Below are 114,258 nucleotides of genomic sequence, written 5' to 3' on the forward strand. Positions count from 1 at the left end.
CGTGTCTTGATGGACAACAGAAAACCCATCTCTTAAAGAGCTATAGGAACTCAAGATCCCTTGTTAATAGTTTTGAGGGTACCCACTATTTTTGAGGGTACCCACTAAGAAGGTTTTGCACATCAGGATACAGCCATCTGTTTTCTGCTACAGCATCTAGTAGCAGAAGCATTTTAATGGCATTGTGTAAATTTGAGTTCCTCCTCTTGAATACTGTGCTTTGTGCTGGATTGTCAAGCACTGAGTTTATAAGGCATTAATTAGCAACTTCCATGGGAGCATGTAAGGATACTCTGTACTTCTGAAAAGTCACACTGACACTCAAATACAAAGACTAAACAAAACAAAACAAAACATAACAAAAATCAGTAAGAAGCAATAAAGACAGAAAACTTAGAAACTTTAAGATGAGAAACAACAATTGGAATTTTTTTGTATTTCACTCTGAAGATATAACTAGATGCATTGTCAAGAGTAAACCCATATAACAGTGATCAGCACAAAAAGGTCTTTTGGACACTGCTAAGGAATGGACATGATACAAGGAAAAAAGGACAACATCAAATAAAACCACAAAATTAAAAATTACAAACAAGACTAACTTTCAGAAAGCCTGCTGAAAATATATTATTAAGTAAATGTAGCATTTCATCAAGTTCAGGTGATTTTAGGAATAGTCGGTGTTTTCAGTTCAGCTAGGTAAAGGGCAACAAAAGGAAAGCTGATCTGTCTGCAGGGAACAGGTCATGAGCTGTCTGGAATTGGAAGGAAATATTTCTCCTGGATGTGCATCGATGTGCTATCACAAATGGAAACGAGTGTCCATCCCTGCTGTATCTGCCCTTGATGAACCAGAAGGAAAACACCAGGCTTGTCTGCAATACTGAGCTGATCTGGTCTGCTTGTTTCTGGCCTTTGGCACCTTGCAAACAAATCCTTGATATGAGTCACTCAGAGTGTTAGTTTTATGTTTTATCCTTTTATTCTGTTATTATTTCTGTTATTCTAATATTATCCTCTTATTGCTATGGCTTCTCTCTGCTGAGCACCAGGCATGGTTCTGATTGCTGCTACTGAGGATCACTCTGTTATACTTGCATCTCAGTGCTGTCATCTCCCCCTGGGCAAAATCACTACAGCTGCCTTTCCACTCCAAAAAAAAAAAAAAAAAAAAAGTATTCTGCTTCTTTCCTGAGGTTGTCTATCCAGGTTCTTCTGAAAAAAAATAATATATATGTGTGTGTGTGTGTGTGTTCTGACAGTGTCTGCCTTTGTTAAAAAGGAGAGTCCACATGAGGACACCCAAGTGCAGTCACACTGTGTCATCCTTTCTCCTATGCCCCATGTTACATCTTCCACACTCCAGAACCAGAACTGGGTCTTTCTCTGCTTCCGTCCACCCGAGATAAAGGTACAGATTTCACAAAAACAAGCCCGTTTTGCCAAAATCAGTTCGAGACATCCCAGCAGTTAGCCTGGAGCAGTCGGTCTCAGCCCGTGCCCCACGCGATGGAGCCGGACAGACTCACATGCCCTGGGTGAAGGATCTCCCTGCGAAATGTTAAAATTCCCACCGCCCCCCCCCCCGCCCCCAGGCAGGTGGAAGGATAAGGCTGCAGATAACAGGTAACTGCGTGGCATTTCCTGCGGTCCTTGCCCTGTGCTGACTGCAGGAGCTGGCCCTCCACCCGCTGTGCATGGGACGCGCATCACCCTGTGCCTGTGACCACGTACAGCTTGGACGCGTGCAGCTAAACGAGCGCGTTTAGCCCCGTATTTGTACACAGTAAGAGCATGGGAAGCGCAGATGTAAATCACAAACCACTCGAAGGCTGTGGCTCTGATGCTGGACACCCGACGGGCGTCCGTGCCTCTGTGCAGGCTGACAGCGAGGGGGACGCGGGGACCCCGCGGGAGGGTGCCCGGCCCCGAAGGGCTCCGGGGGGCTCCGGCCCCGGCTGCAGCCCCTGTCCCGGCCCGGCGGGGCCAGGTGAGCGGGCGGCCGCGGCTGCTGCAGCGGGAGCCCGGCCCTCAAGGAGTTACCGGTTGGGAAAATGACTTCATGTTTCTGCCCGGCTCCTCTCGGCTCGCCCCCCACGGCCCCGTTTCACAATCCCGCCGCGCTCAGACGGGGCGAGCGCACACCCCCGTGTTCTCAGCCCGGATTTTCCCAGGCCGTGAATAATCTCGAAGCCCCCTCGATAAATACACGTTCAGGGATGCCCGGAGCTCACTCAACCCGCCGGCCTCTCCTCCTCCTCCGAAGACGGGACGGAGCCGAAGAAGAAGAGCCTCACCATGAGCTCTCCCGACGGCTGCCAGGCGGCGAGGAGCCGGGGGCCGCCCTCCCTCCGCTCCGCCGCCGCCCTGCTGCTGCTGCTGCCGCTGCTGCCTCCGCCCGCCGCCGCCGCGCCGCTGCCCCTGGCCGCCGGCCCCGACTCCTCCGGGGAGGCCGAGCCGGAGGAGGCCGGGGCGAGGCGGGCGGCGCTGCCCGACTGCGAGGCCCTGGCCTGGCTGCTGCACGCCCGGGCGGCCCGACTGCAGGAGGAGGTGGGTACGGGGCCGCGAGGGGGTGGTCGTCCTCCTGGGGTCGGGGGCTGCTGCCCGCCGCCGAGGTGCGACGCGAGGTATGGGTGTCTCTCCCCTCAGATGTGCGAGAAGTTCACCGTCTGCGAGAACAGCATGGAGATGCTGGTCCAGAACAACCTCAACCTCCCCAAGGTGACGGAGGAAGACGGCTGTCTCCTGGCTGGCTTCGACGAGGCAAGGAACCGCTCCCCTTCTCGCCCGAACCCCGGCAGCAGTTTGGGGCCTGCCCCAAAAGCAGCTTGTGCCCCCCTCCCTCCTGCCCACCTGCCCCTACAGACCACGCTCCGCCGAAGCCACATCCGAGTTAGAGCTGACCTTCTCACCTTTCTCTTTCCAGGAGAAATGCTTGAAGAAACTCTCCAGCGGGCTTTTCACCTTTCAGACCTACCTTGAATATGTACAAGAAACTTTTACTAGTGAAAAGCAAAAAGTTGAGTCGCTGTGCTATAGCACAAAGCATCTGGCAACGACGATAAGGCAGATGGTGAGTTGTTTTTAAATTTACTCAGACAACTTTTGTGACTTAGAACTGATGTGTAGTCGGAGGAATAGGGAGCTTGCGAAGCCAAACATTTCCCACTCTTACTTCTCTCAGGATGAACAGCTGACAGCAGTTCCTTATGCTCAGATACTTAACCTTATGACTAATTTAAAGGTTTTGTTTGTTTTGTTAAAGAAACTACTCTTCTTCCCACTTACTGTTTTCATTTTTGATTTCCAAACTGACAATTAAATGCAGCTTTCTGTTTAAGAACAAATATGCTAATGCTGCCTGGCTGAGACTTCTCAGGCAATTCTTTCCTAACTGCAGTTCAGTCCTAACCTCCTAATGTTGCAAAACTCCAAGAAATACGACAACTTATCTTAAAACCCACATGAATAATAGTAAATACAGTTTTACAATATTATGAATCTTTAAAACTCTCCAAAACAAACTTTTCTAGTGAGCTGTGTGGTGTATTCAAATATCACTAATTTACAATCAAAGAAAACAGGTAAATTCAGAACATAAGTTAATGACCCAACTAAATTAAAGGCACTGCCTATTGAAAAGCTTGGTTTTGCTTGCAACTATCATGGGGAAAAATATATGTATATTCTTTATAGACATCTGATTCTCTTTTGATTTAGTAAACTAAAGGCTATTCATTTCTGACAGCTGTTTTGTGTGTTTTGGAGTGCTTTGAAAGATCACACTTTAAAATTCATTTCATTCCTGCAGTTCTTACTCATGTTAATAATCCTTAAGATGAATACTTTCTTTGTCATCAGTGAAACTTTGCATGAGTAAGAACCACCCAGGTGAGTAAGGATTCCAGAATTAAGAACTGCGGAAGTCTCAGGGCATTATTTCCTTCAAGGTGCTTTTCAGTGTTGAAAAGGCCATTGTTTGATACTAATACCTTTCTTAACATATTTATTTATGTTCATCATTCTTTAAGTGAAAGGAAGCTGAACTGCTTTTTTCACACTGTACTTGCTAAGAATAATAGTCCTGTCATAAGACAGCAGCTGAGTACTGACCTCAAACTCATTAGTTTGCAGAAAGTTTGTTTTATAGCTCGGTGAGACTAGCCTTTTCTGAAAATTATAAAGGTAGAGGTAATTAGGACAGGTGCAATTAAACTCAATGGTCAAATCAAACCCTTCATTTGAAGGAACTATGGAGATTCTGAGAAAATCAGGAGCCTTGATCTCCAGGGTGGAAACTTTTCTTTATGGGAAGTCTCTCTGCTGTTTAAGGCAAGGAGAGCAGGTGGAAAGAATCTGTCATTTGTGGTCAAGTCGATCCATTAGCAAGATACCTGTCTGGATATCCAAATTTAAAAAAAAAAAAAAAAAAAAAAAGCATGCAAAAAGGTGTCTGACATACCTGTAACTAAACATGATCAGAATCCACCTCCAAGTAGTCTAGACACAAGTAAATGTTCAAATGTTCATTACTTTAATTTGACCAAAAAAAAAAGTTCCAGAAGGAGGTGCATGTGCTTTTGTCGCTTGTTAAAGAGTAGGACAGATCTTAAGAACAGGATGAATAAGACACTTTATAATTAGACTTCTAGAAACTGAACTGAAACTGCTCCATGATTTGGGCAAGTCCCATTTAAAAAAGTCATCCAGCCACACCATGGGACAAGCTCTTCGAAACCATTTGGGTATCCAGTTCCCAGAGCTGACTGCTAGAATTAGATATGAAACTTCTCTTACTCATCTTGTTCTTAGGATGCCACACACCAAAGAAAGTGGTAATGGTTAATCTTCCATGTATCTCAATGCCTGGAAAGTAGGAATTAAGCAGCTAGACAAGTTTGGTGTCTTTTGAAAACCGTTAATCTACTACCAAATGCGAGAGCACTTGAATGTCATCTAATTAACTTATGATTCAGGATGCAGCAGCCAGTATGGATTAGGACATATCATGTTCAGCATCTTCCCAGCTAACCACATGGTAGGTGGACACCAGGCAAAAGCGTTTGATCTGTCCAGTGCAGCGCATTTGACTGGAACATGCAAACCAGAACAAACGCTATAGATTAGACAAGAGCTTTTGATTCTTCTGGAGACATAGCAGCAGATACAAACATACCTCAAATCCCACGCCAGAAGTGGAGCTGTAGATATACACAGGTTGCAGGGGGGTCTGCCGTGCAGAATGCTGTGCAGAATGGGTGAATACACAGCTGGTTGAATCATATTCTTATGTATAAACCAATCACTGTCAAGATTGTTTAAACCATTTTAACAAGGGCACTTCAATACTCTGTTTTTCACAGGTGATAAATCCTGATGAAGTGGTCATCCCAGATTCAGCTACCCAGAAATCCCTCCTCACAAAGCTGAAATCGGATAAGACCTGGATAGAGAAAATCACCACACACCTCATCCTCCGAGACTTTACTTCATTTATGGAGAAAACCGTGAGGGCTGTTCGCTATTTGAAAAACACCAGGAGTGTCAGTGTCTGAATGTTTTAATTCGGGCATGATCCTTTGTTACAAATCTGTCATGTGGCAGATGACAGTGTTGTTCTGTTTTAAGAACCAGAAATAGTAACAATGGTTTTCATTTTTATATATCCTCATTTCCTTCTAGGAACCTATTTATTGTATTTAAAATATTTATTCATTTCTAATGATTTCTATTTATATTTTCAATATTTAGAAGTAATTTAAAGAAAGGACCTATTTTATTTCATTTCTAATGTTATTATTCAGAATATCAACTTATTTAATATGTATTTGATACCAAAAGAATTTTTCAGAAGCTAGATTGTTGTATAACTTATGCTTTTAAAATATTTGAGATTGCATTTATGACTATTTATATTTTGTAAACAAATAAAAACTGATTGAAAAAAAAATGTACAACCTGTTTGAATTTTAATTAAGATGGAGGGACTCTAATATATCTATATTTTAATGCCGGTAATTATCAAAATAACTATTTTCAGTAATTTAAATTTTTATCAGTATAATTAGAGCAGATAGCTACATAATACATCTATACATACATATACAGCATAATCTACATAAAATTCTTAAAATGGTATATAAATAGATGTACTGTATGTACTTCACTGTATGTACTGTATTTACATCAGTATGTACTGTATGTACTTCAGTACTGAATATGATAAAGCATTATTGCTCAAGAAACAAATGGATAATCACAGAATCACAGAATTTTCTAGGTTGGAAGAGACCTCAAGGTCATCGAGTCCAACCTCCAACCTAACGCTAACAGCCCTCCACTAAACCATATCCCTAAGCTCTACATCTAAACGTCTTTTGAAGACTTCCAGGGATGGTGACTCCACCACTTCCCTGGGCAGCCTGTTCCAGTGCCTCACAACCCTCTCAGTAAAGAAGTTCTTCCTAACATCTAGCCTAAAACTCCCCTGGCTCAACTTAAACCCATTCCCCCTCGTCCTGTCACCAGGCACGTGGGAGAACAGACCAACCCCCACCTCGCTACAGCCTCCCTTGAGGTACCCATAGAGAGCGATAAGGTCGCCCCTGAGCCTCCTCTTCTCCAGGCTGAACAAGCCCAGCTCCCTCAGCCGCTCCTCGTAGGACTTGTTCTCCAGGCCCCTCACCAGCTTCGTCGCCCTTCTCTGCACCCGCTCAAGCACCTCGATGTCCTTCTTGTAGCGAGGGGCCCAAAACTGAACACAGTACTCAAGGTGCGGCCTCACCAGAGCCGAGTACAGGGGGACGATCACCTCCCTAGCCCTGCTGGTCACGCTGTTCCTAATACAAGCCAGGATGCCGTTGGCCCTCCTGGCCACCTGAGCACACTGCTGGCTCATATTCAGCCGACTGTCCACCATCACTCCCAGGTCCTTCTCTGCCTGGCAGCTTTCCAACCATTCCTCTCCCAGCCTGTAGCTCTGCTTGGGGTTATTGCGCCCCAGGTGCAGGACCCGGCACTTGGCCTTGTTAAACTTCATGCAGTTGACCTCAGCCCATCGGTGCAGCCTATCCAGATCCTCCTGCAGAGCTTTCCTACCCTCAAGCAGATCGACACATGCACCTAACTTGGTGTCATCTGCGAACTTACTGAGGGTGCACTCGATGCCCTCGTCCAGATCATCGATGAAGATATTAAAGAGGACCGGCCCCAGCACCGAGCCCTGGGGGACGCCACTAGTGACTGGCCTCCAACTGGACTTGGCTCCATTCACCACGACTCTTTGGGCCCGGCTATCCAGCCAGTTTCTAACCCAACGAAGCGTGCGCCAGTCCAAGCCAAGAGCAGCCAGTTTCTTGAGGAGAATGCTGTGGGAGACGGTGTCAAAAGCCTTGCTGAAGTCAAGGTAGACCACATCCACAGCCTTTCCCTCATCCACCCAGCGCGTCACTCTGTCATAGAAGGAGATCAGGTTCGTCAGGCATGACCTGCCTTTCATAAAGCCATGCTGACTGGGCCTGATCGCCTGCTTCCCCTTCAAGTGCTGCATGATGACTCTCAGGAGGATCTGCTCCATGAGCTTTCCTGGCACTGAGGTCAAACTGACAGGCCTGTAGTTTCCTGGGTCTGCCCTCCGGCCCTTCTTGTAGATGGGCGTCACGTTTGCTAGCCGCCAGTCGATTGGGACCTCCCCCGATAGCCAGGACTGTTGATAAATGATGGACAGTGGCTTGGCCAGCTCCTCTGCCAGTTCCCTCAGTACCCTTGGGTGGATCCCATCCGGCCCCATCGACTTGTGCACATCTAAGTGCCGTAGCAGGTCACCAACCAGTTCTTCATGGATAGTGAGGGCCACATCCTGCTCCCCATCCCCTTCCACCAGCTCAGGGTTCTGGATATCCAGAGAACATCCGGTATTGCCGCTAAAGACTGAGGCAAAGAAGGCATTGAGCACCTCCGCCTTTTCCTCATCTCTTGTAACTAAGTTTCCCCCCGCATCCAGTAAAGGATGGAGATTCTCCTTAGTCCTCCTTTTTGTGTTGATGTATTTATAGAAACGTTTTTTGTTATCTTTAACGGCAGTAGCCAGATTGAGCTCCAGATGAGCTTTGGCCTTCCTAATTTTGTCCCTGCACAGCCTCGCTACTTCTTTAAAGTCCTCCTTAGTTGCCTGCCCACTTTTCCAAAGATTATAAACCCTCTTTTTCCTCCTAAGATCAAGCCACAATTCTCTGTTGAGCCAGGCCGGTCTTCTTCCCCGCCAGCTCGTCTTTGGGCACGTGGGGACAGACCGTTCCTGCGCCATTAAGACTTCCCTCTTGAAGAGCGCCCAGCCTTCCTGGACCCCTCTGCCCTTCAGAACCACCTCCCAAGGGACTCCACCAACCAGTGTCCTGAGCAGTTCAAAGTCAGCCCTCCGAAAGTCCAATACAGCGGTTTTACTGGTCCCCTTCCTGGCCTCGCCAAGAATAGTGAACTCCACCATTGCGTGGTCACTCTGCCCGAGACAGCTCCCGACGATCACGTCCTCCACCAGTCCTTCTCTGTTTGTGAAGAGAAGGTCTAGCGGGGCACCTCCCCTGGTAGGCTCACTAACCAGCTGCGTCAGGAAGCTATCTTCCACGCTCTCCAGAAACCTCCTGGACTGCTTTCTCAGGGCTGTGTTGTGCTTCCAGGATATGTCAGGGAAGTTGAAGTCCCCCACGAGTACAAGAGCTGATGATTTTGCAACCTCTGTCAGCTGCCTGTAGAATTCCTCATCCGTCTCCTCATCCTGGTTCGGCGGTCTATAGCAGACCCCGACCAGGACACTAGCCTTGTTGTCCCTGCCGATCCTAACCCAAAGGGACTCGACCTTGTCATTCCCAACCTCGAGTTCTACAACCTCGAAAGACTCTCTAATATAGAGAGCCACACCACCACCCCTTCTATGCTGCCTGTCCCTTCTATAGAGCTTATAGCCAGGCATTGCAGCACTCCAGTCATGAGACTGGTCCCACCACGTCTCCGTGATGGCAACCAAGTCGTAGCCTGCCTGCCGCACGATGGCTTCCAGCTCCTCCTGTTTGTTACCCATGCTGCGTGCATTGGTGTAGATGCACTTCAGCTGGGCCATTGCCTTATCCACCGGCCTTGCCATTGTTCCCCCTGGCACAGCCCCAACAATCCTAGCCTCAGCCCCATCCCCCTTCCTACCTAGTTTAAAGCCCTCTCAATGAGCCCTGCCAGTTCCTGGCCCAGGATCCTTTTTCCCCTAAAAGATAGGGACCCGTCTGCGGCCATCAGGCCAGGTGCTGAGTAAAGTGCCCCATGATCAAAAAACCCAAGATTTCTGCGTTGGCACCAGCCCCGGAGCCACGTGTTTAACAGGTGGGCTTTCCGTGTCCTCTCTGTACCCCTCCCTGCCACCATAGGGATGGACAAAAACACCACCTGCACTCCCGCTCCATCCACTAACCGACCCATTCCCCTGAAGTCCCTTTTGATAGCCTTGAGGCTTCTCTCTTCGATGTTATCACTGCCCGCCTGGACTATCAAAAGGGGGTAATAGTCAGAGGGGCGTACCAGGTTAGGAAGCTTCCTGGCAACGTCCCTGACCCTGGCCCCAGGGAGACAGCAGACTTAAATTTAATAGGAACACTATAAATTTGTAAATAGATGCTTACAAGTCAGCAATCTATTTGAAACAAATAAAGTGGTCAGATACTGAATTAACAGGTTTGATATAACCTGATTATCCTCTGATTAGACTTACTGCTGTCATTCAAGGGAATTTTCCAAGTTTGACGAAACATTTCTCCCCTCCCCTGAAGATGTAGAAAAAAAAATATCTTAGGATCTTTCGCCAGGTGAGAGAAATCAACATATTATTGCTAAGACATCAGTGACTCCTGATGATCCTATCCATTTGTCTTTTGTCATTTATATTCCACTAGCATGGAGAGGTCACCGTAACATGAATGCAAAATGTTGAGCACTGCAGAGAAAAAAGGATCCTTAGACTGAGTACCAAACCACTGAAATATTCCTTACCTGTTTCATCTCTTTCATTGTGGCTGTGGACATACCTCATATACCCAAACACATAGGAATTTAGCTCATAGCACACATAAAGGATGGAGTCCCTTGAACTTTGTCCTTACAGTGTGAATGGAAGAACATTAATGACCCTCTCTCTTGAGCAGCACAATGGTGCAGATGAGGAGATGAAAGGCATGCCCTGGAATGTGGATAAGGATGTCAGTAAATTCTCCTCTTCCTCTGAGAGATCTGATCCTCTGCGCACGCATTCCACCACTGGGGATGCCAAAACAGTGAGCAGTCAGCTCACAGCATGCATCTCAGAGGCTCAACACAAAGTGAAGTACAATTGCTTTGCCCAATATGGTAAAAACATATGGCTCAAATTGTGCAACACCTCAGGAAAGAATGAAGAGACCTCAAAGTGGTCATCTTCAAGATGTCTGTGGCGAGTGGGGTTTCCTCGCAACATAGAAGACAGTACTTTAGCTGTCCTGGCACACAGTCAAAGCTCTTCTCAAAGCCTACCTTTGCAGAGATTTTCTTAGTGAATGCTTGGTTAGAGAGCATTCTGGTGCTTACCATGACAGCTAGGGGAGAGCCACAAAGTTTACTCAGAAAAGAGCAAAGTGATTTAGGTAAAATGCAACAACCAGTCTTAAAGCCGCTGGGCTGCTGTCTTGCATGCATGTGGCTTTGAGAAGGAAAGAATGTAATTTGCATCTGTTGGTCTAGATGAAACTCTGAAACGTCTTCAGTAAGAATTCAGTAAGTGTCCTTAAAAAAAAGGAAGTTCTTGGAGTGAGGTCATGTATGAAGGGTTTACCACCAAGAATCTTCATTCTTCTCCCTCTTGAGATAGCAGCAATGAAAAATACACATTCTCCATTCACATGTACAGCACAGATCATACTGTATGTGATCCACAGGAGACCTCAACGGGGGTCCCAAGTTGAACTCTTCAAGGACTGTATTACTATGTGAGAGCAGAGGGGAAATATAAAAAATAAAAAATAAATAAAAAATAAAAAACTAAGGAAGAAAGAGAAAAAGAATCTGGACTCACCTCTCTCCTAGTACTGGGTGATGGTTAAGAATCATTATAAGATTGTTATTAGTTACTATGAAAACCTTAACTAAACAAACTCACTCTTTGAAACGATTTCCTTCTGGAATTCCAGGAGACAGTCCAACTGCAGGGTACTGAAATCTCATGCAACAGACTGACGAGCATCTGCACTTCCTACCTGCACCCTTCAGCTGGCGGCCACCCCATGTCATCCGTCACCATAGCAAAGATGCAAACATTACTACATTTCAGGATGTACAATGTGAGCAAAGATCACTGCTTGCTAGGAGATGCTGCTGGTGCTGTCACTGAGGTGCCACCATTTTACCTGCAGCTCCTCCACAGCCACCTGCAGTTCTCAGGGTACCTCCACGCAGCAGCTGCCTTGCTGGCCATTGTTTGCCTGTTGCTGTGTCAACTTCAGGCACTCTGTCCCCAGGATAAGTACCATTTTCTGGAACCTACACACACTGGTGCCTGTGACACACAAACACTCGTAGTGGAGTATTCACATGGAATTCAGAGAACTAAACGCTGTTGAGCATGTTAAGAAGCCTCTCTAACTTATCTTCCTTTTTCTTTTTTTTTTTTTCTCCAATTCACTCTATAGGAAGTATTTTACAATAAGCAACAAATACACACAAGCATTTACTAGTTGGTAGCTCAGCACAAACACATATAAAAATGGAAAAGAGTAGAAATGATCAGTCTACATTTTTACAAATTGATCCCCCAAAAATAACTGTGCTACTTTTAGCAACAATGAAATCATAGAATCTTCTAGGTTGGAAAAGACCTTCAAGATCATCAAGTCCAACCATGAACCTGGCCTACCAAGTCCTACCACTAATACATGTCCCTTCGTGTCACATCCACACGTCTATTAAACATCCCTGGAGTCTCCAGGGACTCCACCACTTTTCCGGGCAGCCCGCTACAATGCTCTGCTACCCTTTCTGTGAAGAAATTATTCCTAACATCCAAACTAAACCTCTCCTGGTGCAACTTGAGACCATTTCTTGTGTCTTATCACTTGTCACCTGAGAAAAGAGAATACCCTCCTTGCTTCAACCTTTCTGTTGCAGAGTGATGAAGTCTCCCCTCAGCCTCCTCTTATCCAAACTAAACCACCCCAGTTCCCTCCGTCACTCCTCAGTTGTCCTACATGACCCATGTGATGGCACTCAAGATGATCTGCACCATGACCTTCCCTGGTAATAACGTCGGACTGACAGGCCTGTAGTTTCCAGGATCCTCTTTCCTGCCCTTACTGCAGACTGGAGTCTCATTCTCTAACCTCCGGCCAACTGGGACCTCCCCATTTCACTAGCACTGCTGGCAAGTTACTGAAAGTGGCTCTTAAAAGACAGCACCTCATAACTGAGGGCTAATTCACCAATACTGAGCAAGGCAAAAAAAGACCTGGTAGTAGTTAATGGTAAGAACTGGGAAACTACCTAGCAAACAAGCCTTACGGCTGATGATGTACAGGACTAGGTTCTCCCCAGACTGTGAAGCCAGCTAGTCTGCCTCCATGTTTGTCTTGCAGCTCTATTCACTAACATCACCCAGAAATTTTGGAATATACTCAACAGATTACAAACTCCCTTTATCCCAAATTAGCTTTCCTAATGCAGGAAGAGGGTAGAGAAAGTTACATTAAAAGGAATGCATGCACTCCGTAGTATGCAAGAAAAAGCCTGTGGTATTAACGGACAGTATCAGAGGAAGATAAGTAATAACATTTGTCTTGGTGCTGTAGTCATGACACTAAAATGCTAGATAAGAGAGAAAAAATATCATTTGAAAAGACCTAATACTAAGGTAAGTAATCTGTAATGCAGAATTACTTAGTTTTTTGACAATGATGGTCTCATTTTCCTAACTTTTTAAATTTATTTTTTCTTAATAGAAGCCTGATGTGAAATAAACAAACAAAACAAAACAAAAAAACATTTCAGGCACGATCCACTTCTGTGAACACGTGAACTCCATTCAAGACAATTTACTAAGGTAAAATCCTCACTTCAGAGCTTGCCTTCAAATCTTCTGTAAAGGTCTGAGAAATAGGTTTTCATGTACACAAGATACTAATTTCTTTATGAAAACATCTCAAAGCACAAAGAAAATAAATGGAGCAGACTACAGAACTTCTGCTAAATCTACAAAATTTATTCCAGAAGCACAGTAGGATGTTTGAACTTTGCAACCATTTCATTTGCTGCATTACATTCATTTCAATAGTGTCATAACTGTCTGGTTTTCAAAATCCTGAAATATTTGAATGGTGACTATATTAAAAAAGTAGTTAATTGCAGTCAGTGAAGATACACAGCAGTACCATTGCCTGCCAACTAAGCCAATGCACCGATGTAAACTCTAAATTTTGGCCGAAAGAACAGATTCTTTAAAAAAAAACTGTCTCCGTTTCTAGCACCTTCACTGACTTTATTAATGGCTGGTGGTTAGTGAGGTTACCACGAATGCTAAGGTTAGAGGTGGAGGAGTATCCACCACTAGCAGATTAAATGGAGCAGTATCACTTTTCAGCAGTAATGAGCAATCAGATAGACTTAACTAGCTTTTGAAACTTTACCCAGAGTCTCCCACTGTTACTTGTAACTAGTAATTTAATTTAAACAATAAAATAATGAGAAGATAAATATACAATAGTATACATCACAGTCAGACCCTGAAGTTCTAGAAGTGCTGATAAATATACGTATTAGTATAAACCTTATGGTATTTGATGATAAAGTTTCTTTAAACTCTTACTTATTGAATTGAATGGTTAGATAACAATTTCAGATCTCTCAATGAAATACTTTCTTCCTGAAATGATGAAAAATAAAACCAACCCTCTCACCCCCAGAAAATGCAGTCTCTGCAGGCTCCAACACTGAAAGACTATTTCATCGCCAAGCTCTTAACTAAATTAACTCAATTCTGTAATTTTAACATATTTACCCTAATCTCAGTATACTTTCAAGGCAGACTTTGGGGGTCATAAGATAACACAGTACAGAAATTTTGCAGTCTGAATTCCTACTGAATTACCAGAATCTAAGAAGAATCAGTCTTTCAAGAGAAAATCTATATGCAAAATAAATAAATAAAACATTAATCTTCAAATTCAGAAAACTGAGATTTGATTTGCCCTACCATATTTATTTCTACCAGACAGTGCTTCCCTAACACAATATGGGCAATATTTTATTGTTTCAGCTAAATTTTGACTAGTTTCAATAAGAGCAAATGTATTAGTGACTAGCTGTTCATCTCTTTGAATTTATATATAAATAGATACAATTTTACATTCTGCAACATATAAAGAAGGAAAATGATATATTTGCAAATTATATTAAGAGTTTTACTACCTGAGAGAATCCCTACTGTGGCGCACACACACACAGATGTAAAATCACCTACTGAAAGTTCAAAGTCCAATCTTCAGCTTAAAAGAGAAAAACTACCTACTGTGTTATCGCTAGTACATAGCAATAGTCTTCCTCTCTCTTCTTCCACTTCTGCTAATAATTTGGGTAGAGATGAAAAGGGACCACATCTTGACTACACCTGTAGATCCCACATTAGCAATATTAACAAATACAATGAAGTTCAAAGATGTTCCTCAAATTCCAAGACCTATAATCCTTACTAATCATACGGCTCAGTGACCTGGGACTGGGCTATAAGAGAAAATGGAATTTGTTAGAAGGGAAACCATTTGGGATGAAGGCAGATATATGGGCAATCTTCCAGTCTTGCTGGAAAAGGCCTGTTTTCCAGTTGCAGTGTTACACCATTTGGGGGCTTTCTGTAAGAGTAAAAAAGATCCCGAGAAACACCATTAGGACATAACTGGAAATCCAGGTTTATCTCACTTCCCAAGCTACTAACTGCTCATTGCTTTGCAGTTGCTTGAACTTCTTAAGTTATTGTTGATAGAAATTTGATTTCTTAATCACAAGAAAATATAAGAGTAAATTCTCTTTTCCACTTGGCGGACGTGCATCTCCTCTGCCTTACCCATTCTCTAATCCTGAATTAATAGAAGCATAACTAAGAAACAATGAATGTAACCCACAAACAGTTACTGCGTTGCACACCATCATGGAAAAATATTTAGAAATTGCAATTAACTAATCAGTTTTAAAAAGTAAATTAGTCATATGACATTAAACCAGGATGTGGTTTACTCCTGTGGTGAGAACAGATGTAATGAGCTTTTATTTCCAATATTCATCATAAGTACCATCATAATTTAAATTCCAAGTATATAAGGAGATATTTCCAAAAATATCCAGGGTATATAGCTTGTTTTAGCATTTTTTTCCCTGTTAAAAGCATGTTAGAATCCTGTTGTATTTACAACATGATGCAATAAAAACAAAACTTAAGAAGCACTTTGTCATCTACAGCCATTTTGTGAGACAGCTGTACACAGAAAAGCAGCAATGGTTTTACACATTGCCATCGTGTGGGCCTGTTGTTACAAAATCATGATAATTGCTTTGGTTTGCAGTGTTTACATGTTTGAAAACTATAGGTTTAAGTTACTTTGACTTTTGCTGATGACTTAAGGAAACTAAGCATGTATTCTCTTGCTTTTTAACTGCGATGCGGTATAAAAAAATGACATTACGCTGGCTGTGTCTACACCAGCAACTTGGAGAACAAAATACTTGTTCCAAATTTCATATCAGCTTCATTGTTACCTCAACTGACCAGTCCTTGAAAAGCTTTTGGGGCAAAAAGGTAGGTTCCTTTGCGGATTAACTTACTACGAACAGATCTGTAAACCATTTTGTTTATTCTCCCCTGTTCAGTGGCTACACTACAAGGCACAGAAAGTCTTTTCACACCATGCTGTCAGAAGATCCCAGGAGAAACCCACCAAACTCACAAGACTCCCCCAGCATTACACACCAAGCATGACAGGGCTCTGCTCCTTGGCTATGTACACACCTGTATTTTTCTCACAGCTTACATGATTTTCACTTCTAAAAACCTTGTCTGCATTTCATACTCATTTACCCTCACCTTTATTTTTCCAGACCCTAACCTCCTCCTTTTTAAAAAAAAAATAATAAAAATCTATTATCTTTATCCCCCTTTACACTTGTAATGACCATGCCCTAGGACAGTTCTTCAGAGACGGAGCCTGCCCATTTCTTCAGTCCTGGCTTAAAGACAATTCCTTCTTCACAGATACTCTCCTCAGACACCCATCAGGCCATTGGCTGGTGCCGCTCTTGCAGGAGGAGGCCAAGGAGGTGGAGCAGGACCTTCCGACATGCAGAAATGTTGACTTCCTCGTGTCAAAGTACCTTGCTCATGGTACTGCAGGTCACTTGAGATGGACAACAGGGCATTCTTCTCACACTAAAATCCTTGAGATTTGGCCAAAAAAAAAAAAAATCCCAAAGGTTTGATAAACAGCATAGCAAGCTACAATCTATGTCAACCTTTGATCTTCCTAAGACCAGTCCAGGTAGAAACACTGCCCTTAGCCTCTTGCACAATTATTTGCACAACACACCCCAGCAACAGCTTCCCACGTGGGGCACTACACTAAGATTATGGCAACCACAGGCATGCTCCACGTCCACTTGGCAGGCACAAGGCATGCGGCCGTGCCATTCCTACGTCCGGGTAAGATCCGATAAAGATACCTCAGAGCGAGTACGTTCTGCACAGCACACAGGTAAGCACGAATGATTTTATTTCACACCTCTCAGAGCATGGCCAAAGCATAAACTTGAATTAAGCTGTGGAAGTCACAGTCTGATTTTCAGTAAACTACACGTTCTGACTTCATTCAAACATCAGAGTTCATGCCTGGTCTCAAAGGACTGCATCACAAATCCCATTTCTGAAAAGAAGCCATACTTGGCTACAGAAGCCACTGATCCACGTGACAGAAGTCTGCTGAGTGGGAAAGCCCCTGTTTGTTTCTAAGTGTCTCCCATCCCATGGTAAAACAAACGCTTTTGGGGAGTCTGACAAACAGGAAATGTATTTGAGTCCTTCCACGTTAATCCAGAGGCCTGCCCTCTTCCTCCTAGCAACACACAAACACTCTTGACAAAACTGGTGTATTTGCTGAAGTTATTTTAAGAGAATTAAGATTCTTTATAGTAATCTGTTCAAAATACAACTTCAAAGAACAGGGATCTGTTCCTACAAACATGTCTGAATTTTTTGAAAATGACAGCAACTATCAAATAAATTCAAGGTATTGCTAACAAAGACTCCCTTCATTTTTAAGTCTTAAGAGAAAAAGACTTCTCTGATCCTGTTTTTGTTACGTTATAATTAGTTACCAAGACTTCTGGTTAATGGCTATTCAACTCTTTTCAAGGTAAAAATGAGTTTGTAAGGAGTTTCAATTACTTTTTATTTAGAGAGAGAAACACTGACTGCATTAATCGAACAGATTTGTAATATATATCAGCATTCAATTTAACTTGACTTGAACATACTAGGAAGGACAATTTATTCCTGAACTTCAAAGGCCACAGGTTGCATGTTAATGACTTTCGTGAACCACATTTGATTTATTTTAAAAGAAAAACAATTGCAGTCATTTATCTATAGCAATGATTCACTAAAAATTTGTTATCCAATGTGTTTAAAGCAAAATTCTCAGAATAAGCACTGCCTAAGCAATACTTATCTAATAATTCCAAGTCTAAAAAAAACTGAACTAATTACTTACAAGGGAAATTTTGACGATAATGAGGTCACAGAATCCGGCCTGTGCTTGACATATCCATGCTTATTTATACACTTTTAACAAAAGAGACAAGAACACTTCCCCATTTGGAACTTCTTGCCAAATACTATTGTTCCTGGAAAGCTGCCAGAGCGACCATGCGGTGGTTAAGACCCACAAACCACATCCCCAAATCTGACACACAACAGAGTATATGAAATACACTTTTGCAGGTGTTTTGGTCCACAGTTGCATTTTGGGTATTGTGAAACACAAAGGTTGACTTTGAGAAATCCGTGTTACTTTGCACTGCTACCTTTGATACACTGAATATACTTTGCACGGTAACATTTCACTACGAATTCTGATTGCTCATTTTCTCCTCTGCTATCTCCTATTCCTTAGTTAAATTAAATGTAAAAACTGCCTGAAAATCTACAGGGTTAAAAAAATCAATCTGGAATGCCTTTGTTGCAACATTGCAAAGAAACTTTTTGTTTGTTTTGTAAAGTATCACTGAACAAATACAAACTAGCCTGTATACTTCTAGATGGGAGAGTACGGTAACCTAACCAGTTCAGCTTTTTGTGCTCTGGTTTCATTACTGAAATGGAGAATGCCAAGTGAAGACAAAACCACCGTATTCCAAAGAACAAGACTTTGGAACAAAAGAAAAACACACCATAATATAAGAGTCTTCTTCCTTCAGCTGTACATCAGTAACTTCTACTGTACACAAACATACACACATACACAGCAATTTTGTCACGTACTCCCAACCCTACCCCTAAATTACGGAAAAATTAAATAGTATTTAAAGGTAAAGTCAGAAAAACATATACATCTCTCAAGCCTTAAGATATCCAGAGCCAAACAAATCCAAAAGAAAAAGAAAACAAAAACCAGGCCTGCACAGAGCAACCAGCTGCAGAGGCTTACCAACATTCAGGCAGAAATCTTTGAAGAATATCAAAACTTTTAAAACATCAGCTCAGTTTTCTGGTTATCATAAAAAGGAATAGTTACCCGAAATTTAACCTTGTTATGACGATCTGTGGGGGTTGAATGTCACCAAATTTAGAAAAAAAAAAATCTGGTTATCGTTCCTATAATAAAAAAATACTGTATTATATGTAATGTAAAGACTTGAAAACAACACATATGCATTCAAATGTATTTATTTAATTACACTGTGATGCAAATAAGTTAGGTCCATATAAACTCAATTTTGTTGTATGTACAACCTATGTCTTTAGCAAGCTGACTGAGCCAGCTGGTGTAAGTGTCCGCCTCATCCTCTGGAACATACACATCTTCAGACCCTTTCTCTGTCCATCGTCTGGTTCTAGAGCAGGACAGCCACATCTTTCATCCCCAAAGCAGACTGAAAGGGGGAAATGAAGGTCAGATTCACAGTATGTGTTTGTTTTTAAATAGATTTTTCAAAAGCACAAGTCAGAAGAAACAGCCCTATAAAAGTACAGAATAAACACTACCCATAAAGAACTGTGAAATAAAGCTACCTTTAAAATAAAATTTAAGCCTATGGAGCATGAACATGTGCCCAGAAGAATGAGCATCTGTAAGCTTTGGAGTAAAACCAAACACATGCTTCTGGTATCTGTATATCCTGTTATACTAACTTTATGTCGTGCAGACATATGCAATAAACCAAAGAAAAGAAAAAAAAGTCTCACGATACTAGTGAAAATAAACAGAAATACTGCCAGAAAAAAAAAATACTTCAGCAACTTAGTTCTTAAGACAATAGGATATTTTACTGAAACTGTAACATCCCTGAAAATGGAATTTCTACGGTTAATATATGACCTTGCAAACAATACACACCAATCAATTATTTGTTTTAGCAGCATCTCTGGTTCTGTACAGCAAACAAAGCTATTTCAAGAACAGTAAGAGTAACACTTCCTTCATAACCTTAATTTTGGTAGTTTGAGCCATGGAAACTCTCCAATAAAATTCAAATATCACAAGAATTCAAGTGTTATTAATGCCAGGATGTTGCAGCAATAACAAATAGCCCCACAACAACCAGGCAATGAGAGCATATGTACTTTGATTCATTACAGTGATTAATATTAAAGGATATATCCCTTTATTTAATGCAGCTTTTACACAGTTTCCCACCCTACTTGCAAAGATGGAAGGAGACTGGGTTTTATTTTAAACTCATGTTAGAAAGCTAAGTAGTTATTCCTAGGTGCAGAAAGAAACTTGCATAAACTACCCTGAGAACAGATTAGAAGGGCAGCTTCCACTCAAAAGGTACAGGAAGTTCCATATATTAAAAACTGCCTAAGATTAAGAGCAAAATACTAAGGCCCTCCTAAGAATTCGGTTTGCTGTCTGTTCTGGTTTAGATTTCTAGGCAAATAAGAACTGTGACCAGCTCTGTTATCACCCAAAACAATTAAAAACTATGGATTAAAGCAACTTTTTTTTCTTGCTGTCCAGCATGAGCAGAGATGACAATTAAAACCCTGATCATCTACAGTGTTTTTTTTAATGCACATTTGGACCTGATACATACCTCCAGATTGTCGGCTCGGGCATTCCAGGATCTGCACCCCTCTTAAAACCTGAAGTGAAACATACATTAGATAAACACTCATATGTATGTGCAGATTTTTACACAGCTAGAACAGCATCAAATCATTCCAGCCCATTAAATTGCAATAAAAAGAACAGGGAGCTGTGATTCATGAAGACATAAACTCACCTCAACAGAAACCAAAGGGTTACAAAATAGTCAAAATAAATAGACTTGGGTGTATTTTCTTTATTATTATTACCTGTCTCTCTGACTTAAAATTCAGGGTCAGCTAGCTATGTGAGATGGTGGAAATGAGTTACCCCAAACATCAAGGCACATGTGCATGCATACACGTACCCTGTCACGGCTTTGACTGGGATGGAGGCGTTTTGGTTTTTTACATAATGGCTTGTACGATGCTGTGCTTTGGATTTTTGATGAAACTTAGCAGCGATAACACCAACGTTTTAGTTGCTGCAGAGCAGTGCTCACGCAGAGCCAAGGACTGTTTAACTTCTCACACTGCCTTGCCAGCGAGCAGGCTGGGGGTGCAGCAGGAGTTGGGATGGGACACAGCCAGGACAGCTGGCCCAGGCTGGCCAGAGGGACATCCCACACCATATGGCTCAGCAATAACAGCTGGGGGAAAGGAACAGGAAGGAGGGGATGTTCGGAGTGATGGCATTTGTCTTCCCAAGAAACCATTACGTGTGATGGGCCATGCTTTCCTGAGGATGCCTGGATGCCTGCCTGCTGGAGGGAGGCAGCAAATAGATTCTTTGGTTTGCTTTTGTCTTAACCCACAAGTTCTTGCACTTTTCCCTTTCTGATTCTCTCCTGCACCCCACATGGGAAGACTGAGCAAGTGGCTGGGTGGGAACATAACCGTAACAACCCCCACATGCAGATTTTAGGTGTTATTATGAAAGCAACCTGGTCAGACAGCATCAACAGTGACACCTGTAACTGGTATAAGGGCTTGAGGAGATGTCCTGTGACGGCACCTGAACTTACAGCAATATTTCAATAATAGCTCATTGAGTTGAAGATTAGAGAATTCTAAATCTTTAACCAATTAAACTTAAAACCATTTTGGGGAAAGGGGGTGGTTAATTACAGAGAGTTCGTCCCCAGCTAATGACTCAAACACTGATTCACTAAAGCAAGTGTACACTAGAGAAGCAATTCAAGGTACAGTTTACTAAATAGCTTTAACTCCTGGACTGTAAATTAAGTCCTGAAACAGAATCATAAAAGACACGCATTGTTCAACAACATGCTTACTATGTTTACTGTACAGAAACTGATGTTATATGGAAAAAACATATTTACAGACTATAACTAATCAGTGACAACTTTCCTGAAACACAGGCCATGAAGGTTAATGGAAAAACTCACATTAAATTCATGGACACTGGGTCAGCCCTTTGAAGATAACCTTGTCTGATTTGAGGCTGTTAAACATTCTGACCTATTTTCTTTCACTGCCATACTTTCCAGCAGAAGTGATTTAAAATTCATGAAATCATATTAGCAGTTGAACTACGTGTGTGAAACAGATTTAGCTAATGTTTCTGTTTTTTCTTTTTGCTTGTTTTGTGTGTGTTGTTTTGTTTTGTTTTTTTTTCCCCCTAGTACTTTTAAATAAGCAAGCCAATTCAACAAAACTGTACTGGTCTAATTCACCTAAGAGGGGCAGCCACTTCAAAACAAACATTAAAAACAAACAACAAAAAATACAACCTGACCAATGACCTGGAATTGCACATCTCAGACTCCCTTGTACTTATTCTGAACATCCTATCCTGACCTAGGTCTTCCAGAGAAAATTAAAACAAATTGCTGAAAACTTCATTGCCTGTGTTTAGTTTAGCCTGTGTTTCATATACGTGGGTCAATACCAAAGTTTGCCTTGAAGCAGTGACACCAAGCACGGTGTAGCCCCTTGCCCATGTAATTGCTGTACAAAAGAGGTTCCCCCGGTTCTACAGAATCTGAGTGGCTGCCACCCCCAAATGTCTGCGGCAGACAAGGGTGGCACCTGCTTACACTTTATGTCCTTTTATTAATTACAGCAGGCAAACTTGTAAGAAGACAACATAGATGTGGAACAGCATACTTATCGCTTGCAGGTAAGAAATTAAACAACTACAGTTTTGTTTCTTAGGGTTACTTAACAAGAAATATACCAAGCACCCTGACAGCCCTGCCCATGGCGGGGGTTAGCACTAGGTGGTCTTTAAGGTCCCTTCCATAGCTTCCATTCTATGGTATTGGTACAGCTGCAAACACAGTGAGATGGCTTTATTTAAAGTGCTTAAGTTATGTGCTTTCCTCAGAGCAAAGAGTGATTTTCTCAGATACTGTCGTAAAAGTGAAACCAACTGAAAACCTCAGCAGGAACAAAAGTAGGTCGCAAAGCACTGCTGCAATCCCACCCCCAAATAACCAATTTGGAAATAATCAATAAACTAAGAACGAAAACGTAATTAAACTTTAACCTGACTCTGCCAAATGGTTTTACTCGTTGTGTTCAAAGTGACCCCTTTTATTTCTGGTTGTTCGAGCATGTGTGTAACTGATTATCTATTAAGCGCCTCGGCCCTTTAAATTGGGTTTAGATTTTATATATTTTTACGTGTTATATTAATTCCCCTCGATTAAAAGAGCCACTCAGCTCTGCCTGCAAACACAGCCCGGCTGTAAGCGCATTAGCGCTCAAGGTGAAGATGTCTGCCTGCTTCGGCCGCCTCCCCCAGAAGGCCCCACACATTTAGGGCACGAAGCCTCCTCTCCAGCCGTGCCTGGTGGCTTCCCCGGCACCTTTTGGCAGAGAGCAGCGAGCAGAAGCCCCGGCCCCACCGCACACACACGCTTCTAAGCAGCCCGTGCCCTTCAGCCACCCCCACCGGCGGCACCACCGCGGGGCCCCGCACCAACACACCCCAAAGCCGCACGGGGGCTGAGCCGAGCGGCTTGGGGAGGCTGCAGCCTCCACCCAGCCTCAAACAGGGGGGTCCCCAGCCCCCTGCCCGACCCCCCCCGAGCCCCCCAAGCAGGCGGGGGCCGCCCAAGGGAGGCCCCGCTGGGTCGCCGGGCGGCGGAGACCCGCGGGAGGCCGGCGCCCCCGCCGCCACTGACCTAGGTAGAGCACGACGGGGATGAAGCCCCAGCGGATGGCGAACTGGCCGCCCTTGAAGAGCTGCTGCAGCCGCTGCTTGGCCTCCTTGCTCAGCTTCGGCATGCTGGCGGCGGGGGAGAGGGAGGAGGAGGAGGAGGAGGAGGAGGAGGAGGAGGAGGAGCCGCCGGGTCGCGATCGTCACTCGGCGCCGCCGGGGAGGCCGGGAAGGGGGAGGCTCGGCCCGCCCCGGCCTGCCGTGGGGGCCCCTCTGGCCGGCAAGGGGGTGAGGAAAGCTGTAGGTCGCTGTTTTATTTATTTATCTATTTATTTTATTCCCGCAGCGCTCAGGTTTGTGCTCCGTGGAGGCTGGGAGGTGGCGTCTGGTCAGGGAAACGTGAAGGGGGCTGCCCGCCGCGCTGCGGGGACGCACTGCGTGGTCCCTGAAACCTGGGGGCTGCAAGGTCGGCGAGGGCGATCGGGGAGAAGTGGTGTGCTTCTAGACCTAATTCTTAAAAAAAAACGCCTGTACAGAGCTTACGGCTTGTTGTCCTCGCGCACTCAGAGCCTGGGTAAGCAGTAAGGCACTTTTTGGGCGTGTCTGGTCTCTGCAAGACTTCGTCGCACTGCCTTAACCCCAGGGTGCTCTCAGTTCGACACCGCTGCCCGTGGGACATCTCACTGCATGGTGGCGGTGCCTGCAAGGTCGGTCATGGCCGTGCTGCTTTCATTCCTGCTTGAGCAATCCACTGTGTTTTACTGTAATGCCACAGCCAGGCCTGCGTGTTCCTAATATCACTGACGTGGCAGCAGTATTAACACTGGCAGTCTGTATCGTCTGCTAACTGTGTCAAACTCCTGCCGTAGTTTGGAGGGGATTTAATTGCATATAGAAACAGGGGAGTAAAAAAAAATCACTAAGTTGCTGCTTGTGGGAGACCAGAAGTCTATTCAGTTTTGTTCATAATCGTGGTTTACAGTAGTAGTTTACCTAGGCAATAATTTCTAGTTCTGTAGCCCACTTGTCACCTTAGGAACAACTAAAGGACAGTGCTTTTAGATGAAAAAAAAAAAAAAAAAAAAAAAAAAAGAAAAGAAAATTAACTCCAGAGCTATAACATTTACACAAATAGCTTTTTCCACATTTCTCTTTCCAGTGCATGGATGCATATTCCACCCTTCAGAGACAATGAAGATAAAAATTTGTAGCTTGCTCCTTGTTTCCCAGGTACGGACAGGTAGCCAGTTGCATCAGTGATCCTGGTGGCCCGCAGTTTGCGTTTCTGAATGTCTACTGACAGTCAAAATGTGGGGTATACAGGATTATTGTGGTGATGTAGTGAGAAACATACCCTCTGTCAAGTTGTAAATGCACAAACAGCCTGTCCTCATGAAAACCAGTGCACATGCTATGTTTTCATATGCATTAAACATGTGATGGGTGACACCAGTAATTCTAGTCAAAATCTGTAATCTAGTAATTCTAGTAATTCTGTGGCTGATATATGTAATGATGTGTAGTAGGTAAAGCTCAGTTCATGAGTGGCTTCTTTATCAGCCGAACAGCTTATCCCTGAGGCTGCAGGCCATCATGAAGCCGCTCCTCAGCCTCCTTTTCTCTGGGCCGAACAAACCCAGTGACCTCAGCTGCTGCTGATATGTCTCACCCTCTAGACCCCTCACCATCTTTATAGCCCTCCTTTGGAAGCTCTCTAATAGTTTTATGTCCTTCTTATATTGTGGTGCCTAAAACTGTACAGAGGACTCAGCATATTAACTTACTCACACAGAATAACACACAATTTCTCCTTTTGGTGTCATTTCCATTCAACTGTGCCTGCTCAGAAGCACGTAATGATAGATTTTTGGGCTTCCAAGAGAATGAACAGAAGGGGTTCATTTTAAGTAATGCTACATGCAGCCCTGTCAATGAATTATTTCTAAGATGTCCGACATATCCAACAAATACTTTTAACATATCTAACATCCTCATACAAAGATGGTCAGAGGGCTGGAGAACCTCTCCTATGAGGACAGGCTGAGGGAGTTTGGGTTGTTATTGGGGTTGTAGTAACACTTCTGTGAAGGGTATTGGTTTTACTTGAATTATTTATTTTCTTTTGTCTGATAATCAGGACAAAAGCACTTGAAATGGTGTGCCCAGGAAATCAGAGAAACAACAGCCGTAAGTGTTGGGTGACAAAAGTAGTAATACTGTATTGAAAGCTTTTCATTACAGAAAAACCCTTTGAATTTCTTTTGTCATGTAGTTCATGGGACCAGCAACAACTGTAAAATATGAAATAAAGTTGCAGGGGTTTTAACTGGCACAAGAATGTGAATCCGTAATGGGGTTTGTTCATTTGTTTTAATTTGATTAGCAGTAATTCTGTACGTGCTATGTTTTCATAGCAAAGAAATCACAGAATCACAGAACTGTCTAGGTTGGAAGAGACCTCAAGATCCTCTGACCTAACACTAACAAGTCCTCCACTAAACCATATCCCTAAGCTCTACATCTAAACATCTTTTAAAGACCTCCAGGGATGGTGACTCCACCACTTCCCTGGGCAGCCCATTCCAATGCCTAACAACCCTTTCCGTAAAGAAGTTCTATACCACTGTAAACTGGCCTCGTGTTTCCATTTTTAATGGGTGAGGGAGAGAACTGAAATTCTTGCGGACAAGTCTGAATCATTTAAGCTTCAGTCTCTGGTTCAGGGAAATAATGGCACTTGGATGGCTTTAGCCATTTTTGTTGCCTGGTACAAGGGGTACATTTCAGGCTAAAGAATTCCAGACCTCTGAAGTTTTATCTCAACACAGCACAAATCCATGCAACAGTGTGTGCAATCCAGAAGGCTGGAGAATGAAACAAAATGAAGTAACCTGTTAAGGTCTTGAGACAAATTACTGTAAACTCTACAATGGAAATCCCTATGTACCTCCATTATGCAATTACCACTTTTACTTCTGAGATTTCCTCTTCCATTTACTGTGAAGAAACCGGATTAAATTAATCTGCTGGAAAACAAAGTTAAAGTTTGGCTCTGTTTAGGAGGAACTTATATTTTGAAGATACTATGGTAGATATTTCATACTGTAAATCGTTATAAACAAACAATACAGGAAATATTTAACAGATTTCCAATCCGGGTTGAATCTTTATGATGTCAGTGAAAAAGGGTAGCATATAATTCCTAGGCTTTATATTTTACTTAATTATTGTGATTAAACTTTCTATAGTGTCCTAGTAATGATCATCTTTTTCTTCCATTCCATTTTAGTATTCCTGTTCAGTTAGTTTAATAAATCCCAGCTACTCTGCAGTACCACTGCTCTAGGAAATGCTGCTTGTCAGTTTGTGGAAACCACATTTCACAGAAACAAATAGAAATGGAAAGCACTACAGTCAAAATAAAAAAATAAAAATACTAAGGCTGTGTGATTATGCCATTTGGGAAATGTCAGAACTCTAAAACGTCTCTTTTTCTCTTGATTGTTGTAAGAGCAAAATCACTTGGGGTTTAATACATTTGGGCTTTTGCAGTTAGCATGTTTTCAAAACATTGAATTACAGAGCAGTGACACATCAATTTTTTCTGTCCAGATTACTGTCTCTTTCATATGAATTTCTGTGTGAAATACATATACACTGGCTGTACTCTAGCCTCTATATAATATTGGATATTTCTAAAAACAATTATTGTCAGATGGGTGTCCAGAAAATGAGTAAAGTGTGATCACTTTACTAGGTGAGTCTACAGTGGTAGAAACAAAAGGCAAAGTGTATTTTTTTTATATATTTAATATAATTAACGTACTATTGATTTGTTAAAAAAAAAAGATAGAGATGGGTGCAAGGCAATAATTATGTTATTTTTCATTACAGCTCCTGAGGCCAGTGAAGGACAAACAGCAGTCTGAGGTGAGAGAGCATTCAATGAAACCTCATCAAATGCTTTCCGAGTTCTTTGAGAAAAAGTACTGTTGTGCTTAAAAATTAAATATTACGTGCTGCACACAACTTTCATTTGAACCTGACCTTCCCATTCTCCCCATCTTCATTTAATAATGACAATCAGTGGTTACAATAAAGATACTGCTACTTTCTACTGTAAGTAGTTACCCTAAAAATATAAGAGTTATGTGGATGTTTTTATGATTGTAGTGCTTGGCCAGAGATGAAAACAATCATCTGACTGCTTGCATAGTTGCAGTAATATGCAGAAGTCTGATGAATTAAAGGATTTTCTGAGGCCAAAACTAATATCTATGTTCACTCATTCTTGTTTGTTTTTTTTTGTTTTGTTGTAGTTGTTGTTTGTTTGTTTTTTGTTTGTTTGTTTGTTTGTTTTTTTAGTTAGGCTTTTTTCTTTTTTTTTTAAAGCATCTGGGCAGTAAAGGTTTCAATAATTTTAGAACAATTTTCTTCTAAAGATACTGGAATGAATACTTTTCACTTGTCCACAATTTAAAACTAGATTTTTGGTGCTGAAGAATATGTTATTGTAACAGCACGTACCCACAGAGGTTTTACAAGATTTAAAAGATGCTTGTTTTAGGCAGATTTTTACAGAAAGACATGATGAGGAAAACAGTGATTATATTTGGATTTGCAAAACAGTCTTTGCTCTTATTATACTTGTTTTTATATCAATTCTGGTCTTAGTATCTGAGTACATTGTATTAAGGTTAGGCAACCTTAAAACGACTGAGAATGTAAGTCTTTGCTATCAGTTGACAGCATTGCATATGAAAATGAAATATTTCTCTTTGGTCCAGAACATGAAATTGGAGCATTAGAAAAATTGAATTTTAATTAAAATTCACGTATAACTTCCTTACTTCAGAGTGGTTCTAATTGTATTTACTTAACATCCATCAACAAAAGAACATATATGCTGCTGAAATAACTTTTTCTGACAATGAAATATTTGAAAATCATAACCAATCAATGCACAGCATTAGCTTCACTGATTTAAAATAGCGCTTTTGAATTCATTTGTTTCAGTTCTACAAAAGCAGTGTATACAACAACAACTAATTATCTCCTTTTTATAAGCAAAGAGAAGACAAATAGTAAAGCAAAAAGAAGCACCTTGGAGTTGAAACATTCCAGATGGATTTGGAAGAGTTCTGTGTGGATTTTCTGATAGAATGTGAGTTTTTGTTATTTAATTTGAGTCATTGTTAAAAAAGCAATATTTTCAGTTACTGTTTATACCCATATGTATCCTTCTTCCTTTGATACTAAACAAGAACAATGTTTGTTAAAATGAAAATTTAAACAAATAAATAAATTTGAATTTTATAAGCATAGCTTTAATTCTTAGTTCAAAGATATTCTAGGTGTTAGTGTTGTCATTATAATAGTTTCTAACAACTCATGTAATGCAAATTAGAGGATGCAATTGCAGAAGAGTTCAGAGCATAATAGGTATGGTAAAAATCTGTGTATTTCTAGCATTTGAATAAGATTACCCAGTCAGCAAAGGAAATGTGTCAAATACATACTAATTCTCTCCCGCTATATCTAAAGGTTGAACAGATTAGTAAATCAATATCTGCATTCAGTTTATCTATCTTGATTGTTCACTCTGGGTGTATTCACTTCAGAAACTTAGAGAAAAACCTTTTGGCACATTTCAAATTCAGCATGGCCTAACTGTGATGTGAAGAGCAGTTCACACCCCTTCTTTGCCAAGCTTCAGTGGGATACACTGCATGAGCTTCCTTCCGGAATGGTGATGTTCCAGAAGGAATGTCAAGTTCCAGAACTTGAATTTGAACCAATATTAACAAGTGTCAGCATTTATGTCTGACTGTATTTTTCATGTTTCAGTAGTTCAGATTTCACTGAAAATTGAGATCTTCAGCACAGGGAGGATTAAAATCATTAAAATCATTAAGGTCTTTCATACATGACCAAAGGTAATCCTAGAAAGTTCTTTTCTTCCTTTTCAGGTCATATTTAGTGCTGTCAGGATTAAGTGAAGAGTACCTCATGCTTAGTGAAGTTTTCACCATTAAAACTTAATCTCTTAAGATGCTGTCCCTTTTGACTTTAATACTTTTTTTAAACTTTGTCTATTTTAGCATAATCATATTCCATATTTAACCCAGACAGATGTTTTTAGGTTTTCCTGATTTTAAACTATTGTCCAGCATCTTCTGTCTGTATTGACAGGCTAACTCACATGTCTCTAAGTTTGTCTTTCACTGTTGCCTTTCGCTGTTTCCTATAAAATTTTATATGAACTCCTAAAGTTTTTGTTTTGAATGACAACCATTTCAGTAAGAATTTTATCATATGCAGAGGACGTTCAAGGAACTCTTGAGAGTTCCTTATGTTCTGCATTATAAAGTCTTTTAGACATACCTGACACAATCTGACCCTGACTTTCAAGCATTTGAAAGGCCCAAATAAAATTACATTTCTATAATACTTTCATTCTTTTTTTTCAAGCGTACATTAAGTGTACATCTGAAGAAACTGCATTTTACTGCTCCATTTTGGGTTTAGGTAGCAACCACAAGAGATTAAATGCTGTTGAGTGTAATGAAGTGTGAAGATGACAAGATAAATGAACCAGAGGCGCCTCATCTTCCAACGCACAGCGGTACAGGTTTTGTATTCCAGACACAAACATCACCTTGAAGTCATACTAGATGAATCGCTGTAAGTATAACTGAGATAATTTTTGTTTGTTTGTTTGTTTTTCTCCGATTACCTTTGTGCTTTAAATATGGTCCTCCTGAGTTAAGCAATGAGTTAATTGCCTGTGAGATTTGTGATGGAAAGTTCTCTCTGAAATAAACACAGTACTAGAAGTTTTTCTTTCTTTTCACACACTGGGAGGAAGGACTGCTTCTAGTGACAGGGTACTAGACTAGACTGATCCTGGTCTCGTAGGATGCTGGTACTTAACTGATACATATAGCTCAGTATATTAGAATTGTTAACTGTACCACAGCAAAATATTTTTCTGTATTTTTTAATAGTCCCTTTAAAACCACGTGCAGAATGTTACTTCCCATGTGAATATTAGTTCTGACAACTCTGGTACGGATGATATGTTGGTGGAAAATGTGAAGGACGGGAATCAGCCAGTGAGCCTAGATGGGACTTTAAAAATATATTTACAAATTATTTAGCTACTATGAAAAAGAAAAGGGAAGCTGACAGCTGACTGAAGGTCTCAATACATTGTATCAGCCTCTCTCAATTTAGTTCCTCTTTTTTGTTACTTCAAGACAACATTGATCTAAAATTTATTAGCAGTGTTTCATTAACACCAGTGGAGGGCAGGCTTGAATTGGAAACTCTGCTTGCTACTTCAATTACTTGAACTTAAAATAACAGATAGTCCCTCGAGCTCAAAGCTGATGGAATTTCTCTACTAATTACTCTTCCACTGGATAAAAGCTTCTTTACAATTGCTGTTTGACAAAATGAATGTTTTGCTGTGTTGCAGAAAGAATAGTGAATGTTTAAATAAAGATGATAATATGAAAGTGGATGAGTCAGTTTATTAGCAGCTGTGTGCTATTCATGGGGGAGAATCCATGCTGCTTAATAATTAATCACGTATATCTTAAAACGGTTTTTAAAAATGAGTGAATATCATTATCCCCACTTTATAGATGAAGAAACTGAGGAATAGAGAGGTAGCTTTGCAAATTATCGATTTAGGTGATCTGCAGAGGCAAGAACAAAATCCAGATTTCTGAGATCTAGTCCAGTGCTCAAGTATATCTTTTGCATAAATGAACTATGGTATGTCTAACAGCTACAAACATGGAACTGACTGCTTGCAGCCCAAATTGCTGAGGAGCTTACAATAATGAAATGGGCAGGTAACCTGACAGGCAATGCTGTTTCTCCTCTAGAGGCTGGGTAGTGGTCAGATCAGTTGGCTGAAGATCTGCACTAAAAATTGTATGTTATTAAAACAAGTACTCTGCATGTTCTTGCATATTTGTCATTTTTTAAGTTAGATTGTACTCTCTCCAAGGAATGAAAAGCCTTTCTATGTAGACCTTAAAAGCCATTCCAGTCTGAGTACTAGGAAATGTATGGTTAAAAAGTCCATTTGCATACAGGTGAAGGGTTAAGATACTAACTGATTGTTCCTCCATTCCTTTCATCTTTAATTATGAGGGTTTCAAATTATGAGCAAAACTTGAGGCTTCCTATTAACTCACTGAGACTATCCTATTTACTGTACCTGTGGTCAGTAACATTCATGGGATTTGTGACTCATCATTAAGTGTTTTCCTTCATTAAAGCACTAAGTTGGAAAGCTAAATATAGCCGCTATTTTTATTTGATTAAATATATGTATTCTACTTTATATGCTGTCTTACGAGGTCATTACCCATTGTAACAGCTTTTAAAGTATTAAAACACTCTGCATTTATTTATGCGTAAGCCTTAGCATAAATTGTTCTGTTTCTAGAAAAGGCTGGAGGCATACTGTTATGAAGCCTCCCATGCCTAAGACTTGTGTAAGACATACCAGAGAACATTTGGTGCTGCATATTAAAAACTCCATGTGTAGAATGAGTGAGCACATTGCACAATGCATTTTTCCTTGTTTCTTATTGCTAGTTTGCAGTGGCCATCGTGTTGATGGTGTGAATTAGTCCTTGGTTTATAACTCCAATGAAAAGGACCACGTTCAAAATCATAAGGTAGAATGTAAATGAGTGGGCACTTAGAGTTTGAACTCAAAAACTGCATAACCTATTACAGTGTTACTCATTTTTGGTTTATTTCTAGACAAATCTTGTTAAAATAAAAGTCAGAAATGTCTGGCAGTGATTTAAAGTACAATGTGGCAATTATCCCAAAAGTTATTACTGTACATTCAGGCAATGAATTTCAGGTTGATAATTTCTTTGTGTACTTTGTGTACCTCACAAAGAGTTGACATCTCCAAATATTCATAACTTTCCATAGCTCACAGAAGCCTGAAGATGCAATTCAAAAGGGAAGAAATTAATTTTCTCTTCTGCACAAGATATGCATCAACACTTTTCTATTTTTAAATGATTTTTTGTGTTTATGGCTTACAAGCTGTCTGACAAGAAAACTTCTCCTCTCAAAATGACCACTAGTTGAAGGTGTTTACTTACAGACTAATTTTGCAGCAAATCAGTACCTGCTTGCACAAGAAAAAGCAAGAAAGCTAAGAAAGCTAATGGTTCAGCTGACTAAAACTGTTGCTTTAAGACATGTGTTTCCCACTGTGAGACTTCTTTATTCTTTAATTCATCCCTAATTTTAAGTTGCTGCTTGTAAATTTCCAGAACAAAATGTTTCATACTCCCAGGGTAAATGTAATGATATGGGGAAGGATACATGTAATATACCATAGTTTAAGTCTAAAATTAAATCTTAATTCCAGTGAATTAAGACCAATGTCTTCCAGTATCTTTTAGATTCCCTGTATTTCAGCATGCAAAGGCTTTAGCTCTTTTGCTTAACAGTCTCAGTCTCTTGCAAAGCACTAATATTCTCTTCATCTTCAGTGCAGAAGTACAATAAAATGGAGGAAGTAGCACATTCTGCAGTTGGAGAGCAAAGATGTGGGTTCATGGGAAGGACAGCATCCGTCTGTCCCCAGATAAATCTAAGTCCATCTTCCTAGCTTGTAGTTGGTTTTGTTTACATTTTGCTCCATAAGAAAAATAGAAACTCTTCTTGGTAAAATTTCCTTCAGATTACAACCAGAGATAAACCCATTCTGTACTCCTAAATTAAAGTTTTGTTGTCAGATAGCTTGTAAGCTATAAACACAAAAATCATGTACAAATAAAAAAGTGTTGATGAAGCAACTATTTGAAATAGGACGAATATGAAAATTAACATTGAAAATGCACTGAAGATGGGGAAAAATGAGAGGACAGTTCCACTGCACCACCTCTATCTGTTCAATACACTGAGCTAAAGGAGAATTTTACCTTGGTGTTGTTACCTGTGTGACTGATTACTTATTTCAGTTAAAACCATTAGTAGTTGTTAAGGGTAAATATGGTTGTGCTTTTGAGGGCATGGCAAGTGTTTCCTACTGAAAGCTTCACAGGTTTTCAGCTCCACTTCCATGTAGCTTCCATATAACTTTTCTTATAGCAGTCTTCGGTGGTATATCTGTTTGTTTGTACTCAACTGTCCCTTTTATTTGTAATACATAACGTGTTCAAAAAGCTCATGATTTAGGAGTAGTTAAGACATTACTACCTCAGAAACATAAAATGTCATTGTTATGTACACTTGTGTTTGTTCTGCTGAGCAGGCCCATCTCGATTACAGAGGGACATGCAGATAATGCCAAATACCTGTCATAGAGCAGTGGCGATTGCTGTAGGCAGATTGACTAAACATTTTTGCTATATTCCTCTACATGAGCACTCAAGTGTCCTTCCCTTTTTCAGTAAATGCCTATGTTTATACTCACTGTCACAGGTAGCAGAGAATCACCCATTTATTCCTTGTGGAGAACTTTGTGGAGTCTACTACCTGTAAGTGGGCTCTGCTTAAATTAGCTGGAACTCCTAATCACAAATCTCATTCTTCACATCCTTCAGCATCCAACAGTCTGCTGCAACTCCTGTTATACCTTCTGGGATTCTATGTATAGGAATTTCTTTTCTTCCCCAGGTGGCTCCAAGCCAGAAACGTATCCATGTGCAGAAATGAGTCTGAATGTTGTTCACACCACTTTTTTTGTGTTTGTTTTTCTTAGTAGTTTCTACTCTTGAACTGATCACCGAAATGCCAGTAAGCCTCGACGTTCGTCTAGTAAGTAAGTACTGCAAAAGCCTTCCTATCAGAGGACTAAACATTAGATGTTACCCAGGAGCCATCTGTATTTGAACTTAGTTATCACAAAAAGATCTTACATGTTTGCTCTGACACAATTATTTATTTATTATTTGGAATTTAGATTGGGCTTCTGCAGAAAGCAGGAAGGCTTCTGGTAGCTCACCAGCCAGTTGGCTTCTGCTGTCCCCAGGGCTAGCCATTAGCTGGCCTTTCCACATGCTTTTATTGACAGTCTGATGCTTGCAATTTTTGCCAGGCCAGTAACATGATCACTGCATAACAGCCTGCCTCACAGCAAGTCAAGGAAAAGAGGGCAGCTGCTAGCAGGAATTGAGACTACTTGGTGATTGATGCCTGGCAATATTCACCAGAGGCCTGAGGAAGGTGAAGGCTTTCAGAGACCAGGGCTAAGCCCTGCGCTGGGTTTACGTGGCAAGGTTTTGGTAGTGTGGGGGGCTGCAGGGGTGGCCTCTGCAAGGAGTCCAGGAGCTACCCCATGATAAGAGTTCAGGAAGGACGGCATCCTGTGGGAGGGACCCCACGTGGAGCAGGGGCAGTGAGTGACCATAAAGGAGCGTTGGAGACGAAGAGTCAGAGACTGACCACAGCCCCCATTCCCTGTTCCCCTGTGCCACTCAGGGGGAGGACGTAGAGTAGGGTGGATGGGGGGGAGGAAGGTGGTTTTAGTTTGTTTTTACTTTGCACTGCTCTAGTCTGTTATCAATAGGAAATAAATTATATTAATCACCCTTATGCTGAGTCTGTTTTGCCTGTGATGTAATTGGTGAGTGAGCTCCCTGTCCTTATCTCAACCTGTGAGCTTTTATTTTCCATCGTTTTTTCTTCCCCTGTCCTTTTGAAGAAGGGAAGTGAGAGCACTGTGGTAGTGCTCAGCTGCCCTTTGGTGTTAAACCACCACAACATGCAAATACTTTACAATTCCCATCACAAACTGGATTCTCTACCTGAGTAAAATATTCTAAATCTAGAGTAATCTCAAAATTGTCTTCTCTGGAGTACCTCAAGGCTTACACAGATCAAGAACAGAATTTCACTCTATATTTGTTCTCTCACAACTGATGTTAGAAGGCTTGCAAAGCTTCTGCCTTGGTATCTATTTGTCACACACTTTATCTCAAGTCATAAGGTGAGCATCATGGGGGAAAAGCCTAGTTTGCTAGGAACTACATCAGCCAGCTGATAAACAGTAAGAAGTTGGGGGCAGGGGGAGACGTCCTCTTCAAGGATGAAGAGTCTTAATTCAAACACTATTAAATTACAGAACCCCAAAATTAAATTGGTGAAGTTTAATTAAGCTGTGAAAGCAGCCAAGCACTGGGAACTCAATCCAGCCACGCCACATGTGCTCAGTCTCAGTTCTGCAAGACTGGAGCATCTGTAGCAGGCAACACGGCAGTAAAAAGAGGTTGAAGGGAGGAGGTGCATGGGCAGCTGCCCAAACATAAACAAGCCCTCATCCAGTTGCGTAACAACTCTATTTACAAGATGACATTTAAAAAAAAAAAAAAAGGCTGACAACCACACTGACATCCTGAAAAGCCCCATGAACCTGTGTGCATAAGGGTGTGATGCAGGGAGAGGCTGACCCAGGCTCCACTTGCAAATGAAGCTTAAAACTGTCAAATCTCCAGGAGGATGAGGAAAGGTTTGGGGCTTTACTCCAGCTACAGAGGAAAGGCGCCACTCTGCCTCCTGCGGGTTTGGCCACCCAAGCCACAAGAGATAAATCTGAGGGGAGGGAAGCTAATGGGCCTCTAACAGTCCTGGTTTTAAGATTCTGTGAAGCAGTGATAGCAACAAAAAGCCATCACGGGCAGATCTATGATCACGAGGACCAGAATTCAGTTACACTCACAAACTTGTTTGGGAGCTGGCAAGATCAGCCAGGAGATACCACAGACAAGTGGCACGAGAAATGTCACCTCCTCTGGGACAGTCATTTATCAGATGAACTACATCTGGGTTCTGCTTAGGGTCTGCTCTAGCAAACACATTTAGCACTGCTGCAGTCACTTTAAATGCAAGAACTAAATACACAGCATGCTGCCGTATGTTAAAATCCAGGATGTTCAGTTCGGCAGTGAGAAGTGAGTAATACAAGTGACATTAATTGAAATACATTTCAGGAACCTACTTTCCATCAAAAAATGTCCTTTCTCAAAATCAATCCCTTCATGAGGCAAATCCATTACTTCAACATTTTTCAGGGAAATCTCAATGCTTTTCCTTGTTTTTTTGTAGGTCACGCTTGTTTCAGAATTAAGCAGGCTTAATTGCAATGTTGCTAATTACAATAATTTTTCTTTCCTTTTACATATTTTATATGGAACATACACAGGGACAATGAGAAAGAAACTCACAAGTGTTTCTGATGTAATTTTTTTCTTGCAAAAGTCCCAGTTAGGAACAAAGCCTTCCAAAATGCTGCCATTTCTGTGGAAGAGCAGTTCGTGCTCCAAGCCAGCCCTGTTCAGATGACAAGTGTTTCTTGGATCGCAAGGTCACAATTAAGTCCAGCAAGCAAAGTACAAAGCATTATGAAAAACAGCGCTGCTCAGCAGCAAGGCACTTTTTCCTGGCCAGGCCAGTAAGAAGAAACTGCAATTATTGACTCAATGTCTTGACACTGAAACCACACAATACCTTTAATTAGGGGAATCAGCTCCTTCTTCCCAAGGAAGGTTTATACCACAGCCAGTTTGTTCTCACCCACCTTAGGGCAAATGAGGCTCTATTAACTCAGAGGGAAAACAAAAAGTTTGATAAACAGTGCTAAAAGGCTCCACATTATCTGCCAATGTGCAGTCCATCATACAACAGGAAGAAATAAATTCCTTTGACCTCAAGCCATAATGCTGTGACTCCTGTGTAAGCTTTCAGTGGCGTTAATACTGCCGTGTGGTGCTTTTGGTCTTACCCTGCTCACTGGGGATATTCCGCGTCCCTCCTTCACAGGCATTGCAAATGGTAAGCGTGCCTTGCACAAAGAGCTTCGAATATGACTTTTATAAGCAAGACTCTGAGAGCAATTACAGCTGCCTACCCAGAAATACAGATATTGGCACCAAAAAAAATAAAAAATAAAAAAATCATCGTTATTTCTTTGTTGTCTGTCACTGCAGTTTCCAAGTAAGTCTAGAAGCAGCTACAGGGAGGCTGCCACCGTGAACACAGGAGCAGCTCCCAGGAAGAGCTCGTCTCCATGCAGATACGTGCCTAGCAAAATATCACTTTGATCCCCAAATAAAATGGAAAAGGCAACACGGTATTTTTGCTTCAGCCTGACACAACAATTGCATGCTGTAACTAAACACAGACAAAAGCAGGTAGTGGGATGTACGAATACGTACGTTTTCAGCACAAATACCAACATTTCTGGGCACGCTGCCCCGAACCGTCTGGTGTTTTAGTAGATACCAGTTCATGGATAGATTTCTGTGCTTTCAGAAATGCAAATGCTTCTGAGAAATAACATTCAGCTCGGCCTTTTGGAGCAGAGCACCCCAGAATGACTCCCAGCAGGCACCTGCTTTTCTGCTTGTGGCTTCCTAAGGGGGCCAGAGCAAGGAGATGTACCTGGAGGCCAGCAGCAGCCAAGTTAGAGTGCTCCTATGTCTTAGAGGGTGTAACTCAGTAATGTACCTTTTAAGCAGCTACCTTATGACTGAAAGGAGAGCTCCAGAGATGCTCCAGCAGTGGATCCACACCTCCAGAAGTGTAGGACCAAGCAGAGTAAAGTATTGGATCCACACCCCCCTTGCTGCTGCAGAAGGCACGGAGCTCAGGCTTTGGAGGCTCTGGTTCCACAAGTGCTGGCCTAGGAAAAACAAATCTGTAAGCCATCATTTTTAATTGATAACCTGCCTGCAAGAGGTGCATGTTTATGAAAATGTACCCACATTTTCATAAACAGGACAGGCAAACTTTTCCAATGGTAGATACGATAAGCGCGCACACAGGATGAAGGATGACAGCCTGCTCTCCTGGGCATCCACAAGGCCACACATACTGAATGCAGAAGCCAAGAAGTCTGCTGGTGGAAGACAGAACATCCGCCTTCATTTCAGGTGAGTGGAAACATTGTTAAAGAATACCAGAGCTTCCTCTTAAATAGTGTAAGTAGTGACAGAAGAAAGTAAATCTATTTCTGAACAGTGCTGCACTGATTCAGCTAAGGTAAGAGGGGAAAACCACATTTCATTATGTTGCAGCATGTTCAGTGAGCTTGAAATCAGCTTAATTCTGTGCTGTCCTTCTGGAGCAAACATTTCTGACTGCGGCTACATGAGGAGAATGTGGTCTCTGTAGATGGGCAAACCATTAATTATCCTTTCATTTTCCATCCATGCTTTTGAGTCCTTTGTGTGAGCTGGTGAAACAGACGGCTAACTCCCTGTTCCCCAGATACGGGTGGATAAATGTGTAAATGGTGGGCTTTCTCCTCCAGTTCAAGGCAGCTGGACATTTTCTCACCTTCCAGCAACAAAATGCTGTAAAGCCTCTACTACCCTTTCCAACAAAATGCCTCGGTTTACTTGCCAGCTTTTATTCTAGTTGGTAGGGAACAAAGCTGATTAAACACACTGACTACAGCATGCACAGTCTAATAAACTAGACTAATAACCGTTCCTGTCACCACAAAATATCACATTTTGGTGTAATGTCCAATAATGAATCACCTGAAGCAGATCAGAAGATGTAAACTGACTGTTATAAATGAAGTCTCAACTCGATCTGAATTTGGTAATATTTATAAAAGGAATATTTATAAAAGGCAAGTAAACAGCACTGGGTGTGCGGGGAGTCTACGCTCCACCAACACGCACACACGAACATCAAACATTCTAAATGTACAGAACATTGCTTTTACATACTAAACCCGAATATATCTATACATATGTACAATCAGAAAAGGTAACAAACAATCCTTTAAGTTCCATGACTTACAATGTCCATGAACAGTCTCCATTTTCCATTCCTTTTCTTGACTACAAATAACAGTCTCCATTTTTTCATTCCTTTTGAACACTGTCTTGCTTTAAGTTGTCAAGCAGCTCAGTCTTCGGGCCTTACGTATCCTCATCTTCCCGGATCGAAGAAAAACATATCCATCTCCTTTTCAAGGCCGATAGGGCCTGGGTCAAAAGGCACGTCCAGGTCAGCAGGGGGCGGAACAGCAAAAGCCTTCGATGTCAGTAGCGTTAGGGGGGCCGATGGTGTAGCAGTCAGATCAGTAAAGGAGCCCGCAGCTCCCTCACTGTCTGGTAAACCACACGTTTCTGACTGTGGTCCCACACGGCTTTTTAAGGCCTCAGAGACTGCTCGCCAGGTGCCGAGCAATCCCACTGCAACCTTGTCGTTTTTAGTTGCAGAGCCCCACACCTTGACCTCAGTTTGGTCCCATATTTCATGCTCATAAACTGTCTGACTGTTAATAAGGAGAATAAGCTGTAAGGTTACCAGTACAGTCTTTGTTTCTAAGGACTTATGATTCCCCATAATGCGCAACTGCTTACCAGCGAGGGGCAGTTGTGTGCACGGGTCCGCTTCTCTCAGCTCGAGCTTCTTCCCAGCTCCAGTGCACCCATTTCCAGAGACTTTCTGTATGAGCTTCTCTGAGCAGTTTGCTGAGTTTGGCCAAACCTATCTTCATGAGGCGATCAATGTGCCTGTTCCCATCCTGGTCTCCGTTCCGGTAGCCTGTCCCTATTCATTCCTTCTTTCTACTTCTTTATTGATGACATAACTTCATCGTGTTGCCTTTTTTTATCTTGCGGGCAGGCTCCCCTCTTACACCCTCAGCCCCACAGCAGTTCTTTTCAAAACAACTTTTTAATTGGTCTTTGCAAATAACAGCAGTGGCAAACACCCAGAAACTTCCATGCCTTAACGGCTCTAGAACAAGCAACAGTGTGCATGGAGTCTCCTGAATCACCCTTTTTTGTTCCCTCTAAACTCTTTTACATTCCTGATGGCCTCGTCGTTAAGAGTCTGATGTTACCTTCAACCACGGGGCTTTCTGACCCCCATGGCCACACTCCCACATCTCCCCCTTCTTTATTAATATCAACCATCTTCTTGACACGTATTACCACTCCATATATAACACTGACCCATGCAGGGAAGTGCCTGCCTATTACAGCCAGCCCGTTAGCAGCATTAGGCCTACTTCTCTGCCGTGCTGTACCACATTCGTGCCAGATGTATAAATTGTTAGGCCCTGGAGCCAGCAGGGATGGAGCTGCCTGTCAGATTCTGGTAGGATACTTGCCCTCATTTTAATCCCGCTCTTGCAACAAAGATTACATTTATGTAAAGCTGAAAGCAGCAGGGGATCAGTGATGCAGCTAGCACTGGGACATGCAGCTTCCAGACCCAGCAGTGCTGCAGGCAGTAGCATGACACAGCCCGGTAACACAAGAGCGTGTGACATACAGCCATGCATCCGCACGCGATAATTAACCACTGACAGACACCAGGAAGAGGACAGGCTGTGTTACATTCCATTAGCTGGCCTTTCTTTTGTTTGACAGGCAGCTGAGTACTACACACGAAATACAGTTTCTGCAGATTTCCTTCTCCACAAGTGTTATAATTGCTGTCATTAACACTGGCCAGCTACGACAGCAAAATTGTCATCTCATTAGTGCAATGTAGTAGCTTATAAAAAGGTACAATTTATCAGTTTTACTAAGTAGCTAACCAGCATTTCCCTTCTAACATTCATTTCATGTACTTCCATGTAGGTTTTTTCAGGTAAGTCAACCACCTTCTATATCATAAAATAGCCCGTCAGTGGCGGGCTATTTAAACCAGGCGTTGCCACCGTTTTAGAGCCATTTGCTGAGGCGATCGGCTCCGGGGCAGACGTGTTCTGCAGCGGAGCAGGGGACCGAGGCGGGCAGGGCTTTTTGTCCGGCATCGAGGCCACTCGGGGGAGCCGCCGGAACCCGGCTGTCCTCGCGAGGGAGGCTGACGAGGCGAGGGCGGAGCCAGCAGCGCCCCCTCCCAGGCTGCTAAAAGCTGCCCCTAGGGAGCGCGAGCGACCAGGAGCGCGGCGAACAGGACGGGCAAACAGGGCGTGGCACGTCGAAGGGCGTGGCAGTTTGCGCGGCAGTTCGCGCGGGCAGGGCGAGCGGGGGGCTCATCGTCGCTCTGTTGCAGCTGCCTCTCCCTTCGGTGCTTGTAACCTGCTTGCGTAGAACCTGACCATGGTATCGACCAGGCAGAAAACCGTGGCCTCCGCATCTCGTGAGGCATCTCCAGCCACGGTCACCAGTGTGGCTACTCAGACGGAGGGCTCGGGGAAACACGCAGCCGTCCAGGTCCTGGGCTGCAGAGTGTGCCCCAGCCTTCTGTCGGTCTCCGACAGCAGTGGTGGGTATGCCTGTGGTAGGTGTGCCCAGGTTGAAGAACTGCTCGGCCAGGTAGCGGAGCTCCGGGAGGAGGTGAACAGGCTCAGGAGCATCAGGGAATCAGAGAGGGAAATTGACTGGTGGAGGTGCGCTCTACCCTCTCTGAGGCAGGTTCACGAGACTGCCACGGCACAGGCGTCTCCTGTTACGCAGAAGACGGAGGTTCACTCCTCCAGCCAGGCAGCGGGAGGAGACCTAGATCAAGGGGGGGAATGGAGGCAGGTGCCTATTCGGGGTGGTAGGCGAGCCCTCTCTCTGCCCACCTCACCTTCTCATCTACCCTTAAATAATCGATATGAAGGACTAGAGCAAGACAATCTAAATGACAAAGTAGACAAACACCCGTCCCAGTTGGAGGGGGCGCCTAAGACAATGCGACCTACACGTCGCATTGCCACATCATCCTTCAAAAAAGAAAGAAGGGCTATTGTTATGGGGGGCTCCCTCCTGAAAGGGACAGAGGGACCGATATGCCGACCGGACCCAACCCGCAGAGAAGTCTGTTGCCTCCCTGGGGCTCGGGTGAGAGACTTTGCCAAGAAAGTCAAGCGCCTGGTACGGCCCACTGACTACTACCCGCTACTGGTCTTTCAGGCTGGTAGCGATGAAGTAGCAACGAGAAGTCCGAAGGCGATCAAAAGAGACTTTAGGGATTTGGGGCGACTACTTAGAGGATCAGGGGCGCAGGTGGTGTTTGCCTCTGTCCTTCCGATAGGGGGGATCGAAGCTGAAAGACGTACTGTTCGCATAAACTCGTGGCTTCGAGACTGGTGTGACCGGCAGAATTTCGGTTTCTTTGATCATGGGAAGGTCTATGCTACACCGGGCCTGATGGCACCGGATGGGATGCGCCTCTCTCGGAGAGGGGTAAGGATCTTAGGTCAGGAGTTGGCAGGGCTGATAGATAGGGCTTTAAACTAGAGTCGAAGGGGGAAGGGGCTAAAACCAGGCGAGCCGGTGAAGACCTAAGGGATGGTATGCTAGAATCAGAGGGGCTGTGTGCCAGTGGGGTCCTTTGGTCAGATCCACAAGGTGCTGAGTGTAAGGAGACGCACCTGAAGTGCTTTTACACAAACGCACGCAGTATGAGGAATAAAATAGATGAGCTAGAAGTCCTGGCCCAGTCCCGCAACTATGACATCATCGGCATAAGCGAAACCTGGTGGGATGAGTCCTGTGACTGGGGTGTTGCGATAGATGGTTACAGGCTCTTCAGGAGGGACAGGCAGGGTAGGCGAGGTGGTGGGGTGGCGATGTATGTGAAGCAGGGGCTGGACTGTGTGGAACTTCAGGTCGGCGATGGCAAAGTTGAGAGCCTCTGGGTAAGGATCAAAGGACGAACGAATAAAGGGGATGTCGTTGTGGGAGTCTATTACAGACCGCCTGGCCAGGACGATAGCGCCGATAAATTATTCTTTACAGAACTAAGAGAGGCCTCGAGATTAACTCCCCTTGTCCTTATGGGGGACTTCAACTTGCCGGACGTTAACTGGGAGTGCCACACGGCTGACACGAGCAAGTCCAGGAGGTTCATGAAGCACCTAGATGATAACTTCTTGGTACAGGTGCTAACGGAGCCAACTAGGAAAGGTGCCCTCCTAGACCTGTTGCTAGAAAACAGAGAGGGTCTGGTGGGAGATGTGGTGATTGGTGGCCGCCTCGGTCATAGCGACCATGAAGTGGTTGAGTTCAAAATCTATGGTGACAGAAGGAAAAGTGCCACCAAAACCTCATCCCTAGATATGGGGAAAGCGGACTTCAGGCTGCTCAGGGAACTAGTCAGTAAGGTCCCCTGGGAAACTGCTCTTGAAGGCCTCGATGTCCACCAGTGCTGGTCACTCTTTAAGCGATGCCTCCTAGAAGCACAAGATAAGGCAATTCCAAAATATCGCAAGTCAGGCAGGCGGGGCAGGAGGCCGGCGTGGCTGACCAGGAACATTCTAATGGAGATTAGGCGGAAACAGAGAGTGTTTCGCTACTGGAAGGAGGGCCAGGCGTCATGGAAAGAATACAGGGATGCTGTTCGTGTTTGTAGGGAGAAAGTTCGAGTGGCCAAAGCACAGCTAGAGTTGAAGCTGGCTGTGTCTGTGAGAGAAAATAAAAAGGGGTTTTTTAGATATGTAAATGGAAAAAGGAGAACTAAAGAAAACATAGGGCCGCTCCTTGATAGGGAAGGTCTCCTCACAGACGATGACGTAGGCAAAGCAGAGACGCTTAACGCCTTCTTTGCCTCTGTCTTCAATGCCGATGATGGGCTTCGGGACCCAGGGTGCCCTGAGCTGGAGGACCGGGACGGTGGGGATGACAAACTCCCAACTGACCCTGAACGTGTGCGGGATTTGCTACTCCACCTGGATCCCTACAAGTCCATGGGTCCGGATGGGATTCATCCCCGGGTGCTGAAAGAGCTGGCGGATGTCATTGCGGAACCTCTATCAATTATTTTTCAACGATCCTGGGAATTTGGAGAGGTCCCAGTAGACTGGAAGCTGGCAAATGTTGTGCCAATTTTCAAGAAGGGTCAGAAAGAAGACCCTAGCAATTACAGGCCTGTCAGTCTCACGTCAGTGCCTGGTAAAATCATGGAGAAGTTGGTTCTTGGACTCATTGAGGCGCACCTGGGGGACAAAGCAGTTATTGGTCCCAGCCAGCATGGGTTTGTGAAGGGTAGGTCCTGCCTAACTAACCTGATTTCCTTTTATGATAAGATCACCCGTATGGTGGACCAAGGGAAACCAGCTGATGTGATTTTTTTGGACTTCAGCAAGGCTTTTGACACGGTTTCCCATAGGATCCTACTGGACAAAATGTCCACCATAGAGCTAAATAAAAACATCATACGATGGGTGAGCAATTGGCTAACGGGCAGGGCCCAAAGGGTTATGGTAAATGGAGCTGCGTCAGGCTGGCGGGCGGTCACCAGTGGGGTCCCTCAAGGCTCCATTTTAGGGCCGGTACTTTTCAATATTTTTATAAATGATCTGGATGTAGGAATAGAGGGTATTTTGAGCAAGTTTGCTGATGACACCAAACTTGGAGGAGTTGTGGACTCAAATGAGGGCGTAAAGGCCTTACAGAGGGATCTGGACAGGTTGGAGAGCTGGGCGATCACCAACCGCATGAAGTTCAATAAGAGCAAGTGCCGGGTCCTGCACCTGGGACGGGGAAACCCTGGCTGCACGTACAGACTGGGCGATGAGACGCTGGAGAGCAGCCTAGAAGAGAGGGATCTGGGGGTCGTGATAGACAGCAAGTTGAATATGAGCCAGCAGTGTGCCCTGGCAGCCAGGAGGGCCAATCGTATCCTGGGGTGCATCAAGCACGGCATCGCTAGTAGGTCAAGGGAGGTGATTGTCCCGCTCTACTCTGCGCTGGTGCGGCCTCACCTCGAGTACTGTGTGCAGTTCTGGGCACCACAGTATAAAAAGGACATGAAACTGTTGGAAAGTGTCCAGAGGAGGGCTACGAAGATGGTGAAAGGCCTTGAGGGGAAGACGTACGAGGAACGGCTGAGGTCACTGGGCCTGTTCAGCCTGGAGAAGAGGAGGCTGAGGGGAGACCTCATCGCAGTCTACAACTTCCTCGTAAGGGGTTGTCAAGAGGCAGGAGACCTTTTCTCCATTAACACTAGTGACAGGACCCGCGGGAACGGGGTTAAGCTGAGGCAGGGGAAATTTAGGCTGGACGTCAGGAGGGGGTTCTTCACAGAGAGGGTGGTTGCACACTGGAACAGGCTCCCCAGGGAAGTGGTCACTGCACCGAGCCTGTCTGAATTTAAGAAGAGATTGGACTGTGAACTTAGGCACATGGTCTGAACTTTTGGGTAGACCTGTGCGGTGTCGAGAGTTGGACTTGATGATCCTTAAGGGTCCCTTCCAACTCAGGATATTCTATGATTCTATGATTCTATCATTCTACCAAAAAATAGAATTGCCCTAAGAGCTATAAATTGGAATGAGTTCAGCTGAGGGAATTCACACATCCCTACTGAGAGGAAGAGTGGCAGGTGAAAAGTGACACAAGTGCTCCATGTTTGCTGTTGGAGAGTTGGTATTTTCCATCCTGCTGGTTCTGAGGGCATTACCTGCATGTCAGTCCATAGGAAGACGTCTGGCTGAGCACCTTGTACCTCTGTTTTGACTTTCTTCTGTTTTCCTTATGAAAGCCTGCTTTCATAGATGCTCAGTGTTTTATCTGATGTTTGATTTGTATGTCAGAAAGGTGCAGAGGTTAAAAGAGGGGAGCAGCAAGGCTATGGGAGTCTATGCTAGCTCATAACTTGCTGACTGTGTGTAGGTATTGAAAAATTTGGACAAACATAGTCAAATTGGGTTTTTATGAAGCATCTTCCCTCCAACTGCTAGAGAGACCTGGGCAGTGGCTTCAGGTGAGCCCAAGTCCTGTGTGTGATGCACACTGTGTGCCTGGGGAAGGCAGGCTGAAGAAAAAAAGAAATATATATATATATATTAATGCAAGCACTTCTGCACAGCACAGCACAACAGACAGCTTCTGTTACCTTTGTTTGAAGCCTCAGGGAAATTGAATCTGCTGTGATAATTAAAAGCCTAAAGGAGATTAGCCACTGACCCCGTGATTCACCAAGCGAGCTGCTGTTCTCCTCACCCAGAGGAGTCCCCCACAAGCAGACCGCACACTATGGCACCTGGATTAACCCTTGGAGGTGGCTCTGCTCCCTGCAGCAGGGAATGGTGCCCAGCTGAGGCCACGCACTGCCCAGGGCTGCCTGACCTTTTGCTGTTAATGAAGAGAAGCAGTTGTGACACTAGCTGTAGGAACATAACCTTACCGCAGGGTTTGCTTTAGCCTTTGAACATGCATCGCTATGTCCCTGTACTGAGTGGCCGTGTGGTGACAATGCCAATCTTCTTCAAGACATTTTCTTACATTTGGTGGTCTCAGCCCCTGCTCCTCCCCTTCTGTTCTTTGTTTTCCCTTTCTCTTTTTATAGTAAAGGAAAGTTTACACGTACAGTAATTTCCTTTGCAAATGTTGAACCATTTTGTCTTACAGTAATTCAGTCAATCCCCAGGACTTTCTTCTGATCATACTAACCTGTATGCTTCTTTCTGCTTCCCCTCCATTCAGCCCTTTACAGGTGCACAACAAAACTTTTAAAGGGAATTAGCTATATGTCCAATGCCAGCTGTCCATATAAGATTTCTCCCCTTTCTAAGGTGCAAATGCTGTATACTCTCTCCTTTGACCAAAGTTTATTTGAATATTTTTATTTGTTTCTTTCTTTGCTTTACTTTATCTCATACCAATAAGATTCATTTGTCCAGCCACCTTCATTTCTCGAAATTCACCCTTTGGAAATAAAAATTCCTTCAAATCAGGTCTATTTTTTCTTCTTTATCTAAAACCAAAACAGGTTCTTATCTGTAACTATCTCCTACTTGTCTGTACAGTGGTACAATGAAACATTGCCACAACCCCAGCTGAACAAAGTGGTTTACATGCTAGTAGTTTGGTCTCACCAGCATCATTCCCAATTGAGGTTAATTAACTTCTCCCAGTTTCAGGAATCTAATCCCTACACTATTCATAAAAACACTCAAAGTCTGAAACAGTATGCCCTATTGTTTTTTTGTTGTTTAATAAGTCTGTTGATTATAGCTTCCACAAGCGATAAGGACCTACATTATTGATATAATTTGTCTTCTAATCAAGAAATTTCAGTCCCTCCTAAGGGCAGTTTCTGGTAATATTCCTCCACCAAGATTATAAGCGTGTCCCCACAGGCAGACCTGTAACACTACCCCAACCAAGAGATTTCTGCCCAAAGGCCATACAGACATTTCCTATTTTTTCTTAATTTGCCACCATTGCACCACCCTTCCCTGTGCCTTTTCTCAGTACTGTGGTCTCCCCATGCTCCATGCCCAACAGCTATTGCAGTGAGTTATTTCTATAATACCAAGCTCCACAAACTGCTGCATGGGTGCTCTCAGTTAGTCTTGCATGACTGGAAAAAAATAAAAAATAAAAAAATTCTAAGTAAGTCACACTATGCTGGCCAAACCAAGCCAGTGAGACAGTGGGATTTTTTTTTTTTTTTAATTGGGATCTTTTGTAAAGTCAGATCTGTGTCTCATTCATGCTCTGGGTGGATGGGTCTCTTACACCACCACCACACAGGACAGCTCTGCTTTTCCAACCCAGCAGCCCTGCTGTTTCTGCATACCTCATGAACCACAAGCTCCTCATTCACCTCTTTGCTTGAATTCTGCAAATCCTGAGATGTCTTCACAGCTTCCAGCCCTCCATCTTTACTGGCTCTGCTTCTTGTCTGACCAGGCTGTGGCCTTTGCAGGGCCTCTTCCAAAAACTCCCTCAGACATCCAGCTGATGGCTAGTACATTCACCAAGATCTCTTAATTCTGTTATTCCTTACAGCTTAAGGGGCATTGCAGCAGCTAATCTAGTAGCCACCTCCTTTAGGAAAGCAGAAAATCCTTCACATCCACTCACTTTCTCTCCTCTTCTTCTTTAACCCTCTGACAGAAACAGACATGTTTCCTGACATGTTGTCTACAGGTACCAGTCCTGTTCTTCTTAACAGGAAAGTATGACAAGAAAGCCATCAATGCTTAGATACACAGAGCTGAGACAGCTCCCAGCGCAGCCCACAAAGGCCCTTTTGTTCCCAGGTTAGGTTGTTTCAGAGCTACCCGCTGTTCCTGGGGTACGTGCCCGCGCTCAGGGTCCTCTCCTGGAAGGAGGCAGCGAGGCCTGGGCTGCAGGCAGGTGGAGGGAAGGGCAAACACACCACAAGCCCTGCCTGGCGGGGTATCACCTACCCTTGGAGCTGGGTGGGAGTCACAGGAGAGAAGTTGTCCTCCAAAAGCTCTCACCAGCAAGCTCTCACCTTTATGTCTCTCACATTTTGCTCAGCTTCTTCACTCGTCAGAACTGCCTGCAGAGACAGATACAGAGGAAGAGCACCAGGCATTGTCACAGTGCTACTCTGAAGGCTCCCGTTTCACTCTCCCATTCACCTCTTTTTCCACAGCTGAGCACAGAGCGTGCTTTATACAACGTGTTCCTGCTCCCAGGCGTGGAACAAAACCGTCCCTCAGCACTTGTGCTGTACCGCGCTGGCTCTTATTAGAGTAGGAAGGAGTAATTACAGGGATTATGAATGTGGTGCTGAATGTCAAGGCATATTAAAGCTGTTCAAAACCTCAAAATAGAATATAGATTCTTCCACCTAAGGCGCTGCTTTTCTGCCTGAAATTAAATTATGGCATCAACTGCCTTGGATCTACCTAGTAACTAATTTTGTTGGCATATTTAAGAAGTTACTCATCTCACCATTACCAGAATGCATCAAAACTCTTTGTGCTCACAGGCATCACAGAGCTTTTTATCCAATACTGCTCCTAAGGCACAAAAACACCCTGTCACTCACCAAGAACACAGTGCATGTATCATGCTGCTGTATGTACCACGCATGCCAGGCTTTGGGGATAAGATGGATGATACAGCGTGGTATTAGGGACAATTCCATTTCCCTGTAACTTCTTCGAGTTGTCTCTATGCACATTTGACTTTGGGGAATAATGCCAAAGCAGTGGACTAGTCCATTTAGAGTCCAGATTGCAGGGTCTCAGGAGACTGGCAGCTGAAATGCTTCTCGGGCTCAACGCTGCTCCCACTCCTGCAGCCATATGGGGAACTTGCCACCATACAAGCACTTCAGTACCCAGCTGCTGGCATCGTAACACATCTGAAATCCATCGGGAGGCCTGGAGAAGTGGTGAAAAATCTCTCCTCAGCCATTCATTGAGCTGGGGAAGTTTTGAATGCCTGAAACATGTTCAGGTTCATGCTCGTGTCAGGGACAATGCTTTTGCAGTGAGGCTTCCTACACTAGTAGCAGGAAAAAGTAAGATTTCATGGAAAATTGAAGAAATTTAAAAGTATGGATGTGATGCGGTTTGCAAAGCAGTTGAGAAGTTCCTTCCCAGCTTGAATAGCAAAGAAATAAGGCTCAGATTTGTCAGAGGATTCAGCTAGAGCTGAATAGCTATCATTCAGTTATAGAGATGCTTTAACAACCTTGCTGCTGTTCTACCATTAAATCCCAAAGCAGCTAGCACTATTGTGTATTTTTAAGTGGGATTCTGAAAGGAAAAAAAAAAAAAGAACAGCAGAAGCAAGAACGATGTAAAGAGACCTATGGTCCAGTTCTTTCCTCCTTCCCTGCTCTAGACATTTAGAAATGCAGCTATTTCACAATTACTCAGGTAATCCAAACAGATTCAGTAGAATTGTAGCTCCCAGTACTTGTCCTCATTATTCCAAGCAGATCTTTACCTCCCAGCCAGCAGAATTGCTAAATCAGGTCTATTCTTCCTAGGCTTCTGCCTGCTAGTAAGGACTTTAGTAAAAATAGGACAGCTGCTGACATTATTCAGAACTATGCTAAAACATTTGATCTGAAAGCTTATTTTAGTATATTTTGGCTCTGTGCAGCAAGAAGGGAGATGCACAGACTCTGTTCAATAGGAAGCAGTAACAAGGCAGTATTGTATCCAGTTGTCTAGGATAAAAAGCAAGCGAGAGGTGGGATGTGAACTCTCCAGGTGTCAGAGAGGACATCCCTACTTTAATGTGCAGGATCAGTTAGATGGTGCCTCTGATGGGAAGCTGGAGGAAACCATACACATGTGTGTATATATGTACACATGCATGCATAACATGTTTGTGTATGCATGATTTTAAAGAATCAAAGTTCTGTTCCTACTTTGATAGGAATAAAAGATGATATTCACTTTGTAAGCCTGAGTGAAGTATCTTTTCAGGGAAAAAAAAAAAACAAAAAACAAAAAAACAATCTTTGTTCTTTGTTTTGGTTCACTAGTAGTATTGCAGAAATATCAGCAAATCCCAGCCATGCCGAGGTCTTCTTGTGCCAAAACCAGATGCGCCTTCATTTATCTTGTGCACTGCAGAAGTAAGCACCGGCATTCCTTCTCACTTCCTCAGAAGTCTACTCTCTCACACTAGAAAAATCCAGCACCATAACCCAGACCGAGAAGCCATAGATAGAGGACTGCCAGTATTAGTCAGCATTAACAACAATAGCAACGAGGTAGCTTGTCAGAAGGGCTGCATGACTCAGTCTAACTTCCACAAGTCTTTCCACGCCATTAAATTTCAGTATTGTCCCAGGAAATTTAGAGTAACAGGCAATTAAACATGCCCTCATTTTCGAAATCAAGTTAATGAAGCGAGCACCCTGAGATGTAAAGGCTTGTTTCACAAAGATTTCTAGAGTCACACTGCATTAGCAGGCATATTTATTACCTGGCAGCTACTGGCTGTGAGAAAACACAAATATTGAAGTCCCCTTTAATACAGAGCTAGGTTAATGTAAAACATGAAAAATAGTTGTCACAAACTAAAGGCAAGCAACTAGTTGCAAAGTCTGTAGAAACAAATGTCAATTCTGTAACTAAATACTTGTTTCAAAGATCTCTCTCACTCCAAACTGTCCCACAAAGAGGCTTTAAGGCATCCTCATCCTCCACTGAGGGCTATATTTTGGGGTGCCATTACCTTCTTTTGTACTCCCTAACACAGTTAGTGAATAGAAGATTCTAATTCAATTTTCTCCCACTGATCAACCAGTATTCCTACTTGAAACCATATAACAGCCTAAACGTTCCCTTTTACCTACTGTCACTGAAAGAGCAAATCTTATGCAGCCACTGCATCAACTCTAACTTGAACTCCTCCAAAGCTAAAATCCTTAGTTTGGTCATGTAAAATGTTAAGAATCTGAGATCTGGTGAGTGCCTCACCATCCTCTGAGTGAAGAATTTCCTCCTAATGCCTAGTCTGAATCTCTCCTCTTTTAGTTTAAGGCCATTCCCCTCGTCGTGTCATTATCTACCCAAGTGTCCTTCTCCATCCTTTTTATTAGTCCTCTTTAGGTACTGGAAGGCCTCCCCAGAGCCTTCTCTTCTCCAAGCTAAACAAGCCCAGTTCCCTCAACCTTTCTTCACAGGAGAAGTGCTCCAGCCCTCTGTGGCCCTCCTCTGGGCTCACTCTAACAGGTCCAGAGGGACACAATCCCCTCCCTCGCCCTGCTGGCTGTTCCTCTGGTGATGCAGCCCAGGCCGCAGTTGGCCTTCTGGGCTGCAGACACACCCTGATGGCTCATGTCCAGCCTTTCGTCCACCAGAACCCCCAAGTCCTTCTCTGCAGGGCTGCTCTTGGTGAGTTCTCCCAGGCTGTGCTCCTGTCTGGGATTTCAAGGTGCCCAGGTAGTAGTACATTAGTGACGGGAGTCATCTACTTCTGCCATCAACCAGTCTACAACTTACCTGCTTAAGTACACCTGAGATTCAGTGCTTTCCAGCCAAGTGGGTTAGGCACGGCGTCTTGACTGACAAGAAGCCTCGCTGTGTATAAAATAGGTACTCCACACATATAAAGTAACACAGTCAATCTTACTGTGACTTCTAGGTGTGTATAATGAAAAAGCTGAACAAATATAGTGCTGTCTGTGGTGGCTTTACCCAGCTGGCAGCTGAACTCCACCACAACCGCTCTCTCTCCTCCTCCTCCTCAAAAGGAAAAGGGGAGAAAAGGGGAGAAAGGGCTGAAGGGTTGAGATAAGGACAGGGAGAGCAGCCACCAATTATCATCACGGGCACAACAGACTCAGCATAGGGAGATTACTATAGATTATTGCATATTGTTAGCTGACTAGAGCAGTGAGAAACTAAAACTAAACTAAGAACACCTTCCCCCATCCACCCTCTTCTACATCCTCCCCCCGAGCAGCACAGGGGAACAGGGGCTGCGGTCAGTCCCTAACACTTCATCTCACGCTCCCCGTGGTGTCCCTCCCACGGGATGCCATCCTTCCCAAACCGAGTCTGTGGGGGCTGCCCACAGGCAGCAGCTCTTCAAGAACTGCTCCCACATGGCTCTGTACCACGGGGTCCATCCCCCAGGAGCAAACTGCTCCAGCACCGGTCCCCCACGGGCGGCAGCTCCCCCCAGACCCCCTGCTCCTGCGGGGGCTGGAGCTGGCCCTGACCTGACATGGGGCAGCTGCTGGGCTCTGCTCACAGAGGCCACCCCCACAGCCCCCTGCTACTAAGCCCTTGCCACGTAAACCCAATACATTGTCTAATGTGTATTTCAACAAAGCCTGTAAAAATAAATAAATAAATAAAATTCTGCTGTATTAAGTATTTACAAAAGCATGCAACTTCCAAAAAGCCATACCAGTTTATTTTACTGGCCAAAGTATTAAACACTAAACAAGACAAGCTTCGTGTTTATACAATGGGAATGCCAATTTTCATGTACAATTATGAAAACACTTCACTGTAAGGTGAAATACTGCAGTACTAAAACAGAAGTGTCACACAACAAACTGAAGGATAGAAGAAAGCGTGGCAAATTCATTTAAATTCAGGCTCAGCTGAAGACAAACATCTATCACCTGATGTAGCTACTATGCTGCCTTTACTGAGTATTAAATGTATACATCTAGTTTGCTGTCTTAGAATTATACAAATCTCAATATATTACACATCTATATATAGCACTGTAAGCCTCAAACTGTGACAAAAGTTAGACAATTAAGTTAGACATCTCTAAAATTCTCACAGAAATCAGAAGAGACCTACTTAGAGAGAAGCGTGGCTAAAAGTTATGTATTTCTGTACCTGATGAATCTGATAGGTATTCATGAGAATTCAACATCCCCTTTCAGAAAAGTCATTGTAGCTCTAGATCAAGTGGTTAGAGGTCATACATTTTTTGCACAAACGCTACAGATTCTCACAACAAAAACAATTATATTCTGCTGTCAAGAGTTTCAAAAATGTTGCTTTTCAAAGCCAGCGTCGCAAACAGTTCCCTTTGATTTCAAACAGTAAGGTCATTTATAAATGTCAGCATTAAACAACTTCTCTCATTATAATTTGAGATGATTCACTCCTACATAACATTTTTTTCCAGCAGAATGTTGCAACTGTGTGTGACATTTGGAGTGTACTCATCAGAACTACCTCCTAGCGGGTAGACTACAATATGTAATGTCTTCATATATTTTTCCCTGTGCTGTTAGAAGACCTCTACTTCTTTAATATACACTATTCTTCCATCAGTAAAAAACAAGTAGATGATGTTCCAAATCCAAGGCCTTCCAAATTTTAGAAACACTGGGAAATAACTATGCTTCCTGCCCCAAGCCCCTCCAGTTCTGCACTGGGAACAGCACAACATGTCTTGTGGAGAACACACATTTGGCCAACAAATATTTCTGCCCTTCCTCCCCCATCCCCATTTTTTCCACACTGTTGAAGAAAAGAAAGAAACACAGCTGAAAGTTTTATTACTTACATCAGTAAAGAAATTCTGTAGACTAGATCGGTATCAAAGTGTGATGTCAGTTCACAAAAACATGCTCCTTCTCCAAGTCTCTCTGGAGACTAACAGACACATTTACACATGTATGGAAGCAGTAGTGTCTGGTACCAAGAAACTTTCTTTTTACCATTTTCTAAAGGAAGTATAAAGCCTTACATAATGTTATTTGTACCGATGACAATTTCTATTTTGGATTGAAGCCAGAGCACAGTTAGAATAATTAGCTGTATAAAATAAAAGGATAAACTAACTTCAACACTGTTTGACTTGTAGCCAACAGCACTGCAAACATGTTATGTATCTAGACTTTACGACATTTTAGTTGTCTCAAAATTCCAGTGATTTACAGCTGAAGAAGCCAGATCTTCCAAGTGTAATAAACACCTTTGACATCAACACCCAGCTTGAAACAATATCAACTGTGGAGATAACTGAAAAGATCATGAACTAAATGAAACAAAACAAACCTAACAGAAGTACTTACAAGTTCTAGTTTCTTAGCACTAACTCATAAATAATACTGTCACAACAAACATTTGTCAATTGCAATTTTATTCATCTATCCCAGTTTTTGTTTCTATTTTAGTTACTGTAAGGTGTTTCCACAGTATTGTTAAATATGACACTGCAAGAACAGATCAGGAGGCAGCCCTAAGTTCTGCAGGTTATTTCTTCATCACATCTAATACAAATTTCAAGGAAAGCAAAAACTTTACATTCGGTATATGTACTTCTAGGCAATGTCTACAATAAGCTGCCTGAAACTTTTTCATTGCTTTTCATGTATGCTCCAGCAACCACATATATTAGTCAATCTGAAACAAATATATTGTCATCTAATGTGTATTTGGGGGGGGGGGGGGGGGGGAGGTAAAAAAAAAAAAAAAAAAAAAAAAAAAAAAAAAAAAAGGCAAAGTTTTCTGCTGTTCTAAGTATTTACAAAAGGATGTAACTTCCAAAAAAAAAAAAATAAAATACACCAGTTGTTTATTTTACTGGCCAAAGTATTAAACACTAAACAAGACAAGCTTCTTATTTATACAATGGGAATGTCAATTTTCATGTACAATTACAAAAACATTCACTGTAAGGTGAAATACTGCAGTACTAAAACAAAACAATGTCACACAACAAACTGAAGAATACAAGAAAGTGTGGCACATTCATTTAAACTCAGGCTCTCGGTTGAAGACAAACATCTATAGACCAACGTAGCTATTCTGCTGCTTTAGTGAATATTAAGAAATGTACACATCTAGTCTGCTGTCGAAGTAGTAGAATTCTACAACTTAACCCTATCAACTATGTCTTCTTATCTCTTTTCATTAATTAACCAGCTATAAACCTGAATAACATTAGCTGCTTAAAAGTTATTTGTGCTTCAGTACAAGTCAAAAAAGGTATACCTAAACTTATCTCCAGGCAGACAGAAAAGTCTCCTAGAATTTTAGTGTTTGGTCTGTCACAAGGTCTTTCTATGTTCCTAACAAAAAGGGATCACTAGCTGCAGACACTTGGACAGTTGGGAATGACTATGCATTAGATCCTCACCTTGATTCTACACACACAATAATATGCTGCCTCTCAGATAATCACTGCCACTGAAGTGCTTTTGTCTGCTATTGCTTCTCCACATTTCTGCATAAGTAGTTTTAACTTTTTAATTGAAGTCTTAAGCTTACAAAAGTTGGTATCAAACAAGGTCACCAAACTGACTGAAGGTTAAAGGTTAAGTAACCTTGAACATGTTGTCCTTTTAGAATTTCTAACTAGAAAAATAATAGATACAAAAAGCTAGGAATTACACTGCTAGTTATATTTACATAATAATTTCCCTTTGTGCTTGCAAGTTACTGAAAGTACACATCCTTTGGTAGTATTCTCTAAGTCTCAAGTAACAAGTTCATGTGAAACGCATTTACACTCCTGATTTGCTTGATTCAGTGCAAAGGGTTCATACCATATTGTCTACAATGCCCTTACACAAGCACATCTCTTCCTCATAAGCAGTAACTACTGATGATGGCAACTTTTCAGTGAGTAGTTTTGTGCTTGCTTTTTAAAAGTACAAAAGGGATACAGAGTCAGTCATACTTGTTGCCTGAAAAGTCACTATTACAGCAGTTGGTAAGAACTGCCATAGACAAGTACTGCTACCATATGACTTTTGACCCAGTTTCAAAGCTACATATATAATCAAAAATGCATCTATACCTCAGACACATATAGGCATACAGAAGTATGAACACTGCAGTATATACTGACAAACATTACAAAAACCATCCATAACATCACACACTGACCAATGCCTTCCAGTTTTAACCTTGCATATAAGTACAGCTTTCTCATGACTCACATAAGAGTGTTTATATTCTAACAGTGCCATTCCAAAACTCTGTGCTCAAGCCATAAGGCTTCTCTTAAATAAAAAAAATACTTGCAGTTTTGCCTATGCCAAGAAGTACTGAAAAGCAGAATCTGGGAAAGAGGATCTATTTGTTCCCATGGTGTGCATTTGTAAAAAGCCAGATATCTTGGCCAGTGGCTGAACAATCAATGTTTGTAAATCTGGTAAAGCTGTAAACTTCACACAAAGCCATAAGCAATCAGGAGTATAAATAGAGTGAGTCAAAATAGGAACGTAACAAGCTATTAGGAGCTGATGCAAAATAATTGAAACTGTAGTCTATTCACTATTACTGTCAAATGTGAGCTGAATAAGAATTTATGGGCTTGAGGTTTAAGAAAGTAATGTAGAGCACATTAAGGAGCTTACTGTACGGTACCAATATTGGCATACAACCCCATATTTCTTTTTTCATACTTGCTAATTCATGATATCAATCAGTTGACAAAGTTATACTAATACTAGGAGGTCGCTGCTGGTTAGGTTGCTTGCTTAAAAGAGGAAGGTCTGTTCTTTCTGTTCCATAGATCAGTTTTTCCTCCTGAAGACTGCAAGCTGAGAACCTGTTTGCCTCTGTACCAGATACACCACCACGATTATTTGGAACCGTGACACCACTGACCTGTTCAAATGATTTACTAAATACAGTAGTGGTAGTTCTGGCCAAACTATGGCTACCAGGTTTAGGCAGGGACTGGCTGGTTGTCAGTGTCAGTCTCTTCAAGGAAACAAGTTCTAGATTCTCACTCATGGCTCTCTGAGTTTGTTTTCGTGACAAGTGTTCTCTGCAGGTTTCTCCTTCTTTTTCTTTTCCTCCAGCTTTGCTTCCTCCAGATCTTCGTTGGCTCTTCCCTAAAAGGTTCTTACTGCTTGTGTTGCCACTGTTAGATAAGGCGGACTGACTTGTGCTAGATGCAGCCCTAGAGTAAAACCCTTCATCAGTTTCAGATACTTCTATCAGTTCTTCTTCAATTCCTAGATCAGTATTACCTGCGTGGTAGGAAGGAAAAAAAAATTAACATTTGGCTTTTTCACTTTTACTGACTTTTATTACTAGGCTTTGATATTTACAAGCATGAAGCCATAAAGCAAAAGAACAGAGAATAGAAGACAAAACACTTACCTATTACATTTTGGAATTAAGATTTATTAGGATATAAAGCTACAGCAAATAATACTGCATCAACTAGATCAAAAAGCATGCCCACAACCTCAGTTTGTAGTGATTTTGAAAAAAATGCATTATTGTTAATTCATGCAGGAGATTAGAAACATATTAGAAGATACCACACAAAACTAAAAAAAAAAAAAAAAAAAGTATAAATCTCATTTTGAGCAAGTGCTCCAATACATGATTTTGCAAAGCTGATTAATTACAAAGATCTGTGATCGATGTCCCAGAAAACCCAATATGGCACCTGCTCATTTTGCAACCCAAGAATGCCTTAGGACTGAAAGGTCACATTCTGCATCATAAATCTGGTGGTATTAAGTTGGAAACTCAAGCACAACGGAACGTGAAATCTCCTGTATACCATGAAAAGTCCGATTTGGAATACCTTAGGTACACAGTGAGATAATTTTCACATCCATTTTGATTGATTCTTCATACCATTGATCACTGGATCTGTAAATCCAGTAAATATGCTCAATACAATCAAAGAAGTGTTGAGTCTCACAGCATACAGCCTCCAGATTAAATGTGTCTACTTGTAAGTACGTCGTCATTGTCTGTGGCACAGACAAAGCTGTGTGCAATCCATGCATTTGTGTTATTACGCATGCAAATATATTAACTGCATACTTTAATTCTCCAAACATGCAGCAGTGATCCTTTCAATCAACAGCGGTACCTTAGAGTGCAGCTACAAGTGGTCTGCTAAAACTGCACTCTGCCAGTTGAGTTTATTCCATCATCCATCATTTTTCTTACAGATTTTTGCCTCCTGATTTCTGGCATGCCTTTGCTGTCAGTTCTAGGATCTGTAGCTGTTTCCTGTACTCCCTGTATATGCTGAACATCATTCTCTGCTAGTGTTCTGCTTTTTTCCCCATTCCCGGTTCTCTCTCCAGACACATTTGTGACACTAATCTCAGGTATGATAAAGTTGCCCAATTCAGTAGCATCATTACCATTCTCTGGTTGTTCTAGAATTAAAGATGGATAAGAAAAAAAAAAAACACACAAAAGATGTCTGAAACAAAACATGAAACAAAAAACCAACAGGAACAGATGACTAAAGCATTATGAATTAAAGCAGATGTTCACATGTCAAAGTCTTGTTAATCTGCAATATTAGTGAGTATGGAATTTTATTTCTAAATTCTGGCTTCAATCTTCTGACTATTGTCCTGCACCCACATACTGGGAAACCCCACACGCAGTATTCCAAAACTGAAATTTTATTTTAACTGGAGGGAATCTTCCCCCGGCCCCCACACTGAGGACTCCTGCACAGGCAGTGTACTTCCAGTCACAGCGCGCTGCAGAGCTTGGATCCGTGCTGTTGTGCTGTCTGCACTCACCACAGAAAGGAAATAAGTCTCAGAGGCAGAAGGTTATTCTGGCAGGGATAGACATCGCTGTCCCCCTGTGGAAGAGCTAACACTGATTTTACCAGCAAAAGCTAATTGTTATGATTCTTCCTAATTAACTAGTCAACTATTAACAAAAGTATCCATCCAACAAGTGGTACTATGCAGTGGAAATGGCATTAATGATTGCTGCTACTAGCCACTACTTTCCTGATAGTAGGAATGAAACACGAGTTAAATGCTGTGTTACTCCCTTTAAGAGCACTTTTTGCAAACGTCTTCTGTCGTCAGTAACAAGGCCAGAACTGCAATTGGGCACCATGAACTGCAGCAGTTCTCCTACCACCAAATACAGCACTTTTTTTCTAAAAACACATGAGCAGAAAGTTAGTGAGAAAACCAACATTCTCATTGGCCTTACTGGACTCACTGCACAGGGGTGAGGCAGCTGTGCCTCTCCTACAGCAATTTTCAGACCCCATCCTTCACCTCCCCCCCCATCAGTGCCACTACAGGCACCTTATTTCACAGCACCACCTCCTCCCAGGATCCACAGATCTCCACACACACGAGCCAGAGACTTCACTGGCAGCTGGGAAACCAGGAGGAGGAGAGGGCAGAACAGAGCTCACTGTCAGCCCCTTCTCCACCAAGGGCAGAAAAGCACTGATTAGCAGCCCCCAGCTCCAAAGAAAGGAGATTCAGAGTGCATGAAGTCCTGGGCTCAGCACAGACTGGAGGAACAAGGAAGAATTTATTTCATGGATTTTGTGGTAATAGTGATATTTAATTATTGTTTAGCGGCATGCATTTCTAAATGCAATATCCTGTTGTGTATTAGCACTTTATCCTTCATTGCTGGATTCCCACAGCTGTGTAACCACAATAAAAATTAGGAAAAAAAACTTTTACTCAAATAAAAATTTAAACTTAATTATTCTAAGTTCTATTAACTACTTTTAATGAAAGGTAATATACCTTTCTGAGCTTAACATTGAACTACAGGAGGAAATCAATGAAAAGAGGACGTGAGGTATATCAACTTCTATTATCGCCATCTCCCACAATATCTACAAGCCCTCTGGAAGGAATAAGGCTCCACAATCCAGGTCCCTTGTAGTAGCACCCCATCCTTATATCTTAAAATTTTTAAGAACACCTAGAACAAACCTTCAGCTTCATAGTATTTGGTTTTGAAGATAATACTGCTTCAAGCTGGACAATTCTGTGGGTCTATGCTTTGAGAAAGAGATATTAATACCCAGTGCACAAGGCAATGTAGCAAAAGAGAAAAAGAAATGGCTGAATTTTGTACAGATTAAATAATTATGCCAGTTTGAAAGGCAATATAAATATGCTGTAGCATTTGAAGAAAAATACATTTGGAGTTGTTTCTGAATGCTAGGACTAGTACAACCAACCTTGATAAATGCATTTAATGATTACCAGCTGCTAAGGACTAACTTAAAAAATTTCAATCATAGTCTACCTTATTATTACAATTGCCTCCATCAGATTGCATAAACAAACTGCCCATTTGGATTGTAATTCAGTTTTAACCACCAGAAGCTCAAGCTGCATTTCCTGCACAACAATGTCAGCATTTTGAATTATTATCAAGCGTATAACTCCAAATTAACATACATTCCAGATCTCTCCCCCCCCCAAAAAAAAAAAAGTAGGAAAATTCTCTCTGCAGAGATTCAATGACTCAATGTTTCTTTGTACACTACCTGAAAGTCAATTCTAGTCTTTATTGTCTAGTCAATATCTTTGTTTGTTATACATCTTACTAGCATCTGCTCAGTGATTCTTACTTAGTCTGTTACATCAGGGTATTTGTCTTACCTGCACAGAAGTTTTTTCCCCCAACAGCCCTTTTATGGTTTGACGTATTTTATATTACCAAGGAAAGTGTTGCTGATGTTTGCTTAATATTTTTGCCCTAGCTTTCACAAACAACCACTCATTTAAATGTTTGTGTATCTTATGAACTCTATGATTTTTCTGTTTTTCCTCTACATTTGAATGGAAACATAAATGCCACTCAGGATTTGTTTTTTAAAACACACACACTAATGCATGAAAAAGTAATGCTAGATCAAGTCCTCTTTTTCAAGCTTTACAAATTTAGGGGCAATCCAATTCCATAGGATTAAGTAATTCATTGTTAAGGGATGGCTAATATCAATGAAGTCTATAAATCCTATTAATTTGTGAGTAGGCAGATCCATTTTGCAAATTACCTTTACATTTAGTACCTCTGTCAGAAGTCCGAATTGGCAATACCAGCTTGATTCAAAAAAACCAGTAAGTTGACCTGTTTGCAAAACAGACTTCAATCTAGAGTTCTAACACAGGCTAGCAAGAACTAGTGCCTTAAATTTTTGGTATTACATTGATTTTTTTTCTAGTTTTTAAAAAACTATGTGCTTCTCAACTGGAAATATGATCAGGTGCTTTTTTTTTTTTTTATATTTATTTTACTTTACACAAAAAGACAATGATTGAAAATTACTGCTCTCACTCCTCCAAAGGATGTTTTGCTTTATAAAGTCTTGTCCACATAATGTGCAAGATCATACTACATCTAGCTGTATCGTCCATTGTATAATTCATTACGTATTGAAGCACAAAAATTAAATCCCTGAATATATTTTTCTTTGTCACTGTGGAAGAGAGAATAGTGGTCAAGAGGTACAAGGTTTGTTATCCTATAACTAACAACTCCAGTACTCATTTTAATTCAAGCACCCATCTGTAAGCATAAGCATCATCATTCTTTATGCCCACCCTAAGGATCTGTTCCACATCTTTCTCTTATCAAGGGTTGGGAAGCACTGAATTTTATTAGGAGCTTTGAAATCCAGAGAATATTTATTCTGACTTTAAAAGACTTCTTTTCCAGTTATACGCAATTTATTTTTCAGCATTTTGTAATGAAATTTTTGACTAGGCTAACTGAAGTACTACATGCTTGGAACGTATGCCACTTAAATCAAAATAATTGGTAAGTCAAAAATACTGTACATTCATCTTTTGCCTTTAAACTAGTCTAATGTTTACACAGCTTTCAAATTTATAGCTATTGCCAAATTTGCTACACACGTTTTTGTCCCTGCCCGCCATCAGTATAACTGATTTTCTTCTTCATCAAATCCTGTACCACTGAGACAAACTTAAAGTTTTTCTGATAACCCAAATAAAATGTTGACAAGTGCTTGTTACTTAGATCCTCCAATCCTTATCCCTAAATATTGACTTGCTTCAGTCATACTAGCTAGATTATCACTGTTTATCTCAAATTGTCCTGCTTTATATGAAAACTCCACAAAACACTGCATTTCCCCTACATTTCTATGAATCCTACTGTTATTTCTCTTTCATCTGTTATCTGCTGCAGTGCACACTCGTCCCACCCACAGGTTCTTGAACTTCACCCAAGTATCACCCCTGTAAGAAGGCAGTATTTGTAAAAGCTTCCAGATTCTTGTAGGTGCTGAAAAAAATAGATTTACATCAGGATGGTTCCAGAGCAAATTGTGTAGTGGTTTTTGTATTTCATTGTTTCTGTAAATGCAGGAGCAAGGGAATGTTTATTTTAATACACTTTCAATTCCTTTGAATGAGCGAACACTCAATATCCCTGATCTGTGTTCCCATCCACTTTGTACAAACATCAGAACCACTCAAAAATAATAGCTAGCGAAACTGCCAAGCTTCAGAGGGCATATCTGAGTTTAAAAGCTAAGCTATCAGTTTTCTGAGTCCTGGTCAATATTCCCTTCTTAAAAAAGGTAAGCCTGAATAAAGAAAACAAACAGTAAAGGCTAAAATGTTCCTTAGCAATCTTCAGATTTCAGTAATGGCGTGCTATGTGTGTAGTCCAGGGAAAGACGCTAATGCTTTATTCCTTACCTTTACCTGACAGTTTTAAACAGTTTATAAATGAAATACTTTTATTTCCTTTAAATGAAAAGAACTTCAATTATTTTAACTTCCTTCCTCCCCTCCAAAAGATTACACTATTGTTACCACTAATACCAACAGCTCAGAAAGCTGTCACTATTTTAAAGTCATCTTCTACCAGTATATTTATAAATAATTTCCAACACTTACCTCAAATACTCCTAGGTTCTTTTATGATACAGAACTCTGCAATATTTTTCTAACTGAACTGCCTAACTACTACAAAAGTTCATACAGTACATATTATACAGAATTCACTCTGATACTGCTTCAAAATCTTTATTGAACCTATTAAAAAGGCATTATCTACACTCACTCCCTTAGCTTTTCATCATAATTACAAGCCCAGCACAGGAAGCAATCTGAAGGTTTGATCACTGGTCCAGCAGCTCTTCTCTCAGCTGAAACTGGTAGAAGAAGTGGAATACAATGTTTGTCCTTTGGCAGTATACTCAGCACCATTTTTTTCTACTTCTCAGCACAGAAGTGTGCATCACTTTGGGGAAGCCCTTATACTAGTTTGTCCAAAAAAATAGTAATTTATCCCTCTACCCTTAAATCTCATTTTTATTTGAATAATGTAAGACAGATGAGTTTTTGTGGCTTTTCTTCAGGTGTTACACACTACCCTTCAGAAGAGAACAGCCTCTTTAAATAATCAAAAACTTTGTACAGCAGCCCTTAAAAAAAAAAGTTGTTTGTTTGGAAAAAATAGGATTGGGAGAATATACTTTCTGAACTACAATAAGACCATTTACCAGTTTAAAAATATCCTAACTGCCACTTCCTTAGCAGCAGCAGCAGAACAGCACCAAAGTCCAACTATGACATGTTTCATGTAGTACACAGCCAATCTTAGCATTGCTCCAGACCCACTTTAAAAATATGATTAAGTTTGTTCCTAGGAAGAATCTCATTTCAAAAAGAACGGATGTATAGCGTCAGCTCACTGAGGACATCTTAATTAATAATGAAGATTTGCAAAGACGAAATCCACAATACTACTTTAAACAAGTGTAAAAAGTTAAGAATTCATTGTAAAATGTGTTTCTTACCATGCCTTTTCCATCTATGACCTCGGATAGACATACTAGTCACAGCATTTCTTGATATCCTGGATGAAGTAGGTGTAATTTCAACCTGAATGCACCTTGTGCCTTCTTTACTAGATTTCATGGCACCCTGAGGCAGTGAAGCTTTTATTGCATTAGCAACCTACAGCAAGGAAATATGCAGTTAAGTTCTTAACACAAAGATCAACATTTTAGAGAAGACTTCTATCACATGGTTCTTATTACTCCATGTAGATCACTGTGTACAATTCCAGTTTAAGGTCAAATAAGTATGCTAGCATTTTGCACAGGTTATAAAGAATGCTGGTTGCAATTACCTCTTAGAATTATTTTATATTTAACACTTGTCACTATTTAAAACAAAGTCTCCAATTTAAAGATGTGGCTGTTACTTAACATGAACCTCAGAGTACTTCTGCACTATCATTAAGCTTTCAAGACTTGGAAGTGTTCTACTGAAAATAGCTTATTCCCTAGGGAAGATGATAAAATAACCAAGCGCAGCCACATAGACCGCATGAGATTTAGGTTCCTGGCATAACATTCACTGGAAGGACTTATTAGGCTAATAATTCTACTCTAAAAATGTTGAAATATGTTACCTACCAACAGAGGTTCTGGATACAGTTCTAGCTGTGCTCTATACAAAATGTCATCCATAGCTTTACGAGCCAGATCCCATTCTCCATTATAACTGCAAAGGTAAATATATTCAGAATAATAAGCATCTGTATCAATGGATGAACCTTCTTGATCATGACCTTCAAGAATATAGTATTCCTTGAAGGTTCAATTCAGAGGAATTAACTGTGTTTATTAATTGTGGAATTAATTAACTGTGGAATTAATTGTGTTTATTACCAGTAAGTCTGCTACTTAGAGAAATTGTTCTGAATTATTATGTATGGAGACACTAGTTTTTTTCTCCATTAACCACCCCGAGCAGTTTAGAAGTGACATAACTAGTTATTGATCAGCCAGTCATGAAATATTTTGAAATTCAAACAGGATGGTTTTAATATTGCTCCATGTTTTTTGATTACTTCTGTGTTACTAGCCTCTGATTATTTCAATTAATACGAGAGCTTTATGCATCAACATGACTATCAAAAAGGTGGACAGCATTCAGCATTTCAGAGAAAGAATGGTAGAAGACTTTTTTGCTTAACTAGATTGATGTCAGAAGTAAGCATGTAGAAATTTGGACAGCAGACAAAATTTGGAAAAAGGTTTTTGGGCATTTTTTCACATCACCAGTTATAACTCCCAAGCGCTAGTCCAGTCCTCTTTCCCCATTATTACACAGGTACTATCATTTAACTAGTTGGTGAACTAGTTCTGCTCCTGAAGACTTCATTGTTACATCTACCCATTAGAAAATAAAATATTTCAAAGGTAGCTTGCCTAAGTGAATGTACAAATTAAGCTGTTATTTATTTTGTACACATATTAAAAAAAAAAAAAAAAAGCAAACAAACAAGAACACTTACAAGGCATAATAAATCCCTGTTAGCATCTGCACCATGAATTCAGATGAAACTGGAATCCTGCAGTTTACTCCCTTGTACTTTCTCACTTGTTGGCGAGGATATCCACAGACACAAATTCTAAAGAAATCATGCATTTTCATTAGTAGATAATGTAGAATACCTTTGTACAGAACACTACCAAGTCAAGTGTTTAGTAGATTTTTTAACTGCAAAAGACCCCAGAAAAGTGCTCATCAACAACAGTGTTCTGAAGCGGACTATTTCTTATTATGGAAGAAGGGTATGCCCTCTACTGGCAGAGTTCAAATCCTTCAAAGCAGAGATACTCCAGACAACGTTACATTTATACCATAGCTGAACATGGGAAAAAACAGCCATTAGAAGTCATTCTCAATTCAAAGCATTTACTGCAGAACAGAAAAAATAAACTAACAGTATTTAAAGAAATAGAGCAGCATAGAAACTATTAGAAACTATAAAAGACAGAAGCAAGTGTAATTCTATAAAATATCAAAGTTACACGCAGATTTTTCAAGCAGAGACCAGAAGCATCACGTGCATGAAACCAATCTAAAATCCAGTAGAAGTCAGCATTTGAATTAGTCACAGATCAGATCCAAATTCCACATCAGATTCTGTAGACAAAAGATTTTGAAAAACAAAGATATGGGGTGGTTAAATATTCAATTTATTGACTGCTACTGGACTTCTCGAACTACCTTTAATGACATTCATCAGTATTTTCTTCTTCATAGCACAGACATAGCACAAGTTTATTCTTAGAAACCTTCAATTCTTCAGCTTCAATACAGATTTAAGACCATGAGCTAGTTACTGACATTAATTAGGTTGAATAACCCACCCCAAAAAATCCCATCCATTCTCTTCCTCTTTATCCCCCAGTAGAGGTTACTATTATACAAGATGGGCAACACTTTAGTTCCAGATATTCCATAACTTCTATCAATGGTTTGGCTCAGAGATAATTTATCATACTTAACTGAAGTAATAAACATATCAGTATTGTCTAAAGCCTGGAGGATGGAGGCAGGGAAAAACTAGCATCCAGTTTAAAGTAAAGAAAAGCTAGCCTACATAAAAAACATCTAACCAGGTCGTTTTTATGCCAGTAATATATATAATTATGCATTTATGAGATGCTACAGCATAGGGATATGTCAAGTACTTAGGGAGGAAAACAGTGAACTCACAGTAGCAACATAATCAGTTAACGATGACAATGATACAGAAAAGACCCTCTTAATACAGCCATTTCTTTAATGCCAGTATTGATCAGTTTCAAAAAGCCCTACTCTGTCCTGAGTTACTTCCTGTAAAAAGGCTAGAATGAAATCAGCAGAACTGCTTCACTGTATGTCTCAGTAAGATAATCTTCTTATGAAGACAGACTTTGTTGATTTCTGCATTTCTCTTGGGTTTTCTGGGTTAACATCAGTATTCTAATTTCCTTAATACAATGTCCACTTTGGAAATTCTAGAGAGAGAAATGTTCAATACCAGCACTTCCTCTTTGAATAAAGAAAGAGGAAAAATGGACACCAATAAAAGCTGAGGTTTTATTTTGGTTTTGAAGTAACAACAGATTTTGGAAATACCCCCAGTATCTGTAAGAATAAGCATATTTCTAGTTTCAAGATCTACTATAACTTCAAAGAAGTTTCGGTTTGCTAAATATACTTAGTAAGCATGTAATGCAAAGTTTACCAAGATTTTAGAAGACCCTTCTGATTTTACTTAGTTAAAACACTTACAACTACTTTAATTGAAAAGAATGTCTTTGATTTGACTTCTTTCTCCATTTTACAGCACTGCATGTAAACCAGGTCATTGCTTCTCCCATCTCAACCCATAGCTAGATAAGAGTAACTTAAACACAAGTAATGCAGCAATAAATACTTACAAAAAAAAAAAAAAAGTCAAGTTTACAAGCAACTTTTGGTAGCCTGAAGATTTTTTTATTTTTTATTTTTTTAGAATTCAAACTTGTTGCATTTCAAGTTGGCAATGCCATTTCAAGTATAATTAGCCTACAGAAATTACCTTGAACAAATTTGACACAATGACTGAAGAGAAACTGCAGGCATGTAGCTTAAGGCAGCATTGTAGCAGAGCAGAAGGAAAGTTAACACTTCAAACCTGGAATTTACAGGAAACAGAGAGTATGTTACCACTTTTACTTTGAAAAAAAATAAAACAGTTTTGCACAGAAATTTGCAAGAGTTATTTGAACAACCTCAATGTAATTCAATAAAATCATTGACCAATGATTATCTTGGGTCTGCAAGTTTTTCCTCTTCACGTGGAAAAACTCCTAGTCTTTCTGCATCTATATTTACATTTAAAAAAAACAAACACACAAAAAATAACACAGCACACACCTCTATACCTTCTGAATATATGAAAAAACCTTAAGATTCATTACTGATTCTCAAGCAAAATCCTATTATACAATTTTACCTGTTCTGTGCTGTTAACATCTCCCTCTGAGGATGAGGTCCACTGTATACAACCCTGGATAAACCATGCTGGGATAAAGCTCCTTCAGTAAGAGCCATGGAGCCAATGCTGGAAGGCTAAAAGAAAAAAGATCATTCAAAATACATCCACCTGAAGCCTCGCTACAATGCAAGAAAAAACAGACAACAGGACAGCATCACTAAATTTGTACATAAATTCCAACAGGCTTAAGATTATCTGTCTGCCTAGCTGTCTTAGATTTAAGAAATCATTTTTTAAATAGATAAGGTACAAGATTTCAGAACAGGTAAAAATGTATTTGGAGCATGCATACTATGGAGTTATGACTACTAAAACTTGAAAAGGTCTCAGAGGCCAGTTAGTAGTAATCAGAAGACCAAAAAATATGTTACTACGTCATGCTAGGTCAAGTGTTAAAGATCATTTTCATTTTTATTCTTAAACAGGCACCAAAAATCATACTGCTTTTCACAATCAGTGACAAGTTTGTGTTGTAGGTGTTACTTACTTCATGATATACTGAAGGTTTGGATAAAGACGGAATCGTGAAACTCAGCACTTTGCTATGTCCCTCTTTATCGACTATCTCCTGAAAAAGTCAGAAGACACCAGTGGTTATACTGTACTACAGAAACCAGACATTCAAAAATGTTAAGTGCTGAAGTGGGGTGAGTGGACAAAGAAAACAAAATGAATGGTTATAAGAACAGAGAGTGGATACTATAACAATTCAAGTTACAGGCTAGAAGTCATCTCTTTATTTACTTTCTATCACAGAACATTTGTCTTGCTTCTGAATACTATTCAAATGACTTATCAAAAGGCACGTGCTATGATAGGCCACCTTAAAAACTTAATCTAGAAAGCTCAGTAAGTTTAAAGCATGGTGTTGTTTTTTTTGTTTGGTTGGTTGTTGTTGTTGTTTTTGTTTGTTTGGTTGTTTTTGTTTGGTTGCTTCATTTGTTTGCTTTGGGGGGGGAGACGGATGTTTAATTACACACTATTTCCTAGTTGTGAAGGTTAACAATTATGTTTGGAAAACTACTTACCCATCAAATAATGACTCTACAAGTCATTTTGGAAACATCATACTTCTAAAAGGATTGCAGCCTCATATGGCTTGACATAGTAGCAGACATCAAAATATTTGCAAAAGCTCAACCTTGACACTTATTTACAAAGATAGTTAAAATATGCCACCTAGGAAAACAGAAATATGGATGCAAAGATCTTTGAGAAGATACCACTATGGCAGTATCTTGGAAGGTGTGTTGCAAACTTCTCACTCCCGTTAATTAACATAAGACTAATGGGTAATGCAAAAAAAAGGTGCCCACATATTACAGAAGAACACCAAAGTACTCTCAGTCAAAACCTTCAGAAATAACTTCTGAAGCAGATCTGACCAAAACCACACAATAAAATTAATGGTTTTTTTGTTTGTTTGTTTGTTTTATCATAGAAACAAATTTCACATATCAAAAGGTAGAAATTAGAGAGGAGCTTCAGTAAAATCTCAAACACAGACCAAATGCATTTTGCCCTTAACAACTAACGTACGGTGCTCTTAAAGGTTCCCCCATAAATTTGTTTTTCATTGGACTATTTTAACATCAAACAATAACTCTTCATGGAGAATATAAAAAAAGATGTCAAGGTTATTACAGAAATGAAAGATGACCTTTATGTTCTCAGAACTGAACAAACTGTTCAACAATCAAGTCCTAAGAATTTGTTGAAAGTGACTTTTTTGTAATCTCTATTCAAGACAGTTAGAATACCACAGAAAATATGTGCAACCACTTCAAAAGCAGTGCCTCTAAAAGCTCTCAAGCAGAACATAAAGTTTAATCACTGTATCAAGAATTAATGAAAACAAAGTAAATAAATAACAAGGAATCCTTTGGCTCCTTCAGCCATTAGAGTTCATCACACTTTCCAAAAACCATAAAAAGAGCAGAAATAAATGATATAAATGCAGAAATAAATGAGAAATAAAAGACCAAGATAAAAGAATCTAAGTTCATGTTGGTGATTTCAGACTGGGACATCAATTTGAAGAGACAAATTTGAAATAATCACTTATTTTCAGTTCTGAAACAAAACTGTTTCTTATTCCCCGTTAAGTACTCCGTAGTATCCTCCCTCAAAAGCACACTAATATTTTTAGGCCTGAAAAAATATGTGCAAATACAAACCAAGTTGTAAACTCCTAGGAGAAGGGCCTCTATGCATCCACTGCTCTGCAGATCTCTGCTGGCTGAGACAGCAAGGTAGCACCACATCAGTTCCGGTAGAAACTGCAGCGTGAATCGCAGCAATTGTTCTTCACCGCTGCGATAGAACTCGAAGAGCTGATGGCAGACTGGCTCCAGAAGCTGAAGTAATAATTAGGTTACAATTGTTAATGAGTAAAACATCATAGAAAACGCAAATTCATGTGGAAAGAAACTGATCAGTCCTTTGGTCAAAACTCTAAGGTGATAAATGTTAGGCTGTAGCTATCAGTGAGTGACCAGAGCAGGAGGTGCCCAAGTCATTTTGCACACTTTCTGTCTCTGACACTTTCAGATGATAGAAGTAGTCTTCCATCCCCTCAGAAGTAGTAGTTCCAACAGCTCCTTTCTTTCATTTTTAGCCCACTTCCTCTAGCCTCACAGGCATAAACAGAGGGTACTCATTATCACTGCATCTCATACCATAACCTCAATACAGATGATATACATGAAGAGTACCTGAACAAAACATCTTGCTGTTCTAGAGCTCTCACAGTGTACACACAAAATGCTGAAAGATTTTACTCTGCAAGTGAGAAAAGCTGCAAGACATTCATGCATAAAGTATTGCAACAACCTAGTACACTGCACTTTCAATCTTTCCACTCTCGTTAAACTCTTCCAGAAACTTCAATGTATAGGTTTGGAACAGAACTAGGAAGCCTCAAGAGTAATTTTCTCTTTTTCCCTTTTTTTTTTTTTTTTTTTTTTTAAACAAGATTGGTTAAGCTGACAAGAAATTGGTTAAGCTTCCAGAAATTGAAGTAATAGATTGAACTGGAAGTAGTACACTGAGCAAGAACAGTTAAATATTTGAAGTAATTAAGTGATCAACTTATGCTGCTTTTCCAAATGTAATGCTCATTCTTCTGCTATGACCTACCTCTGCTAGAGAACAAAACATAGTGTGAACCATGCGTCCCTGTATGGAGGTTACACTTTGGTCATGACAGTAAGAGATTTCCTAAATCAACTGGTAAACATTGTCTACACTAGCAGGCACTTTTAAAAGCTAGCTGAACTGGATACTGAAACTTCAAACAAGCAAAAAAAATCAAAAGCACGATCTCAGAAATTCTTTTTGACTGCAAACACAGCAAATTGCAGACAAAAATTTGGAACTGTTAGAGGATTTCTTCCTTACATTCCTCAAAACGTCGCTAAAAAGGGGTCAGGAAGAGAGGGGGCAAAAAAGGATGTTTAGTTAAATATTCTAAGTCATGCATTTGCAAACAATAAATAGGAGGACATTGTCATCTGAGGTACTACTCTTAGAAAAAGAATCATGATAGTCAGTGGATTTGCATTAAAAAACTTTACAAAATGAAATCTGAGATTCCTGCTATTTAGAATTCATTTCATCAACCGCAGCTCTAGTATATAAAAAAAGCATTACAAGAAATGTAACATTCTCCAATTGCAAATCTCTAAGACAGGATTCAAATGCAACATACCTAAAGGATTAGTTTTGCTGCCTTGGTTCCTTACCTCCAAGATTTAACATCTTAATGGTTCATCTACATGACTCCCAGAAATAGACTCTAAGTTTATTTCAAGGCCAGGAATGTCAAAGATAGTAATAAATTGAAATGTGTGACTCAAAGTCCCCTAAAGTTTCAACCTGAATATGATGGACTCCAAACCAAAGAGTATTTTAGAGACTGCACTGAGAAAAAGATACTGTAATAATAGAACTGCCACTGCACTTCAGTTCAGAAAGCAAAGTATTATGCAATACCTTAATGAAAATCCTTAAGAACTGGGATATAAATACGTACTTTATTGCTAGTAACATGCATATAATGTTTTGCATTTGATTTATTAATTTCCTTCAAAAAATTTTGAAAACCTACAGAGAAGACAAAAAAGCATATCAAGCTAAACTACCAGTTAGTTTTCAAAGCAGACTATCAAAGATACTTCTAGAAAACTTTATCAGCAGAAGTGTTTTACATCTTCAGCTTGCATATTTCACACAATTTGCATGCTTCTTTTAATGAAATACCAGTTCAGAGTGATGTGCTTGAACTTTAGAAGGCACAAAAATAGCTATGACAGGTATCCATGTTCACATCATTATCTCAGTTGAGACAGCTTTATATCAGCACTTTTAAATGCGTAATCAGTACAAAAACAGATCTTCCTCCTTAAAATGCCACCACATGCTTAAACCTAGTATCAAAACACACTGATGAGTTGTTGCTGCTTCAAGATAATGTTTTATACTAAACCAGTTCTAAAGGGTATGAAAACTAGAATGATTTTTTTTTTCATGCTGGAACACAAGAATGTTCAAGCAATTTTATCCTTCCTTCTTCAGTGCTGCAACCAGACACGTTGGGCACTTCAAACACTTTCTATTTCCTGATGTAAAGACCTGAATGTCTATTATCAGCAGCAATAGTGCTTTAGGTACAAGGCAAAAAAAATCCAGAATTTGTGAAGAAATAAACCTCTTCAGAAAGAGAAAAAAGAATTGCCATTGGACTTTTGAGTATCTGCTCAATTAAGAGTCCTTTAAACTTTAACATCTACTGAAGACTCTCCTTTTATTGAATTACAATTTCCCCTACTGATAAAGCCATTATTAACTTTCCAGAAAGTGCCGGGTAGCTGGAGAATTGTACAAATAAAGATTTTAGGAGTGTTCTCTCAAGTCAGAACATGTACATGTCAGCACTGGCTTTCCATTTCAAGTTTCACTACCAGGAAAATCTTCAATACCTTGCCCCTGGAATTATCCCAACAATCTTTTTGAGCAGAATTTTCACAGCCTTGGCGACCCTGCTGCATGCATACAATGGCAAACCTGGTGATAGCCAGTAGTAGTAATAAATCAAAGAACACATGAAAAGTATCAACAGGGAGACTCATCAGATTAAGTTGCATGTTAATACACACTTTGAAGACCAGCAAGCTTGACTCAGTATTTGGAATGACTCAGAATGCCCTCCTGAGCAGCAAAGAAAAGTCAAGTGAGATGTTTTCTCTGTTGTACAACCTGGATTTCTCAATCAGCATACTCTCTAAAAATGTACCTATACCAGGAAGTCTCTTACCCTCTGCCCACTATTGGCATCATCTCAAACTTTGGAGAGGTGCATTATGCTGGGTCTTTCCAGAACAGGAATTAAGGACTCGGTGCAGTTTTAAAATACACAAAGGTATGTTGGATAGTAGGAAGCGAGACAATACAATTACCAGGACACAGCTAGCACCAGCTCAGCATGTTTTGATCTCACTTAGGCACTGCAAAGTAAGTGCAGGCACAGTATATGAACCATTCCTTACACAGATACAGAGCAAACCTGCCCCTTTCCACCCCAAAATTTTTTAGGAATTGGCAGATTGTTGTTTTAAATGCTTGTAAATATATGTATTTATACAGTGGACGTACATTTGCCGAAGTGATGGCAAAAAAGCTGTAAGACACAAGCAATTACATAAAAGGAATGCAAACCTATCTAACATTGGTCTCTTGGCTTATAAAAGACAAGCTTCTGATAGCTTGATAGCTATAGATTCACACTCAAATTATTTTGAAATGCAAAAATAATTCAGTCAGTCTCAAACATCTTTTCAATTCCTAAATTTATTTCTCAGTTCTATACACAGGTCCTGACCACCCTGAGTATGATCCACAAGCTTAGTTATGATCAGCAGTTTACAAAACTTAGGAATTGTTTCCATGGTATTATGTCATTGCTAAGAACATGTCTCAATAACATTAAAAGGAAAACATATTGATGAAGACTCTTCATGAAGTTCACATAGTGAGAATTAACTATTTCACACAGTTAGAACATAGTTAACCATCATGCAATATTTACTTTGCTGGCATTCTACGAAACACTTCGTGTGAGCAAGACCTGATATACTCACTTCACTCTGTGGCTCCTGAATTACTTTGTAAAGAGATGAAATCAGAGCAGTCTTGTCTTTCAAGTTTGTCGCATAGCTGGATATGGATGCTTCTGGCAGGGTCTGCAAAAAAAAAAAAAAAAGTATATTATAACTACTAGAAAAAAAGCAATTTTTATCATTAAAATGTAACAGCTATTTCAACAATTTTCCATTACAAGTTACTATTCATCAGAGTTTACAGTAAACTAGATTCTGTTTCATAAGGAAATCCAAACAATAGAAAACATCATTTTTTCATGACAGCAGAGTTGCCAGAAGACACCACGTTTTTTCATTTTGCAGACAGTTTCATTGAGAAACTAATGACATCGGAATGGAAATAGATAAAAAATGAGAGTTTCAGAAGTGCAATGTCATTGAAAATACATAATATACTGATGAAGCCAGGAAAAAAAAAAATCACAATTCACTTCCCACTCTTTTTGCTAGTGTCAGTGACAACACATACCCACTATGAAATTTAAATACTGGGAAACTTTGCAGTTTGCAGACCCACACTTTATGACAGTACACAGACAGTGAATTAATATTACAGGATACATTACTACCTGAAAGAACACAAATTCAGGTTGGCAAGAATAGCTCTTCTTTAACATAAGCAGGATTTCTGGTAGCAGAGATTCAAAGTCTAATCTCTTTAACAACTCTCTGGAAGCTGTACATTTAAACTTACTATTCATAGCTCTTACTTCACTGCAGTCTTTCAGAGGAGATTGTACTCCATTACACAGATAGGAAAACAAAAAGTGATTCCTAGAGTATGTAAGCAGATCAGGAAAAAATAAAACCTATGGTAAAGTAAGTCCCTGTCCACAACTAACAGAATTTCTGGGGTTTAGGTTTTTTATGCATAACTTTCAATTCTGGTGTATAAAAACTTTCAGTTATTCAGTAACAAGACCATTGAACAGAATGCTGAGGACTCACGAGACATTTCAACAGTAGCTTGACACAACCAAAAAGTTCCTGAGACAAACGCTAAGAGAGAAATAAGGTTGGTCTATAATCTACATGGATCCATAACAAAGGTACATTTTCCCCTACAGCTACACAACATACTTAGTGTCTTCAGTATCAGTATCTTACAGATATACACATAGCACTTGAATCTTCCAGTCAAGGTGTTTCAAGAACACAGTTTGACCATGATCACAAGGGTTTAGGTATGCTAGGGTTACAATCTTAAGCTTTTATTTTTATCAATGAAGTTTTCAAAGGTATTCAATCAATGTTAAACTTTTTGGGTGTTTGCAGGACAGCGTCCTAACATTAAGGCTGAGAGTACAACTTAATAAAACAGTGCTGTATGGCTCATCCTCTTTTAAAGGTTGGGGCCATTGACTGTGCCCCAAAAAAATTTACCACATTTCAAGACAGAAAATAGTGAATTCAGAAGGGTGTCAGAGAGATGGCGTTTTAATTTGCAACATGTCTTCAAACCACATAAGCAACATTTACATGCTGATATCAAGTTTCTTCCTAAGTAACAGAAGATTGTGGCTTCATAACAACAGAAAATAAAGCAGCTCTGGCTTCCTTGGAGCCAGCTTATCTATCTGCATTTGCAGTTACCAGATAGTGGCCCAATCAAGTTATGCATGAGGAAGTAGTAAAACAATAGTTCCTTTCTTCAAAGTTGTCTTTATTGTTGCTAGAGCAAAAACTCTATAAATAATCAACAATGAAATAAATAAATCAATCAATAAAATACTCATGTACCCAAGTGTTTTTCCCATGGCAAAGGTAGGCAGAGATGACAGGTGATGCCTGCTCTCTGCTTTGAGATATTCTCTTCCATAGGTTTTGCCCCACTTAGAGCCAGACCTGATCTAACATACTGACAGTGTGACAGCAGAGGAATGCAACCTGCACGGAATAGACCTGGATATCTGATCGTAAATGAGTTCTTTGAATGGAAAAAATTACAGTGATCAAAACTACAGGATGTACCAGTAGTGCAGCAAGTTCAACAAATGAACAGCAACTATCACACTATTGAATTTGTAATGATAAAACTTAAAGAAGGCACTCCAGAGACAATAGGTGTTAATTACTCCATACAGTCCATAAAAAGGTAAACCACACAGGAAAAAAATTGGTTTGGGGTACAACTTTATAGCTTGTAGTTCTTAATTTTTTCCACAGCTCACAATTATTTTCACTGCTCTGTATCAGGAAGTATGTCATCCCAAAAAAGGACAAGGGAAAAAAAAAATCTTTCCAACAGACGTTTGTATACATCAGATTGCCTCAGCAAAATCCAAGGTTAGTGGGTGTCTTTATTTTCTGCAGCAATCAGGCACTGGTGCATACTGCTCCAGCAGCAGTTCAGATACTAGTGGCTAAATATCTTACAGTGTATTACCTTGAACTCCGATAACCACTCCTCCACAATCCCAGTATCCACAGCTAACATCTTCCAGCATCCGTTCCAAAACCTTCAGCCTGAAAGAGCAAGCAAACAGTTTGTAAAAAACCATGCAGTTGCTGCATTAAACAGATGATGAAAATTAAGTTCCTGGGAATATTTAAAGCATCTTACCATGCTTTTACTCATTAACATTTCACATGCTGACATTATTTTGAACTTTCATTCTACCTCACTTGCGCAAGCTGCTGGAAGCATTAAGCATGGGAGCCTTCGCATACAGCAGTTTAATAAATTCCAAATATGTATTGCGTGGGAAGCTCAGTAAGTCAAAGATTTGCAGAACTGGCATTTTGAAAACAGAAAATATTACCTTCTCATTTCTATTTATTTTTCAGCTTACAGAATTCAAGAGAAAACTGTACCAACTCACTGAAGAGAAACGACTATTTAGTTTTTTCCTTGACAACTGCTATTCCTAACCTGGAAAAGGACACTGAAAGACTAATGGAGAACTTTCAATCCTCCCCCTCACCACAGCTGCAAGACAATGAGTCTGCAGCCTCAGCATGTAGCCTGAGATGGACTCCCCTCCCTAACTTCCCACACAGGCTCAGACAGAGCAAGATCAGTGGTACTGGGACAAACGCAAAAGATGCAGAACGGCCTTGGAAACTCACTTCTGATTTCCCTGAAGCTTTTAGGAAACATTTTAAAACAGCTGTTCTTTGAAATGGCTTATTCTGAAACTAAGAGCAACATACCACTAAGATACAAAACTGCTAAAGTTAAGAGCATGCTGTGGAGTATATCCCAGGCATGTGAAAACTGTCCTACATTAACTTACAACTTTGTGGTCATGGATTTCACACAACAACAAATACTCATCTGATGAAATAATTAACACTTACTTGAAATGTTTGGTCATGATACACGTTATCAAGCTTCCCTTCGCTAGTTTAAAAATAGTCACAGAGTTCTGCTACCCAAGTATGGGCTTCTTTGAGAAATGACAAACAGGGAAAAGATGGAAGTGAAGAATTGCCTCATATAACACAGATGCAAATTTTTGCTCTGAAATCCAGATTGCAGTGGAATTTTAGAAAGCCTAAATAAAAGGAGAAGAACCAGGCATGATAATGGTGAGAGCTCACTGTAAGCCCTCCAAAGCAAGGGAAAAAATTACTTAAGAGAGGCTTTACTTAAAGAGAAAGCCACTGAAATCTTTCAAGGTATAGTAAGTACATGGTTTGCAGCAATAACTACACAGATCTGCACTGCAAAAGTAACGAAACTGAACAGGCTGTCTGGCAACTTCTTGCATCGTGTTCATAAAAAATAATGGCATAAGCAGGCAGAGATTTTCCTTTTAAGAGAAAAGAGGCTTCAAGTTCTCCCAAGACTTAAGGCAAGTTCTCATGTCCACTTGTTACAAAGGCAAAGGAGTTCAGGAGGGCTGGCAGCTTGTTCAAGAAAGAATCGTGAAAAACAAGCCCAGATTATGCCAAAGGAAAGGGCAGGGAAGGGGAGGGGATCAGATGATCAGCCTAATCATGAGTTGAAGTCAGGAGCTCGTAATGATCTGAAATTCAATAAAGAGGCACACTGAAAACCAGATCCATTTTAAATTACTGCGAAATACAAAATAGCTGTGGTCTATATGGACATGCATTAGAAAGGTCAAAACAGAAACATGAAAACACTAAGAACACACAATTCTTGTATCCCCTTGCTCAGAGGGAAAACTTTTCTGGAAGAAAATATAACAAAGGCTCGTTTCTGGTTTTGGAATTGGTCAGGTTTTATTTGGTTTTGTTTTTAAATGACTACTGAAAAAAAAGTCCATTGCAGTTAGATTACTGACATGGCTAGCATAATTAAAGAATAAGAACTCACAGCATTATTGAGAAAGAATTTAGCCTGTTAAATAAATTATCTGATCAGATGAAAACTAAAATCCTTGGGAAACCAGCTACTGAATTCTCCTCTTGCAGGTCCAGAAAGATATGGAAGACTGTGCAAAAAGTAGAAGGACAGTGCTTTCCAGTAATGAAAGTGGAACAAGGGCTAAGGAAGTATAAAACACACAGGATTAGATTTAATTTCTGGAGAAAACAGCAGTGGTAGCTGTAAAAACCTAGCAGCAGCAGCAGCAGGTCCATTAAAATGCCACTCCTGGCAGGTGGAGGGTTGCAGCACTTCCATTAGAAGGACCAGCTTAGATGATCTCTAAAGGTAAATTAATGAAGATACAGATTAGCAGCCTCTAGATGAATTAGCTTTTGTGTCAAACCCTGATGTGAAAGGGAGGCTTTCAAACAACTCTGTGTGCTAACAAACACAAAGGCAGATCCTTCTGCAAATACTAAAGCAACAAATTCATCATTCTCTACAAAATCACAAGATCTGCTAGCCCTACTTTCATTCCTGTGAATGTGGACAAAGGCTTCTGCAACGTCTTATGCTTCAGTAGGATTGACAACAGCAACCCTTACTGAGCCCCCTTAATAGCATAAATGCTTGTTCATATTGACTCCTGTATCAAGGAGCCCTGGATACTTCAGTTCACAGCTGACACCAAATTCGTCAAACACTTGCATTATTATTTTTTTTTACCTATTTCTGAAAATAACAGTTGATAGATCAATAGATTAAAGACTTCCAGAGAACACAGGATTTATTTGACCACTGAAACAATACAAACATCCTTGGCTGGCACTATCCTTTGGACCAAGAACAATACTTCAAGACTTAACGACTGTATTTGATGACAATTCTTTTTTTGGCACACGAGACAGTGCTAAAGTATGAATATTGAAATGAAAAGCTGAATTAAAAGAAAAAGGAAACATTTTTGCTGATGGAGTCTTTGATTTTTTCAGTCATGAAAACATCCCATTGAGATTTAAGGCAGCCGTGATCCACAAGAGACGCAGACTGCTCTTATTTTACCTTCATGCATTACAAGAAAAACCATACGCCCTTCTGAATACCTGGTTTAAACTTAAACACATCCACAGCAATACACATGCAAGTGTCATAAGTAAAAAACCTGATTTTGAAGACATAGATCATCTGTAATAATTTTCTCTGCATTTAAGAAGCTTCATTTCCACCCATCAGGCATGGGGGGCAGGGGTTCTTATAACAGGCAGATAACCTAATGGTCAGGATTGCTGCATTTTTTGCTGGATAAATCATGCTGCACTGCAACAATGTATGCATAGATTTGGCAAACCCTTCTGAGACTGTTCTAAAAGAAGTATTAAAAAATTTCTGTTAACAATGCATTTCTTTTTTCCTGAAGTTTACAAAAAGAAATCAACCCTAAAACTGTTTTTTTTTTTAAAAAAAGACACCACAAAGTGGACCAAAATAGGGGCTAAGTTCTTGCATCTGTTAACCTTTTGTCCATCAAATTCCAAGAAGATTTAGAAAAATGTATCCCTTAAATATAGCTCTAGTTGAGTAGATTCAACTGCAACACAGTAAAGCATGAGATGCCCCAGTCACTAACGAATTAAAGCAACAAAAGTAGATACAGTAAATACATGCTACTTAGAAAAAATGTAAAATTATATTGAGAACAATTTTTACAAATACCAAAGCTGTAATGAAAATTCAAACAATATAGCAAGCACTACACAGCATTTCCCCCCCCCAAACATCTTGCTTTAAGGAACATCAGCTTGTAATTCCCTTTGAACAGACTGGCTTTTTCCTTGGCCTCTTCCTTTAAGTCCCTGTAAAGAGTTCAGATCTACAGACTTTGAGAATTTCTTTAAAAATTAATAGCAATAAAATAGCTTTTGTCCATACAACCCCCACAAAAACAAAACTTTGACTAAAACTGATCAGCAGCTTTCAATGTCCCCATGCTCCTCACTCCAAAAGCCTTACAGGCAGAGCCATTTGGACATCCTGATGGAAGATCATTGCAGGAAGGAGAGAGAAGTCGCAAAGATTCAAATGATCCCACAAAATTATTTGTGATGGATTTCAGTCAGGCTGTCATCCATCTGCTGAACTTAATGGTAGACACATATAACGTGTCTATGTCATACTAATGTTAGACATATTCTTAGCTTACACCATGCGTGAGGCAAAGCAACTTCAGGCAACTCTCACTGCACGTCTTACTACGTTCTTTCACATTTATCACATGACAAAAACATGCGTAGGCACTGCAGCCCAGCTAGCACACAGCAAATTTATCTGTGCATTTTAGCCTGTAAGTTAGAAGCACTTTGGAGTATTTTCCTCACGTGGACTAGCAGCAAGAAATAGGATTCATACTACATAATAATCAACAAACAAGCTTCCCTAGTGGAACATCTATTTAAAGTAAGCATACATGAAATCATACAGCCCTTGCTAATCTCTAACATCAGAACCCAAAGGAACTCGAGCCCTAATATCAACAAGAAAAGAATCTAACTTACATTCCACTCAGTCCGCAATCCATTTTGATACGGCTTGAGGTAGGACTTTTCTGGATCTGTTCCCAAGTAATAAGCAGACTCTGAGAGCTGTAAATTGATCGTGCTCCATTCTAATACTATAATAAAACTCTCCATATATCGGAGATGGCATTTTTTGCTTTGCTTCAGAATGAATGGTACATCTGGAATAAGATACCAAACAAGTTTGCCTGGCAAAAGCAGAGAGTTCTTTCAGAGACTTCTACAAAGTGGCTGCAGAGACAATCCTTTTTTCATTACAGCACAAGCACACCAGGAACTTACCAAGCTTTTAATAGAGGCAGGGAGAAAAAGTTGCTACACACCAAGTTGGTGGAGAACAAGCCAAGACGAATGAAGCTACATTCTCTGGCAAACCTACTAATGGGTTCAGCTACTTCAATGGCTTTCATTTTCCATGTCACTCAAGACTTTTTTAATCTCCTAGTATCAAACGATGGCCTTGAGTCAAGGCACAGACAACACATGCACAGGCTGTTCTTAAAGAAAATTCTCACAATAGGTGGCTTTCCTATTCTTTAAAGCTACCCAGCCTTGGTAGAATTTATCCACAGGATGTGTGTATCTGAATGAACTCTGGATTAAGTACAAGGAGGTTGGACTTGGACAAAGAATGAACTCTTGAGTTCTGCAGAACTGACCTTCTGGAGTCACTGCACTAGGCATTTGCTAGTGGAAAAAACAAAACCAGGAGCCAAAAACTGCTCAAGTCCCATCCTCTGGGAACTGCTGGAAGAAGAGGAAAAGCATATATTGTGCCCTTACTTAATATGAAAAGCATCTGTTTGGAAGTTTGTGCTATTTGCTAAGAAATAACCTTTTCTTCGTCTTCAGCTAAACAGATCTAAGAGCGGAACAAGATTTTTAAGAACCAACAGCCAAATTTGGTTCCTAATTCCCTGAAGAGGAACAAAGTAAACTTGTGAGCATTCTGTTATGATGCACCAGGTCTGTAAGAGTCCAAGTCCCTGGTCCTTATGGTTTTGTATTCTACGGCAGTTCCATTTTCAAAAGTAGGGAACAGCTAATTAGGACTCAACCTTTATTTTTCCCCCCTCCTTGTAAACCCTTTGAAGTGGTACAATTAGCATTGGGAACTTTTTAAATCAGCTCTGTATCTCACATCAAGTTCACTTAAGGACCACAGTCTATGCTTAAAATTCATGCTGCTGAACCCTCTTCTCTCCCAACTCTTTTCAGAGACAAAGGCAAACGTTGGTAGGCCTCAGAAGAAGAAACATAACTTGGGCAAGTGTGTTCTTGACTAAATTGTCAGTGAATGTATTTTCCTGATGTTAATGCACAGCTTATTCTACTGATACAGTGCTTTATTCACTTATTATGGAATTTCAAATATTGTCAAGCTATCCTGTTCAAACAGATACCTGTTGTTGCAGTAATAGATAGCAAATTAAAGTCTGTCAAGAAAACAAACCAAGGCTGCTCTGGGCTCCAAAAACCACTCTGGCAAGTTCCACAAACCACAAAGGCCAGGTGTGACTTCTTGACATTTTTCAAATTTACTCTAAGGGAAAGAAACAAAAACCCCATTGTGCTAAGCCTGAAAGTCACATGCTCTATTCAAATACACAATGCAAGCAATGCTCAAAGACTCTGTGTCAAATACTCTCTTGTAATTGCTGCCTTCTGTGTAAAAGGAGGCAATGTCAACTAGCTAGCTATAGCTGCACCAAGCATCACTGACTCAAGCTCAGACAAGTTCCTAAAACGACAAGAGAGCTGTTCAGCATCTTCTCACAGGAGAACAAGTGCTAGGGCTCAGAACAAGTGGGAGGAGTTCCCGAAAACAATGCAGAGAAGGCATACATTGAGTCCCACGGCAGAGTGGGTTAAGTCTACAGAACTGCACAGAAAAAGGAGCCTGAATGCATTCGTGGAAGAAACCCATGCACAGCCATTACATGTAAGAGCACATCTTTGTGTTCAGAAAGCCAAAGTCAAAGATGATCCCCCAGAATACTCTTTCAGCCCTCCCTGTCACTATATGCCCTGTTTTCCTCTCTAACAATCTATGAACAGCCCTTGTTAGACAGAAACATCTCAGAAGTTCTGGTCTGACTCCGTGTGGTCCCAACCTCTGCCAGCTTACCTTCACAACTCCTGTGCTAAAGCTATACCAAGACAGCAGTTTTGAACACCCTTGTTTCCAGTGGTTTTCAAAGGTTACTGCACCTGTGGAACTGAAACGGCAGTCAATTTGAATTTCACGTCGCCAAGGCTGTTTTTCAGTTTTGCTTCTATTTTTCTCCCCCATCCATCAGCACTAAGCACCTCCTTAGCAGGTTACAGTTCAGATGAGAGCCAGAGGTCAATGAACTTGCCCACGCCAGAGGCTTAAGCAAGATTTCCTCCTCTTGTGCATATACTCTCCTTGAACGGTTTACATTTGAGATATGACCAAGTTACATATCTTCGGGCATCACATGGAAAAAATCCTCCAAAAAAATACTCAAAATAGGTTCTTAAAAATCACACTGCTAATATTCAGACACAGACACTTCCATTCTGACAATAGTAGATAATGAAAAAAATAGTTAACGCTGAAGCCAGAAAGTGTACATTAACTAAACTGCACAGAAGCAACAAAAAGCTGCCTTAAATGCAGTTGTTTCTTGTGCTAGGGATATAGCACCATACAATACTGACAATTTGCAGCCCAGAAACCAATAAATTTAATTTTTATATCAAGCTATAACTCACCCTCCCACAACCCTCAACTTCTGTAAATGTGGAGAGGAAAAAAGCAACAGCTGAGCTCATAATGCCATTTACGGTGCTGATAAAGAGTCGTATGGGCACACAGGACCCAGAACATGTCTGCAGAAAGCTTTCTCAAATCATGAGTGAAGGGTAGGGGCCCTATAAGCATACGCTTTAGGAGATTTTAATTCTGACCTTTGGCTGCTGGCAGTTACATTTGCTCAACTTCAGATTAGCAAACAACAATTATAAACCACCTTTGTACACCATCCACCTTGTACTTGCCCTTTACCAGGCAAAAGATAACTCTTTAAACACAACCAAACGACTCATGCCAGCCAAACAGTTTACCAAGATAGAGAAGTGAGATTCGCTATTGATTTATTCCCCTGAATTTATACAAGCTGTAGTAAGTCAGGTTTATATCGTTAAAGCTGTACAAAAGCAACTCTAATAGTTGGATGCCAAACTGGTGTAAAAATGAAATAAAAAAAGCTTAGAAGTTATTTTTTAAAATCGTACTTCACCATTTCTTCCTTACTGCTTTCTGCACAAGAGCACAGCCTAAGTACAACTGCAGTATTGCTAACAACAGGATCAGTCAAAATCTGTCACTGGAAACCAATTTGCCCTGGTCACATCCCATTCCCCAGCCTGCACAAGCCCTACTCTTTTTCAAGCTATTTCATTTGCAGTACAGCAAGTGTTAGCTTTTCTATCATCTGCAACATACCAAGAGTTAGATCCATTATAGGAAAAATAAAGAGCTATTACTTCCAAAACAGCTGTTCTTAGCAGCTGAAATATACCTCCTTCCTCTTTTGTTTTGGTCCATGCAAATGCTATTGTTTACATCTTATTAAATCTTTAAGAAAGAACAGACACAAACAGCTTAGTCTTGGAGAAAACAGGAGATCTAGATGAAAAATCTTGTTGTAAACAGTTTGTAGTTATTCTGGGTTAATAGAGTTAACAGCTGAACATACACAAAAATCAAAGTAATAGCTATATATCACAAGGAAAGACAATTTAAATTAAAGCAGTGTTAAAGGTAGTACAGCCAAAAGCCTAACCAACCATACCAGAATTAACAAACAGAAATGCACGGAAGGGAACAACATGCTAATACTACTACAGTCACCCAATCCACCCAGGTTATCCAGGCTTTGCATTAGCCCCAAAACCCCACACTATTCAAATCAAGGTATCTTCTTTATGCTCTAATAAGAAAGAACTAGAAAGCTTTAGAATTTGATTTTAATTGTTATCTTATCTTGCACCTGTATCTTGTGTCAGGAGTAAGAAACACCAAAGTACACCACAGGGTGCTCTTACCACTTCTGTAAAGAAACGCAGAGCTGCAGAAGTTACCAAGTTAGAAGAAGCATTCTCTACACAGCTCTGAGCAAAGTGAAGTTACTGTTCTCCTACACCCTCATTCCCCTAAGCCCAACACATACTACATCACGATGCAGTCAGGAAGTTTCCCTGAAACCCAGAAAACAAAATTTAAGACGGTGAAATAGAATAAACTATGCAGAGAGAATAATTATGTTGCAGCTCTTGTTTCAGTGCTCACACAAGCCTTGAAGCAACAACCAACAGTCTTTCCAAGAGCACAGAGCATTATTTTGGTGGCGATGACCTCTAGTTACCTACTTTGCATCCTCAAACTTCAGTGCTACTGTAGCTTACCTTTACTAGTAGTTACTCCCTTAATCTAACTGTCTGTGAAATCTGCTTGTTGCAAGCTCATTTTAAAAACAAGTTTTCCTTTCTGTGAAAATAGGAAGTCACCCCAGAGGTTCTTCTGAACAAATCAAAAAGAAAGGTGGCAGGTAATTCAGCAGTCGGAAAAGCTGTCAATATAAATCATGCATAAATAGATGCTGCACAACAGCTTCAGGATGACCTAAAAAGCACGCAGAGAATCGAGCAGTGGCTGTGCTTCACCTCCGAGCATCAGCTGCCAAAGGCACAGCTCCAGCACCTCTCCCACAACAGCGTAGTTTTGGCTAGAGCAAGCAGAAAAGAGTTCATCCGACAAATAGTTTAGCAGTGACTCTTATCAGAAGGCCAAAGACTCAGCTCACAAATGGACAGGAGTTGGAGCAGGCTCTTCACCTCCCACTTTTAATACTCTACACCTTCTACTTTTCAGTAACAGCATCAAGAATGCAACACTTGGCCAAAGCCTCTTCGCTCCACTGGCTGAGAGCAAGATTTTAGGAGGTTCTGCCTACTTCCAACCCCGCTCAAGGTATCCGGTCCCTATCTATTTTGAAAGGCAGAGATGCCTACTTACAAGCCAACAGAACCTAACTGCAGAAGACCGTACACAAGCCCCATGAATGAAGAAATTTCATAGCAGCTCTTGGGACTTCTTTTCAACAAGATCTTCCTTCTGCCTCCACAACGTGCAGGGAGCTCCACAGACTGAGAATTAGGTTGCAAAAGTTCCAGGTGCTTCAGAAGTGATTGTTTTATTTAGCATAAAAAAAAATAGTTAAGTTGTAAGTTCTATTTATTATTTTTTTTAAGTAATATTAAGAGCATGAAAATATTTAAAGAGAAGTGTCTGCTCTGAAATCACACCCTCCTTTGCCAGCTGCTCATACATGCCCAGCTGAAAGGTCCATCTGCAGCCTGAACTCCTGAAAGCGTTCCCAAGCACCCACAAATAAGAATCATCCTTTCAAAGTAGGTCCATACATAGCCGAGAAAGCCTAACTTGCTGCATTTGAAACAAGCATCAGCCCATACTATCAGTATGAATTCTGGGATAGATCAGTGATTTAGATGACCCAGAAACAGCCTTCAAAACCTTACTGCCCCTAAGAACAGTTATGGTGTGTTTACCTAGGGCAGGCCTGCAGTAATAGCACACTAACATCAACACACATGCTCAAATGTGACTGCAATGAAAGGGTTTGATTCTTAATTTTACTCCAGAGCATTTATTTGAAGCAACTGCTATGATACTTCCCATCACCCTGCTCTACCACTGCAACAACATAAGCATTCCTGATAACTTAATGCATCCCAAATATCACCTCCAGTGTACCATTCTACCATTTTCCCAAAGACCATGAGAGAAAAGCAGGAGCACTGCTATCTGGGACCCAGCACACATTTTATAGCAAAAAGAGACTTGTGGTGATCTACCAATAACTGGTTCAGTAGCTTATTTTGTCACGAAGAAGCTATAGCAAGCTGCATTTTCCAGAGGAGGGGCACATCAACACTGACAATGATCGTAGGACTTGGTTTGCTTGGAGTGGTTGAAGATAACTTTCTGTTAAGTTGCAGAACTCAAATGATCCATCAAGAAACGTACATAATGCTACATTAAATAGCTTCAGGAAAAGGCTCCTTTATCTCCACATGGCAGTTTTCTCTTTCTTTCTCATCTCTTCCCCACCAAGCTCTCCCACACAAGCCTGCTGTATCAGAAGACTGGACACGTTAATTTGAACAACATTTTCCAACACCAAAAAAGAGCTTTGTGTATTTTACACGCTTTATAAACATCAGAAAAACACTATTTCTTTCCTGAATTTTTTTTCATGTAACAGCAAGATCCAAACTTCTGTCTTACTCAGAATTTGGTATGTTTAAGATTTAAAAAAAATAACAACAACAGGGCATGGGTTCAATTTCTCTTTTCCTGCTTCCTTTATTTGCATGGTCATTAAAACTCAAGATGTCTTCTGCTCAAAACAGGCCTGACTTTCTAAGTCTATTCTTTATGACTTCCACACTTAATATTTCTAGAGTAATCAGCTGATCAGTACTTCAGCATTTGTTTACAAGCTCTGAGCCCTAGTTTGGAGCACAGCTTTCAGGAGTTTGAGTCTGACAACATCTCTGTAGCCTAACGACAAACTAGTTGAAATTTTTTTCTGCAGTAGCCTGAAGTCTGTGGAGTTCAACCTGGAACCTGACTCAGTGCATTCTGCTTACAAGAGGCAACTGAAAAGTCATTTGAATTGCAGATGCAATTATGACAATACATGGAAATTGGTCATTGACTGCACATGTATTTGGGACACGGTGGACTTAAATGAACCAGAGCCAAGTAAGAGCAGGACAGCTTCCTAGCTCCAGGAAGCACGTTACGCTCATGAAAACTGCTGTGGCCACAGTAAAGAGGAGCTGTAACAAACCAAGAGCAAAGCAAGCTATCACATGAGGAAACACCAAATAAAATCTCAGTGAATGGCCACTTTTCAAACAGTACGGCATTCTTTTCAAGGGGAGAGAGAGTGTAATTGCACGATACAAAAAGATCATAATCCTATCATCTAAATCACAAGTCACATTCGATTTGAGGAACCTCTTAAATGTTAAATGTGGCATCATTTGGTTCCTGGTGGTTTCATCACCTAGTCAACTTCCTATTCACACTGTTCAGTCAGCTCCTCTGGTTGCTGTACAAGCAGAGGTTTCTCCCCTCGATGTCAAAAACACCCACATCCTACAAAGCTACTAAATTTATACAGGACGTTCACTTCTCTGCACTGAAAAGTGGTCATAAATGGGTGAGTTAAGCGGGTTAGCCACTGTTTCATGGGAACACAGATGAACTAACAAGCATTCCTTTACCAGAATAGGACATTTTTTAAGTACCACTAAAATGGGAATGAACCAAAGATTTCCGTGACTTCCTTAAGGAATGAATGTATGCACTATGTATGGGAACTGCAGAGTTTAGAGATCTTCTCTGTTTAGGCTAAGTTTCAGGTGAAAAATATGTGTCAGGTTTTCCCATTACATCTACGGCTTGCCAGCACCACGAGTTTAGCAGGAAATATCACCGCACAAATAACCATTACATCCTAGTAAGACCTTCCGGGAACCACTGCTAATGCACATGCTTCAGAGACTCTTAAACTTTGATGCAAGACAAAAAGGGTCATATTAAAAATACATATGAAAAAAAAAAGTTACTAAGGCAGCAAAGGAATTCAAAGGAGCAGAGACTGCATCATGTTAGAGTGGCTGAGTAGATTAGCAAGTGCTAGAAGAGTAGTTCTGCTACATTTGCAGAAATTACTGAAAAAGCAACACAACTTGAGCTCAAGCCTTCAAGCTATCTTGACCAACTTCAAACAATTCTAACTGAAAAGAGAATCCAGCCACTTCAAGCAGTATCATTAAGTACTTCGCAGAACAGATGTTTCCTTTGTTGTGTTTCACCAAGTGACATGCCAAATTTGATTGTCTGAAATACCGTGCTTCATGACAGCGTAGCAATGCTGTGGTGAAAATACCTGCCACTTACAGTAATGATGCAAAATGCTGCTGAGAAAATGGGGATGGGAGGGGCACAACTTTTTTTTTTTTCCCCTCCTCAGATTTACAATGAAAAGTCAATTATATTTTCTCAAGAAAGAGAGGCATTGGTAAATACAGTACAAGCACTCACAAAGCTGTGTGAGCAGATGTACAGAATTCCTGTCAAAGCCCATCACCTGCTCCTCTGGCTGCTGCACTGGGAATTCAGTTCAAAGCAGGGGGAGAAAAAAAAAAAGGGAAAAAAAAAAAAAAAAAAGCAAGAGCCTATTAGTCTTTCTAGACCTGATATATAGAGTCAATATAATTGGGAGTGTGAGAGATGTAAGTGGAAAGACTACAGCTTATTAAGCCTAAAAGCTGCAACTGAGTAAAAGTAGTAGCATGTCCCCAGCATGTGACATGAAAACTGTAAGTATTTTAGCACAACCTCGAGAAGAGCAACAAGAAAGGTATTATCTTAACTGAGCAGAAAGCAACTGGCTCAGCCAGATGTGCTACTAACCACAAACTGTGGGAGAATATTCAGAACCTCACTGCCAAAATGTAAAGTTACTGGAAGGCACGTTAAACTGTTGCTTTAGTACCAAGCTTCCCTTCATTAGCCCAACACAAGGTGTTGGAAGCCACAGTCTGATTTTGCAACCTGCTTCACCTCTGGAAGAATACCAGACAAATTCATTCAGCCAGCAAGCACTAAGGAAAAATCTTACCATGGAAAAAAGTTTCCTTTTTTTTGCCTGAAGATCCTATAGAGACAAACAGAGACCATACAGCATATCCAGCATGCTTACAGGATAGGCTGCTTGAAAACATCCAAGCATCCTAACGTTAAGAGATGGTAGATGGCAATAAAAACTATTAAATGGAGATTCTTAATATTTATTAGGCCAACTTACAACTTTTACTGATACTTGAGTCATTTCCTTCAATACAGCAAATACATTAGGATTAAAAAGAAAAGTACAAAACAATTTTATTTAGAAATGAGAACGGATTCAAGTACTTGAAAACAAACTACAATGATATAGTTCAGCCTTGTCCATCAACCAGGCATTCATGAAGACCTTATATTATCCAACATTAGCTTGTGCACAATGCTCAGACTGCTAGACAGCTTAATTATTGAGCATTCGACTTAATTCTCTACCTCCAATCAAAAGTCTTCCCACAAGAATCTACTTCGTTTTGCAAAGGCTGCATATTTAGAGCATAACGGGCTTCCTCCCCCTGTTTCTAAAAGAAAATAAAAAAAGGACTGCAATAAAACATCGTAATAGTAGTGTTTAGTATTAACAAAAATACTAAGGCTGTATGCACTGTTCCTCAGGTTGGAGTTAGCACCTTGCTGAAGCATAAATATTTATCCAGTGCAAACAGCAGGAGCCCTGAGGAGACAGCAAGGCTTAGAGCACTGAAGTGCGGCAATTAGCATCCAGCACGGCTTCGGAGCAGGCTATGCTATTTTTAATTAAAGGTTAGCTTCAAAATAGAAAAAAAAAGTAACAAAATGCTAATGGTATCTTAACTCTTACCTAGGAGAGCTGTCTGTAACAGCTCTCTAAGCTACCCCAAACACAGAAAGCTTCTGGCACTAAATTTAGAGTAAGAGCACTTATTCCAGTCAGGATGGAGAGCAAACACTCGGTGACTCGTGCACCAGCAGTAGGCGTGTTCAACCGTTCAGCCAGAACTGCTTTTACCTACATCTCTTTGTTGTGCTTTGTTTGCTACAGAGCATTTCTTATCATTGGGGGCTAGAGACAGAAGAATGCAAACATACATCTGTTTTGGAGAGATAGCCCGTTTCCAATCTTCCTCTCCGCAATCAGATGATATGCAACCGACTCTCCTACAATGCCGATTGTTTAAAAAGGAGTAAAAATGTTTTCAGGCACGGTCTCATTTTTCATGCCACTCTCCATACACGAGAGTGATGATTACTGAGCACGGTCCAAATTCCACGTGCTTTATTGATTCCAAATCTAATAAATAATGCTCCCGATAACAACTGTTTATGGAGCACACATTAAATTTGTGCACCATTGGGAATTTACAACCAGGCCTTATAAACCGAGCCTGAAATAACCGCGGCACCATTCTCCCATTTCTGCCAGCGGGATGACAAGGACGGGTCACGTCCCGAGCGCTGCAGCGTTACGGGGGCTGCAAGCCACATTATGTTCATTCACTAGCTCCCCAGTTGCTACCAAAGCATGCGAGTTCACGCGGGGATGCGGCTAAAGAAGTCACCGTAAGTAAGGCGCCTGACGAGAGTAAGCCAGCGCTCTATTTTTATTCTGCTGGTCTCGAACCTGATCCTAATTAGGACAAAGGCTTCACAGCAGTTTCACCAGGAGGACTAAAACACTTAATATCCTGCATCAGTTTAGATGAGCAGTATGTTAAACGCTTGGCTCTTTCAGCTGGCTTTTAATATAAACCAGAAGGATTCAAGTTTGCAAGCTAGCAAAGTTCCAACACCGATTTGACAGAACCCTAACCACTTACAGTCAGAGAAGATGCAGAAGCAAGACCCTCAGCCTCGCAGAACTAAGAAATCATTTTAATGGCGTGCAGAGCTTGAGTGCCCTGGAAGGCGCTTTGCAGCCCTGGCATAATTAAAAAGCATTTTTCATACTTGAGTACATTTTTTTCTTCAACTACACTGACCTGACACAGATTCCAGTCTTCATCCTGACACCACTTTGTTGCTGCCTTCCAAGATTATCTCAAGAAGCATTACAAATACATTAATCCAATTTAAGTTCCTAATTAACTGATGATAATAAAACAATGTTTTAATTCCAACACATCCTTCACTCTCAAATGTGCATTTAATACTCCCCACTTCAATTCTGGCAGCTGAAGGCAGCAAGTGGCCAAAAAGGCCACTCTTTCATAAAAGAAAGAAAATACAGAATTTAAAGAAAAGATATGATGCCTACAATTTTACTTAGTGGGTTTGGGGGGTTGTTTTTTTTTTGTGTGTGTGGTTGAGATGTCGGGTTTTCTTTTAAATACTTCTATGATTAAACTGAACAGCATCAGCAAATCAAAAGCCATAGTTCTGTCAGACAGCAAACTATCAGATTCCAGTACAACAAGAACTTCCAAATCCATCCTGCCATAACCAAACCAGCATGCTGAGCAGTAAGTTTTAAGCACTTTGTATTTTCATAACACCACAGAAGTCTAGGAGGTTACACACAGCCACTCCAGTGATCAAGCTATTACGCATCAGTATTTGCACAGTCTTCAGTTTGGGAGGATTTGTGTGTGTGTTTGTTCATTGCGTATTTTTGTTGTTGTTTTTAAGCGTAGGAGATTTGGGCTCTTAGTTCTCCTAACCTAAGGAGACAGAGCATACACAGACAGCGAAGGTCATATCATCAGGCTTCCCGTTTCCTACACAATGTGACAGATCTCCTGGTTAAACTTCACACTTACTACTCTGGCAGACCGACTGCTTGGTAACTGTTAGGATCTTCAGTAACACACAAGTGCAGCGACTCGTGCATAATCCCCATCTATGCTAACAAAAGCACCTGCACAAATCCAACGGCAGACTTAAGCATAAGCTTGCACCCAACCTTGCATTTGTTAGACAGGAAGCGTGCCAGGTTATGCAAAGAGGGCATTTACCTAAATGAGGGCTTGGTAATGAACCTGGTGATCCAACTAACTGAGTTAAGTCTAAGCTGCTCCCAATGGAGGCTCTGCATGTCTGCAGAGCAGCCAGGTGATCTCTGTAAGAGTACAAGACCCACTGGGTTCGAATATTATCATCATCATAAACATTTAAGACTCATTCAAATGCCATTTGTAAGCCTCAGACATAGAAAGCACTCTGCAGGCTCTTAGTCCCAAAGGAAAACCTGGGAACTGTGACTTTTCTCTTACAAATCATGCAGATTTCTCAAACTTCCACAGAACCTGAAACAAAGTAGCGTCAAGTTGAGCCATAAAATGCATATTAATTTTCTAATCAAAATAGCCAGACAGTAGGCAACATTTGAAAACTAATGATAGTAAGATAAATCTCCAGAACGAACAAGGTGGTTTTCACGTTGCACATGCTAAAAGAAGTCACAGATCAGAGATAACCTACCTACCCTAGGGTAGGATTTAACGAAAAGGCATTTCTTGATATGAACGTGTTTCCTTGTGTGCAATAACGTACCAAGAAATAGATTAATTCCGTGACTTACTGCTAGGCTTGATACAGTCATAACATTTGCATCAGTAAGTGGGCTCAGAGCGTAGGGCCAGCCCCATTGTGCTAAGGAAAATACAGATGACACATACCACTTACAGGGCCTAGCCTTGCAATATCTTTCGCACATTCTTGTTTGCAATACAAGTCTTTACAAATTAGAATCCAAGTGACTTAACCATCCAGCTATGCCTGTGAACATGTCTACCATGAACTTTCCCGAGTGAAAGGGAACCCTTCCATTCCTGTAACTATCTCAGAAGCTTGAGATGATTCTGCCCATAAAAGCCTTCTTCCTTGTAAGAAGCATTCTGAGTAAACTTAACTTGTCTCCTAAAACAGCTCAACACTGAAAGGAAGTGAAATGCTAAAATTAATAAATCATCCGCAGCAACACAAACTTCCTCAAAATTGTCACCCCTCTGTTAAAAGGCCTGTTAAAAGCACCCTGTCTCACACAAAGGTTAGCACAGTAAAGAAGAAGCCGAGCTTTGCATTTCAAAAGTAGTATTTTCACGTTGTCTCCTTACTCTGGAGGAAATAAACGTATCCAAGCACAACGCCAGATGGATTCAGCTCAACTTTAAAGTTCGTTACTATTAGCTCAAGTATTTCACTGATGAAAGTGAAATAGACTGGAAGTTAATTTCACCAAGTTTTCCAAGGCTACTGACTTTTCACAACTTAAAAAGAACTTGTTGGAAGGTGGAGATGACAACAAAAGCACGGCACTGTCACAGAGGAAGGCATGCTGTGAAAGGCACAAGCTTCTGAAAAGATGCTTTGTAGCATCCAGAGGCAAAAAAAAAAACCTGCAGAAAAGCCTTTTAAACGCAGTGACAACCAATCCTCGGCGTCACTCTACACTTTGCCACCTAAAACTGCTCCTTCGCAGTGTCTTGCGCTCAAGTCGCTTATCAAACAACACTAGGCATGAAGCCTGAGCGTGCAGCTGACACAACTACTTAGCGGCGATCAACAGGAGCTAATATTTGATCCCTCTACGGTCGTCGCGTGTATCGGCAGCCGGTACCAGCAGCCAGCAGAGATCGAGCGGCGTTGCTAGACACGCACTCCTCGGGTACCGAACCTCTTCCTCGAGGACACCCAACTGTCCTGGCAGAGCTGGGCTCCGGCTGCAAGAGAAACGAGGCGGGCAGCTCCCGGGACCACGGGAACCAGCCCGCGGGCGTTATTTCTGCCACGGGTATTGCCTCTGGGAGACGGCGCGGGGCGAGCTGCCGCGATTTGGGGCGGGATGAGGCGATTTGGGGCGATTTGGGGCGCGTTTTGGGGCGCTCTGGGCTCGATAGCGAAAGCTCCCCCGGCACTGCCTCCCGCAGCACTTCCTCCTCCTCACGCCGCCCGGCCGCCAACTCTCGCCGCTTACAACTGTTGCTGCCACTTCTCGGAACCCCCTGCCCGCCCCGCACCGCGGAAAAAATAAATAAATAATTAAATAAATAAACCAATAAATAAAACGGTAAAAATGAAAAATAAATAATAAAAAAAAAAAAGGCGGAGAGGGGACGGGCGGCACGCCGCGGCACCGCTCCCGCTGCCCGCCCGGGGGGCAGCTCTTTGTCTGCCCGCCGCCGCCTCCCGCAGCCCTCGGGGGACGGATTGGGCACGGGGGGGACCGGAGCCGGAGGGGCGCTGCCCAGCCCTGCCCTGCCCTGCCCTGCCCTGCCCGCCCCGGCGGGTACCGGCACGTAGCGGCTGCCCCCGGGCCGTGCGGGGCTCCCCGCAGCCGTTGGCCGCCCAACGGCCGCCGCCGTCCCGCGCGGCCCCGCCGAGTTCCCTCAGCGGCCGCGCGCCCCGGCTCGCGCCGCGCTCCCTCGCTCACTCACCCCGCCCGCCCCGCGGCGCCTCCGCTGCTCACGGACGCGCTCGCCCGCGGGGAGCGACGGCGGGAGGGAGGCGGCGGGCTGGCACCGCCCGAGCGGCCGCTGCCTGACGGCGGCGCCGGCCAATGGGCGTGCGAAGCGCGGTCACGCTAGCCAATGGGGTCCTCTTCTCGCCGCCGGGGGGCGGGGCCGTCCCGCGGGCAGGGCGGGCGGCGCCGCGGGGCTCTGAGGGAGCCTCGGGGGGGGGCGGGCGGCGCCCGGGGGGTCCCGCAGCGGGCTGAGGGCTGGAGGTGGCGCCTCCCGTTATAAGCACTGCCCTGTCCCTGCCTTTTGGGCTCGGTCCTGCTCGGGCTGCTCCGGAGAATTGCCTTGGAATAAAACGGAGCGAGCATAATTAGCGACTTTTTGTTTTAATGATAGTTCTAATTTCATTTATTTTTTTTGTTTGCGACGCTTTCCTTGCAAGCGTGCTTCGGGGATTAACTTTTAATCCTCAGGAGCACATGCTTAGGGTAATCCGCGGGATCAATGCGGATTAAATTAATCAGTAATCTGCGCCGGGGGCTGGCAGGGCCAGCAGTGGCGTCCCCTACACCCGCTGTGCCTGGGGATGTCCCTGCATCCATTGTATCAAGGGGGTCCCATTGTGCCAAGGGGTGTCCTATTGTGTGTCCTATTGTGCCAAGGGGTGTCCCATTGTGCCAAGTGTGTCCCACAGTGCCAAGGGGTGTCCTAGTGTATCTAGGGGGTCCCATTGTGCCAAGGGATGTCCTATTGTATGAAGGGGGTCCCACTATGCCAAGGGGTGTCCCATTGTGCCAAGGGGGTCCCATTGTATCAAAAGGTGTCCCATTGTGCCAAGGGGTATCCTAATGTGCCAAGGGGTATCCTAATGTGCCAAGGGGGTCCCACTGTATCAAGGGGTGTCCCACTGTGCCAAGTGGTGTTCCCCTGCACCCGCTGCTCCGGGGCTCAGCTCCCCCACACCTTGCCCCACAGCTCCCTTTCCATAGAGGATCTCCGTTCCCACACCAGTTGGTTACACGGAGCTTGGAGCCCAAGGAGCCGGCAGGTTCAATGCCTTCACTCAAAATCCATCCTTCTTGCATCCACTCTTCGGTGTCTTTCTGCTTAAGCTGTGTCTTGACCTGTACCATCATACCACTCATTTCCACGTGTGTCCAGTGTGTCATTCGCATTCGGTGACAATGAAACGTATGGGTTATTTTCAAGGATCTTCAATAACACAAATAACACATGGAAATTGCTTTTAGAATGTAAATGTCTTTCTTACTAAGTCATTTCTCGTTATGTTACTCCCACTGTTTTATGGTCTAACTTCATTCTGGCATCAGTTTCTATGACACTGGATAAAATGGGTCTGTTTTCCTGAAAAAAGAGATGGTATTAGTTCCAACGAAGGTGTAAGGGTGTTCTGTTATTTTACTACAGTAAGACGAAGAGAGACAGTTAAATGACACAGTCTTAGGAACAACTAAACAGAACTTTATGAGTAAGATTTTCTTTCTTTTTTTTTTTTTTTTTTTCACCTTAGAAAGAACATACATCTGAATCAGAGCCAGATTGCTTAATGCTCTTTTTTCCCCTTCTAATTACCAAGTAACAGAGAGTCTTTGCATTTCCATCACTTTCTCCCAACATTGCGGGCATAAGCAGCTCCCATCAGAACGCTTCCCACCTGCTGGTTGTACCTTCTTCTGAAATCCTTTTGGTTTCTGGGACCACACAATTACCTGAGTAGCCAAACCAATTCAATCTGAAGATAACCAAGTGAAAAAAGACCATTTAAAAAACATATTCTGTTCCCAGACCTGGTTTTGTGCTCAGTCCTGTAGATCTGGGAGCAGCATGGAATACAGAACAAACCATGGGAGTAAAAATGCAGCAGTGCAAGAGGAGTTTAAAAACAAATTTTTCAGCCTGTATCCTCAGACCTATCATGTATACAGCATCAGCAAGGAGTGCAGGTGCTGATGTGAATGCTGTATCCCAGAGCTGTTGTGGGTTGTGACATGTTAGGTGACCCTGCTAGTTGCAAAGAGAGGCAGTGAGATCATACTGTCATTAGTTATTAATGTTACTGTTGTTGATGCATTATGACTCTAACAATTAGTAAAAGTAATGATTCATGTACAAATAAAAGGCACACAAATACTCCACATGAGATACATTGACAGTTCTGCAACTTCAGGTCACATTATTGAAAGAGAATAATTTACCTGGTATTACTTTCTCATTTTGCTTAAATTATTTTAGTGCTTTAGGCACTCCTAGGACATTAGTCTTAAATACCCTAAATGTCCAAAACTCTTTGCAGTGCATCCTTTCACTAAGGATTGATATTTCCATGCACAGAGGTACACCTCATTTATTCCCTTTTAATCTTATGTTTGTGGCAGGTTTTTTTCCCATTAGAAGTCCATTCCAAGTTGCCCTCTAAGAGGAGAGCCACAAAGAATCAGGACTTGTGTTGCACTTCCCCAGCAGCCAAGGCTGTTCAGTGTTGTTTCAGAAACAGTTTTTCCAGGAAGCAGTTTCCCTTAGTTTTCACAAAGCATTCTTGTTGGTCGGGAAAATAATTTGGAACCAACAGCTTCTGCCCGTTTGACTATTTTTGATCTGCATTTTTCATTGTAAGTTCTTATATTTGGATTGCAAACTATAATGGGGTTGTTAGCCTCTTCAAAAATAGAAATCCTTGATAAATAAATACTTAACAACTGTAATCTCGGTCATATGACCGCATTCTTAAAGCTCAATTCAATGCACAGTCCATTTTTAAAAAAACAGTGCATCTGGACATCGGGAAAAAATAGCAGTTATTTCCAGTCATCTGATCCGACACCAAATCCACAGCCTGCAAGACACCGAGAAAGGCACTGTTCAGGGAGGCAGACGTTGTGTCACTCCTCTGTCCCAGCCCCAGCCTAGGCCAGGCGAGCCGTGACTGCGGCTGCAGGCTGGTAGCACCTCCATGGAGCAACCCTTCTGTGCCAGGCAGGATGGAATAATGCTCACTTCAGAATTAAGAGCAGTCCTGTCTTGATTAGAAATTCAGCTAACATTGCCAACAACACCCAGAACTCGTTCTGCCCTTCACAGAGCCTTTGATAGCGCCTCTGATTTGGACCATGAGCAAGCACCAAGTCATTCTTCTAATCAGCAGAGTTGTAAGGGCTTCGAACCAAATGCAAGGGTCCCCGGAGGCTACTGCTCTGACATCCTCCTTGAAAGCAGTTTCAAGGAAAATAATGCTGGCCTAAGAACAAAAAACGGATATTCTGAAATTTCCTTCCAAACGAAAATGAAAAGTCAACACTTTCTGCAAAACAAATTCTGCAGTTTTTATTTTGGGAAACAACTGGCAGAAATAAATATTTTGACAGCATCAGATGTTCAGTTTGCAATTATGGTTTTCCTCTTAATATTCTAGTTTCAACCACTAATAAAATATTTGGATAACTTTTTCTTAAAAACACAAACAAAACTGCTATGTTCCTACAAAAAGTTAAGTTTTATCAAAACCACATTTTGACAGAAAACTGCTGTGGCCGAAATCTCTTTACAAGATCTTTCAGGAAAGTGAAAAATCACTAATGTCTGCTTGACTCAAACACTGAAGAACTCAGTCTCCATTTCTTTGTATTATCTCAAAACTAAGGAACAGTATTTACAACACTAGAAAATAAAATGTAATACATGTAGCTCCTGACTTTGTTTAAATTTTAAGGAGAGGCTACTACGCGGATCCAGTAAGAGAAAAAAAAAAATGTTCTCACTGTACCACTAATGTAAAGCAAAGTTTAACAAAAATACAGGAACTAAATCTTAATAAAATTAAATAATGAATAAACTGTTCTTACAGCAGGAGAGCCGGGAAGCCCATTGCTTCTTCTTCCTCACACTTCCCTGAGAACACATTGCACTGTGACTGTGATGAACACCAGCATCAAGCAGAGGTTAAAAGCACGCACGTAGGTTTGTAGTGCAGCAATTACCAGGATTAATTGCTGGAGGGGACAGACATAAACCTTGCCTCAGAGCCCACACAGCCTGGAGTCCTAGAAACCAGCACTCAATAAAAGGGAGGGGAAGAGGAGAAATGCGTGGAGATTGCTCTCACAAGACATAAAAACAACTACTCAGCAACAGGACAGAACCGCAAGCAGGGGAGGCTGTGCTGGGGAGCTGGAAGAAGGTGGCAGACACCCACCAGAGCACAAAGCCTCCTGCACATCCTCAGCACCACAGCCCTCCCTGCTAAGCAAGGTACCAAAAGAAAGGCTGCCAAGCAGCAGGACTTTATGCAATATCCCCGTGCAATGCCAGACTGCAATTGCTGATGAAGAGGGTGGGGTTGGGCTCAACGCTAGTGGCTGGTGTTGCATTATTGCTGACCCTCGGGTCGTGCTGGTGAGCTCTGCCTTTGAATCTCAAGGGCTGGAAGCCCAGGCACACACTTTGTTAATGGAACCTCTCCCTTCTGATGTAACCCCATTAACCCCTAAACCAGGAGGTGAGCTCCTTCTGCCTTCCTGGATAAGAGGCTTGATGTCCTGTGTTAGTAAGCCCTTAGTACGTATACTGCAGTGGGCTCCACGCAGCACCAGTGGAAGCAGCCCTAAAAAGCAGCAGCAGTAGGTCCACACAGCAACATCAGTTTGATCTGACCCAACGCGACCCCCACCAGGATGCCATCCGCCTCCCAGCTGTACCTCTTCCAAGACACAAAAACCAGCATTGGTCCAAAGACTCCACAATTCAAACTATTCCCCCTAGAAACACTAAGGCTCCAGCTGTATTACTAAGGCTCATAGCCCTGCGGGAGCATAACGCTTATTTTAAAGCAGACAGGGTAACATATCACAGGGCTAACTGCAGCAAGGGAGGCAGAAGGTGGGCGTTAGGAAGTCCTGCTCCAACCACACAGATAGCACTGCAGCTGGAGCAGGTCGTGGGAAGAAAACGTGGAATTACCAGCAGGTCAGTTTGTAAGAAGAGTTCAGGTGTACTGACCATGATTTAAGGCGGGTACAGAGAACTGAGCGATACCTCTTCGTGAGTTATCTTCTGATCTTTCGGGCTTTTATCAGCTGCACTTATTCTCTTCTCTCAAAGTAATGGGTTGCAGACTGAATATTTTAAGACTTAAGTGAAACTTGAAATACTAAATTACAGCTTTATAGAATGCTTTTAGAATAAGAATGAGAACACTGTTAACGGGAATGTAAGCATTCTTAAACAGGACTATATGCGTACAAAAAAGTTACCTATTTGAAGCAAAATCCAAAACAGACATGAGGTAGTAGTTGTATGTTGTCACCTTTTCTGACAGATTATAACCTACTTCACCTTCTGCTTTTATAGTTGGCATCTATATCTTTGCATCCCTCTCTCTTCATGTATTTTAATAGACACTTATGGGGCTTTTTTGATATTTCATTTGAGAAGGTTTCACTTACTCAAAACAATCAGACTAGGTGCCTGCTCTTGCTCCGTCAAGAGCATCAACTGTTTTGTTTTAACTAAATATTTTGTCTTCCTGCCAGCAGAGAGTCTTTCTACTTGGTCAAGGACAAAATTCCAGCCAACTTTTTTTTTTTTAATGTGAACAATAAAAAAATCTTGCCAATATGGCTCACTTTCCCCCTAATGTGGGAGGTCACAAATTTGGTCTAATCATCTGGCCATTTTCCCTAGATCTTACAATGTCGATTGCAGAGACAGGCTTCAGTCTTAGACACTGTGCTAAGGAGGAGAAGCAGCCTCTCAAGCTAATCGGGCCATTAGTGCCCTGCTTTCTTGCTGTCTACTTTCTCAAAGCCTGACATTTTAAAGAAGAGAAACTTATTATTCATAGGGCTATTATCTGGTGAAAAGAGAACATTCAAATTATGGACTCGGTATTTGATGTAGATGCACCCTGTTGATTTTTAGGAAGTCACATCTCAGCCCAGCAGCCTCCTTGCTTCACGTGGCTCAGCTTGTGCTCTGTTACCTGACAGCACCTCACCGTAGCATCCTTCTGTCGTGAAGAACATGGGTGTAGCACGGATTGAAATTAAAAAGGGACCACACGCGTTAGGTACATATCACATATCTGATCAAACCACTGGGACATCCAAGGGGAAAAAAGGTTTCTGTTTTGTGCAAGAACTTCATGATCTTAGGTATAATTCCCTGATAAAATCAGATCAGCATTTGACAATAGCTAAACATATTTCCAACCCATTTCTCTAACTCTGCCGCAGATCTGTGTGTTCCAGCCTGGCAGCCCTTGTGTGTGTCACTGCCAGGGACTGACTTGTCTCCTGCCTTTTCTGGGGGTTTGCTCTCTGTGTGACAGATTAAAATTATAGCCAGTTATGCTGTCAGGTCGTGGCTTTGTTCACCACTAAATAACCATCGTAAGACACATCGCTCACTCAGACGGCCCCAAGTCTTAAAAGTGACCGGGTGCTGGCAGGTGGGGGGAGATTCGTTGTTGATAGAAACAAAGTAGGAGGATTTTGCTTTTCCTTCGGAGACATCACTTCCAAGGAGGAACTGGGGGAAAAAATATAAGCAAATAAATAAATAAAGTATGACAGAAAGCCTGAGATGGCATTGAGCAGGGGACGCCAAATGAATAAAGCTCTATAGCTGGGAAAAAGCTAGCAGCCAACAAACAGAACTGCACATGCACGTGTGCACGTATACATCTGTATTTGTGGCCACCCTCACAGCGTATAAACCCTGCTGCCACGAACCACAGCCCAGTGACCCGACTGGTGACTACGTTTTAATAGTCACCATGCTTTTCAAAGCATCATAGAAACGAAATGCACTCTGTAAATGCTAACGCTGAGAGAGCTATCACATTTTGACAGAAAGGAAGCCTACTACAAGAAAGCTTTTTGCCTCCCTTGGCACAGGACCTCTCATCACAAGCATCCCCAGCGGTATTTCCCATTGTCGCAATGACATCTGCTGGAGGGGATGGGGTTGAGCACGGATTTCGCTGTCCAGGTGTTAACACTTCCAGCGCCAGCAGGGCCGGTGCAAATCCTCGTCCTGAAAATTGGTGGAGGAGTGAAATGGGCAGAAAGCAACATGTCAGTGTTATTGCTCTATTTTACACTCCCTCAAGAGACACGCGATAAAAAAGAATGAGAGGAAATGATTCAAACCTCATCTACTATGTGTAAATAAAAATGACCCGGCCAGATATTTTTAAATGATTAGATGAAAAGGAAATGAACTTGTTAAACATCTCTTGAAAGATATAACGATCACTAACTTTAGAAGAATACTTCGCTGTTGCACTCCAAAGATACGTAAGTCCAAAACAAAGGTTTGTTAAAATAAATGAGATATTAGAAATTGGTTATGTAAACCAGTATAAATTGAAAAGAAAATATATTGAAGGCTTTTACATTTGAGGTGTTTAATTTTATTCACAATAAAAATACTGAATGTTTACACGAAAAAACTAGTATATATTCTTGCTACAATTTCACTTGAGGAGTTCCCACTGCCTGCACAGGGCAAGGCAGGCATCAAGTCCATCTACTGCCCCCTTCCCTTCCCTTCCCTTCCCTTCCCTTCCCTTCCCTTCCCTTCCCTTCCCTTCCCTTCCCTTCCCTTCCCTTCCCTTCCCTTCCCTTCCCTTCCCTTCCCTTCCCTTCCCTTCCCTTCCCTTCCAAGACAAGACCTCCAGGGAAGCCAAACGTGGGGCTTGGAAGGCAGGGCCCTAGGGTTTGAGCTTGGCAACAGGCAAAGGTACACTCAGGGACTCGTGTGCTGAGCAGCTGCTCCATGTAGGAACAGGTAGGAAGCCTGACATGCCCTCTGCCCAGCTTCCTGAGCACGCTTGTCCTGGATTTCAGGCTGCCTAGAAATCAGAAGAGCATTGGCAAAGCAATTTGGCAGCAGATGGCTGCTGCTAAAAGAAGATGTCTACTGCCCAAGGTATTAGGGTTGGCAGGCCAGAAACATGCTGTCAGTGCTTGGCTGCTTGGGAGCGAGCTGAAAGGTGGGGGTCACACAGCTGAAAGGAGAGCACTGCTCCCCCGGTAGTGATGTACCCCTGTTAGAAAGGGAAAAATTAAATTAAAATTTAAAAAAAAAAAAAGATGCTTCAAAAGGTTTTTACAAAAGACTTCTTAAAAAACTCCACTTAACCAACAATTAAGTTAAATCACAATATTAGGGAAATCATGGATATGGCATAGGAAGAAGACACGAAAGAAAATACTCAGAAAGTGTTTGTGAAATGTGGGAAAGCAGCTTCTTAGCACTGCTGTGCTTGAAGAATGCCTCTCACCTCAGTCTGAGCAGGTTTCTTCCCACAGCCCAAGCCTCTGGCTATCACCTTTTCTTTTTTTTTTTGTGTGTGTGTGTGTGTGCTGAAATATGATGCTTCTGCCTTCAGCCAGGGCCCTGTCTGCACTTCTCAGACCATGAGTTATGAGTGCCCTCGTCCTTCACACATAACTATTTCTGTTTTCTCCAGAATCAATGACAGCAGTAATGAATGGCCAGCTTAAACTCAATTATCTTACACTTGCATATGAAAGCCATTAGATAAAGCGTATCTCTAAAACAGTGAAACTGTCTGCACGTACAATTGTCAGGCTTGCCATCCTCCTATCCAGCAGGACTGGATTTGTTTGAATTTCCTTTATGACCCCTCTCCCCTTGCCTCTGCCAGTTTGTCTCCACAGGGAGCTGCTGAGAGGTGATCTCCCCCTCCTGTGTCTTCTCAAAGGGTTTACGAGTGTTTCAGCTCTGTTTCATATTCAAGGTCTCAGACTGAAGTTTGTTTCTACTTGGAGATTGTGTGTCGTGTCCCTGAGTCTGCTGGCTTCACCTGTTATCTTTTTGCTGTGAGCCTGGCTGGTCTTGTGCGGGCACCAACTGCACAGCCTGCGCCTTGTCTGCTCTTCCCACAGCCTCAGGCTAGGCTGGAGAAGATGGGACACCCAGAACTCAGCCTGTACAGATCCTGTTTTCTCTCCCTGGCCCAGGCACATATCCTTCATTGGCTTGTTGCATCCCAGTGCTGAGTTTTATTACTTCTCCTCATTTTTGTCATTTACCCGCTGTAAACTTCCCAAACCACCGTCATTCACACCAGTCAGATCACTGATCAGCCTGTATCTGACTGTGGCTGCACAAAGACCACCAGAGGCACTGATTGCTCATCTTTACTATGCTCGTGTCAGCCTCAGAAGTCTGCCTTGGTAATCTGGAAATACCTCATTGTGTAACTTCAATGAAGATTAGGACTGAATATTCTTACGGTATCAGAATTTCTCATACAAATGTCAGTACAAAAATTTGTTTTGACTGAACTATAAGAAGCAATACACCTTTTTTTTTTTTTTTTTTTTTCCCACACACGCATACCACGAAATATCCTGTTTACTTACCTACCATTTCAGCACTGACAAAACAACCTCCTGGGGCGGACACAGCTTAAGGGAGAACTGTTGTGCAACCCCCGTGCAGCTGCCCTGAGCAGTGAATGGGACCAGGACATCCTCATCTGGGGCAGACACGGTCTATCAGAGGTAACTGCCTGCACCAAAGCTCACCCCACCTGCCCCACTGTGCTTCGGGCACAGCAGCATTGTTCTGGAGGCTGGTGCAGAAGCTGCAGGAGATAAATTTGCCTCCCCTTTCTCCATTTCCATGTTCAGTTTCCTTTCTTCTTGTGAGAACAGAAACAAAAATAAGCCTTTGCAATCATCGGTCGCTGTTTTGAGCCTGACCTTCTGCAGGGCTGGCTCTCTGCTTTGCTTAGATCTCTGTAGCTCAGGATCTATGCCAGCAGGATTAATGTTTTTAGACACTTGGCAAGACCAAGCCAGAGGGGATGCATCTTGCAAGACTAAGACTCTTTGGAGCAGCCCTTTGAACACCATAACCATGCTTCTCGCTAGCCATGTAGGGCCTGCACCTCCTCAGTAGGTTTCGCAGTTCCTGCATTGCAGGACATCGTGTTTCTCGGTCCCTTGAGACACAAAGCCCTGTACAGTCTCATTTCTGTGATGGAGTTAGTGCAGCCAGCCTCTCACCTGCTGCAAGCATCACTTGCGTGGCAATGCAGTAACACTGCTGCTTGACAGGACACGCCAGGGCTGCACAGGGCAGGGAAGAACCCATCCATCTAAAGAAAGCCTCGGGAGGATTTCAGATAGGTTAAGTGAGTTGTTCCACTGACATTCATCCAGCATACCACCCCGAGCTGGACTCGTGGTTTTCCTAAGTGCTTACATCTCCGCTGACATCAGTGATCTGCAGCTGTTCACAACAGCATGAATCTGGCCTTGGAGCTGACAATCCTGTGGCTTGCAGGCAGGAGGGGGGCAGTGAGAAGCGTTGTTTATTTGGGGTAAAAGTGTGTCGGGGGCTGTGTCACAGCCCCCTCAGTGCCTGGTGGAAACTGCCCTGTTACATCCATGCAGTGGTGTGTGTGTTTTGGGGGAGACACCGATGCATTGCCACGGCCGACAGAGTGAGACACCACGGCGTAACAGGCACTGTCTGACCTTTACATATTCATAAAGGCTTTTATTAATTTGTTTGGATTCTGGATTATTTTCTAAAGCAGCAACAACACACACTGCTGAAGGCAGCAGCTCTGTTCCCAGCACCCCAGCAACAGGCACTCAGTTAACACTGCCTGGGCTGGCATCCAGACAGACCCAGTGCTTCTCCCAAGCCCTACCTCGTGCCCCTATCTCTCTCTGTCACCTCCCCTGCCACCCCGCCATGGGTTTCACTGTCTGTGTGCCAGGGATCCAAGGTCTAGCTCTGATGCAGCCCAGCTGCATAACCTTGGCTCACACTTCTGGGAGGATTGCAAGGCCACGGCCAAGTGCCGTGAGAAGGCCCAGGCAAAATAAGGAAGGTAAAATTACAGAGGTTGGTGAAAACTCAGTGAAAGAATGGGTGAAAGACAGCAACCCCACAACTCTGATCTGCTCCAGAAAGCAGCAGAGGCCAACCCACCCCATCCTGACTGGTGCTGCAAGGACTCTTTGCTGCAAGGACCCCCTTTTGAGGGGACATGAGCATGTGAGCTCTGGTAGCTTGTTAAATCTCAGCTATCTTGCATGTGTGTGAGCCAATAAATTGTTGCTTTATACTTTTAAGCTGTGTTTGTCCTGACTGCAGAGACTCTTTACATATGGCTAACTGTGCTGGAACCTAAGAGGATCAGTTACAGTCAACTGCAGAGCAGCTTCCCTTAATCATCATTAATCATTGTTTCTTTCAAAACCAGCTTCTTCCTACCCACAGAACAAATATTTAGTCAAATGAACATGACAAATACATCAGCATCATTCCAAGATGGTTCCTCAAAGCTCATTACTGCAAACAGCCTCATTAGCACCGAGTCTTGCTGCTCCTTCAGCAGTCATTCGGAGTCCAGGCTGCTCCCAGGCCCTACAGATCTCCCTCCTCTGTGCCATAAAACACGTCCAAAGCATCAGCCCAGTGTGTGACCGGGGAGAGAGGAGCTAGAGGGGCAAAGTATTTTATTTTATTTTCTTCAGCTCGATGCTGGAATGACTCATTTTTTTGTACAGTCTCTTCACTTGCCAACTAACCAGATTTCCTGAGCCTTTATTACTCACCAGAGCTCATGTGAATTCTCTTGGGAGTGGGTGAAGTTGGGCTTAGTGTTTATGCATGGCACATGCTATCCCAGTGACAAAGAGAGCAATAGGACCAATTCTCCTAGGTAGGGTGGAACAGCAGCAACAGGAGAGCATTGCAGCCACACCACGGGCCTGCTGGCTGGGCGTATAGGTTCCATACTCCCTGAATTTCATGCATCAGGCCATGCAAAATGATGTTGCTCCTCCCAAAATAAACCATACCACTCATTTATAATTTGTGAGGACTTCCATCACACCTGCAACAAGCAAGCTCCGACATATATTTAGCCCTTCTCAAAGCTTTCTCTCCTTGCATTACCTCTCGGAGTGGGAAAACTAGAAACCAGTGCCAAGGGGTTGAGAACCACAGCCAGCACAAAGTCCATGTATGAATGGAAATTTGTGAAAATTTATTCTATACTAATATTTTCCTAATACAGAAATGGACACAGAAAAAAAAAAAAAATTCACAGAAGTCTGTGCGTGCTACTATCTTGCTCACCAAAATCCCTAGTGAGCTCTCCATCCACCTTGAAGTTCCACTAGAATCAACCCTCAGAAAGTATCTTTTACATCCAGGCATTCAAACAAGAAGTGTTTAACAAGGAATAAAAGTTTTACGAGTTTTAAATGATCACTGGCTCATGCTTCTTTTCTTAACATAACCCAGAACAAGCTATAACTGAGCTGGCATTTTAATCTTCGTGTGCTGTTATTCTAACTTTTAACATCAACAAGCCAACAGTAATGCTTACTGTCATAAAAAATCAAACAACAACAACAACAATAAAAAACAGATTGCTTCTAAGGCCATCGTGCAATTATGTAAGTATCACCATCATGTTTATAACTGGGTATTTCAGATGAATGTACATGACTTTGTTCCAAAGGAGGTGCCTCCACCGCACGTCTCTTGAGGATGACTCATGCATTGTTTTCTTGAAGGCATCCCATTACAGGCAGCATTTGGAATGGAAAAATGTGGTTTGTTTAAAAATGTATATATAGAACTGCAATCATGTGGACCGGTGGGGTGTAGAGGCTGCGAGTTCCTCTGAATGATGAGGGAATCCAGCATGACCAGGAAGGCAGTTCTGCTATTTTCTAGTTGCTGCTACAAAAACAAAACAAAACAAAAACCATGTTAAAAGTGTGCCTCCGTAAGGGTTTTTCCCATGTGTTGGCAAGCCTGTCTTTTGTGTGTGTGTGTGTATTCAAAGAAGAAGCAATTTATTTATTGGCTTATTCAGGTAGAAGAGATTCAGGAAAATCCCTTGTTCATTGTAGGGAAATCAGTAAAAAGCTATGAATTGGAACTACTCATAGCAACTTTTTCTGTTGATGAGATCCAATATTTGGGAGCCTTCCTTGGTAGGTGTGATGGCAGTTATGCTCATCTGTTGGAGCTGTGCTCCTTTTCTGTACCTTAGTTCAGCTGAGGGCAAAGCTCACAGAGACGACAGTAATTCAGATGGAATCTCTCCCCGGCTTCATTGTCCCTGCATTGTCCTGAATGTTCCTATTTCAAAAAGAGAAATTTAAACCTTTCAAATTCGTGTTGAAAATATTCACATTCAAGAAGTTTGAATACAGATTTTCACTGGAAGGGCAGATAATATTTATTATTTGGCTGAAAACACATCTCTGAGCTGCTGAAACCTTAGTTATGGAGAGACTGACACCCTCTGTAACACAAGAAGGCGGCGTTACTCATTGAGTTGGACTTTGCACAAATGGCTCCACTACTCCATGATGTTGTTTCCAGCTCTGAGGCTAATGTACTGTGAGCTTTAACAAGTTCAGCCACTGGAACACACACTGCCAACTTGTGGAGTGGATCTTCTAACACTGAGAGCCATCTCAACAGGAGATATCGAGCTGCAGCTAATCCTTTTCCTTCTGGGTTTCTCCCAGAAGAAGACTAGATCTGAGGAGGAGAAGACAGCATCTGGGGGCTCTGGTTGCTAGAACATGCTGAAAGGCAGAAGGTGCTGGAGGGAGACAGGTGCTAACTATAGCATGTTATTACTTTAAGGTTGCAGGATTTAAAACTCCCTGAACAGAATGCGGGTTTTAGTCCTCATCAGGTTCGTGCCCACTAACTTTAAGTATGGAAATCAAAAAAGCTACTTCTTTTTTCACACCTCATTCCCCTGTGAACTTCATTTTTTTTATCCTACAGTTACTATGACCTTGCTGCAAAATCTCCCTCAGCAGGGCTGCTTGCTCTTCTGACCCATGGACAAGGAAGTCCTGGGCATCTGCAGGATCCAGGAGCACAGCAGGACGTGCAGGATCCAAGAGCACAGCAGGACGTGCAGGATCCGCTGTCCCAGCCCCTGGCCAGCTCCCACGGGACAGCCTCGCAGGGCACCAGGACAGCAAAACCAACCCAAATGCTGGTGTGCTGACACACACTTGCCACGTTCTGCTGCTCTACTGACACGTTTTCACAACCCACACTAGAAAAGTTACTGATCTGGCTTGGAGACACATACAAATATTATTTTTTCCTTGAGGAAAGGGCAGAGAAGTGAATTGGGATAAAAGTATTGTAGGCAGCCTAAATATTTATCGTTCTCCAGAGTGGAAAAGCTAAACTGAAGGTCTGGAATTAGTGCCGAACATTAACAAAAAAGAAGAGATGCATTCAGAGTAGGGCAGATGTTAACGACTAAAGGGCTTTGTGCAATGCATCCTGTGGCAGAATTAACCTCATCTCACCCACCGGCTGGGGTCAGCCAGACAGGGATCTGGAGTCCTCTGCGTTCCTTCTCGTATTGCTTATTTTATCTGTTCCCAAAAGGAGATTATTTTCAGAGTATTTACAAGCCTGTGTCACAAAGGCCTCCTTTGGCTGGCCCTGGTGATAAATCATTCCCCAACGAGCCAAGATGGAAGTGCTGACAGCGAGGAAGGATTGCCGCCTGCCACAAGGCATGCACCAACCTGGGCTGCCAGGACAACACTGCCCTCGGTCATTCTCCCATCCTGTCCCAAACCTCACCACTGAGATTTGGATGTGTTGTATTACAACAACAGTGCGATTAAATTGCATGAAATTCACCCAGAGAGGGCAGGGGGCATCTGCCTGCATCGAGTTTTGGGTACCCAAACTGCTCTCTACAGTGGGGACCCTAAAATTGGAGGCACAGATGTTTGAAACGGAGCAGATCCCATCCCAGCACAGTGACCAGCCACACTGGGGTCACCTCGGCTCCCCCTGTCTCCCAGGGCAGCCCCACTCTGCCTGCTCCCTGACATGGGAGTGCCACTTTCATTTCCTGCTTGGGGTAACACGCAGCAAAACTTCAGCAGGTACGTGGTCTGCAAAGAGTCACTTTGTCAGCTGAGGCTTTGCTTATGAGTTATTTTGTGGTCTGGCGTTCTCAGGATAACCAAGCAGGACCGTAATCTTTAATGCAAAAAGGCAAATAAACTAACTTTCTTACATCATGTACAAGCAAATAAAGAACAAACACCTTTTAGCCTCTCTTTCCTCTGCCTTTAAAGCTCTGATGCATCAGGCACCTACCAGAAGAGAAAATTTGCAATAGCAGGGGCTGTTGTAAGCCACAGTTCACAGAAGTGCAAGTCTGCCCTCCATTAAACTGAAGGCATGAGTCTAAACCATGACGGGGGGAGGGAAAGGAAAAATTGAAACCAGCGCTGAGAAAGCCTTAATTCAAGACCGTAAAACAACTCTCTGAGCCAAGAAAGCAGAAGGACCTCTAATAAACTGATTAGGAGGGAGTACCCTGGAAATAGTTCAGACCTGAGAAAATCCTTCAGACAGAATTCCCCCCGTGCTCTGGCACAGCTCAGAAGGACTCACAAAAGGTGGCACAAGATGTCCTTGCACAGAAGAGGCTGCTGGCAGCCAGTAAGAGCATGCTCTGAAGAAGATCAGTGAGAGTTAAAAATGTACCAGTCAAAACCAGAATGCTGATTTCAGCAGAGTAAGCCGTCCCACTGCTCTGGAGAGAGCAAGGAAGTAAATGTTATTTGATCTCCTTAATGCATGCAGTAAGGTGTCCCAGCTAATGGGGTGATAAACCCACCTCATCCTTGAAGTTTATGCTCCCTGTGAGTGTCAGTGCTGTGACTTGTCCTGGTCCACTGCCACAACACAGTTAAGGTTTTCATGTGCAGCTGTACTGCAAAAAAGAACTGGTCTGGGGTAAATGAAGAACAACCTGGCTCTTTGTTTTGTTTTGCTTTGTTTTGAAATATCTGGATGGGTTGACATAAAAAGAATCAGAAACATTACAAAATTAGAAAGCTTTTTGTCACTTTGCTAGAAAATATACCTGAGACCCACACGTGGTATGTTGCAGAGGCAAACCTGCTGATAATCCCTGGTTTAAAACCATCCCCAGTTAAGTGTCTGTTTTCATCTTTGATGTCATATTCCCATTCATCCAGTAGCATCTGATTGGAGTGCTTGTCATTTATTTTTTTGTTCTCTGATGTGATGTGTTGGCTTGTATTTCTCTAACCAACAGAATATCAATTGATCACAAACTCAAGAGAGCTGGCTTTTAAAGCAGTGTGTGTTAAATATATAATTAGAGGATCATCTGGGCGATCTTTCTCTCTTGCCATAAGTGCCAGCCCTGCTTCAGCCCACATACACTTAACAAAGCCTGTTGCCATTCCCTAGAGCCACAGCTTTCTATTTGTCTCCACTGCTTCATTAGGACTGTCGGCTCTTTGCACAGCAGCACCCCTCAGGTCCATCCGTCATTCATGTCACATAAGCAGAAGACACTTGACCTGCCACAAAAGCCAACCAAAGGCATTTGAATCTTTCACTACAGTGCTGCCAAAAATAGAACCATAATACCGCTAGGCATCACTGTAACATCAAAGCTTTGGGAGAGGATTGCCATGCTTTTGAAGGGAGGTGGCCTGGCACAGGAAGGAGGGGCTTCTCTCCCAGCATCCTGATCTCCGATGGGGGAGAGCTCCCTTGGGATCCACCATTTCATGGTGAAATCTGCACTACAAGTTGGCATGAGACATTCTCCATATCCAGCACAACTCCCTTCTTCCCCCTCGCTTTCCTCCTAAGACCCTCAACTCTCCTAATTTTCCCCACCTTCCCCAACATACCCACTTTTCCCACAAGAGGCAGAGGCTCTGCTGGTAGAGGAAGGGGAGGGTGAAAGTAGCATTTCTTCATCTGAACAGAGGAGTAGCATGGGGGGAAGGGTGAGTAGGCCCAGGCTCAAGATAACAAGACATAAAGCTAGAATGACAGCTCTATCTATATCATGGCAGTAGCTGCCATCATCAGTCCAAATCATGGTGAAATAAGGTGTTATCACATACATTCAGATTCAGAACTTCTAGTCTTTTACTCCAGTCTTCTTTGCCTTCTTTACTTCTAGTCTTACTTTGTGAATTGGAGAGAAAACAAGGCAAAAGTGAACAATCACCATTTATAAACAGTATATAAGAAATTATTAATGCTAGCATGACAAAAGGGAAATTAATCTGACCCCAATGTCAAAGCAGCAGAAGAGCATCCTGCTGTACATATCCTGAGTTTGTGTCTCAGTCTAGCAAAGAGTTGAACACAACCAGTACTCAGTGTCCTTTTGAGTCCGTACCACAGAACCAGGCCCTCCTAATCTTCTAAATTTCAGCATAGCACAGATATTACTTCAGCTTCTCAATGGAAACACTTCTACCATGCTGTGGATTAGAAATTATTGGATTAAGCAAACAATGCTCACAAAAACATTTCAGAGTATTCAGCTGTGCCGCACTAACCCCGTTAGCAGCATTAGTTCATCCCTCAAAATACAATTTGATATACTTTCAAAACCGCAATAGACATGATACTTTGTGCCAGAACAGTTATTTTGCTGTCAAACTCATAAATAAAATGCACTTTAGAGAAGAGTATAATCCCTTTCCATTTTTAATTTTAACCTCAGTTTGTGAATCAGAAGATAAGACATCATTAAACTGTTAATGTTTGTAGAGTGCTTTGAGAATAACAATGTGTTTAGATGAGACACGACGTATTATGATGCTTTCACTTGTATTAAATTCCCAATTTGTGTTACAAACTGCCCATTTCATTTAAATGATTTGAATTTAATTTCTCAGATTTCATGAGGAGCTGACTTCTAATTTTTCCAATTCCCATCTCAAAATTCTGAGTAAGGGATGCTGTCCCTGAGATTGCAGGATTTTCTGCCATCACTCCAAGATTCTGGTGTCTTAGAAATCTGGGACATTAATATGGTTTTTTTTCTCATCTTGACATGTTCTTCGTTTGTGACTTTGCATATTTACACACAGCAGTGCGTATATAAACACAAGTATACCCACACATAAACGCTAGCTGGTTTTCATCAAAAAACAATATAGGATTTTACCTCAGCTAGGACACTTACTCAGAAGACCATTTAAATTTAAGCTAAATGTAGAATTTTCTCTCTAATACTGCATCCAGGCTGCTCGTGGTGATGCAGCTGCCTTGATGTCACGCTCTGCTCCCCGCTCACCACCACTGCTGGAGCAGCCAGACCTCACCGCTCCCACACGCACCCTTCATCTGTGAATTTCCCTCATATAGTAAAATTTGTAAAGCCAAGTGTGTCAATGCACTTATTTCAATGAAATAGAGGAGGTTTATGTTAGAAATTAGGAGACATTTCTTCTGAGAAAGAGTAGTAAGACATTGGGACGAGTTGCCCAGGGAGGTGGTGTCGTCACTGTCCCTGGGGGTGTTCAAGGAAAGGCCGGACGTGGTGCTTAGGGACATGGTTGAGTGGGTGATATTGGTGGTAGGGAGATGGTTGGACCAGATGATCTTAGAGGTCTTTTCCAGCCTTTATGAGTCTGTGATTCGATGATAAATGCATTACAACTCTCTCCTCAGCACACACAAGCCTGAGCCTTGCTGCCACCTTGCCAGAGCAAGGCTGAGCCAGAGGAACTTCAAAGCAAGAGCTGGTGTGGTCTCCATGCATGGGATGAAACCATTCACTCAACACTCACAAATGCACACAACTACCACCAGTCCCTAGAACAACACAGCTTCAAAACCCCTCAGGTGAGGAATTGAGCCTAAACCTCTAAAAACAAGCCTTGACCTGGGCTCTTGGGCGAGAGGGATTCCCTGGAGGTGTTCAAGACCAGGTTGGATGAGACCCTGGGCAACCCGATCTAGCGGGTGGCATTCCTGCCTTATGGCAGGGTGGTGGGAGAAGATCTTTAAGGTCCCCTCCAACCCGAGCTGTTCTGTGATGCTATTTCCAGTGACGGGGCACCCACAGCTCCTCTGGGCAACCCACAGC

At 41.8% G+C, this 114,258-nt stretch overlaps 3 protein-coding genes, 1 long non-coding RNA gene and 1 other non-coding gene across 17 annotated transcripts; 3 read left to right on the plus strand and 2 right to left on the minus strand.

Annotated features, from left to right (window-relative positions):
• The first annotated feature begins 2,298 nt into the window (after positions 1 to 2,298).
• Positions 2,299 to 5,555, plus strand: IL6 (interleukin 6). The gene is made up of 4 exons (XM_032182773.1): positions 2,299 to 2,550; positions 2,650 to 2,763; positions 2,927 to 3,073; positions 5,364 to 5,555. Exons 1-4 carry the CDS (start codon positions 2,299 to 2,301, stop codon positions 5,553 to 5,555), a joined length of 705 nt encoding a protein of 234 aa, XP_032038664.1.
• Positions 5,556 to 18,969: 13,414 nt separating this feature from the next.
• On the minus strand, positions 18,970 to 23,639 carry TOMM7 (translocase of outer mitochondrial membrane 7). Its single transcript, XM_032183206.1, has 3 exons — positions 23,503 to 23,639; positions 20,359 to 20,407; positions 18,970 to 19,191 (listed from the first exon to the last, which is right to left on the minus strand). The coding sequence occupies exons 1-3, from the start codon at positions 23,603 to 23,605 to the stop codon at positions 19,176 to 19,178; spliced, it is 168 nt and encodes a 55-aa protein (XP_032039097.1). The 5' UTR covers positions 23,606 to 23,639; the 3' UTR covers positions 18,970 to 19,175.
• Positions 23,640 to 23,701: 62 nt separating this feature from the next.
• On the plus strand, positions 23,702 to 34,953 carry LOC116486541. 6 transcript variants are annotated; one of them, XR_004252967.1, is made up of 6 exons: positions 23,702 to 23,765; positions 24,637 to 24,707; positions 25,615 to 25,664; positions 27,372 to 27,407; positions 28,545 to 28,641; positions 30,006 to 34,953. It is a non-coding gene; the product is annotated as an uncharacterized LOC116486541 (long non-coding RNA). The 6 variants fall into 6 exon arrangements; XR_004252969.1 differs by lacking the exon at positions 25,615 to 25,664 and having other exon boundaries at positions 30,006 to 34,290; positions 34,567 to 34,953; XR_004252966.1 differs by lacking the exon at positions 25,615 to 25,664 and having other exon boundaries at positions 30,006 to 30,161; positions 32,445 to 34,953.
• On the plus strand, positions 27,655 to 27,742 carry LOC116486932. Its single transcript, XR_004253035.1, has one exon. It is a non-coding gene; the product is annotated as a small nucleolar RNA SNORD93 (small nucleolar RNA).
• A 20,130-nt stretch (positions 34,954 to 55,083) lies between the features above and the next one.
• On the minus strand, positions 55,084 to 95,327 carry FAM126A (family with sequence similarity 126 member A). 8 transcript variants are annotated; one of them, XM_032182731.1, is made up of 12 exons: positions 76,885 to 77,058; positions 76,708 to 76,787; positions 74,301 to 74,402; positions 70,341 to 70,520; positions 68,651 to 68,731; positions 68,122 to 68,237; positions 67,705 to 67,800; positions 65,644 to 65,760; positions 64,760 to 64,847; positions 64,136 to 64,295; positions 58,430 to 58,724; positions 57,504 to 57,566 (listed from the first exon to the last, which is right to left on the minus strand). In XM_032182731.1, the coding sequence occupies exons 2-11, from the start codon at positions 76,756 to 76,758 to the stop codon at positions 58,456 to 58,458; spliced, it is 1,260 nt and encodes a 419-aa protein (XP_032038622.1). In that variant the 5' UTR covers positions 76,759 to 76,787; positions 76,885 to 77,058; the 3' UTR covers positions 57,504 to 57,566; positions 58,430 to 58,455. The 8 variants fall into 8 exon arrangements, with proteins under 8 accessions (XP_032038615.1, XP_032038618.1, XP_032038620.1 ...); XM_032182724.1 differs by lacking the exons at positions 58,430 to 58,724; positions 76,885 to 77,058 and adding an exon at positions 95,274 to 95,327 and having other exon boundaries at positions 55,084 to 57,566; XM_032182727.1 differs by lacking the exons at positions 58,430 to 58,724; positions 76,885 to 77,058 and adding an exon at positions 95,130 to 95,203 and having other exon boundaries at positions 55,084 to 57,566.
• Between the last annotated feature and the right edge of the window lie 18,931 nt (positions 95,328 to 114,258).

Source organism: Aythya fuligula, chromosome 2 (assembly GCF_009819795.1).
Source record: "Aythya fuligula isolate bAytFul2 chromosome 2, bAytFul2.pri, whole genome shotgun sequence".
Classification (NCBI taxonomy): domain Eukaryota; kingdom Metazoa; phylum Chordata; class Aves; order Anseriformes; family Anatidae; genus Aythya; species Aythya fuligula.

Bases quoted from the DNA above. Each gene is read 5' to 3' on its own strand.
- FAM126A (XM_032182724.1), bottom strand. From the start codon at position 76,758: ATGTTAGCTGTGGATACTGGGATTGTGGAGGAGTGGTTATCGGAGTTC. The intron at 65,761-67,704 runs GTAATTTCTGTA...TGATTTCTTTAG, and splicing joins TTGTGTCAAATTTGTTCAAG to AATTTGTGTCTGTGGATATC. The intron at 57,567-64,135 runs GTAAGAAACACA...CCTACCACGCAG, and splicing joins TCATAGATGGAAAAGGCATG to GTAATACTGATCTAGGAATT.
- IL6 (XM_032182773.1), top strand. From the start codon at position 2,299: ATGAGCTCTCCCGACGGCTGCCAGGCGGCGAGGAGCCGGGGGCCGCCC. The intron at 2,764-2,926 runs GCAAGGAACCGC...TTCTCTTTCCAG, and splicing joins TCCTGGCTGGCTTCGACGAG to GAGAAATGCTTGAAGAAACT. The intron at 3,074-5,363 runs GTGAGTTGTTTT...TGTTTTTCACAG, and splicing joins CAACGACGATAAGGCAGATG to GTGATAAATCCTGATGAAGT.
- TOMM7 (XM_032183206.1), bottom strand. From the start codon at position 23,605: ATGCCGAAGCTGAGCAAGGAGGCCAAGCAGCGGCTGCAGCAGCTCTTC. The intron at 20,408-23,502 runs GTCAGTGGCGGC...GTTTCACTTCAG, and splicing joins CCCCGTCGTGCTCTACCTAG to GTTTTAAGAGGGGTGCAGAT.